The following is a 144,179-nucleotide window of genomic DNA, read 5'->3' as shown; positions in this document are numbered from 1 at the left end:
ATGTCTTTCAAATTTACACACTTTACACCTCTTTAGTGAGTCTCTTTTCTGAATTTGTTAACAAGCAAAACTATAACTGTAACTATCTAATCTTCAACTCCCTCAGAGACCCGAGAAGGAAATAATATTAACTGAGTAAGCAGAAAGTGCAAACAAGCGACTTCCAAAAAATGTGAGAAATGACAGAAATATCTGGCTGCCTGGACAGTTACCCAAATTTTCTCTGCAACATTGGGGCATCCATCTTTGGCCTACAGGCCTAGCATATCTGATAGACTCATCTGGGAAGCAGGATTTTCTGAAGGGCCTTCCTACCTTGTCTTGGCAAGGTTTGACAGTCCTTTCTTTTTTTGTCCTGCTTGTCCACTTTGGACAGCATTCTGTCAGCAGTCAAGGCAAGGGCACTTTCTTGCCCAGTGGCTAACTTGCCACAAAGAAAGTAAACTCCATATGGAGTTTCTTCAATGCCCATCATCTTCCCTGAAGTATATTGGTGCTGCCAGGAGCAGACATGTCTCATAGTCATAAAAAAATGAAACTATGTTATTAAAACATCTTGAATGCCATATTCTGTAGATCTCTGAAGTGTTTGAAGATGACCTGCCTGTCTAAAATACATTTCTGTTTAACCTTGAAAACATACCTAATATGACTACAAGTTTGATTGTAATGACTATTAACTTGCATTTCTTATATCCTAATTAGTTGATAATTATAACTTTCAAGGACTAGCAATTTGTATTACATTATTAAATGAACTGTATAGGTACAATACCTTAAACAAGATTAGAAATACATGTATAGTATTTTCTAACAAAATCAATCTCAAATTTGTATCAGTATACATAATTTGTATGCAATATACAAAAATCTAATCCAATATAAAATATTTAAAACTAGTAGTTGCTTTCTTAAAGTAGATTCAATAATCTACCTTTTATCTTATCATATCCATATTCTCTTTTTTCTTTTCAGAGAAGATTCAATAATCCACCTTTTATTCATCATTTCTGTACCTTTTTTTTTGTTCAGAGTAGATTCAATAATCCTCTTTTTTCTTTATCATTTTTTTCCAAACAAGAAGCCTGAATCTAATCTTCTTGTTTAGTGATTTTTTTGACCATTAACAATAACAACTTGTAACCAACCATCCTAAACAATGACAATTATCCATAACCCATTGAATGACCAAAATTCACCCATCCCACCTCTTGGGAATGTGGGCATATCATTTTTTAAAATTACTTTCTGCTGTATTGGGTGAAGGCATCTTTAGGGAATCCTGAAAAGAAAATTGTGGGGTTAATTGTCAAATCCTGGGAGAGTTAGCTGTATCATTTGTCCAGTCTCTGCATAATGGGAAAGTGCAGGGCTTGTCTCAAGTCCTTGCTGGAATAGTCTGTGAGGCTGGATCATCAGCTAGCCATCTCCATATTGTCCTGAGCAGTTTGTAGTCCAAAACCAATCTTTGGGTGGTGTTTGTCATAGTCCGTGTGGAGTCATCATTGTGCGATCACATCATCTTTTCAGAGACTTTAGAGTCGATGTTAGATGTGGTCATGGTACACTGCAGAAAATCTTTTTCACAGGACATTTTTTCTGGATGATTTGTCCTTTCTCTTCACATGTCTCATTTGTGCAGTGTTCTTCAGATTCCTTAGCCTTCATTCTCCTGAAAGACAAAAGCAAAATCCTTCCCCAACCCTAACTTTAGGGAAATTCCAAATCTAATCTTTATCAATTTTGATTTGTGGTTTCTCTTTAAATTTTTGTTTTATTTTCTAAAGCTGTTTTATCATCAGAGCAGTATGATTTGTTACAATAGGCACTGGGTTCGTTAATTGCTCTGGGAAGGAGTTTCTTCCATGATGACAGAAAGGACTGAATGGAATTTGACATGAGAGCCTTCAAGAGGTCCCTCAGATGGCAAAGGCAAAGGATTACCTTGTCTGTCTCTTGTTGATCTACATTCGTTAGTCCAATGTCTGCCTTTGCTATACCTTCTGCATAATCCAGAAGGGAGGGGTATTCTGTTGTGATTATTCCTTGAAAAAAAAACATTGTTTCTAGAAAAGCCCTGTTTACAGTCCCTTTTTTTTTTTAGGTGACATTGATACCACATTTGAAACATCTGACATTCCTATTTTTCTTCAAACCTTTAGAAATCACCTCTCCTATCCAAGCATCATCATGGTCATGAGATTCAATATTAATTGTATCTCAGATCCATTCCTCCAAGGGTGCTGACCTTGCCTTAAATGGCCTAATTACCCTTTTGCATTGTGCATTAGAATTTTCAGAAGCCAGAGATTCAATTATTATGTGTCTAGCTTTTGGATTTGGTATCATTCTATTTACTGCTGAAGACAGCCTTTGTAAGAAATCAGTGAAGATTTTTTTGGGCTCTGTAAAACTTTTGTAAATGACTCAGTTTTCTTTCCTACTTCTTCAATTCTGTCCCAAGCATTCAAGGCTGCCATTCAGCTTAAAGCCAAGGTATAGTCATCATATAGAGCTTGTCTTTCTACATTAGCATAATCTTCCTCTCCAGGAAGTTGATCTTGGGAAATTTCCATACCTCTAGCCATACTCCATTGTTCAATGGTCTAAGCCTCATCCTTCCACCAGGTCCTCCATTGTAATTGGGGACCAGCTTCTAAAACAGCTGTAACCAAATCTCTCCTCTTGAGGGATAATTCTATTATAAGTTGACCACAAGTTTAACCCCTGCTTCACAAATGGGGATTGCATGCCATATGAGACTATTGCTTCTTTGAATCTCCTCAAATCTAACATTTGCCAGGAGTCCAGTCACCTCTTACACAGCCTTGAGCACTTGGCAGTTCCTGTAAAGTTACTGGATAGATTAAGGTTGGCTGTTTGAAAGCCTTAGGCTGTTTATCTGTAACCATAATGCAATGCTGAGATGGGCTCACCTTTAAATTCTTCTGTCTGAGTATGGCTCAATAAGGAAGGGAATGGCTCAGTTGCCTTTAGCCTACTGGCTGTGGGTGAGATAGGACCTCTGTTGGTTTTTTCTGTATCGAACACACAGATTGCAAGCCCAGTGCCACTTTGAGATCTTTGGCAGCAATTAACCATGCAGCTCACACACAATTGAGCCGGTATGATAATGAGTATTCAGAGATGGGTAATTCCTGGGGGGCACTCACCAACCTAAGACAGAGCATCTGTGTGGCCTGGGCAGGCGTCTCCATGACAGGTAAGGTGACCTGCTGATGTCCCACAAAACCCAAGTCAGAAGCTCATTTTTTAATAAAAGGGGGACCTGCAGGGCCCTGACCCCCGTTTTGGGTAACTGTTGCCTTGCTTGTGGACCTTGACTTTGATATCCTCCCAATGCTAATTCCCTGACAGGTTCCACCCTTCTGAATGTCTAAGGGAAGTTCTTTGTCTGTGTATCCTGAATAATGGGCATTTAACAGCTTAGATGCAAGATTGTAAAACATCAGTAGCAATGATGATGTCCTCCCATTGTGCTGTAAGCCTGTAATTAAGACCTCCTACCCCCTTCAAGAAATGACATTCGACATTTAAGATTAAATATATATTATATATATATAATTGAATGAATACTGCAAATGTAATCTATGAATACCACAAATGTGATTAATAGCATGAGTGTAATTAAAAAATAAATAAAATTCTTCTGTCTGGGTCTCAATATCTGTATGATCTGTTTTAACAAGTTTTTCTAAAACTTTTATCTTGGCATTCATATTAACCAACTTTTTAAATGATAAAACCAAAAAATTATCCTCTCATTTAATTGTTCCATTTTCAGACCATCAGTTGTATTATCAAACAGAGACCAAACATTCTCCATTGTAAAATGTTTCCCATTTTTTAATGTGGGGAAAAATTCTCTTTTAACTAATTTCTCCCTTTAAGGAATCTTAATTGACTCACCAAGTCTGGCGACTGCGTAGAACAATAGAAGTCTGAGAGAGTTTCAAGACAGCTACCTAGTGTGGTAGCACCCCACTAGATTGGGATCAATGGAGAGTCCACAACCCACCAGGAGAAAAGAAGCCTAAGAGACCCGCCCACGTGGGGTGGAGACTTCAGACGTGTGCAGCTCATGCTTGAACTGGGGCCCACAAGGCCACAGACAAGTGGCTTTTTCATGAATTTGTGCCACAAACAAATGTTGGGTGCTAAATATAACATGAATCTTAAAAGGTCTTATTAATAAAAAACCCAGAGCCAAATATTGGGGTGAAAGCTGAAAGATCAGAGAAATAGAACAAGCCAGCCACAAGTTCTTAGGTCTATGAAATCCTCAGTCTAAAGAGAGAGTTCCTGTTTCCTCACGCCTTATATACCTTTCTCTGCCCAGATATCACTTCCTGGGATTAAAGGCATGTGTGCCACCACTGTCTGTCCTCTTTGTCCAATCTAGTGGCTGGCTCTGTCCGCTGATCTCCAGGCAAGTTTATTAGGGTACACAATATATCACTACTCAGGGATCTTATGTGAGAGTGACTTACGTCATCTAAATTTCAACCCTGGAGTTCACACTATGAGCTGTATACATTTCACCAATGAACTTGGGAAGGAGTGGTAAGTTATATGAACGTTGCTAGGGTTAATACCCTCATCTTTTCTGTTGCTGTGGGAAGATACCTGTGACTAGACAGTATATAAGGAATGCAGATTTATTTGGCTCATGGTTCTGGAGGCTGAGAACTCCAGGAGCATGGCACAGGCGTCCTCTTGGCATCTGGTGAAGCCCTGCTTGCCGCATTACAGCATGGCAGAGGGTACCAGAGGATGGAGAGTGAGATAACGGGGGAGTGAACAGATACAGAGGTGGAGATGGAAATGACACTTCTATAACAAAACCACTCCCACTGGACCTAAGCCACCCCCACAGGTCCCACCCTCATCCCTGTCACACGCGGGCACAGGGGGGATTCGAGTTCCAGCACATCAGCTTGTGGGGGAGACGTTATATGTGAGATTTAAGCTTTATCTGTCATGATCTCACTTCAGTAAGCCTCTTTCTGCCTACCTCCCTTCCATCCTGGCGGAGGGGTCCCTAACTGATTTTTTGTCTCTACTGAAAATCATTTAGGACTTTCTCTTGCAAAGTCACCAAAAACCAGACTCACTCAAGCTGATTCAACAAGAAAAGAGAGAAAAGAAGTGGTTAGCCTACATCATCGACAGCTTCGGGAGTACTACATCATTGACAGTTTCAGGAGAACTACCCCTGTGCGTAGCTGGATACAGGCCCAGAGGATGCTGGGTTCTGATTTCTTTGGTGACTTCTAGCTTCAGCTCTGCCCTGTTCTCTTTGTCCCCAAGCTGTCTGGTGACAGATGACCCTCCCGTGTGTCACACAATGGCGGCAAGCAGTTTTGCTTTCTTGTCCTTCCATCTAGCTAGATAGAAGGAGCCTTCCCCACCATACACACAGAAATCCTGGGCTTCAGGGTCACTCTCCAGATGAAGTCCTGATCCACGGCCAGTCATCTCTGGCGTGGAAGGGGAGGTTGAATCCAGCCACATCACAAGTGGTGGGGTCAGGGCATTCTTTAGTGCACACTAGGAGCATGAGAGGAAACAACAGAAGTCTCAATGTTTTTCTGCCCTCCCCCCCACCCATTAATCAGCTTCCCATGTGCCTTGTCAGTGGCTCATGCTGAAGTCGCTGACCTTTAGACAGAGGGAGGGGAGCTTAACACTTGCTTCCCGGCTGGTTGGGTGTCCTTCTTTGAGCACTCTGTATAAGTCAGACTTTAGGGATCAGGGGCCAGACGGAGACCCCACCACTGACCCTGATAACCTAAGCTAAAGGAACGTCCCTTTAGGTTTCAAGTTAAGCTTGCTCCACATTGCACCTTCCTTGGCAAGGGAAGAAACAAGCCTGGTGAGTCAGATGGGAGAAGAGACCGTTGTCTTTGGTTTGTCCATTGTGGGGAATGTGCCAGAAGCCTCCCTACTTTTGGAGAAAGCACTTCAGGGTCCTCCTGACCACCTTTACCACCTGACCAATATTGAGGATACTGATACCCAACTACTAATGCTCCTGGAGAAGAAGCCAGGACTAGGCGTGGCCTTGCAATCTGACCCCCACCCTAACCCCCTACTTCCTAGCTTCGGCATTAAGGATTTCTCTGTGGAAGCTGGATAGTCAGTCAGTCCCACCAAGACTAGACATAGCTGCCTGTCTGAACAGATTAAAATAGAATGTGATCTCAGCCGGGCGGTGGTGATGGTGGTGGCGGCGGCGGCAGCACACGCCTTTAATCCCAGCACTCAGGAAGCAGAGCCAGGTGGATCTCTGTGAGTTCGAGGCCAGCCTGGGCTGCTAAGTAAGTTCCAGGGAAAAGCTACACAGAGAAACTCTGTCTCGAAAAACAAAACAAAACAAAAAAATGTGATCTCAAATAGGTCTCAGCCACCAGCTTGTTCCATTTTACCATCACACGTCTAAGGTTTCTCTGCAGAGGGGACCAGCTCTGCTCACATCAGGGAGCTCTTTATCTCATGCCCCTGCTGTTAAAGTTCCAGTATACGCCGTTCTGATTCCAGGGGATTTAACAAAAGCCACACAAGGAATAATGAGCACCAAGGGCACCCAGGCCCCTCCAGGGCCCACAGCAGAGACTTTGGGAACCTGGGTGAGCTTGGAAAGTTTCCACAGAGTCTGCAGATCCCAGACTTGGGTCCCCAGAAGGGTCGGGGCCAGGGACAGTCCAGCTGGGAAGGCAGTGTTAAAACATGGCAAGGTCTTTGCCAAGGACACAGTAATAGCTCCTGTCTATCACCCAGGGAAGCGATGTCTGGGAAGAGATAATTGACTTCTTTTCTTGTATAGATGAAGTTTTAAAAGGCCATGTTTCCTGAGTGGCAGGCTTTGCCTTGGGACAGCAGCACCATATGGGAGGGAAACGCGCACTCAAGTTTTCACTCCATCATAGGACTGGGGTCTAGCTTAGACCTGCAAGGTGATTTCCATCATTTGGGCCCCAGATTCCATCTGTCTTTATAGTTATCCCAAAAAACCCCTAATGATCCCAAAATTAATAAAAAAGCTGACATGCTGGTAGCTGGGCAGGAAGTCAGGTGGGAAAGCCAAACTGAGAATGGTGAGAAGGAGGGCAGAGTCAGAAGAGATGCCAGCCAGCTGCCGGACAAGCAGGACATGTGGAAAATGAGGTAGCAGGCCATGAGCCACGTGGCAAAGCATAAATAGAAATATGGGTTAATTTGAGTGTAAGAGTTAGCTAGTAACAAGCCTGAGCTATTGTCCGAGCATGTATAAACAATACTAAGTCTCTGTGTGGTGATTTGGAAGTAGCTGCCAGGACAGGGAGCAGGCAGTCAGGACAGAAAAACATCTGTTTACATATAATAGTGATGGATCCCCAGGCAGCCACCTGCCCCTTCTTGGTCTCAGTTTCTTCACCTGTCAAGTGGACATGCTAATACTAGACCCACCTGCCTCAAGGAATTGCTATGCACTTCTTAGAACAGGACTCAGGGGCTCCCTGCTGTCTCTTGCGTTGAATCCGGCCCCAGCACCCTGCGTTTGGTAACAGCGTCTTCTCACTGATGACTCCAAGCAGGAGCTAATGGGGAAAGTGACTCCAGAAGATGACAGAAAGGATGGGTGACATTGTGTCATCGTAACACTGAGTCTGAGTGGCAGCTTTGTTATCTGGACATGGTTGACACTCTGGGCTTCCACAGAGAGGCAGGGCAGCCTGCTCACACTGGGCCCACGCTTGCTGGCGGATGTGTGGACACCAAAATGTGTCTCACGAGAACACATAGGTAATCTTCTCTTATGGTCCCAGTTTAACTTCAAAATGTCTCCCCGGTGGAGGGTGACATGATTGTTGTCATAACAACCATCTCTTGGAAGGCTTTCCTCAGTACCAGAAGTGAATTAAATTCTTACCCAAGTTGCAGCTTTCATTGCTTTAAATATTTATCTCCTTAGGTGTTTGTATAGGTGTGTGTGTGTGTGTGTGTGTGTGTGTGTGTGTGTGTGTGTGGTGCAGGTGCCCTTGCACATGCATCGGAAGTCAGAGGAGAATGTTGGCTGGCTTCCTCTGTCACTTTTGCCTCTGTCTCTGTCACAGCTAGGCTGGCCAGCCTGTGAACTCCCAGGACCTGCCGGTCTCTGTTCCCTAATGCTGTCATTACAGGCACATAGAGCCAAGCCCGGCCTTTTTTGTGAGTGCTGGGATTTGAACTCAGGGCCCCAGGCTTGCATAGGAAGCTCTCTTACCTACTGAGCTATTTCCTCAGCTTCCTTCCACCTTTTCTTCCCCCAGACAGGATCTCATGCCTCCCAGGCTGGCCTCAAAATCACTATGTGCTGAGAATGATGTTGAACGTTGACCCTGCAGTTTCCCTTTCTCAAACCCCGGAATGACAGGCGTGTACCACTGCACCTGGTTTATGAAGCACTGAGAATCAAACCCAGGGCTTTAAGAATGCCAGGCACGCAGTCTACCAACTCTGGTACAACCTGAGCCCCTCCCAGCTCTCCTTGCTGAGGTAAGATACAGGCAAGAAGGATCTAAGGGCGTTGGTGCTCATGCCTCAGATGGGCACAGCTTGACTTGGAAAGTCAACATGGAATTGTGCCATCTGAGTCACCCAGCAGGGATTACCTTCTGATTGTCCTGTGGCTCTGCTCCAGCGGTGGCCTGGGACTGCCTCTGTATCCAGTAAGTATGCAGCTGTTGCCAGGGACCTCGCCCAGAGCTGAGAAGGTGCACCTGCCCGTTCTGTTTACAGTCTACGCTTTGCATCAGGATGATGGGCATTCAGGGACCCTAACTCGGCCCAAATCATTGAGCTTGCCCAAACACGGCTTGGCAGAGTGGAAAGGGGAGACAGCATTGAGTCACACACATTTGATCCAAGCTGTAGAACTGTCCCTCACTAGCAGTATAACTTTCCAAGTCACCCCTCCGAGTCCTGTCCCCCATACCTGTCAAGATGGTGGCTATGCAGGGTTGATGTGACAATCAGAATGTGCCCGTGGCTAGGTGGCAACTCTATGACACCGGAATACCTGATGGTCTGAATGTCAAGATCTAAAGACCTGCTCTGCTTGCTCAGTTCCAGCCAGCCTGTGGGCGGAACGCAGACAGCAAGGAGGCCAGGCTGCTTTCCCAGGGGGAGCATCCTGTCCACTGGTGATCCTTCCCCACGAAGCCACGAACTAATTAATGGCTTTCTATGGGAAGGAGCTCTATATTCTAACTGGAGTCACAGCAAGTCTCTTTTGTATGTCTGTGTGTTCACATTTGTGCCTGTGTAGGTGTGCATATGTGTGAGTGTGCTTATGTGAGTGTGCTTATGTGTGAGTGTGCTTATGTGTGAGTGTGCTTATGAGTGAGTGTGCAGATGTGTGAGTGTGTGTGAGTGTGCAGATGTGAGTGTGCATGTGTGTGAGTGTGTGCAGATGTGTGAGTGTGCAGATGTGTGAGTGCTCACGGACACCAGAGGAATACCTCAGATGTCACATGTCAGTCTTGAGGTGTCATCCAGCCTTCCTCCATCCTTCCCTTCCCTTCTTTCCTCCCTTACATTTCTTCCCCTCTCAGCCCTCCCCCCCTCCCTCTCTCCCTGCCTCCCTCGTTCCTTCCCTTCCTTTCTCTCTTCTGTCAGGGTCTCTTGCTGGCCTATAAGTCACCAAGTAGGGTAGTCACACTGGCCAGCAGGCTCCAAGGATCCGCCTGTCACTACCTTCTCAGTGCGGCGATTACAAGTGGAAGACACACTGCAGCTGCTGCTGCTCCCCTCCTCCCACATCTCCCCACCTCCTCCTCCCTCTCCTCCGCCTCCTCCCCTCCTCCTCTTCCTCTTCTGCCTTCCTTCCTCCCCCCATCTCCTCCTCCCCCTCAACTTCCTCCTCCTGTTCCTTCTCCCCCTCCTCCTGTACCTCTGTACAGTACATGATTAAAGCTTAGCACCCAGACACAGACCTTTTTTTTGTAGGGGCTGGAAAGGTTAGACAAGGCTCACCTCAGAAGAATAACTTATTAATAAGCTTGTGTATAGACAATGTGGAAAATGTGAGGGGAGAAGAAAATCCCTCATAGTTCTCCTCCCCCACATGTCCTCTGCTAACATTTTGGTACATGGTTTGCACTTCTCTTGCAATGGAGCGTCTTAAACTATGGCTTTGGTTTTACATAGTTTTCAATCCTATTTTATGCGTCTATGCATGTATATTTGCAAACAACATTACAAAATGACTGTTGTACAATATTATTTAACTAGGCAAATATATTTACATTTGTTTATGCTGTAGACTATTACTTTTAACTGTATAAAAACCTGTTACCTTTCTTCATGCTGCATTTGCTTAATGATGCAAGGATGTGGGTTTAATTATGTAAAGATGTGCTACATCTGTTTCCCTCTGCTAAATAGCAGAGAATAATAGGAAAAACCTGGGCTGAAGAGAGAAGAGCAGGAAAGACTAACAAGAAGAGCAGGAGTAGAGATAGCTCAGTGGTTAAGAGCATTTAGTGCTCTTCAGGAGGTCCTGGGTTCAGTAGAGGTAGAGGTAGAGGTAGAGGTAGAGGTAGAGGTAGAGGTAGAGGTAGAGGTAGAGGTAGAGGTAGAGGTAGAGGTAGAGGTAGAGGTAGAGGTAGAGGTAGAGGTAGAGGTAGAGGTAGAGGAATTTTTCAATACAACTCTATATAGAGACAGCAACCTTAAGCTACAAAACATCAAGTTCCAGCTGAAGAAAATGTAGACACTGTAATATTGCAGGCATAACTGCAATACTTTGACAATAACTCAATCGTGTACTGGCTAGGTATTTTCATGTATTTACTTTCTCTGTATGAAACTTTTTGTGCTTGGTAGAGTGTGAGGATTAGAATCAGGAACAGATGCTGTAAAGGAGTCACAGAGGGTAATTAGTAGATTGCCAAGTAGAGGGCAATCAGCATGCCTAGAGCTGAAAACTGCCACCCGGGGACCTTTAAATGAAGTGGAGGTGTGGGAGGCTGGACCTGCCTGTGTCCTGAGAGGGTCTTCTGGGGTTGTCTTTGGGTTGGGCAAATGGAAGATTCATTCTCTTTGGGGAAGCCTGCTCCATGCAGTAAGGTTTTATTCAGAGTGCTTATCTGGAGTGTGGCTGTGGTTCAAGCATTTGTGTACTGAGAAAAAGAGACCAGGTTATGACATTTGTCATAGGCCTGACTGTCCTTCACCAAACGGCAGAGAACAGACTGCAGAGAATGTGGACTGGGTGGTTTTGACGTACTACGTGGCTTTGCGCAGTGCAGAATAAACAGGTCGTTCTAATTACAAAATAATGGTCGCAATGTACCCAGCCAGAGAATGGAAGATAGATGTGCTCATCTCTGGAATCAGAGAAACAAGGGGGCTCTGGAATGGAGAGAAGGCTTCTATGTCTGTGGGAAGTGGGGCCCAGATGTATCAGAGGCATTTCTCAATGTTAGGATTTGAATCAGAAATGCCCCTCAAGGGCTCATCCATTGATGGGCTCATAATCTGATGTAGTGTGTGTGTGTGTGTGTGTGTGTGTGTGTGTGTGTGTGTGTGTGTGTGTGTGTGACAGAAACTGAAGAAGAGGGACTTAATTGAATGGAGAGGGTCCTAAAGGACTGTGACTTGTGGCTTCCAACACATCCTCTCCCCCTCCCCCCCTGCCCAGCCACCATGAACTAAGCAGAGAAGCCATACTCCATCATCCTCTGCCAAGATGCTCTGCCTTACTACAGTCGCCCCCAAAATGGACTCAAATGACCCTGGACTGAAATGTGTGAAGCCAGGAGCCCAAATAAGCCTTTCTTTCTTCAAATGAACTTTCTTTGCTGTTCTTTCACAGGGTTGGGGGCCGGGGGACATATTAAGTTAGCACTACGGCCATCATGTGCCCTTGTTACAGGGCTGTTTATAGCACCTTCAGATGGTCCTGTTTGGCAGTTTAGAAGTCATGTGCATATTTAAGACAGTGTGTGGAGAGAGATGGCTCCCAGGGAATTCATGGTAAGATGATACAAGGTTGGGACCTTGATATTCTGGGTCCAGGTTCTCTAAGTGAGATAATGTGTGACAGAAAGAGGATGGTGGAGCAAGTGGGCTTTTCTCGTGGGTGCCTGGGGGGAACTGAGAAGTGAATTCCGGTAAAAGGCTGGGCTTCACGCAGCCACAGAGGACGAGTGGAGGCTCTGGGTTTTGTTTTTCAGTATTAAAGGCCAGAGAATTTGAACACTTGTCTGAGTTACTTTTCTATTGTTGTGAAGAGACACATGACCAAGGCAACATATTAAAAAAAAAAAAAAAAAAAAAAAGCATTTCATTGGCGCTCACTGTTCTAGAGGGCAATAGAGTTCAAGACCGTCATGGCAGGAAGCATGGCAGCAGGCAGGCAGGCATGGTGCTGGAGCAGTAGCTGACATGTTGAGACAGCAACACAATGCTGAGGCCAAGTGGGGGGCTTTTGAAACCTCAACGCCCACCCCCAGAGACACACCTCCTCCAACAAGGCCATACCTCCTAATCCTTCCCAAACAGTTTTACCCAACTGGGTACTAAGCATTCAAATATATGAGCCCCTGGGGGCCATTCTCATTCAAACTATCACTTCTGTGCTTTACACATCTTCACGTGTTAATGGCACAAATCCCCAAACTCACTTCAAGTATCAAAACCAGAAGCTCAGTCCTAGTGTGGCACTAGGGACCTGGCATTTCCAAACCACTGACAATGAGCAGCAGCCCAGGAAGGACGTGTGCTCTCCTCCATGTCTGGGAATAGCGTCAAACACCCTTGTCCATCATTCATGTGGGAGTCGCTCTCTGGAGCGCCTCTGCTCAGCACAGCTTGCTTCATGGCTGCCGAAGCTCACCAGCCTCCACATTCTGCTGTTTCAGTTTCTACGCCTGATTTGTCTTGCTCTCTACTGTCCGCTGCCCTTTGATGATGAGGAACTGCCCAGCCTGTCTTCATTAGGGTTTCAAGGTTCCCCCAAACTTCTGTAGCCTCTGGTTTTCTGTCCTTCCTCTCTCTCTTCCTTTCTTTCCTTTTTCCTTTTTAAGGAACTTATACAGATATGGTTAGTCAAGATTAAATTATGAATAGATGATTAGAAGATGAAAACAGTATGGAGAATAAATGTAAAACTAGATCCTGCAGAATTCTAGCTCTTGGTTACGGCGGACCTCCTTGTTGGGTCCAGTGAGACACAAGGACTCATTAATTACCCAAGTCACAAGGGTCATGCAGTAAAAACAGGCATAACAACTGAGTTTACTGAAACCAGACAGGATTGTGATATCCTTTGGAAAAAATTCCTCTCTGCATCTATTGACCTTCACCCTAGAGCCCTACTATGTTGTAGGATATTCGTACACTGCATGAAGATATGTCCATTGTGTCTAAGGCACCTGATTGGTTTCACAAAGAGCTGAATGGTCAATAACTAGGCAGGAAAGAATAGGCCGGACTTCTGAGGAGATGGAGGAACTCAAGGGATGAAACTGGGCACTCAGATTTCACCAGTGAGATACAGATCAAGTAGGACATATGATATTGAGGAGAGGAGAGGAGAGGAGAGGAGAGGAGAGGAGAGGAGAGGAGAGGAGAGGAGAGGTAAAGAACCATGCGGCAAAATGTAGATAGATAGAAACAGGTTAATTTAAGTTATAAGTGCTCATTGGAAACAAGCCTAAGCTGAGGCCAAACTTCCATAATTAATAATAAGTCTCCATGTCATTATTTGGGTGCTGGCAGTCCAAGAAAGTGTGACGAGAAAGACCTGCTCCATTTGGCACCCAACATGTATATCCACAGAGGGCCTGAGAAAGCTAAAAAAAAAGAAAGAAAAAAGAAAAAAAAAGAAGTTCTGAACATGGAGCTGGACATGGAGCCAGACACAGCTTCCGAGTAACAGCTGTCTCTCAAACAGCCAGATGCTCCTAGGACACAGAGGCAGGGCTCCTTTAAGAGACCCTGCTGTGCAGCCCAACACTTGAGCAACCGGGTGCCACTCAGCACTAGGTACAAACCCCTGCTGCAGTAGACACAACTCCCCAGAGTTGGGACGGTTAGACATGGCAAGGACCGCTAGGCGTGACTTCTGCCATTGCCTGTGGACCTGAAGGGGGTGGAGTCAGCCACCAGCACCATGTGCTAAGCGGAGCCATGCAGAAGGTGGCCTCGCCATTTAAGGTTTGGCTCATGCAGTCAAAGAGGCTGCAGGCACACAGTAAAGCCAGGTCCAGACTGAGAAAAGTCTCCGAACAGGTACAATACACTTTACAAGGTGCTTAGGTGCTGAAGAAAGAAAAGGAAATGGGTATAGGCAGTCATAGAAAGAAGTAAATAGTTTAAAAGCAAATCAAGTCTTTTAAGAAAAGAGTAAAGTAGTATAAAAAGAAAAAGCCACGTAAGGATAGGAAATATCATAACACAGAGAGCTTGGACCCTGTATAGTGCTTTGTTAATTTTAAACTTTTTAAATGCCAATGAACAAAAAAAAACTACAGCTGCTGAGAAATATTGGATTGTAAAAAAGAAAAAAAAACATAAAAACTACTGAATTAAACCAGCCTATATATTTTAAGGCTGTCTTAACTTTAGAATGGAAGTCAGAAAATATGTTATGTTGGGGGAGAGGTTATGCCTTGTTTCACAGGAAATAAAACGCTATGGATTCCTTCAAAATTAATAAAGACCTGATTTGATTGGGGGAGACCTCCTGAAAATCTTGGCTATAGACATGAAGGAAAAAGCCAAGAAAGACAACAGGACAGGTGACGTATATGCTGACCCCTTGACATGGGAACAGCTCTGAGACTGGATGAGACATGATAAATCTTGTTAGCTACAGAGTCCTCATGACTTATTATTACATGCCATCCTTTCATATGGCATGGATGGAGATTTATATTAGTTTGGTTATGTAGTCCAAATGGACTCCTAACATTGACAGATAGATGCCTTTTACCTGCTCAAACATGGAGCAGAGAATCATCTTTAGCAGATTTGTGCACACTGCACGTTCCACACTTGGGTTAATGCAGATATGTATGTTACCTTTAAAAGTTTATGTGTTTTCAAAACAAAAGGACCAAACACCAATAAAGACAAACACCAATAAAGACAAGTAGCCCAGATGATCCAGGCTCTTAGAATGCCTCTGTTGCAGTTTCCTCAAAACCCTACACCCAGAACAACTTCAAAACTGCTAGCTGAGATGGTCCAGCTTCATGGACTACTCCAGCCAGGACTTCAGATAAGTCCTACACTTTCCCATTACACAAAAGCTGGACAAGAGCCAGCTCTGCCAGGACTTGACCATTATCTCAATTTTCTCAGGGTCCCCTAAAGATGCTGTCACCCCCAGACAACAGAAAGTAATTTAAAAAACAAGACACCCACATATCTGAGAGGTGGGATGGGTGGTTTTGGGTCATTTGGTGGGTTATGAATGTTTGTCATCATTTAAGGGGAGTAGTTGCAAGTTGTTATTGGTCACGGTAAAGAAGAAAATTTAGATTGAAGGATCTTTTTCTGAAAAGAGGGGTGGATTTTAGCATGAACTTAATTGGTCTTCATAATAAAAACCTGGAGTCAATAGCAGGGTGGAAGCTGAAAGATCAGAGAAGCAGAGCAGCCAGCCACTAGTTCTTAACCTCTTCCAAATCCTCAGCCCAGAAGGGAGCTGAGCTCCTGTCTCTCCCCGCCTTATATTCCTCTCTCTGCCCAGCCACATCACTTCCTGTCTCCACCCCCCTAGTGCTGGGGTTAAAGGCATGAGATCCCAAGTGCCAGGATCAAAGCTGTGTGCCACAACTGCCTAGCTCTGTTTCTCTTTTAGGCTGGATCAATCTTGTGTAGTCCAGGCTGGCTTTGAACTCACAGAGATTTGTCTGCCTTTGCCTCCTGAGTACTGGGACTAAAGATGTGTGCCACCACTGCCTGGTCTCTATGGTGAACTAGTGGTTTAGCTCCACATTCTGATCTTCAGGCAAGCTTTATTTGTTAGATCACAAACAAAATATTACCACAGTGGAGATGGGAATGATAGGATAAAAGAGCATACTATTGAATCTACTTTTAAACTAAAAAACAACTACTAGTCTCAAATATTCCTACATTTGTATGATTTTTGTATGTTGGTATAAATTTAAGGTTATTTTTGTTAGAACATACAGTATATATGTTTCTATTCTTGTTTAAAAGTATTATTCCTATGCAGCTCATTTAAAAATGTAATTTAAAGTTCTAGTCTTTGAAAGCTACTATTACAAACTGTTTAGTATAATTAAGAATGCAGGTTAGTAGTTAGTGATCTGTAACAATCAAACTTGTAGTCATGTGAGGCATGTTTTCAAGGTCAAACGGAGATATATTTTAGATAGATAGGTGATCTTCAAACACTTCAGAGATCTGCAGAATATGGCATTTAAGATGTTTTAATAGCATAAGGCTTTTCATGACAGTGAGATATGTCTGGTCCTGGCAGCACCGATCTTCAGTACCTACTTCAGAGAAGATAGTGGGCATTGAAGAACCTCCATATGGAGTTTGTTTTCAATGTGCCAACGCTAGACATTTGGGCAAAAACTGCCCTTGCCTCAAATGCTGACAGCATGCCATCCAAATTGGACAGGCAGGAAACAAAGGAAGCAGACTGCCGAACTTTGCCAAGACAAGGTAGGACAGTCATTCAAAATTCCTATTTCACAGAAAAGTCTGTCAGATATTCTAGGCCTATAGGTCAAAGATGGATGCCCCAATGTTGCAGAGGAACCTTGGGTAAGTATCCAGTTAGCCAACTGTCTTTGTCGTTTCTAGAGTTTTGGTAGTTGCTTGCTCTGCACTTCCTGTTTACTCAGGTAATGTTTTATTCTTCTCAGGTCTCTAATGGGGTTGAAGGCTAGATATTTATACCATTTTTCTTTGTTATTAGATTCAGAAAAGAAACTTACAAAAGAGATGCAAAGTTTATAGGATTGAGAGACATAAAAAAGCTTAAGTTATTTATCTAAAAAATGTTTTAAGGTCTAAAAGGATGTTTTTAGGTTGGTAATACAAGTTATGATAAAAAGTGATTTAGGTATAAAACTGTAGATTCATCAAGATAGGATAAATAATAGAGTAATTTTTCCAAATTTGCCAAATACAAAGGAACTAAAATTTGTGAATGTAATTATTACCTGGTAATTGTTCTTATTGTACATAGTTTTACTGTGTTAGTGTTAAAACTATTCCTTTTTATTTAGACAAAACTGGGGAACTGTTGTAGGATATTTGTACACTACATGAAGATGTTTCTTTGTTTTGCATCCCCTGTCTAAGGCACCTGATTGATTTAATAAAGAGCTGAATGGCCAATAGTTAGGCAGGAGAGAATAGGTGGGACTTCTGGGGAGAGAGAGGAACTCAGGAGATGAATCTAGGTGAATGCATCTCACCAGTGAGACCTGGAGCAAGTTGGATGCATGATATTGAGGACAGGTAAAGAGTGACATGGCAAATCGTAGATTAACAGAAATGGGTTAATTTAAGTTATAAGAGGTAGTTGGGAACAAGCCTAAGGTAAGGACAAGCTTTCACAACTAATAATAAGGCTCTATGTCATTATTTGGGGGTTGGCGGTCCAAAGAAAGCCTGACAAGAAAGATCTGCTACACTACTACATCAGTTGTTGAAGGTCAATAGATGGAGTTCCTAGGGGGTACATCACTACGGTGTGCTGCCCTGGAGTTTAGTAGTTTTGGGGAGGGAGGGAATTATTTTGGTTTCCCAGTAAGCATAGGCGTCTGCCCCACAGCGGGCTATTGGGTTGTGGGTACGATCAGTGACTTTGCCTTTGCCTCCTGAGCCCTGCCAGCCAGGTCTCTTGTTGCCCATGGTGGGCAGACTCCTGGGAGTTCAAGCTCAGCCCCTCTTTGGTCAATCCTTCAAATCCTATCCTATTCCTCTATTCTCCTTCCTTACTGTGGTGTGATTTAAGGGAGTTTCTGGACCTTTCCAAGCCTTACTGTCCCCAGTCATAAAAGGGGCTGCACCGGTGTCATGATTTTGACGTGAAGAGTAAAGAAAAGGTCACAGGTAAACCGTTCAAGCAGAGTGACCGGCAAATAGGAGGCAACTGATAACCGTGGTCCGCTCCTCCCTTCCTCTCCTATCCCCTCCCCCTCCCTCCCTCCCTCCCTCCCTCCCTCCCTCCCGTCCTCCCGTCCTCCCGTCCTCTCCTCTCCTCTAGCTTTCAATATTTATAGACATGCTAGATCTGGTGCTGTACTTATTCCATGTATGATTTTTTCATTCTGAAGAAACCATGTCTTTCAATTCTTTAAGTGTCTCCTCTCTCCAAAGTGCAGGCTGTTGTGCTGTGGGCACAATGGAATCTCAGTGTATGCAGCCTGGATGATGCCTGGAATGCTGTGAACAGCAGAGCACAGAGGGGTGGCCGAGGAACCCTGTAGCCCTTCTGAGGTCCACATGGCAGTCAGCTAAAGCCATGGTAGGACTGTGCTTTCAAGGACTCTGTACACCATTCTTTAAAGCTGTTTCCTCTGCCAGCCCATGCCAGAGAGACAGACAGAACAGCAGGTAGACAGTAGGAAGTAAAGAGAACACTCTTTTTTCCTCTATTTACTCAACTTCAGTAAATAAGTACATTAAGAGCCCCCTTTCCTCAGTTCTCTTAAAATTTGATTTGAGAATTTTTTGGTAATATTGCTACTAAAATAAAGAGAATTTTTGTGTATGAATGAAAGTCACACACTAAAGGAACCTATCTATCCATTCATTAAATCCATCTATCACTGATCTATCTATCTATCTATCTATCTATCTATCTATCTATCTATCTATCTATCTATCTATCTATCACGGATCTATCTACCTATCTATCTTCATCATCGTCTATCTATTATCTATCATCTATCTATCTCTACTGTAGAGCAATTATCACAAGAGCCAAACTTTTTTTTGTCCCCACCCAGTGCCACCCCTGACTTAAAAGTAACTCTTGGTGTTGGGGAAATCAGCACACTATTTAACTTTCTCAATATGATCCTTAATAAAATAATTACTCTCCCCTCAGTTTGAGGTATAAAGGAACAAAAGGCAGCCCAAGGTTGAGGAGATAAGTCAGCCTCTAGTTAGGGAACTCAAGCGTGGTAGCTCAAAGCATAGCAGAATCCTTAGGGCAGCAGCCGCTGGTTCCTGTGAGTGAGGACTTAATGAGCCTCAGGGGAACCAGGGCCAGTTAGAGCTAATGACCATCCACTTTAATAATCACCGCTAGTAAGAGGGATACCCTGCAGAATCCCACACTGAAACATTTCTCCTGGAGGAAAGGGAAAGACAAGTGGGCCAGATGAACACAAGGGCATTGGTTGGGTGTAAATAGAGGCAGCATCTTTGAGTCCTGCTGCTGATGGTAGTGAATATGGTACATTCCCTGGGAAGACTTCAGAGAATTCTGTCTTTGCTTGGTCCTAACCACTTTGAACACCTTCACGTTTTCTTCAAAATCTGGGTGCGGTCCACCCAATTCAAATACCTCTCTAAAACAAGGATCTTTTTACCTTGAATATCAGGAAGATGGTAGAATTCATTAAGCCAGAATGAGCCTGTATTCTGGAATTAGAACTTTATAATGTTAACCACACAGCTAACTCAGGCATGAATGACCCAGATTTACAGCTGACGAAGATCCACTGACAGTCGCCAATTGTATATCTCTTTCTTCCAAATTAGCACATTCTCTCCTGGAAACAGGGTTCATAAGACTCGGGAAACTGCCGGGCGGTGGTGGCGCACGCCTTTAATCCCAGCACTCGGGAGGCAGAGGCAGGCGGATCTCTGTGAGTTCGAGGCCAGCCTGGGCTACCAAGTGAGTTCCAGGAAAGGCGCAAAACTACACAGAGAAACCCTGTCTCGAAAAACCAAAAAAAAAAAAAAAAGACTCGGGAAACCAAAGAAACTTCCAAGGTTAAGTGTGGTGATATTTTATTTGTACTGAAATGTTATTTTAATTTTATGTTAATAAATAAAGTTGCCCTGGGGTCAGAGCTATTAGAGCCATAGTAAGAGCGTGGTGGTTAGAAGAGCTAGGTAGATTTCTGTGTGTTCAGGGATACAGCCAGTATTGGAGACATACGCCTTTAAGACCTGGAGGGCGGTACTTACAGGCAGTGATGAGGCAGTCATGTGGTTGGGTTTACAACCAATGAGAAGGCAGAACAGAAAGATTATTTAAACAGGGACACAGGAAGTACCTCCCTCTCTCGGGGAAGTTAGGAGCACTGCAGGAGGTAAGATTTTATCTCTGAGCTCTGACCTCTCGGCTTTCTTTTTTACATTGGCTCTGTGTTTCTTATTTTAAAAAGACGATTGGTTACATCTACATCTGGCACCCAACGTGGGGCGCCATTTGTAGCTAGAGTTTTCCTGCCATGACCAGCAGCATGTGAAGACGCTGGTAAGCCACCAGCCACGTGGCAAGGTATAGATTTATAGAAATGGGTTAATTTAAGATAAAAGAACAGTTAACAAGAAGCCTGCCACGGCCATACAGTTTGTAAGCAATATAAGTCTCTGTGTTTACTTGGTTGGGTCTGAGCGGCTGTGGGACTGGCGGGTGACTAAGATTTGTCCTGACTGTGGGCAAGGCAGGAAAACTCTAGCTACAGTTAAGGAAGTGACAGGAATTTACAAGACGCAAATGTTTCAAAGTAACAGGATTTGCCAGCCTCCTCCACAGGGTTATAAAAACAGTAGCCAATGGCTGGCAGAGAAGGCTCTCCCTGGGGAGCTGCCTGCAGGTAGGGCAGGAAGCCCTGTGTTGGGGTTGGGCTTTTCAGAGTTCTTTGACTGGGTGGCCCTGGATTGGGGTTTCCTGTCAGGTTACAGTCTAGTCAGTCAGCTCTAAATGCTGGAGGATCTGCTCCCAAGGTGGGTGTATTCACGTGACTGTTGGCAAGAGGCCTCCATTCCTCCTTCTACGGGGCTCTCCCAGAATGCTGAGTGCGCTTCACGGCATGGCATAGCCATGTTCCCTCTGAGTGAGCAATCTGAAACAGGCAGAAGATGCAGGTCAAATTGATCACGTAGGCAGCTGTGGTGGTCTGAGTAGGAATGGCCCCCAAGGACTCATGTGCTTGACTACTTGGCCGGGAGGGAGAGGCACTATTAGTGAGGCTGTCTTTCTGCTGCCTGCGGATCAAGAGGTAGACTTCTCGGTTCCTTCTTCCAGCAGTGTGTCTGCCTTCACACTGTCTTGCTTCCTGCCGTGACAATAATAGACTAAACCTCCGGACTGTAAGCCAGCCCCTTATAAGAGTTGCTGTGTCCATGTATCTCTCCACAGCAATAGAAACCCTCACTAAGATGAAGTCTCTGTGGTGTGGCAGGAAAAGAGACCGGATCTTTCTGAGAACACAGTTTACTTGATTTCTTCTTTAGTATTCCACACCATCTAAGCATCCCATTTGACTTCCTCGTTTAAGATGTATACTTTCAGGATCCGGCACTAAACTGCTCGAGGGTAGTGACCTTGATCTGTTTCCCTAAGTGTTCTATCTTTAGTGTCTACCACGGTGTCTGGCATATAGCAAGAACTCAAATATTTAGCTCATGAATAATTGAATAGAAAGCTATGCAAAGCCCTGTCTGCGTGCCCTGATTATTATTCTGAAGCAGCTCTCCTCTTAGATTACTAACCCAATCTTTTTAGTCTGCTTTGCTGGAGCAAGTAACTTCCTGATAGATCTGATCTAAAAACAAGTTCTTCCTCATTGGGAACACACACACACACACACACACACACACACACACACACACACCATACAGACACACATACCATGTAAACACACACACACAGAGACACACATACAGAAACACACACATACACAGACACACACCATACAAACAGACAGACATACACACAGACACACACCCACACACCATGTAAACAGACACACACACAGGCAGAGACACACATGCAGATACACACAGAGAGAGACATACACCATACAAACACACACAGACAGAGACACACAGACCCACACCATACAAACAGAAACACAAATACACACACACTAACACACACCATACAAACAGACACACAGAGACATGCATACACCCAGAGTGAGATGATGATGATTATTTTACTGCTTTATGCCGGTGTATGAAAAAGTAATGAGCTCACTCAGTGTCTGCTGACCCCGTCAGTCCTCCAGGAAGGAGGGAGGAGAGCTTAGATGGAGTCATAGGAAGGCTCCGGCCTGAGGGCAGCTGTATGAGGACCAAGGGATAGAGCTGTTCTGTGATTTAAAGGAGGAATGTGAACAATCTGGTGGCTGTTCTTCTGTCACTAGAGTTCAGGAATGACTGAGCAGAGAGGCAGCAACTGTCCCCTCCCTGCTGGTCTCAGGGACAGCCACTCTGGTGCCTGAGGGGATGGGAGTTCCAGCGGAGGGGTGTGGACAAGGGCTTCAGGAGGGCAGACAGACTGAACCGGGGAGAAGAGGGCCCTGGCTGCGTCTCGGTGCTATCCTGACTTCACCAGCTCAGCACGACTCCTCACTCTTTCCTTTCCACTCGCTTTCCTCCTCAGCCTGCGGCAGGCACTGCTCTACCCTTAAAATCACTTCTCTCTCCCAAGGTGACTTTTTTTTTCAGGTCTCAGCCACCCCCCCCTCCCCAACCACCCACCCACTATGCCTCTGCAATTTTATTTCTAACCAGCAGTTGTAGTTCCGTTTATCTAATATTAAAGGGTCTATCTGGACATGTGTCCTTCTCCTTCATCAATCTGGGTCATTTATTAACTTATTTGCTATTATGGGAGCTGCCCGTAGAGAAGGCTATGATGGTCACGTAATAATCTGGAAGTCATGAGTGTAGGAGATGAGTCAGGACAAGTGGGTCCATAAAGAACAGGAACATTTCCTACATGACCAACAGGAGCAAGTGCTGGATGAGGACGCTCCCAAACACCTCAGATTCTGAACAATAGCAGCTGCGTTTGCAGGAGAATGGCTCCATTTTGTTGAAACGGGAAGACCACATGAGATGAGGCCCTTGTGATATTTGGCTTCTGGCTGTCAACACACCTTCCTTACCCTCTGCAGCTCACACCTCAGACCCTGATTGCCAGAAACCATCATTCGGCATGAGGGCAGGGACCACCACCGAGTTATACAGGATGATTTGGGAAGCCCTTTCTGGCTTTTTCCCACAGCTAGTGCCTGAAACCATTCTTCAAGGGAAAGCCATCATCATTGAGGGCCTCATGCAGCTTCTGATTCTATTATTATTATTATTATTATTATTATTGATTTTTTTAAACTTAGCATCCAAGATAGTGTGTTCCATCATGGCTTATTCATATGTGTGTACATATTGCTTACATTCACCCCATTTCCCTCTCTGATCTCCCCTGTCTCCTCCCACTTCTTTCATCTTCCTCTCTCTCTCTCTCTCTCTCTCTCTCTCTCTCTCTCTCTCTCTCTCTCTCTCTCACACACACACACACACACACACAGGCACATACTCACTACACACACACTTCCATTCACACACACGAGCATATGCACAGACACACAATTTAAACCTAGATCCCCCCACCCAGTGGCTTCTGCTTCTGACTGGCTATAAAATCTGGGGCCAGTCAACTTCCTCTCAGATTTTCCCTTTGAAAATGAGAAGATTAAACTTGAGGGATGTGAGAATCCCGATTTCCCCTAGCCTTCCATGAATCCGACTCCGTAAAGGATTACTAAATGGGGCTGCAGAGGTGGCTCAGCAGTTAAGGGTCCTCACTGCTCTTCAGAGAGCCTGGGTTCCGTTCCCAGCACCCACTCAGTGCTTCACAACCAACCATAACTCCAATTCTGACCTCCTTGGGCACCAGGCCACACGAGGTGCACATACATGCAGGCAAAACACTCATACACATAAGGTAAAATAAGTATGTCTAATCGTTTTTGTTTTGTTTTGTTTTGTTTTGTTTTGTTTTTTCCAAGAATTGCTAACTAAGCCAGATATGGTGGCACTTACTTCAATCCTCAGACTTGTAAGGCACGTGCAGGTCTTTGTGAGTTCGAGGCCAGCCTGGCTCCTATAGTAAGTTCCAGGACAACCAGAGCTACATAGTAAAACAGAAGGAGGAGGAGGAAGAAGAAGAGGAGGAGGAGGAGGAGGAGGAGGAGGAGGAGGAGGAATAATTGCTAAATTGTCTGAATGAGTTTGGATTTTTTTTCCCATTTGGTTAGTAAACCCTACCCAAAGAGGCAATGTTTTGGTAGCTACAAACCTAAGTGTTGATCTGATCTAGATGCTAAGCTTGGGACTTTGTCAACTAGGCGTCTCAGCAGGGTTTCAGGAGTGGAGAAAGGGAGAGGGAAGCCTGTACTATAAAAGGGCACTGCCCATGAGAACAAGCCTGCCTGGCAGGGGGCCGAGAGTGGGACGCGTGGAGTGAAAGCCATGGCAGCCACCGGAGGAGCTGAGCTGGGGGTTTTGAAGGGTCTCCATTCAGTTCCATCATCTTACAAAGGGAAGAGCTGCGTTGCAGACAGGAACGCTGCTGGTCTCGGGCAGAAGCGGAAATCGGAGGAACTGATTTGGTTCAATTTAGCAAGCATGGGGTAGGTATATAAGCAGAGTGGACAGCCCGGAGAGGAAAACCTAGTTTGTGACCTTTAAGAATGCACAGGGATGTCAGGTGGGGGGTGGGTGGGTATGCCTTAAATCTCAGCACTTGGGAGTCAGAGGCAGGTGGACTCTGAGTTTCAGGACAGCCTGGTCTGTAGAACGAGTTCCAGGACAGCCAGGGCTACACAGAGAAACCTTGTCTTGGAAAATAAAATAGTTGGAGACGGACAGGAAAAGGGCGCACTTCAGCAGAGGATGTCCATTGGCTACCATGGTATTTGAGAGCACCTAACAGCACAGGCCAGACTGTTCGGACCTGAGTCCACTCACCTTGTTTTGGAATACCAGTTTAAGATGTGCTACATTTGTTCACGCTGTGGAATATTTATTTGATGGTGCAAAGATGTGTTGCATTCTTTTTTTTTTTTTTTTGGTTTTTCTAGACAGGGTTTCTCTGTGTAGCTTTGCGTCTTTCCTGGAACTCACTTTGGAGACCAGGCTGGCCTCCAACTCACAGAGATCCGCCTGCCTCTGCCTCTTGGGATTAAAGGCGTGTGCCACCACCGCCCGGCGCATTCTTTTAAATGTTGCATTTGTTTAACTCTGTAAAGCTGTGTTACTTTGCCTGCCTACAACACCTGATTGTTCTAATAAAGAGCTAAATGTTCAGTAGCAAGGCAGGAGAAAGGATAGGCAGGGCTGACAGGCAGAGAGAATAAATAGAGAAATCTAGAGAAGAGTGAGGAATGAGAAAATGAGAAGGAGAAGAGGATACCAGGGGCCAGCCACCCAGCCACACAGCCACACAGCCACACAGCCAGCCACAGAGTAAGAAGGAAACTAAGGTATATAGAATAAAGAAAGGTAAAAAGCCTAGAGGCAAAACATAGATGAGAAACAGGATAATAAATTAAGTTATAAAAGCTGGCTAGAAACAAGCCAAGCTAAGGCCAGGCATTCATAAGTAAAAATAAGTCTCAGTGTATTTATTTGGGAGCTGGGTGTCAGGCCCCAAAGAGTAAAGAAAAAAAAAAAACAAAACAAAACCACTCTATTACCTCTTTCCTTTCCATTTCTCCAACTATAAAATAGAAAAATAATAGCACATGCTTAGAGAGTTGAGGAGTGAGGGAGAGAGTGTGTACACATGAGTGTGTAAATCCATATTGAAACAGAGTGAACATTAGGATCCCTCAGTTCCCACTGAATTTTCCCTGTAGAGCATCATGACCGCCCTGTGACCCAGTTGTGTGTTTTTGTCCTGCAGTTTGAACATTCCCAGGCACTGATAAAGCATTTAGGTCATTGCCCAGAACACTGAAAGAAACCGGCCCTGTCCTGCACCCGATCCTAAAGCTATTATCTGCTCTGGGGCCGATCCCCTGGCTGTGGCTGCTCTGGGGCCGATCCCCTGGCTGTGGCTGCTCTGGGCCGATCCCCTGGCTGTAGACGCCTCTCACTGCTCCTCCTTGTGTGTGCTGCAGCCCCTCTGAACCTTAGTGCTTTAGTGAACGCTTTGAACTCCTCCCTCACCCTGACATTCAATGTTTCTTTGAGATCCTAGCTGGCTCAGTCTCAAGAAAGTTTGGGTCAGTCCCTCTTGGTAATTCCCCTGGGGTAGCTCTACTCACAGGTTCAGCTGGGGCAGGAAAACTGTATGTGTTTATTCTAACTGTGCAGTCGTGGAGACGGGCATCAACATTATAGGAAAGGAGATCAGGATAATCTCAAGAGCAAGTGCGGCCCTAGATACGTGAGTCATCTTTCTTAGTCTCCCTTTGTCTTGTCTGAGTTTCTATCAATCCACGTGCTTCCTCGAGCTCTCACGGAGTGCAGGTGTGTGGTGGTAATCTAATTGTACTGAAATATTATTTTGATTGTATGTTAATAAAGTTGTCCGGGGGTCAGAGCTATTAGAGCCATAGCAAGAGTGTGGCGGTGGTGGCACATGCCTTTAATCCCATAGATATCTGTGTGTTCAGGGATATAGCCAGCATTGGAGACATATGCCTTTAAGACCTAGGGGGCTGTACATTCAGACAGTGACGAGGCAGTCACGTGTTTGGGTTTACAACCAATGAGAAGGCAGAACAAAATACTTTAAATAGACGAACAGACAGGAAATAGAACCCTCATTCGGGAAGCTGGGACACCGCAGGCGGAAGGGTGAGATTTTAGCTCTGAGCTCTGACCTCTCGGCTTTCTCTTTTGCATTGTTTCTGTGTTTCTTATTTAATAAGACGGTTGGTTACATCTATATCTGGCGCCCAACGTGACAAGAATCCATTAAAAACTGCTTGGCTTGGCGGCAGGTCCGCTGTCCCGCAAGGGCGGCAGACCGGGCGGCCGGCGTCCTAGTCCGAGCCGCCGGCTTCCTAGTCCAAGCTGCCGGCTTCCTAGTCCGAGCGGCAGCTTCTAGCCCGGGCCTAGGTCTGTGAGCAGCTTGCTTAAAGCCGGTGCTACGAACAACTCAGACCTGCCCTGCCGAAAAGGGCCCTGCCTGTAAAGCCAACGCACGTGGTCGGAGTTTAAGGAAGCCAAACCCAAGCCTTGACTAGGCACAAAAGGGAACACGTGGCTGCATTTAAACTTTAGCCAGCTACGCTTTCTTGTTCTCTCTTTCTCTCTCTCTCTCTCTCTCTCTCTCTCTCTCTCTCTCTCTCTCTCTCTCTCTCTTTGGATTTACACCTGGGACACTAGGTGGCTGTTTTGAAAATCCCCTCGGATTTCTACTGTTCTACGCAGATTTAATTTGCTGGGATTTCTACTGTTCTACGCAGATTTGGTAAGTCATAAAGGAAACTATTTAAAAGACAATTTTTTTCCACATTTAAAAAAATGGGTTTCCTGTGTACATTGGAAGAAAATTGGGTTTTGTTTGAAATTTTAGGCAGTCTGACAATGGAACAACTATATGAGAAGATTAATGTTGATCAAATTATGCAGTTTATCACCATGCTTATTCTCATTTTACTATTTAAAAAGATAGTCGATTTAAGTGCCAGGATGACAGCTTTAGAAAAACCTGTTAAACCTGTAAAAATTCAGACGGAAGAAATTAACAGTGAAGTTGGTTCAAGTTTGGATCATAAGGTTGTAGAAAGAAAGCCTGTTTTCACACAGTCACCCTTAATTTATCCTGTAACTGTACAGCAGATGCCTGATCAAATGATGGCTACACAAAATAATTGGGCTCCAATTGAAATGTTGGATTTAAAAAGGTTTAAGGAGGCAATAGTATCTTATGGCATGCATTCCCCATATGTAAAGCAAATGTTAAACACTTGGTCAACATATAATAGGATAGTACCACAGGACTGGCGGGACCTTGCACAAGGTGTTCTGGAACCCAGCCAGAGACTTCAATTTCTGACTTGGTTTAAGGAGGAGGCTAAAAACATAGAAAAACAATGGAGGGATAAAGGAATACAAGTTTGCCAGGATCAGCTTATTGGCGAAGGCCAATATGTTTCAGCACAAACACAATGTTTATATGATGTCCAAACCCTAATTTTATGTCGAACGGCAGCCTTGAATGCATGGGACAGAGTTGAGGAACCAGGAAAAAAATCTGAGTCATTTACAAAGGTGAGGCAAGGCCCAAAAGAGTCTTTTACAGATTTTTTTTACAAAGACTGGCTTCAGCAGTAAAGAGAATGGTCTCGGATTCAGAAGCTGGTAAGGCAATAATTGAATCTTTGGCCTTTGAGAATGCGAATGCAGCATGCAAAAGAATAATCAGGCCATTAAGGGCAAGATCTGCACATATGGAAGATTGGATTAGAGAAACAATTAATGTTGAGGTTGATGAGCATGATGATACATGGGTAGGAGAAGTAATTTCAAAAGGTTTGAGAAGTGTTAGATGTTTTGGGTGTGGAAAGCAAGGACATTTTAAAAGAGACTGTAAACAGGTCATTCCTAGAAGCAATGTTTATTCAAGGAACAATGGCAGCAGAATTCCTTCTAGAGTATGCAGAAGGTGTGGTAAGGGAAAACACTGGACCAACGAATGTAGATCAACAAAGGACAGACAGGGTAATCCTTTGCCTCAGTCTTCGGGAAACTCCCAGAGGAGCCTCGCGCAGGCCCCCAGTGCAAATCCAGTTCAAACCTTTCCTGCAGCCATAGAGGAAATCCCTGCTCTGGAGAGCGATTAAATAACCAAATGCCTATTGGAATAAATCATGCTGGTCAGGTTGATGAAACAGAGAGAATAGAAAATTCAGGAGAAAACATAAAGAAAATTTTTTGGCAAACTTCTATTAATGAACAAAGACCAAAATTAACGATAAAAATAAATGGTGTTTTGTTGTCTGGTCTGGTAGACACAGGTGCGGACATTACCATAATTGCACCAGAATTTTGGCATGCAACTTGGCCTCTTCAGGAGGTAAACATTCAACTGTTAGGAATTGGGACATTATCTCAGGTGAAACAGAGTGCAAGATGGCTCGAATGTATAGGTCCAGAAGGACAGAGAGGAAAATTAAAACCATATGTAGCTAACATAACTATGAACCTGTGGGGTCGAGACTTGTTGCAACAATGGGATACTCAGATTAACATCCCTCCAATCTCAGAAACAAATCATAACCTAACACATGTTACTGAGAGAAATATTAGAAGATATTATTCTAATGAGTGGTCACCAGCCATCCATATTATACAAGAACAGGGCACAATAACTGATGATCTTCCAAAGACACCAATAGCTCTACCTTTAAAATGGTTAACAGACAAGCCTGTATGGGTCCAACAATGGCCTTTAACAACAGAGAAACTCCAGGCTTTAGAAGAGCTGGTAGAAGAACAGTTAAATGCTCAGCATATTGAAGAATCAAGTAGCCCCTGGAATTCTCCTGTCTTTGTTGTTAAAAAGAAATCTGGTAAATGGAGAATTGTGACAGACCTTAGAGCAATTAACAAAGTAATTCAGCCAATGGGCTCTCTACAATCTGGGATGCCTTTGCCTACTGTTACCAAAAGGATGGCCTCTCATAGTTATTGATTTAAAAGACTGTTTCTTTTCAATACCCTTACAAGAAAAAGACAAAGAAAGATTTGCTTTTACAGTGCCTACTTATAATAATTCTCAACCGGTTAAAAGATTTCAATGGAGGGTCCTCCCTCAGGGAATGTTGAATAGCCCAACTCTATGCCAATATTTTGTACAACAGCCATTGGAAGTGATACGTAAAAAATTTCCTAAATCTATAATTTATCATTATATGGACGATATTTTACTAGCTGACTCAAATGCAGATACTTTAGAAATAATATTTGAAGAAGTAAAGAAAATTTTGCCTTGCTGGGGATTACAAATTGCTCCTGAAAAGATACAAAGAGGAGATTCTATTAATTATTTAGGATATAAAATAGAGCTACAAAAAATTAGACCCCAAAAGGTGCAAATTCGGAGAGATAGACTACAGACTCTTAATGACTTTCAAAGATTATTTGGAGACATTTCTCATCTACGAACTATTGTTGGGGTAAAAAATGATGAACTGACTAATTTGTTCAAAACCTTAGAAGGTGACAAGGACTTAAATAGTCCAAGAGAATTATCACCTGAAGCTGAGAAAGAATTAGCCTTGGTAGAAAGGAAAGTGCATGAAGGACACGTGGATCGTATTGATCCAAAGCTGGATTGCATTTTGGTTATTTTACCTTCTAGGCGTTCTCCTACTGGAATATTAATGCAGAGGGAAGATATTATATTGGAATGGATATTTTTACCAAATAAACCAAATAAAAAATTAAAAACTTATGTGGAAAAAATCTCTGACTTGATTTACAAAGGAAAATTGATACTTCGTCAATTAGTAGGCATAGACCCAGCAGAAATTGTCGTACCATTAACTAAGGAGGACATTGAAAAATTATGGACAGAAAGTGAACCTTGGCAAAGAGCTTGCAGTAATTTTTTGGGAGAAATTAACAGCAAATATCCCAAAAGCAATAGAATTGATTTTATAAAGAGAGCTGATTGGATCTTGCCTCGAATTGTACGGCAAAAACCCATATCTGGAGTTCGTACATTTTATACAGATGCCAACAAAGAAGGAAAGGCAGGTTACAAATCAGAAAATTTAAGTAAAGTGGTTCAAAGTCCGTATAATTCAGTTCAAAAATCAGAATTGTATGCTATTCTGTTGGTATTAATGGATTTTTCAGAGCCTCTCAACATAGTAACTGACTCTCAGTATGCTGAAAGAGTGGTGTTACATATTGAGACTGCAGAATTTATCCCTGATGCTTCAGAATTAACTTCACTATTTATTCAATTACAAGATACAATCAGGAAAAGGAATCATCCTTTATATATAACTCACATTCAATCCCATACTGGTCTGCCAGGCCCTCTAGCACAAGGCAATGATGAGATTGATAAATTATTGATAGGAAATGTGCTGGAGGCCTCAGAATTTCATAAAAAACATCACGTTAATAGTAAAGGTTTAAAAAAGGATTTTTCCATAACCTGGCAACAAGCCAAAGAAATATTAAAGAAATGTCCTACTTGTTCCTTCTACAATCAGACGCCATTACCAGCAGGATGTAACCCAAAGGGTACTCAGAGAAATGAAATCTGGCAGATGGACGTGTTTCACTTTGCAGAATTTGGAAAATTGAAATATGTACACCACACTATCGATACTTATTCAGGATTTCAATGGGCAACTGCTTTGAGTTCTGAAAAAGCTGATTCTGTAATTACTCATCTGCTAGAAGTTATGGCCATCATGGGTATACCTGCACAAATCAAAACTGACAATGCTCCATCATATGTCTCTGTTAAAATGAAACAGTTTTTTGCTTATTACAATATAAAACATATTACAGGCATACCACATAATCCTACAGGTCAAGCAGTTATAGAAAGATCAAACAGAACTCTAAAGGATATGCTAAATAAACAGAAATGGGTAACAAAAACCCCCAGAAATAGACTGCATAATGCTCTTCTAACTTTGAATTTTCTGAATGCCAATGAGGAAGGAACAACAGCTGCAGAGAGACATTGGATAATAGAAAAAACTACAGAATTAAATCAGCCTATATACTTTAAGGATGTGCTGACCTCAGAATGGAAACCAGGGTATGTATTACATTGGGGACGTGGTTTTGCTTTTGTTTCTACAAGAGAAGATAAGCTGTGGGTACCATCAAAATTGATAAAGGTTCGATTTGAACAAGAGAGACCTCTTAATTAGAGGAGGTGATAGTTCATCAACCAGCATGAACATCCAATTTAAACTAACTGGTATCAATAACACATGCATTTTCATTTAATCAGATAATAACTTGTCAAAAGGAAACATCCCCAAAATTAGTCTTGGGGAAAGGTTTTTGTTTTTGTCTTTTAGGAGAATGAAGGTTAAGGAATCTGAAGAACACTGGACAAATGAGACAACTGAAGAAAAGGGACAAATCATCTATCCCAAGAAACAGAATGAAACGGTGTATGGGTATATATTATCTAAAAAAATTTTATGTCTTCCTAAATGTTTGTTTCTGCTTTTCTCTAAAGATTTAACACTATTGGTTTTCTAATAGTCCCAGTTCAATTAAAATTTAAAGCTGACTTTGGAGTTGGAGAATGGCTCTCTCCTTCTTTAAAATCAAGCATGTTGTTAAAAGGAAAATGCAAACTCCCTGTATCATGCCAGAATAAGAGCCATCTTCTGCTATGGTACAGGACAAAAGCAAAATTAATTAAGGGACTATTCTATTACTAATCTCAACTCTTTGATTCTATTCTGATTCTTTAAACTTTTCTTAAAGTATGAATTTTATATCAAAATTTACAAGATTAACATATAAAGATATATAGATATATATACATTTTAAACTTTGTTAAGATATGAATGGTCATATAGAGTACTAACTAATTCTAGAAAAAAGGCTAGCTGCATATATATGTTTTTGTGTTCGAGTCTCTTATCAGTTTTCTGCAGGAAATCATGGCCAGGCCTAACATCAACTGAAGTCTCCAGAAAGAAGATGGGGCCCCACAACAACAACAATTCCACGTGGACAATAATGATATCATTAAGCTGACAAACATCATCCACAAATCAGCTTTGAACTACAAGGTGCTCAGAGCATTCTTTCAGGATAAAGAAAACTTCGCCCATACCCAGCAGGAAGCAATTTTAAGACTACGTCGCCCACATTCCCAAAGAGGTGGTGTGGGGCGGGTGGTTTTTTGGTCTTTTTAATGGGTTTTGGGTCTGGGATAATTTTCAGTATTTAGGGGGGTTGGTTACAAGTTATTGTCAAGGGTTAAGAAAAAGGCTAAGCAAAGGAGATTAGATTTAAGGTTCTTGTTTAAAAAAAAAGAGAGAGAAAGAAAGAAAGAAAAGAAAAAGACAATTACTAATACTTTACATTGGATTGAATTGTTTTATATTGTATACAAATTTGAAACTGATATTGTTAGAAAATGTTATATGTATATTTCTAATTGTATTTATACCATTCATTTAACAATGTAATACAAATTTCTGATCCTTGAATGTTATTATTACCAACTACTAGGATATAAAGAAATGAAAGTTAGTAGTTAGACATTACAATAGAACTTGTAGTCATATTAGATATGTTTTAAAAATTGAGCAGAGATGTTTTAGACAGGTCATCTTCAAACCCTTCAGAGATCTACAGAATATGGCATTTAAAATGTTTTAATAACTTAGAAAATTTTTCTTTTTTGAGACATGTCGGCTCCTGGCAGTACCAATCTACTTTAGAGAAAATATGGGCATTGAAGAAACTGCATATGGAGTCAACTTTCATTTTGGCAAAAGTTAGCCACTGGACAACAAAGTATCCTCGAATCAACAGGACAAAATGGACAGACAGATCACGAAACAAGGGACTACTGATTCTTGCCAAAACAAGTGTGGTTATGGCTTTATCAAAAGGCATCTTCTGAGGCCAGGACAATATGGCCCCATCCCTGAAGTGGCCTTCGCATCCGGAAAAGGTACAGTGCCCTTTTCTTCGAAGGCAGCTTAACAGGCAGAGGGCCGATGGCTTCTGTTGTGCAATGGAACAGCAGCTGAAAGTTCATGCCTCTCGAAAGTAGACTGGCATTTAATAGAGGGATGTGGAGAAGAAGGGGATGCTGAGATGAAGCCATATATACACAGCCAAGAAGAATGGACAGCTGAATTAAAAAACTGTCAACAATTTCCAGAATTTAAAATCCTGAATCATGACAGGACACTAGTGGAATTCAGGTGTTTCTGGTACATGGACTGCTCTCACCCAATGTGAGATTGAACTGTTGACCTTGTGTACATCCTACTTCACAAATGAGTCTGTCAGATACACTAAGCCTATAGGCTGAAGATGATGCCCCAACACTGCGGAGAAACCTCAGGTGACTGCCCAGGCAGCTGGCTGTTTCTGTCAACTCACAAATTTTTTGGAAGTTGCTTGCATGCACTTCCTGTTTTTATTTTTGTTAGCTAATATTATTCCCTTCTTGGGTCTCTGAGGGAGTTGAAGATTAGTTAGTTATGGTTGAAGATTAGTTAGTTATAGTTGAAAATTAATTAGGATAGAAAGTACATTAGATACATCTTGGAATTACCAAAATAGGATAGATAATGGAATTATTTTCTCTGATTTGTCAAATACCTGTTTAGGTATTTATTACTTGTATATATTGTATATAGTTATTGTACTTTTGTATATAGTTTTTCTTTTGTTAGTTATAACCTTTTGCTTTTTTTTTCTTTTTATTAAAATAGGAAAGGGGAAATGTGGTGGTAATCTAATTGTACTGAAATATTATTTTGATTGTATGTTAATAAATAAAGTTGTCCGGGGGTCAGAGCTATTAGAGCCATAGCAAGAGTGTGGCGGTGGTGGCACACGCCTTTAATCCCATAGATATCTGTGTGTTCAGGGATATAGCCAGCATTGGAGACATATGCCTTTAAGAACTAGGGGGCTGTACATTCAGACAGTGACGAGGCAGTCACGTGTTTGGGTTTACAACCAATGAGAAGGCAGAACAAAATACTTTAAATAGACGAACAGACAGGAAATAGAACTCTCATTCGGGAAGCTGGGACACCGCAGGCGGAAGGGTGAGATTTTAGCTCTGAGCTCTGACCTCTCGGCTTTCTCTTTTGCATTGTTTCTGTGTTTCTTATTTAATACGACGGTTGGTTACATCTATACAGGTGATCTGCTGGCAGAAGCCTGAGGTGTCGCTGACCTTGATGCCCCTCTGTGGAGGAAGAAGGACTGGCTGGAGGCGCTTTGCCTGGAATGCTCTGTCGTCGTCGCTGTTTGAGCAGTGGGTGTCACAAGTCTCCAGCTGTTGTTACTGGGCATCTTCGGAGTCCTCTTCCTGTGTTGTGTTGCTCTGTGCCATCTAATAATGGTAGGAGGATGAGAAGCACAAACAGGTTTGGGGGAAAACACTGAGGATGCCCCAGTGTGGAAGCCCCGGGAGCACTGGCCTAGGAAGCAGAGAGTCTGTGGTCCACCCCTCCCATTTGTCCCTAATCCTGACTGCTACTAGCCTGCCCTGTGACTCGGGCAAGTCCCACTACCAAGATTTCCAGTCAGCTGTAAAGTGGGACCATTGGATGACTCCTGTAGTCTGCAAACTTTTTCAGCACCGTGGGCACTTTGGCTGTTTCTCTTTGTAAAGCTCAGGCTGACCTAGAACTCACATTTCTACTTCAGCCTCCTGAGTGCTGGGGTTGAGGGCATATACCACCATTCCTGGGTTTTCTATTTTCTTTTTATGAAGCAACACAAAAGCCCATGTGTCTCACTCCGTAGCTACCCTCCCCCCTCCTTTAGTGTGACTAAGAGCACCCAACGGCACAGCCTGCAATCCCAGCTGCTCAGGAGGCTAAGGCAGGAAGACCAAGTTCAAGGTCAACCTGGGATACAAGAGTCAAAGCCAGCCCGAACGACTTAGGGAGACACTGTCTCAAACAAGAGTACAAAGAAACCTGGAATTATAGTTCAGTGGCAGGCCACGTGCTTAGCGTGGATGAGGCCCTTGATTTAATCTCCAGCACAGCAACAACAAACAAACAAAAACAAGCACCTGCACTCTACCCCCCCCAGCAAATTTTACGAATTCAGTCTAATATTTATACCTATAGCCCTCTGTTGGGCATTAACTCTCTAGACCTACTAATTTTACCCAACTGTAAACTTGTGCCCTTTGACCCACGTCTTTCCTTTTTTCCCTCTCCCCTGCCCTCGCCAGCCACTGCCCTTCTGCACGCAGGTAACGTTATAAAGTGTTTTTCCTCTTGTGTGCATTTAGCTCTGTGCCCTCCGGTTTCACATGGGTTGCTGCACAGCAGGGTCTCCTTGCCTGGTGTTAAGTAATCCTGCGTGCTGTGTACGTACCTGTGGGGTGTGTTTTGGTTTTTTCCACTTACGCTGCTTAGGTTTTTGTTTGTTTGTTTGATGGGTGGGTATGCACCCTAAAGATTTAAAGTAGAGATGGGCTGATTCTTTTTCATAGGTAAACATTTAGATTTGTGATTCTTTATAAGATCACCTTTCAAGATAAGTAATAAAGTGATTGGTCTCTTCTTTGTAACCGCAAAACGCAGTCTGCCAGTAAAAGAATATCTTGCTTGCTTACACACTGTTAATCTACAACAAGTTGCTTGGGTATGAATGTACATGGGTTCTTGGGATAATTTGTTTTTCATCTGTAATATGTAAAATGTTTAGTCTTGTAAGGTATATGGAAAGCATGCTGGTTTTTACTTGTATTCATTGTAATCATTCACTTGAAAAACAGAATGTAACCATATTGTAATTTTTATATTGCCTGAAAGATTTTGCTGGGGTATATAAGCTGTGAGGGAAAGAATAAAGATAGAGTTAAAATGGGTTCGAAGGAACACATCAGGAATGAGAGAAGGAAATCACCAGGAAAATAAAGAATAGAGGAAAGGAGAAGAGAGGAGAGGAAAGGGGAGGGAAGGGGAGAGGGGAGGGGAGGGGAGGGGAAGGGGAAAGGAGAGGGGAGGGGGGAGGGGAGACGAGGGGAGGGGAAACAGAAACATCAAATAGACGCTCTTGCAGAGAAACCAACCTGCAAGTAAAGAGGACTTTTGGCTGCTTCTTCTTTTTCTTCTTCTTCTTCTTCTTCTTCTTCTTCTTCTTCTTCTTCTTCTTCTTCTTCTTCTTCTTCTTCTTCTTCTTCTTCTTCTTCTTCTCCTTCTCCTTCTCCTTCTCCTTCTCCTTCTCCTTCTCCTTCTCCTTCTCCTTCTCCTTCTCCTTCTCCTTCTCCTTCTCCTTCTCCTTCTCCTTCTCCTCCTCCTCCTCCTCCTCCTCCTCCTCCTCCTCCTCCTCTTTCTTCCTCTTCTCTTCTTTTTCTTTTATAAGCCTAGACTCTGCTTCATCTACACCTGCTGGATATCGTTATCTGATAGAGGTTTAAAAAGATGCTGAACACAGATCAAAAGATGATTCAGGGCCTGGAGAGATGGTTTGGTGGTTGAGAACAACTGTTCCTCTTGCAGAAGACTTAGACTTGATTCTCAGCACCCACGTGGTGGTGCACAGCCATTGGTAACTCCAGTTCCAGGAGATCTGACACCCTCTCCGACCCTTCTGCGTCAGGCACGTATATGATGCACATACACACATAGAGGCATACACTCATACACATGAAAGAAACACACAACAATGTAAGTCAATTTGGCATTATGTTTTATCTCCTATCGTACAACAGACACCGTCTAGGAATTCAGTAGCAGATAATCATGGCCCTTGTTTCCAAGTTCTGAAGCCAAGGAGGTCACACAGAGAAATACACCCCACTGTATGACAAGTGCCATAGAAACATCAGGTGATGCCGAGCCGAGGGTGTCTCATTGCATGGAGCTATCGGGGTTGCCTCAAAGAGGTTGTGACATTGACGTCGGATCTTGAAGTAAGTTTCGACCTAACTGCTAAAGATATTTCAGGTGTAGAGAGCCCCAGGGGCAGAGATATAAACACTCATAGTCAGGCTTGAGAAAAGTGGGAATTTGGAGATGGGACTGCCATGAGCCAGACTGAAAAGAACCTAACATTGTTTGGTACAAGGCATTAGTTTACTCAGAATGCATTTCCCTCAGGACTCACTGAGATGTGGCTCTCAGGTGACTAGGGAACCAGTAAACAGATTCACATACCCAGTAATCCTCAACACTAGGTTTGTTTTTTAGAGATTTGTTTTATTTTTAATTATGCGTATGCATGTGTGAGTCTGCACAGGACCTGCAGCAGAGACGGGGGCAGCAGAGATGGAGGGCAGCAGAGACAGGGGCATCGAATGCCTTGAATCCCCTGGAGCTGGAGTCGTGAGCTGCCTGCCATGGGTGCTGGGAATCCAACCCCAGTCCTCAGGAAGAGCAGCAAGCGCTCTTAACTGCTGAGCCAGCACCCCAGGCTTGGACATTTAGATTTTGATAGATAACACATAAGCTGTATTTACACATATTTTTCACTTTGTCATTTTAAAGATAATCTTACAATTACTATAAATCACCAATTTTTACTTATGCTGTTTTAAAAATTGAACATGCATAAATTTGTTAGGGGAATAGATGTAACTTGACAAACTGATTTGTCAAATAGACAAATACTTTCATTACACAGAAACAATTTATATCTTTGAAATGTTTATTAATGTATTAATAACTACACATTCCCCCTACTTTTTAATCATTGAGCTTATTAAATAGATAGGAGAGTATGATTGAATTTATTTTAAAAGTGTGTCTATGAATAAAGCATGCTAATGTTTTATTGATAATATAAATTTTGATTTATATGTTTACAATGAAATGTCGACATGAAGTTCGTGAGGCCTGGAGTCTGCTGTTGGAGAGCGAGAGCACACACTTGCACACACCTGTGTGAAGAGTAAGAGAGGCAGGGGACAGCCGCGGTGAGGAGAAAGGGTGGAAAAGAAGGCTTCTGGGCTAGTGTTCTCTAAAACATTAGGAGGGAAAGCGCTAAAGCAGGAAAGGTAAATCACTGATGGGACAAACCTGGATGGGGACATTTCACAGCCCTCCCCCCACCTCTAGATGAAGAGCTACAGGCCATTAAGGACTGCTGAGGGTGGGTGCTGTGGATATTGCTCTATATAAATAAAACACTGATGTCCAGTAACCAGGCAGGAAGTATAGACGGGACAAGGAGAGAGGAGAATTGGGGAAACAGAAAGGAGGGGGAGACACTGCAGCCACCGCCAGGACGAGCAGCATGTAAAGACGGCGGTAAGCCACCAGCCACGTGGCAAGGTATAGATTTATGGAAATGGATTAATTTAAGATATAAGAACAGTTAGCAAGAAGCCTGCCATGGCCATACAGTTTATAAGTAATATAAGCATCTGAGTGATTATTTTATACGTGTATTGTGGGACAGCGGGGCTTGGGGAACCTGGAGAGAAGCTCTCCAGCAACAAATGGCGCCCCATGTTGGGTGCCAGATATTGGAGAAATTATTTTGGCCACTCCACGTAGTTAAAAGGATATTTATTTAATGGCGTAACTCACAAATTAAGTGAAAGGTAGGTCGCAGGGTCTGGGGAAGGTGTATTGCAATCCAGCAGTGTTCTCCAGAGCTCTGCACAGTCCATCTTCACCATTCAGCGTCCCGGCACAGAGAGAGTGCACAGAGAGAGCGCTGGCCCATCCAGCTCTCAGGTCTCCAGGCGCCTCCCCTGGCCCCGCCTCGTAGGTGTGACAGTTGCCAGAGTCTCAATGGGGGTTGGAACTTCCAGATTCAAGCTGGAATGGCTACCCACTACAGGTGGGGGAATTAGACTTCCCCAGCCATGAGCCCTAAACGATCCAGTCCCAAGTGGTCAGCCTAAAAACATGCACACACAAACAACTCTAAATGGACTCAGCAGGTTGCATTGATGCCTTTATACACACACATGTGTGTGCGCCCGCGCACGCATGCATCCACAACAAGAATAATTAAAGAAGCCATTAATTTGGCAGGGAGGGGGGGCATCAGAAAGGTTGGGGGTAGGAAGAGGGGAGAAATGATGTAAATATATGTTAATTACATAAAATAAACTTAGAGCAAAAATGTTACTCCAGAAAGATTTCCTGAGTTAAAGCTTAGCAGTTTAAGAAAACTGCAGTAAATATTTATAAATAAAGCATACAGGAGAGTGTGTGTGCAGAGTGCACTAGTGTACAGAATATGCACAGCAGGAACAGTGTGTAATTAATCTTTGTTTGGCGTTTCCTGCGTGCCGGGCACTCGGGGAGTTATCTCTTCCCTTCTTGGCTTCTTGACTGCATCCCCACTCATTTAGCAGAAGAAAAATTATGGCGTCTTTCTACCACGTCTCCAGCCTTCTCCCGGTGCATTGTACATAACGGCAGGGGAGTATGTTTTTAAATATATCGAGGCCCAGCCAGGGTGCAAAAACCATTTTGGGAATGAGTGGTACCAACTTTTTGTCCCAGCCCAGAGCGCTTTCTCGGAATTTAATTCTGAAAAGACACCGCTTTATTCATTTTGAAATGTTCAGGTGGCCCTCAGGTGAGGAGAATCGAGCGGATCCCATTCCCACGTCGGCATCTCCCAGAATTAGTAGTTCCTTCAGCCTGTGTTCTGAGCCATGTCCTTTCAAAGCGCTTTCCGTGAATTTATTGGAGAGGTCACATAGGAAGCTTTAAACTGTGGACTCACTGGCTTTTGTTCCCTTGCGATCTAGAAGATCAAAGGCCAGAGATTAAGTGGTTTAAGAGAGCAGAAGGTTGGAGATGAGGCTGTAGGGACACTCAGCCCTATCTGTAGATGGCACCACTACCTAACGCAGCTGCCGTGGGAAGGCGGGGCAGGGCAACAGTGCAGGTTCCCTCGGAAGTGACAGCCTCCCAGCTGGTAGCTGGCAATAGTAGTCTTTCCAGACTTCTATCATCATAGATTTTTGTCTTGATGTCCCGAGTCAGAGAAAATGAGCTTTTGTGGTTTAATATTTTTAAGACTCAAAGCTTGCCAGAGACGCTGGGATCCACGTGACCCGAACCTGTGACTTCCTGGCCTTATCTGTCTGTCTGCAACACACAGGGCCTCTGAGGAACCACCACCATGTTCTCTTTCTGAGTTGTTTCATTCTTCCCTGAATGCAGCATACCACTAGAACCCTTACAGGGTAACCCATGGTCACGGAAGTAGAATGGGACAGGGCTGGGAGAGGTATGGTCTTGAGGTTCTGACTCAGACAATTTTCTATGGAGACATTTTCAGTCTGTCTCAGCCCTGTCAACACACCAGGGGCACTGGGGACAGGCACTTGACTCCTGGAAACCGGGCCGAAGGTGTGGTTGCTGTGGCAGCTGCCGCCGGAGTGTGACTAGATGGGGCCCAGTCTCAAGTGTGACTGTGGTGGTGACAGGCGAATGCTGTGGCCTCACCCACGTTCCTATTCATTGAGCATGCTGGCAAAAGACCTCACATTCCGTGGCCTTGCAGAGAAGGCGAGGGAGAAGGTGTGGAAGGGAGGGGAGGGGGCTTGTGTAGTGTCCCGTGGCCAGGGCTGGCTCGGCTTGATGTGCACAAGGAGCACACACTGGGAGGCATCCCTGAGGGAGATGCAGGGGTGAGTGGGGTAGAACGGTGCTGGCTGCAGCCTTCCTGTAACTTCTTCGCATTCCTTCTGTTCAGAATATTATGCTCCTGAGCAGGGGTCCAGTGTAGCCTTGGGGCAGTACCTCATACAGCCTACAGAGATGATTACAGTTGTCAGAACCCAGTGACCGTCTGTGGGTTGTTACATGCAAAGACATCTCTGGATCAAAGGACTCCTGTCTGATCACAGTAAATCCCCCCCAGGCCTGAAACAAGAATTCAGAGGAGTTTGCCATTTTATTCACCCCAGAGCGCTTTTCATAGACGATGCAATGAAGTGTGCATTTACTTTGAAATCATTTTGGAGAAGTTCACATGCAGGTCCGTTGTCCCAGATGAGTATTTCCATCCCCCACGCCCTTTACTTGCTGACGAGGGGACCTTGGGTCGATCACTTATCTAAATGGCAGTATCCATATCTGTGAAGGCAAATAATCAACCCACCTCAGAAGGTTGTTGGCAGAACTGAGAGATCATTCCAGTGGCATGCTCAGCCTGGGGCATGTTGCCTTCTGTTACAATTTTTGCTTAAGAGAATTTGTAGCAAGTAATATACTTGCATGGCTTTACTGTCAGAGAATTAACATTGTCTACACTCTTTTAAAAATGATTATCTTTAATTATGTGTGTCTGTGTCTGTGTGTGGATATGTGAGTGTAAGTACCTGTAGGATTCAGAAAATGGTATCTGAGTTCCTGCAGCTGGAGTCACAGGTAGTTGTGAGCTGCCCAGCGTGGGTGCTGGGAACTGAACCTGGGTCCTCTGCAAGAACAGTGCACTCTTAGCCGCTGAGCCGTCTTTTCAGCCTTCGCTGCCTACGTTCTTATAAATACGATTGACGGTAATGTTAGCCAAAGGGACCACAAAGAAAACCATCCAGTTAGAAGCCCACAAGGTCTTCCCCCTGAGCTATTTGCACCCAGATGTGGTTCACAGCAGACATCAGAACCCAGCCGCTCAGTAAAGGTCCTGACTAGACACGGGTGAAAACGGCGCCAAGAGACTCAGAAACAGGTAACTCACCAATGACCAGCACATTGTCCGGCCCCATGTGAGAGTATCTTCCAGTGGGAATGCAGTGTGGGCCGATAGCCTAGCTGGGAAAGGACGAAGGCAGCCACTGGAGGTGAGCAGCTTGCTTCAGGGACGCTTCCAAGACCACCCTTTGCTCTCTGCAGCCCCCTATGGGTGAAGACGAAGAACTTGCAGTTCCACTCTGACGGGCACCTGGGGGTGTGTCTGGTGCTGTCCCATGCAAGCGATTCTCTTCTCTGAAGCTCAGAACTCCCCCCTAGGAGTTTGGTCCCCTCTTGCTTGAATACAGAGAGAGCATGCTCTCTGCTGTCTGTCCTAAGAGACATGCCGTAAAAGGCAGGGAAGACAGAGGATCGAGTGTTAACAGTCTCTGCGCTGGATCGTGGGCCATCAGGATTGGCAGCCATCTTGGGGTACCCCGCTACCAAACATCCTGGCTCCAATATCACATAATCATACTAGTAAATTTGCAGAGAGGAATGAGAGGCAGCTGGGAGTGGAGGAAATAAAGAGTTCCCATTTGTGCCGCAAATTTGTTTCTTGTGCGGTTTATAAAGATTTTCTAAGTATGTCCTCACTTGAACCTCCCGGAAGCCCTGGAAGTAGCGGAGCCATGGTCATTCCAACTCACGAAGAAGCTGGAGTTGTGGAGGTAACTCGGTGTGAGAGCACTCATCCATCACGTGTGAGTCCTGGGCTCATCTCCAGAACAGCCAAAAAACGAAGGGAAAATAACCCCCAACTCAGGTAAAGTAACCAGCTCCGTGGAAGCTCTGCTGGGTTCCCAGCCTGGATGTGCTGTGAGCTTTGTGTAACAGGCAAATCCCGTAACTCCTGGGGTCAGTGGTGCCTGTGTGGGTTGGATCCACTGACTGTAAATGAATCTTAGTGCTTCTGATGATCTTAGGGGATCTTTGACCTCAAATATTGTCTACCTCATCTAATTAGACTCACCGATCATCCCTTCCATCAGTGGCCGATCCGGCCAAAGACCTACATTCCTGAAGGAAGATCTGAACCCTCCTCCGTTCTGCTGATACACTTCAGAACGCACTTCAAGCGCTAGAAACTTCAGAAACTCCACCCCCTCCTGTCATTGACACTGGTGGAGAGAACAATGGCTTTTGGTGTGCTTCTGCTGTGGCGGTGTCCTGTGGGGCAGAGGAGCCTCGTGCCTGGGGCTGAACTTGAAGGAGATGGGATTCCATGCTGGGATGCAGAACGCCTTTCCCTCCTGGAGTCGGGTTAAAGGCTGCTTGAGGTTGAGGTTCTGCAGTTAGTGGCATTCTGTGTTGAGGGGCGTCTGTGGGACAGCCTTTCTCTCCTGACCCTGGTTCCTCGGAGGGAGGAGTTTTAAGTTTCATCAGATGTAGGTTATAGAGCACACGCTCACTCAGGCTGCAGACTGTCCCATCTTGGACTGGGTCATCATTCTTAACCTTTCCTCACAGTCTTTAGCTCAGAGCCTGGCTATAGGCATGCTCAGTCAGTGATTGCAGGTGGCTGCTTTTTGGACTTGGCTTTCTGGACTTGTTTCCATCGCTAAATGCATGTTTCTCTATGGTCTTCCCAGGCTAAGCGGCATCAGCCTCCAATCACAGACCCAGAGCGGCACTAATGGGTTGAAAGCGTTGGTTGTGGTGGATGAAGTCCTGGTGTTTTGATCTTGACGCCAGGCCTTTCCCCGGACTGCCAGCCTGGCTCCAGCATTAGACACAACACTGGCCGGGGAGGGGTGTGGGCGAAGCCGGCTACCCAGGGCAGCATTTATTATCTAGTGCTGACCTCACTCCTAGAACAAGGGGGAGTTGTGTGGGACTAGAAAGATCAGCGCATCCTGGGCTCGGGGTGGCTGTTCATGGAACTATTTAAGAAGCAAGTTCCACAAACTCTGCTAGCAAGTGTGGGAAACTCAAGAAGTTCTTATTTTGTTAATTCTGTGTTTGCTTTCTATGAGCACCCAGCATGCTGGGAGAAACAGGCATTTATAAATAGCTTGGATAGTAGGCTGACAGATAAGTGCTGGAAGAGATATGCCATACAAATGTGGTACCTCGAGAGGCAGTTTCATTGGGAGGGTCCTAAGCATTTTGGAAGGGCATGAGATGAAGGCTGGGTTTGTAAAGTAAGCCTTCCACATAGGCTCGGAGAGGGACAAGGAGTCTGAAGAGGGGAAGAAGCCCAGGTATGGATGCAGCCTGGGTCAGACGGAGGTGGACACAGCCGAAGTGTCGGTGTAGTGTATTAGCTACCCTCTTCATTGTTGTGATCAAACTGGCTGACAACTTGAGGGAGGGATCCCCTCGGCCTCCAGTCTGAGAAGATGCTGTTCGTCGTGGCGGGGAGGGCGAGGCAGCTGGTCACTGTGCATCCTGTGTGAGGAAGCAGAACATGGATGCTGGTGTTCAGCTTGATTTCTCCTACGCATTCTTCTGGGACCCCAGCCCATAGGATGGCGCCATCGACATTCAGGGTGGGTCTTCCCTCATCATAGATATTCACAAAGGCTTATCTCCTAAGTGATTTTAGATCTTGTCAAGTTAGTGATATCAACTATGGAGTGTAATGAAGGACGAAGGTAGGGTGAAATCCATAGTGTAATGTGAGGAAAGCGAGCGAGCTTGGCTCTGTCTTTCTTTCATCCCTTCTGCCTTTGTCTTTTAGACTGGATCTCATGTACCCCAGGGTGGCCTTGAACTCCTCATGTAGCCAAGAATGATGTTGAGTTTCTGTTCTTCCTGCTTCCCCCTCCAGAGTGCTGGGATTACAGGAGTGGGCTACAGTGCTAGGGATCCACCTCAGGGTTTCCTGCAAGCTAGGTACAACCTCTACTGACTGAGCGTCGACTGTAGGAGTTTTGACTTTATTCCATGAAGATCCAGTACAGGAGTTGAAGGAGAAGGTGCCACTGTACCCTAGGTCTGTTTTTCAGGAAGCTCACAGAGGCATCAGACTTATTTTAGGTGGCGAGGGGTGGGATGCAAAAGCATATCGATGCATTTTAGGCAGGATGTTTGGGCACCGAGTCTGAGATGGGAGGAGGGGAAACGTTCAAGAGCCAGCATGAAGTGCTCGCTGAAGGTTTTTATAGTTCAGACATGCGCCCCTCTGGAGCAGAGTCTATATTAGCACAGACATTAGGCCTTTGGCTGCTCGTGAAGGACAAAGCGTCGCGGTGGTTCCTTGTGGCCTATTGGATAATGCCCAAGCTTCCCAGGCTGTCTTTCAAGGATCCATTAGCTGGCTCCTTTATGATTCTCTCGACTGTGGTCTACAGATGCTCACGCTGGAAACATTTAGGTCTTTTTTGGCGGAGCCAAACTACTCATGGTCGCTGGCCTTGCCTTGGTTCCTGGCCCTGAAAATCACTCCGCTGAGGCAATCTGACATAACCTCAGCCACTCAGCCACTCACGTGCATATAAACACAGGCTTGAGTGTTCACCTCGGCCTCACCCCTTTAAGTTCAATATATTCCGTCCTGCTAGGGCTCTGTGGGCCTCACCCTGCTCTGAGCTATGATAGAGAGATGGTTATAGCTCAGACAGGTTCCCAGATGAGAGACAGAGATGGAACAAAGTGGGTGAGGCCCAGCCACACCCTCCTCTCTGCCTCTAATTCAACCACTTCTGCTCAGCTTGGGGGCTCTAAATATGAGTTTATGGGGAAATACATTTGAACAATTTCACTGCTGCAGAAAGAGCTTTGAATGCAATCACCTACACCAACTTCTTTTTGAGGCAAACATGAACATAAGAGGTAGAAGTTTTTGTTGTATTTGCTTCCTAGGCAGGCCTCTGCAGAGGCACAGGGACCCAGGGACAGGGCCTCAAGCAAAACACGAGGGAACAGGAACCTTGAGCTGGGGTCTCGGAATTCCACTGTCTGGTCGTGGGTGGAGCAGTTGTTAGGTGTTACTTATGTTGAGAAACTCTGTAATCCTTGAGTCAAAAGGTGGTGGCCCTGTGAATCTGCCTTGGGCAGGAGGTGGTGAGGTGCCGAGTGTGAGGGTGAAGACGGTACAGGTTTGGCTGGGATGACTTCAAGGGTCCAGGATGGGAGACCAGCCTTCATAGCTGCCACCCATCCCCAGTCTCCTCTGGAAAAGCTCCGATGGAGTATTCTTTGCTTTCAGAAGTCGAACAGTACCAAGACACCTGTTCCTGACAAACCATGTCAGCCTTGGGATTTATTTTCAGCTCCAGATGCAGCCGGCACTGCTCCAGCCTTGGCAAAGATGGAGAGAAGCTGTAGGTCAAAGCCAGAGGAGGGGTCTGACACCTAGCACTGCTGTGCTGCCCTCTTCCCCTCGTTTCTAAGACAGTCGTCCTCGTGCCGGTTTGACAGCAGGCATGCCCATGAGTGCCGAGGGGTGCTGTCAGCTCCGAGAGTTCCCTCTTCTCACTGACCAGCATTGGTGCGGCTGCCCAAATCAGGAGCGTTCAGCCAGCCAGCTCCATCTCATCGCCTATGTCACATTGTGTAAGCTCTGCTTCTCCTGATCCTGGTTCACATCAGGACCACCCAGTTTTTCAATGTGTCAACCTGTAAGAGTAATGGCACAAAGGCCATCTGTGTCGGAATGTCTGCAAGATGGGACTAGAGCTTTGTTTTGCTCATCCATAAGCAAATGTTTATTTGTGTCCATTCCCTTCATTCATTTAGTGGGTATTTATTTAGCACCTTAAATTATTATGTGCTGAACACTGATCTCAGTGGTGGGACATAGTAATAAGAATGCCAAAGCCTTTGACACAGTAGGGTTTATATACTAGTAGGAAGACATACAGTATATAAAAATCATAGACATTCTTTGAAGTATTGCTGAGATGATATGGGTATAGTGCTCTATTAATAAAGTGGAAGATGATGGGGCGATATGAATGGTGATAAAGAAATATGTGATTTGCGGAGTTGGAAGAATGATGGAAGTTAAGATGTAAATTATATTTATGCAATCATGACCTATTAAAATTTTAGTTATGGGGCTGGAGAGATAGCTCAGCAGTAAAGAACCATTGTTGCTCTTCCAAGAGGTCCTGAGTTCTACTCCCAGAACCTACATTGGGTGACTCACAATTGTCTGTATCTCCAGCTCCAGGGTATCTGACACCCTCTTCTGGCCCCTGCTGGCCCTGCATGCATGTGTGCATGTTTAAACTCTCTCTCTCTCTCTCTCTCTCTCTCTCTCTCTCTCTCTCTCTCTCTCTCTCTCTCTCTCACACACACACACACACACACACACACACACACACACACACTGAAAAAAGATCTAAGAAACTAGATTTCAGTTACATGCAAGGACACAGACTATGAAAAAGATCGACTTTAATTACGGATTTCTCATTTGAGCCTGTGGCATCTGGTGGCCTTTGAGCCAGTATATTGAGAGAAGTTTATGAATAAGGAGGAAAAGAAAGAAAGAAAATATCAAGGCTGATATCTAAGAAAAACTTGTGGGCTACTGACCATAAAGTCAGGCATTTATTAAACCTACTTGTAATGTGCTTCACGGAAGCATAGTGGGCAGAGAAGGTAAATCTGTATCAGATGGACATCTACTCCAATAACCAAATTGTCTCCTCCATGATAAAGGCTCCAACACAGTCAGCCTCCTGGGCACATGTTCCAAGTGGAACCTTTGGTCTGTAGTGCCACATTGAAGATTCAAGGTGAGTTACTGCTCTAAAAATATTGTGTTCTCAGCAGCGATGTGGCCAGGTCAACCTGAATTTAGGAAGGTCTGTGTTGTTGAACCTTCACTCAATCCCAGCGATTTTCTCATACTCTCACTGAGAAAATATTAGGGCGAGTAGGAAAAGACCACAATTCTAAGACACCTTGCTCACTGCTTGAGAGCCTCCCGCACTGTGGACACTTTTAAGAGAGCATTCTCATGGGACAAACAGATTTTTACATCCTGGGCCCATTACAAGTATTCATATACTGTTTCCTCAAAACTCTTTGTCACAGGCTTTCCAGTTATTCTTTCAAGTTCCCAATTGTCCAAACCTCTAGCTATTGTCAATGAGTTGGCTTAGATCCAGGTCTCAAGTCATTCTCTTCCTAGATAAAGTGCGTTTGACAAGTCCACTCCAGGCTCTGCACAATGGAAGGATTTCCCTTCTCTACAGTTCCTTGGGGCTGCCCCTGACTCAGTTCAACGACAGCAGTCCACTTACTGCTGCTGTCTGTGCACGGTGCTGATCGATCTGTGGCCAGCATGTCTAGGCCGAGGCTGGGGGCAGAGCTGCTGCAATTGAAATGGACTCCCTGGTTTCATGGGTGGGTCTAGACACTATAGCAATGCTTGGCTGCCAGAGGCAGAGTGGGCAGAGTTCCCATGAAGAGCTTAGGGTCAGAGACATAACCAAGTTTGACCCTTAAGAGCCAGTGAATTTGGGGCTGGAGAGATCGCTTTCAGAGGACTTGGGTTTGATTCCCAGAACCACGTGGCAGCCAACATCCGTCTATAATTCCAGTTCCAGAGGTTCCAGTGCCCTCTTCTGGCTCTGTGGGCACCAGGCTCGAATGTGATGCAGAGACATACATGCCGACAGACACGGGTACATAATGTAATTGTTTAAAGTCAACCAATGGTTAGACTCTATGAACCCCTCAGAGCATCACATACAGGCAGCTTGATACATTCCTTCTTGACATCCCTCCTATCATATTCCCTTCTCCCAGCCCTCCTCCCTCACTGGCTCCCCTCTCCCAGCCCTCCTCCCTCACTGGCTCCCCTCTCCCAGCCCTCCTCCCTCACTGGCTCCCCTCTCCCAGCCCTCCTCCCTCACTGGCTCCCCTCTCCCAGCCCTCCTCCCTCATTGGTTCCCCTCTCATAGCCCTCCTCCCTCACTGGTTCCCCTCTCCCAGCCCTCCTCCCTCACTGGTTCCCCTCTCCCAGCACTCCTCCCTCACTGGCTCCCTTCTCCCCTCCCAAGTAGTCACCTCGCTACTCCCATGTCTCATATGTAAATAGAAAACATACAATGATTGCCTTCCTGAGTCTGGCTTATTTCACTTAATACGATGATATCCAGCTCCATCCATTTTCCTACAAATGGCAGAATTATACTCTTTTTAAAGGTTGAATTAAATCTCATTGTGTTTATACCACATTTTCTTTTTTTTTTTCCAGATTTAAATTTTGTTTTTATTGTGGATGGTTAATATCCGTAGTGTTTATCAGTAAATATGAAGTCACTCATACACCAGAGAATACTTGACTGTTCATCCACAACCCCATTTTATCTTTTATCCCATTTTACAAGACAGGAACTCTGCCCCTTGGGCACATTTCCAGTCTTCATTTTCCATGGGAAGATACTTTCTCAAGTCCAATAAGATCTCACTGTATACCACATTTTCTTTATCCATTCACCTGCTGATGGATACCTAGGCTGATTCCACAGCTTGGCTGTTGTGAATACTGTCACAATAAACATGGATGTGTAGATATCTTCTATGGTGAGCTGACCTAGACTCCTTTAGGGATCTACTCTGTTAGGTAGCTGAGTCATGTGGTAATCCTATTTCTAGCTTTTTGAGGAACTATTTCTACAGTGAGTGTACTAGTTTACATTCCCACCAATAGTGTGTAAGGACTTTCTCCACATCCTCACTACCTTCTGATCATTTGTTTTCTTTTCTTTTCTTTCTTTTTTTTTTTTTTTGACAGTTTGATGACTGGTAGTTTTATTCCCTCTGTATTTAATCTCTGTAATTCTTTTTTTTTTTTTTTTTTTTTTTTGTAAAAAATGCCATGAGTTTATTTATTTAATTTTTTAATTGAATCTGCTATTTTATTTTATTTTATTTTATTTTACAATACCATTTAGTTCTAAATATCAGCCACGGGTTCCCCTATTCTCCCCCCTCCCACCCCCTCCCCTTACCCCCAGCCTACCCCCCATTCCCACCTCCTCCAGGGCAAGTCCTCCCCCCCCCCAGGACTGCGATCAACCTGGTAGACTCAGTCCAGGCAGGTCCAGTCCCTTCCTCCCAGACTGAGCCAAGTGTCCCTGCATAAGCTCCAGGTTTCAAACAGCCAACTCATGCAATGAGCACAGGACTTGGTCCCACTGCCTAGTTGCCTCCCAAACAGATCAAGCCAGTCAACTGTCTCACCTATTCAGAGGGCCTGATCCAGCTGGGGGCCCCTCAGCCTTTGGTTCATAGTTCATGTGTTTCCATTCATTTGGCTATTTTTTTCAATAATTGAGTAAAACCGAAATTTATTATAAGCCACAGTCGTCCTAGGGACCTCCATGCTATATATATAGCCTCTATGGTTCTATGGGTTGTGGTCTGATTGTTCTTTATTTTATATCTAGAATCCACTTATGAGTGAGTACATACCATGACTGTCTTTCTGGGTTTGGGTTACCTCACTCAGGATGATTTTTTCTAGTTCCATCCATTTGCCTGCAAATTTCATGCTTTCATTGTTTTTCTCTGCTGAGTAGTACTCCATTGTGTATATGTACCACATTTTCTCCATCCATTCTTCCGTTGATGGACATCTAGGTTGTTTCCAGGTTCTGGCTATCATTTGTTTTCTTAATGATAGCTGTATTAGTCAGGGTTCTCTAAAGAATAGAACGTGTGTGTGTGTGTGTGTGTGTGTGTGTGTGTGTGTGTGTGTGTGTGTCTCAGACAAGATGTGGTCCAGGTAGTCTAACATGGCTGTCTATGTCATATAGGCTAAGACTATAGCAGCTGATCAGTCCATGGGCTGGCTTCTGTGGCCCCAGGCTGGTTCCAGAGTCTAGAAGGTTCCTGGAGGACCGCCGGTCTTCAATCTATATTGGAATCCTGAAGAAGTTGGATTTAATCCTGGCTGCAGCAACAGGATAGACAGATTTGCTAGTGAGAGTGAGAGCCATAGGCAAAGCCAGGCTTCCTCCTTCTGTGTGGACTGCCACTGGAATGCGGCCCGGATTTAGGGTGGGTTTCTGTGCTTCAAATAATTTCATTAAGAAAATCCTTTGCATAAGTGCCTAATAGCTTGGGTTTTAGTTGATTTCAAATGCAGTCAAGCTGACAGCCAAGATTAGCCATTTATTGATTGGATTTAATGGGTATTTAATTTTTTGAGCTCTTAATATAGTCTACATACTAATTCCTTGGCTGTGTAGACGGCAAGCATATCTTCCCCTCTGTAAGCTGTCTTTGCACTCTGAAGATACTTTCTTTGTTGTGCAGAAGTTTTTTAATTTGATGCAATCTCATTGGTCAGGTCTTGCCATCACTTCCTAATGCCACTGAAACCTTTTCAGGAAGTCCTTGGCTGTGTTCGTATCTTAGGGTATTTTATCTGTTTTCCTCTAAGAGTTTCAAACTTTTCAGTTTCACAGGTAGGCCTTTAATCCATTTTGAATTCATTGTAATGTAGGGTGAGAGAAAGGATCTATTGTTTCCTTGTTTCTACAAGCAGCTCTTTGGTTTTCCCAGCACATTCGTTGAAGAGGCTGGCTGTTTTCCCAATGGATGTGTGGTAGTTTGAATGAAGACATCCTCTATGGGTGCGTGTGTTTGAATAACTGGCCCCCAGCTGGTGGAACAGTTTGGGAAGAGCTAGAGGATGTGGTCTTTGGAGAAAGGGTGTCATGGGGGAGGAGTCTGAGGCTTCAAAAACCTCCTGTTGCCTTTGGATCAAGAAACTGAGCTTTCGGCTGTTCCAGCCACCATACCTTTGTGCCGCCTTTAGGGACTTTAACCCTCTGAACTGTAAGCCACTTAAATGCTTTCTTTTATAAGTTGACTTAGCCATGGTGTTTTATCATAGCAATAGAAAAGAAAATAATACAGTATGTTTTTGAAACATTGTGTGGATGTAGCTACATTTGGTTTTATTCTGGGTTCCCTGTTCTAGTCCATTCATCTACACATTTTTTTTTAAAACCAGTACCATACTGGTTTTATTATTATAGCTCTGTAGTATAATTTAAAATCACTGCTATTTTAAATTATGATTACTTTGGCAATTTTGGGTCTTTTGTACTTCCATATAAATTTTAGGATGTGTGTGTGTGTGTGTGTGTGTGTGTGTGTGTGTGTGTGTGTGTGTGAAAAAGAAACAGATTTAAAGTCTCTTTTCAGATGACTTTGCTACTCTGATTTTCCTTGAGTACAATTCTTTCTGGTTGTTTGACATTGGTGACTCATGACCTCAAGACACTGGCTTTTCTCAAGTGTTTCATGAACAACTATGGGCCTGTCTTCCGAGATACTTTTCACACCTTTGATGGTCAGTAGTTCACGCACCCAACAGATTTCTTTCAGTGCTAGAAATGGAACCACCGGAGCCATATCTCTAACCTCACTCTGTGGCTTTTAAAAGGTTCACACACTGGGCTGGGACATAGCACAGTGGTAGAGTACTTGCCTGGCATGCACAAGGACCTTGGTTCTAGTCCTGAGCTACCAGGGGAAAAAAAAGAAAGAAATTTACATTATTATGACTTTCCCATCACAAGCGCTCATTAGCCCTTCTATCATGTTCTACCCAGTATACTCCCCTGGACTATTGTGACTTTGTTGCAAGACATTTTGCTGTTTCAGAGCACAGCACCCAAACGTGTGTTCTGTCTGAGATTTGCTCAAGCTTTAGGGTCTAGGAATTTAGACAGATACGGAGCTCTGAACTCGCCACAAAAACTTTTACCTAAGTATTATTCCAGTGGCTTTTCTTCCTTGGTGACTCACGGGTGCCTTGCTTCTGCATTCAACTCCAGGTGCAGTTTCCCCAGGAGGCTCCCACTTGGACACCCTGTGCTTTGGGCTCTCGTCCATCCCTACCGGACAGGCTCTCAGGAGGCAGATTATGTTTGTGGTTTTGAGCAGAACTTTATACAGAGCCGAAGGACCACACTTGTGTCCCCAGTACACTTGTAGGTCAGAGCACTTCCCGCGCCTTCTTCTTTAGTATATTAAGATGTCTGGAGGGAGATGTCAGAGAGCCTGGCCTGGGCAGCAGTGGGGTCTGGTTGTAGCTCTGCTAGTCCCTTAAACAGACTAGGTCACTTTGGACAACTCATGCTGGACGCAACTCCAGGAACAAGATTTCAACTGGGGAGAAAAAAGCCTGGTAACTAGAAATTAAAATAAAATCAAAACTGGAAGCATCTTTTCAAAAGCTGTCTGCAGATGAGTAGGGGAATGATATGAGTAACTAGAGCCACCAGGGCGTTATGTGGCTGGATGTTACATAAACGCTTTCCATAAAGGAGTTAGATGCTGCTCCTCTGTCTCACGGATGAGGAAACAGAACTCAAAGAAGTTAAATAAGGACCAAAGTTGGACTCTGCTGCCAGGTCTGTGAAGCCAGGACAACCAAGCCTAAGCACCCTGCTGCTGTGAAGCCAGGACAACTAAGCCTAAGCACCCTGCTGCTGTGAAGCCAGGACAACTAAGCCTAAGCACCCTGTTGCTGTGAAGCCAGGACAACTAAGCATAAGCACCCTGCTGTGCTGGTGGTAGAGGTGCTCAGAGGAACCTAGACAACTACAAGGTGGAGCTCCCAGAAGAAAGTGGGGACTAAAGCCAGATGACTGCTCAGCCCCGGGGCTCTAGAAGTCTTGCTATTTTCTGGAAAACAAGAGTTCCATTTTTATGGCTAGTACTCCCCTCCCCCATACAGAATCCCATGGCCCCTGGGTGAGGGACAGAGGGTGACAGTTAAAAATGTCACACATAACTTTCTAGCATTTACTTGGGAACCATGGCCATTTAACCCAGTTGCCCATGACCCAGTGCTCCGTTGGGTAGGAAAGGAAAGCCGGGAGCGTGGATGGAGTGTTGGAAGCAGGAGGGACTTAGAATGGCAGGGTCTAAGTAGGTGCCAGGGAGAGGAAGCAGAAAGAGCCGTGTTTGAAAAGCCAGAGGTGTTTCCCTTTGAAAGCTTGGCTGCTACACAGAGCCCTTCTATCTCCACCCTGACAGGTCCTAGACCAGCTGTCAGAGGGCACCTCGCACTCTCTCTCACCAGCTGAAGAGTCCTGGCCATCCTGAACTCAACACCTCCACGCTCTCAGCCCTCCTGCCAGAGCCACGGGGAGAGAAAAGCCACCATCACCTTGGTCACTTTGCACCTCCAGAAAACCCTCCAGGTAAAAGGCTGATGCATGGCTCAGCAGGTAAATGTCCTTATCACCAAGCTGACACCTGAGTTCCATCCCTGAGACTCACATGGTAGACAGAAAGAACTAGAGAGAACCTACTCCCATAAGATGTCATCAGACCTCCATACACACACTGTGGTACAACTTTCCTTCACCATCCTATCAGTACACACACACACACACACACACACACACACACACGTAAATATATTTTTTAAATACTTAAAGGTTGATATAAATATTAAGATAGAGCTGCAATAGGCTGGGCAGTGGTGGCGCATGTCTTTAATCCCAGCACTTGGGAGGCAGAGCCAGGAGGATCTCTGTGAGTTCGAGGCCAGCCTGGTGTACAGAATGAGTTCCAGGACAGGCTCCAAAGCTACACAGAGAAGTTCTGTTTCGAAAAACAAAAACAACAACAACAACAAAAAAACCCAAAACAACCAAAAAAAGCAATAAATAAATAAATAAATAAATAAATAAATAAATAAATAAATAAAACCAAAACTAAAAACAAACAAAAGATAGAACCCCAATAAGTGTGGTGTGGTATGGGTGTGTGGTTTTTAACTTAACTAAAATTTTGAGAATATTTTAAGAGTGAAGACTTTTATTAACTGGAGAAGGGGGAATCACTCTTTTTATACCTTTTCCCCCTTTCTAACTGAAAATTAGAAAGAAAGAGAAAAGCAACAACTGAGGGCTACCAGCATGGAAGTGGATGTGAGGGTGTAGGATATCCCACTAAGGCGTGAAAGCAGCAACATGCGCAGATACTTCCCAGGAAGGAATCCAGATCCACTGTTGGGAACGGGAAGCAATTTGGATGAAACATTGTGTAACACAGTATGTGCTGTACAGTGAGCATGCTTCTGTGTTCCATGGATGTTTCCACTCATGCTACTTCAGTAGACACAAGCAGCAGAAGGCAGGAAGGAAAGATCATTTTTAAAACCAGTCTGTTGGGGCTGGGGAGATGGCTCTTCCAGAGGACCTGAGCTCACTTCCCAGCACCCACTTCAGTGGCTCACAACTGCCTGTAACTCCAGCTCCCAAGGGATCCAATGCCTGAGGCTTCCACAGATACCTGCACTCACGGGTACATAGGCCCACGTTCAGACATACATCATGCAAGCAATTAAAAATGATGGAGGCAACATCTTTTAAAAAAACTAACTTGTGTACAAAATGAGGCAGCAGAAGACTGTAGAACCCAAGGAAATGAGGACAACTTTAAGTTGTTGGATGTTCCCTGGCATCTCTTGCCAGCCCTCCATTGTCCTAAGCACTGTGAGACACACATTCCTGTAAAGCGGCATTCATGCAAACTGACACAGGATGTCAAAAGAATCCCCACAGATCCATGTGAAGGCAGGACAGATACTCCAAAGGCCATAATTATTTTTATCTGCACATATATACTTGTGAATCTGCACATATATACCTATAGAAGTGAGGTATTAATGGTCCAGCCTTGAACCCTAGACTACGGAATATTAGAAGATCTAGATTCCCAATGGTTCTAGCATTTGGAATAGAGACCGAGGCAGAGGCTGGTGTGTTGGTTTATCATTAGAGTGTGCATCTCTAGGGATAAAAGTAGGATCAAGGGGAGAGAGGCAGGAAAGAGGGAGAGCCAATAGGAAGATGCAATTAGACCAAGTATGTCCAAGTGGGGTTAGCTGCTCAGTCCAAAGGCTTTGCACCCCTAAAAAACTCTATGGGCCAGGGTGAGCATTGCCGGGCCAGTGGGCCAGGGTGAGCATTGCCGGGTCGTGGGCCAGGGTGAGCATTGCGGGGTCATGGGCCAGGGGTGAGCATTGCCGGGGTATCGGGCCAGGGGTGATAAAAGGCTTCTGCCTCCCACTAGTCAAGAGGTTCGGCCCATCTTGCTTTGATTCCCACACTTTTAGGTTGATCATGTGTTGGTACAAGCCCTCCTCAGGCCCCATCACTGTCCTGGAAAAATTTCCAAGTGAGTATGGGAGTCTGTCCCATTGCTCCTGTGTGAGGCTGGGTCTCACCATATCCAGGTAGCTGGAGTGTGAGGTTGGGTCTCACCATATCCAGGTAGCTGGAGTGTGAGGTTGGGTCTCACCATATCCAGGTAGCTGGAGTGTGAGGTTGGGTCTCACCATATCCAGGTAGCTGGAGTGTGAGGTTGGGTCTCACCATATCCAGGTTAGAGTGTGAGGTTGGGTCTCACCATATCTGGGTAGCTGGAACAGGAGGCAGGTAAGGTGGAAGGACCGGAAGTGAGCTTGAAAAGGGGTCTAACGTATTTATTACCCTCTTGCTGTATAATGATCACCATGGCTTTTGTCCCTGGATCCCCCGTCCTGGTGCTCTGTGAGGCACGGAACAAGCTCACATCTCATTTTTGTTGAATAAGTTAATGGGTTCAGTTTTATTGACTAAATAATCCCAGAGACCTAAAACCTCTTCCTTGTCTCTGGCTTTCTTCTGCTGCCATCCCTCCCCCAATACCTAACCAATGCCTAGGCCTCCATGATTGGAGCCCTGCCGTTGTCCCTAGCTCATGTCTGGCCGCTGTCCCAGGCTCTGGATCCGAAATGATGTCACTTTTAGTCACTCGGAAACGTAGCTCCCGACAGCCCCCAGAGATAGTGAGTTTTTAGCCTTTCAAAGGTATGCCATCCTCCTGGCTTCACCATCTCCTTCAGGTCCTCTCAAAATTTCTCCCAGATTCTGAAGTAAACCACGCCACTCTGTCAATTGTTCTGCTGGGGCATGGGGCATGATGTGAGATGTGATGTGTGTGGGGTTAAACCTGTGCTTTTTCCTCCCACTCAAGAGTCTCCCTTGTCTACAGGCGGTGGTGGCGCACGCCTTTAATCCCAGCACTTGGGAGGCAGAGGCAGGCGTATCTCTGTGAGTTCGAGGCCAGCCTGGTCTACAGAGTGAGTTCCAGGACAGCGTGGGCTACACAGAGAAACCCTGTCTCGAACACCCCCCGCCCCCAAAAAAAGTCTCTGTCATAATAAAATCTTATTCCTCTTTCAAAGCCACCCCAAGCACAACTTCCTCTTTGGCGCTCTTCCTGAATGTGTCCTTCCCCAAGTCCTCTCCTTGCCCTGAGATCCTGCAGGAGTCCTTTTCCCCTTACTACACGGAGCCTTTCTCCCTTGAGATGCGACCCACCCTGAGCCGGCTTAGGCCAGGCTTCTCTCCAACTCCTGTCTCCCAGGCGACGACGGCTGCCCCAAAGCCCTGACCTCTTGTAAAGCGGGACGAGGTCCACACTCACCACACAGAAGGTGTGCAGGACCAAGAGGTGGAAGTCGGCCTCCCACGCATGTCCGGGGCCCAGCCCTCTCCTTGGTCCCCAGCCGGCAGGACCTCTGCTGTCACAGTCGCAGCCCGGATCCAGGATGGCATCTCTTGCTAACCTTATTCCATTTAAGGGCGGCAGTCAGAGCCCAAGCAGAGGAAAGCGTTCCCAAGTGTAAGTTCTGTGGAAATGGGGGAAAGGCAGCTCCTGGCGGCCACCCAGGGCAGCACCAAATTTAGTCCAAAGGTTGTATATAAATATATTAAAACTTTTACTTTAAAAATATCGTGGTAACACTAAAATAGCTCACAGGAGAGAGTGACAGTACCCCAAAGACTTGTCCCAGGGCACAGCCGCTTTCGTCCATGCTGCCGCTGGACCGTTGTCCCCATAAATGTCTACTTTTACACATGGAAGCGTGCTGCACATATAATTTTCTGGCTTGCTTTTCACCTAAGAATATGCAGCAAATACTTGAGAGAAATCTAACATAGACAGAGATGTGGGCTATGATGCGTACTAGCGGTGTAGGTTCGGGTCTTCCTTGAGTCCGTTTCCTCATCTGTGAAGGTCTAATGAGCTCACAGGATTATTGTTAGGATGAAATTATGACTCAGAAAAACCTCAGCCCAGAGCCTCGCAAACCATAAGTGCTTACCTGCAACTTGGTTTCATGACCGTCATCAAAATCGAGGAGTTTTTCAAGTTGACCTTCACCCAGCCAATCACACCCTATCCAGGTTTTTCATGCTGGTTTTCAAATGTATACCTTTCAATCAAATACTGATAATACTGATAAAATGTAAGCCTCTCCAGACTATGTCCCATCCCATCTAAATGACAATCCCAGGAAGGTATAGCGTAACTTCCTACCCAGTCCTGAGTCCCCATGTTGCTTGGGAGCGCCTGAGGGACTTCAGCCTTGGCTAGGCTACAGAACTCAAGAAAACAAACATTCCTGAAAGGCTTCAGACATGGGTCTTTCTCCTGGGGGAAACCGTTGTTACCAAGTGTTATGTCCACAAGGGCCATGAATCAGGTAATGGAAAATTCCGCCAGGTTAAAGGTTTAGATAGGAGAACTTGAGCCTTGTTATCAAGCTATGACTTCCTCAGGGCTATAGGTAAAGGAGAGATTTCAGAGTCGCATTGGGCTGACCCCAGGATAAAAATGGTCTCCCCATTTGCTACCATGGCTTTATTCAGGTGCCTGGAACTCTCACTATTGGTCCCTATTAGTTGGAGGCATCAGCACCATATTATAGACAATGGCCCTATTCATCAGCATCTTACTGTTGTAGCTGGAGAGTTTTCTCTCCGAGTCCCACCAAGCCCTGGCAGTCCGACAGCCCACTTATAAAATAAACACACAGATGCTTATATTTTTTAAACTGTTTGGCCTAATGGCTCAGGCTTCTAGCGATCTAGTTCTTACATCTTAAATTAATCTATTTCTATAAATCTATACCTTGCCACGTGGCTGTGGCTTACCGGCATCTTCACATGCTGCTTGTCATGGCGGCGGCTGGCAGTGACTCCCTCTGCCTTCCCGTTCTCTCAATTCTCCTCTCTGTTAGTCCCGCCTATACTTCCTGCCTGGCTACTGGCCAATCAGTGTTTTATTTATTGACCAATCAGAGCAACATATTTGACATACAGACCATCCCACAGCACACTGTAATTCTGCTAACAGCTTCACCTTGTACCACACTGAGGCTCTGTCCTGGTACCCTGGTGAATGACCCAGCTCTCAGGAGAAAGCTCAGCTTTGCCCACATCAGTCTTCTCCATTGAGTCTAGAGACTGCCCTCCAAACCCATATCAGGGGCTATGGTCCCGGCTGTTGAGATATTTCTGATATGCCTGCCTGAGTGGTGTCCTGCATAGCTTCTACAGCCTGGCTTCCCTGATGCGCCCACATCTCCACTACCCACCTTTCTGTGCACTTGAGATCTTATGCTTTGACTTCTCTGATGCCAAGCCTACCCTGGAACACGCAGTAGGCTCTTTCCTACCCGCTTCCTGCCAGCTGGCCCTGGTGAAGCAGCCCCCTCTCCTCTCCCATGCCCACACCAGGGAACAAGCCTAGTCTCAAAGACCTAAGGATGCCATAAGAGCAGACACCGTAGAAATAATCATCACAGCCTTGCATTTTTGTCCAGCATGATGCTGGTATTTAGTTGCTTTCATTCAAGTCTTTTCTGAATGTTTCTTCGTTTGCTTCAGTGAAAAGGTTTCTGTCCCTTGAGGTTTCTCCAGGAAAAGATATGGTGTGTTTTACAACAACCGGGGCCAAACAGCTCTGTGGTAGGTGCCGCTTTCGAAACTGTGAGGCCTGAATGAAACAGGGGACAACTGTTCTGGATTTTCCTAGAAGGAATTTGGATCCCCCACCTGGCTCATCGGCAGCTAGCTGGCTTTCCAGTTGTCACATGTGAGTCCCCACGTCCTCGGAAAGGACGAGGCACTCACTCTGTCTGCAGGAGCCCCACCCCTCAGCCTCCCTCTGCTCCCTGTTCCATTCCTTCACGGTATTTAGCATGACTGGAAATTCTGGAATCTTCTTGTTCCCTTGCACTGCGGAGTCTTCCCTTGTTAGAAGCTGGAAAGGGCAGGGGCCACGTCTGCTTTGCCACGCTGTATTTCTAGAGCCTGGGACAAGGCCTGGTCAAAGTGACCGTGAGCCCAGCACTCCGGAGGCAGACACAGGAGGATCAGGAACTTAAGATCTCCAGATACATAGAGTTTGAGGCTAGCCTGAGCTACATGAGACTCTGCTTCCAGCGAATAAACAAAGATAAATTGTTAAATGGAAGTTTTTCTCCTTCCCAGTGAAAATAATGATGAAATTTTGTTTCTACCAATGTCTGATGACCATCAAGTGACCCAAGAGAGACCACAAACCTGTTCTTTCTGCTCCTTGTTCTCCTGCAAGGCTTCTAGAATTTCCTGGAAGGGGCTTACTTTGGCAGTTCCCCTCAGACTCACTATTTTTCTCACTTGTATATGTCATGGAAACAGTTTTTCAAAGAACCTCCAAAGTGCCTATCCCCACGTTCATTTGTCTCTCTGCTGTCACACTTGCCATCTATAAAAACCCGGGGACATACTAACACTGTGACTCACGGGAATGATGCTAACATCTAACCAGTGAATACTCTCTGGCCAGGGCGATGAGACACCAGTGCTAGGAATGATCGTTTTTTAAGATTTATTTTATTAGTTACTTCTGTGTGTATGTGTGTGTGGATACGTGCACATCTGTGTGTGGATGCCTAAGATGACCAGAAGAGGGCGTCAGATCCCCTGGATCTGGAGTTACAGCTGGTTGGGAGGCGCTCAGTGCAGGTGCTGGGAACCAAACTTCTCCAAGAGCAGCGATCTTAACTGCTCAGCCATTGCTCCAGCCAGGTAGAAATTCTTAACTGACATTCTCAGAAGAAATTAAGGGAAGGGACCTGAAGAGCTTGAACTCAGAGTGTGTTTACTGCATTATTAGTCAGCTTGTGCTCTTATTGATGAGCCATTGGAAGCTGCAGAAAAACTTAAGAGTACAACCACAAGGTTGTGATTTTACATAAATCATCCAGGCTTTTGTGCTCTGAGCACCATCTGAACCATCCTATGCATAGCCATGTTTATACAGCTATGAGATGTATGTAGTCTAGGTCCTTCTCCATTAGAACTGCTCAGGCCCCCCGGGGCTTGGAACCTCACCTTATCTGTGGATGGGTACCAGTGAATACTGTCCCAACACATCTGTGATAGTCTGCAAGCTCTCTTCCCAGAGCTTGTCTGCTGTGACAAACAGGATCGGCAGCCAACGAAGATGGCGGCGTTTCTGATTATTTTCCCTGGCCTTTGTTTCTTTCTTGCAGAAATGGTAGCCTATTTGGCGGCGAAGGGCTAGGACGGCCTCTGGTCTTTGTTTGGAGTGCGAATTATTTCACCGTTTTTCAAAGACATGTGATCTCATTCAGAGGCCAGTGAGAAGCCACCTCACTGTTGGAGAACCTTCCTGTACCTCAGTCTCCATGTACATAAAAGGGGGGTGCTAAAACTATTTCACAAAGTTATCTTTTTCTCCTTTTCTTTTCTCCTCCTCTGTGGGGGTGTGCGTGCAGGTACCCCTGCACCTGTGTGGAGAGAGGACAACCTCAGATGTTTTCTGAGATATGGTTGCTAATTGGCCTGGAGCTTGTCACATAGGCTTGGTCGGCGGGCTGGTAGGCCCCAGGGTCTGTCTATTTCCACCTCCACAGTGCTTGGATCACAAGCACATGCCACCACACCCCATTTTTAGCCTTTAAAATATAGGATCTGTGGCTAGAACTCAGGTTCTCATGCTTGTAAGGGCAAGCACTTTCCAAAGCTGAACTATCTCACCAGCCAAAGCCCGAGTCCAGGTCTGGTCTCTCCCATGTACATTTGTTTGTATCACATTCTGGAGACTTACGGTTCTTAGAATCAATGCAAATTAATATTCTAATTGTATCAGTGTGTGAGTGTGTGGTGTGAGTGGGTATGTATATGTATATATTTGGTACATGTGTATGTGTGGATATGTGTGAGTACATGTATGTGGATTATGTACATGAATGTTTGGTGTGTGAGTGTGTGTGTGTGTGTGTGTGTGTGTGTGTGGAATATATGCGTGTGGAGTATGTGTTGTATGTGTGTGAGTATGTAGTGTATATGTGTGTATGGGGGTAGGTGTGTGTCTTAGTTAGGGTTTCTATTGCTGTGAGGAGACACCATGACCACGGCAACTCTTACAAAGGGAAGCATTTAACTGAGGGGGCTCACTTAGAGTTCAGAGGTTCAGTCCATTGTTGTCATGGCAGGACATGGTGGCAGATAGGCAGACATGGTGCTAGAGAAGTAGCTGAGACACAACATCTTGTAGGCAACAGGAAGTGGTCTGTGACACTGGATGGTATCTTGAGCATATATGAGACCTCAAAGCCCATCCCCACAGTGACATACTTCCTCCAACAAGGCCACACCTCCTAATAGTGCCACTCCCTTTGGGGGCCATTTTTTTTTCAAACCACCATAGTTTGCGACTGTGTGGTATATGAGTGAGTGTGTGGAGCACACACATACACACAGGCCAGAGGGGAACATCGGCCATCCTGCCCTCTCACCCCCTGTTCCCTGAACCCGGAGATAGGCTGGCAGCTAGCGTCCTTCTGTTTCCACCCCCACAGCGCTAGATTTACAAGCCAATGGCTATGCCTTGTGGTGATATTCTGTTGTACTCTAATAAAACTTGCCTGAAGACCAGAGGACAGAGCCAGCCACAGAGTTAGCTACAGAGGCCAGGCAGTGGTGGCACACACCTTTAATCCTACCACTCAGGAGGCAGAGATCCATTTGGATCTCTGTGAGTTCAAAGCCACCCTGGACTGCATGAGATCAATCCAATCTAAAAGAGAAACAGCCAGGCAGTGGTGGCGCACACCTTTAATCCCAGCACTAGGAAGGTTGAGACAGGAGGTGATATGGCTGGGCGGAGAGAGGAATGTAAGGTAGAAAGAGACAGAAGCTTGCTTTCGCCTTTTTGGCTGAGGACTCCGGGGCATTCACTTAGAGGACTCATGGAGTTGGCGAGGTGAGAAGTGGCTGTGGCTGGTTCCTTTGTCTCTCTGATCTTTCAGCATTCACCGCAATACCTGGCTTGGGGTTTTTATTATAAGACCATTTAGGATTCGTGCAACAACAATGCTTGGCTTTTTATGCAGTGCTGGGGATTTGAACTCAAGTCCTCATGCTTGAGATCAAGTGCTTTTATCCATTGAGCTAGCTCCTGGGCCCCAATTGTTTCCTTTGTATGAGTTCATTTGTTCACCTTTGGTAGACCATGATATGAGCTCCAAAGGGGGACATTCCAGACCCATGCCTTAACACTCTGGGTTCTCAGCCACTCTGTATTGAAAATGATAACATCAGTTAGCACTTCATTGCAAACTGTCCTGTCTGAAATAATCTGCTCTTCTCTCCCAAACAGTCTCTCACTTCACAGCCTAATGGAGTAGATATCACTAGAGCCAATTTATAGGTGAGAAACAAAGCCTCAGATGTGTAGTAGCTCACAGCAGGCCAGATGTAAATCAGCAGCTGGACTCCACACTCCCCCTTTCCCAGCAAGTCTGCCACCCTCTTAAAGGCACAGCCCAAAGGACACACAAACCAGAGTTAACATGTAGAGGCAGGTTTTATTTAAACAAGTTACACATATTAGTTCCTGTCTCCCTTCTGAAGACCTCACCATCAAAGGCTGGCCCTAGAATTTCTAATTCAAAAACACTCATTTCAGAAAATAAACACATCCGGTAACTAGAAGAACAGAGAATCGTAATGCCAGTGTCAGGTAACTGATGAAACCTGTTGGGGGCTGGAACAGCCAGTGTGCTTTCCCAAGTACCCTGTCACTTCCTGCCCAAGCCTTTCTTTCTACCCATCAGTAACATCCAAATGCCAGCAGAGGGGCCCAGAGATGGGCCAGGGGGCGAGAATGACCTCTGAACCTTCACCCTCCTGTTCTGACTTCTCATGCCTGTCCTTTAGGCTGCTTAAGATATAAGCTCAGCCCTCCTGCCAGCTGAAAGGGAGGCGGGAAGAGCCAAGCTTCTCTGTACCTTTCCTTATGTTCTTTAGGACTTTTCTTCCCCATGCTGTCAGCATACACACACACACACACACACACACACACACACACACACACACACACACACGAATGTGCCCACACATACACATGCATATGCACACACATACACATGCATATCCACACACACACACACACACACACACATGAATGTGCCCACACATACACATGCATATCCACACACACACACACACACACACACACACACACACGAATGTACCCACACATACACATTCATATGCACACACATACACGTGCATACACACACACACACACACACAAATGTGCCCACACATACACATGCATATGCACACACATACACGTGCATACACACACACACACATGAATGTGCCCACACATACACATGCATATGCACACACATACACATGCGCATACACACACACACACACACACACACACACACACACACACACACACACGGGTGAGCATGCACACACACAAATCTATTTTAATGTAGCAATGTGTCTATGAGTCTCGGTGCCTGATTCTGAGCATCTTTCACCTGCATAAAAAAAAAAAAAAAAAAGGAAGACATCTATTATGGATCTAATCAGTAGAGACCCCAGGCTGGACCCTGAGGAAGGCAGGGCTTCTCTGCAGTCTTTCTCTGGTAGTCTTCGGAGGGGTACCAAGGAAACATGGGAATTTAAATAAGGGCCTTGCCAAAGACAACTGGAGATCCCCTCCTCCTTCCCGGTGCCCTTGATGCCTCTAAGAGAGAGGTCTGGAGCCTCTTGGCACTCGAACAGTGGAAGATGTGTATAGGAGGGGGAAAACGTCTCTTCAGTGTCTTCTCTCATTTTTTTAAAATTTTCATCTTCACAGCAGAATTGTTTTTTCCCAGGAGAACCCAAGAAGCACAATGCTTCTTTGTTTCACTAAATCCTGGGAAAATTCCGCTGAACTTGGTGGCTGGTAACCTGGCTAGGATTCAAGAGAGGATGGTGGCTTCTTGGACATTCTTGTTCAGCAAGGTTTTGGAGGAACACAGGTTGAACAGCCGCAGAGGTAGGCAAGGATGGTCTCTATCATCAGGTTGACCTGTAAAGGACTGCAGGATGACAGGTGGTGGCGATTCCAGGGACACGTGTGTGTACAGTGACCCCCAGAGGTCCTGGCACCCTTACGCTGGGGCGTCTCTCCTGGCAGAAAGGCTATGACATCACTGGGATGAGCTGTGTGCCGAAGGCACAGTCCGAGGCACTTGTGAAGCCGATGCTGGCCAAGGTCCAAGGGTAACTAACCCCTGAAGACTGGGAGGAGGGAGATGTAGCCTAGGGCAGCCCACAGCTACCTCACCTCCACTCTGGGGTATGGTCCATGGAAACAACAAATTCAAGGGAATGATACAATGTAAATCGCCTGATGAATACTCTCTATTGGCTGAGGAGCTTGGGCTCTTCCAAAAAAAGAAAAAAAAAAAAAAAAGGTGTACATAGTACCAAAGAAGCCAAGACTTGGAGGTCCTATCTGGTATGTTGCTGGTGTTGGTCTGTCCTTCCCAGGCCAGATTTTGCCATGGTTCCCGTCCCTGCCTCCACCCTATCCAGTAAAGCACGTGAAAGCCTTCACTGTGTATACTGGTAGAGGATGAAGAGGGACAGGACCTGAGGACTAGCCCTGTCTTTGAGAACATTCTCGAACTGTAATTTTGATAATTGATGATCAACGCCATCCAGACCTGGGGTCAGAAGGAACCCTGCAGTGCTGAGAAGAAGAATATGGTGTTGTGAGAGACTGCTTCTCCCTGCCAGCAGCCTCCTGAGATCCCTGCCGGGACTGGCCCTCCCTCAGAGGGTCACACTGACAGGTCATCTGACCTTGCTTTGCTGCTGGCTTTGCTAAGGCGGCGCTTGTCACCATAGTAGCTCAGGGGAAGGCGGTGGCCTGGAGAAGTTCCATTGGGCTCCTCTGGCTTCTGGCCATACCGCATGTGGATGAAACCCTCCCCAGAGCTATGCTCCTGGTCCGGCACTTCCTCCGTAGTTAGAGTGTCTGCGTTCTTCCGGGAACCCATGTTATTACTGAAGTCACCTAAGAATTTCTCTTCAGAGCTGTTGTTCTTCAGGCACTGAGGGAAGTCGGGGGGTGGAGTGAGGCTCTGGACTAGGCTGGGGGAGGGCCCAAGAAGATGGTGCTTATCGGTTCCCTGCCGGGGCTTGACAAAGCGCTGTCGGATCTTCTTCCAGCCCAGGTGGTAGAGCTCCGCCAGGCTGAGAAAGAGAGACAGTCCAGCCACAGCCAGCATAAAGACAATGAAGACGTTCTTCTCTGTGGGCCGCGAGACATAGCAATTGACCGGGTGAGGACAGGGACTCCGGCGGCAGACGTGCAGGGTGTCCAGGAAGACCCCGTAGAGGAGGTACTGCCCCACGATGAAGGCCACCTCCATGGTGGTGCGGATCAGGATGGTGCAGACATAGGTGTTGAGTAGGGTGCCCTGGAGGACAATCTTCCCCTCCACTTCCTTCCAGCAGGACAGCTCTGCCTTCTCGGCCACGGGGTACTCATAGGCACCCGTGCCACGGGCCTCTTTGGCTTTCTCGGCATCCCGCAGCTTCTGCTTTTCCTGCATGCGCACTGTGTGCATGGCGTGGCCCATGTAGACCAGAGACGGCGTGGACACGAAGATGATCTGCAGTACCCAGTAGCGGATGTGAGAGATAGGGAAGGCTTGGTCGTAGCAGACATTCTGGCAACCAGGCTGAATGGTATCGCACCGGAAGTCAGCCTGCTCATCTCCCCAGGAGGACTCAGCAGCAGTGCCCAGGACCAGCATTCGGAAAATGAACAGGACGGTGAGCCAGACCTTGCCGATGACCGTGGAGTGCTTGTGGACCTCCTCCAGGAACTCCCCCAGGAAGCTCCAGTCACCCATCTTGCTAAGCCTAGGAGACTGATTCCGAACTTTCTGCAAACAGAGCAGAGAGAAAAAGATGTCGGTGAGGGAAATTTCAAGAGGTTTAGAAGGCCCCATCATGCTCTGGGCCATTGATTCATACCACTGTGTTCTTTAAGAAAGTGCTACCTTTGCTGGGTATAACAGTGCACACCTGTAACACTAGCACTTGGGAAGCAGATGCAGGAGGATCATGAGTTCAAGCTTCTTGTGGTCTCATAGAAAGTTAGAGACTAGCTGGGCTACACATGAACCTGTCTCAAAAGAAAAAAAATGATTTGTGGATAGTTTAAAATAAATTTTATATGTCTAAAGAATACCCTCTACTAATTAAAGACTGTTTGGGTTTTTGTGATGTGACCTGGGCATCTGGAGTTAGGTCCTTAAACAGAGGCGATCTGACCCACTTTTGCACACATGGACTCACAGAAGCTGTGGTTTCATGCACAAGACAGACAAAGTCCAGGCTTGGGTGGGGATGGGAGTCAGGAAGTCCTGCCCCAGCTGAGGAGGTATTGGCAACTGATGGATGCTGGGCAACAGAGAGACGGTTCTCTTCAGAGCTTTGCCCCGAGAGCGTTCAGTGCTGCAGCAGACGGCCCTGCCCCGTGCACACGCTGGCCCTGCCCCCTGCACACGCTGGCCCTGCCCCCTGTACACGCTGGCGGTACTAAAGGGATTAACATAGTCAAGGAAAGAGCAGGGAGTCCTGGTGGGGATAAAAGGTAGGAACTGAAGAGAAGGGAACAGGGCTGGGTAGATTTAGCAATTTACTTTTTAAAAACATCAGTTGGATGAGGGCGGGGCAAGAGAGACAGCTCATCAGTTAAGAGCACTGGCTGCTGCTGCTGCAGAGGACCCGGGTTTCTACACCCACATGACAGCTCACTACTTCCCAAAACTCCAAGTTTGGGGAATCCTGGTCTCATGGGCTGCTGCATGCATGCTGTGCATGTGAATTCATGCAAACACACACACACACACACACACACACACACACACACACACACACATGCATGTGTACACATACAAAATAAACAAATAACCTTAAAAATGAGGACAGTGTAATTTCCTTAAAGCCAAATGTAGCGAAAAGTACCCTCCCATTCAAAAGTTAGGGAGGAAGTCCTAAACCAAGGCAGTCATGGCATCCACAGGAAGGGTCTAAAAATCTTGTAAGGTGTGTGTTGCAGTGTAGAGTCGGTGTCTTGTCCCCAGACATTCTACTTCAGAAGGTGAAGTGTCACAGCCTGCCCCTTGAAGACATCAGTCTCTAAGAGGCCCAGATCCCATCCCATCCCATCCCTAGGATGGAGAGTTAAAAAGACTCGTTTTGTGCCCTAACATCAGGCCCCTAATGAATGGTCTTAACCTGTACCTGGCTCCTCCATATTCTTAGTCACATACATTATGCTGAACTAGACCGTGTAATAGGGAAGCGCTCACCACCCCCATTAGGATATAAAAACCAGACACCTCCTTTGTTAAGGGATTTCTCTTCTCTGAGGGCTTTTGCTTCTGGGCCTCCTTCACTCTCAGTCTATCATAATGGCTACCTTACATTCCTTGCTTTTAAAACATGATTTATTTTTACTTTATGTCTACGAGTGTTTTTGTCTGCATGTATAAATATGTGCATCATATGCGCTCCTGGTACCTGAGGAGGCAAGAACAGGGCACTGGATCACCTGGAACTAGAGTTATGGATGGCTATAAGTTTCCATGCAGGTGCTGGGAACTGAACCTGGGTCCTCTGCAAGAACAGCAAGTGCTCTTAACCACTAAGCCATCTCTCCAGCTCCTCTATTAATGAGGCTTGTATTTGGGTTGTACCCTTTAAACCCTTGTTTTGTTGTTTGTATAATTGTCCTGTTCTTTTCCTTCCTTCCTTCTGTCTGTCTGTATGTATGTAGGGTGTTTTGCCTATATGCTTAAGCATCATGTGTATGCAATGCCTGCAGAAGCCAGAAGAGGGCATCATCTCCCCTGGGACTGGGGTTACAGACAGTTGTGAGCCACCATAGGGGTGCTGGGCATTGAACCTGGGTCCTCTGGAAGGGAAGCCAATGCTCTGCCTCTTGGGCTGTTTCTCTAGCCCAGTCCTTTGTAATGCTCCCTCACCTCAAGGCCCAATCATGGTGTCGAGAACCTTTCTCCTAGTAAAGTTACTTCCTGAAAAGTAAGTGTATGTCAGCTCCTTTTCCAACCCAACCATCTCTATTCCATCCTTATATCTAAAGGGGTGGCCTCCTAGGAATCTGGATTTGCAACAAGCACTTCAGATGATTCTGGCGCCAGCAGGCCAGGCCCTACGCCTGGAGTTGGGAAACTAGGCTTGGAGTCTGCCATGTGTCTCTGAGCACTTCCTTAACCGAATCTGTTTCCTTTCATTCAAGTGGGAGGTTGCGCCACCAGAGGACCTGGAGGATCCAGCAGGGTGAAGAATGTGATGAATGAACGTTCACACCGTAAACGTTCCATGTGTTTTGAATGGCAGAAAACTTTTATGACTCCAAAAAGCAAGCTGAGGTGGAGGAAGCGATAAAGAGAAATGGTAGGGGTGGCAAGCTCCCCTTCTCCAGAGGCGTGTCTACTGATCAGCGTCAGCTGCGGAGCAGCCGTGGGGGAAGACAGCGACATGTCACTTTAAAGGCAGCGCGGATTCTCAGAACCCCCTCCCGCTCCCCCCCACACACACACACCGCTTCCAACTCCCATAAGCTTCAGGCAATATGACAATGCCGATCTCCTTCACGGCAGCGATACGGTACAGCCATTGCAATTGCGGCTCCATTCGCTAAGAGATCCGCTTATAAAAGGTTGTACAAATGTCCTTTGTCCATCCATTCCAAGTCCCACTGGATTCCCAGATGCTTGTTGTGGTAATTTGAATGAGAATGACCCCCCCCCTAGTCTCATACATTTGAATGCTTGGTCCCCAGTTAGTGGAACAGGTTGGGAACGATTAGGAGGTGTGGCCTTGTTGTTGGAGGTGTGGCCTTGTTGTTGGAGGTGTGGCCTTGTTGGAGGTGTGGCCTTGTTGGAGGAGGTGTGGCCTTGGCTGGAGGAGGTAGGTCACTGGGAATAGGTTTCGTGGGTTTCAAAAGCCCACACCAGGCCCAGTCTCTCCCTCTGCTGCCCTGTGGATCAGAATGTCAAGCTCTCCGCGGCTGCTCTAGTGCTCTGCCTGTCTTCTTCCCACCATGGTGATCATGGACTAATCCTCTGACTCTGTAAGCAGAGCCTCCAATTAAATGCTTTCTTTTATAAGAGTTGCCTTGGTTACAGTGTCTCTTCACAGCAATGAAAACTCTAAGACACCCTGCTCCTTCCAGCTACTTCTTACATACCCTTGCACCCAAAGCTGAATGCCATTCCCCCCACCATTGCTTTCTATAGGTCTCCCTGCTCCCTCCTCAGCTACCTCGGTGATGCTCAGGATACTCATTCTCCACCCGGCACTTGTTATCTTCTCCCCAGTGGGGAGAGTTTGAGAACAGATAACATCTTTCCTTCTGTCATCCAGAGACTGGCCCAAAGTAGGTGCTCAGTAGATCTTAACTGAGCTAAAGAGGAAAAGAGGCACTGGTGGTCTCTGCCCAAGGGCAAGCCAATTGCTTGTTCCTTGCCTGTGTCCTGTTAGCAAGCTGAACAACCCAGGCAGATGGAGCCAGAGAAGTGGCTCAGTGGTTAAGAGCACTAGTTGCCCCCACAGAGGACCCGGGTTCAGTTTCTAGGACCCACATGGGGGCTCACAACCCAAGCGTTCTGGGACTCTCTTCTGACTTCTTGTGGACATCTGCATCCACATGCACACATAATTAAAAATAGAATAAATCTTAAAAAAATGAAAATCAGAAGGGGAAGTTGGAAATGGAGAAAAAAGAAACAATATAACTACTCGTTAAGAGAACACAGGTATAGGACTTATTTAGACTTCAAATTCCTGTTGTTACCTGCTGAGCTTAAACAAATAATTTGGTCACACACACAAGTGGATGGAGAGAGACTGGGACTCGGCTAACAGAGTGCCACTAGGTGACATATAACCATCACTGTGCACAGAGCCCAGCGTGTGACAAACAAAAGCCACAGCCACTACTGACTAGAATCTAGTTAGGAAGAAGGGAAACTACAGGGGAGAAATGTGTGTTCCAACAGAGGAGAAATGGAAGGAAGGACAGAAAGGGGGGAGACATGGGAAGAACCAGATACACAAAGGAAGTAAAAATAAACGACATCTTCTTCAGGAGCTGGGACAAGTATCCCACACTTAATCCTTGAGGAATTTTCTCTTGATCTTTTCATTCTATCACTCATTCCCTACAAGTCCCCAGGGAAGTATAAAAATAAATCCAGACAACGACCGTGACGCTTTGAAAGTCTGGTCTGTTAAGAGGTCTGACCGCTGGGTCCCTTGCTCGTGGTCAGTGGGTGACGCCTGGAAGAAGGGATGCCTAGGTTTTAAAAATTATGTGGAAAACCAGAAACCTAGTATTAGGACGGGTGTCTCATTAGGAGGGAATAACAGAAGTTATCTAGGGAAGTGTAGGGGTGAGGCAGACCCTCGGGTCCCTGGCAGAGGAAATAAGATGAAAAACCTTTCACTTATGACTTCCTTCTGACCTTCAGACTATGACCTTCAGACGATGACCTTCAGACAATGACCTTCAGACTATGACCTTCAGACTCTGCCAGCACAGCTTTAAGTGTTGCTACTGAGTACCAGCTGTTCAGGTTTTAATGTGAAATGTCCATGGCTGGAGTCAGTTTTGTAGTTACATTGGTCCCTTTGGGACCCAGACAACCTCGGCCAAAGAAATTTGTAGATTAGCTACTAAGTGAGCTGACTGGGTGTACAGCACACGAAATGCTTTCTAGATTTTATCAGTTTCATGGCAGGAAGTGTGTTGGGGGAGGTCAAAGGAAGTTGCCCATGCCATGAATAAATGCAGTGAATACAATGGTAACTTCCCTCAGTCCTTCAGTTGTGGACCTCTCTGGCATCCCACTGCTTTAAAGTTCAAAGTCAAATCTCCCCAGTGAGACCCTTCAAGCACTGTACAATTCTATCTTTTCCCTGCTGTTTTCCTCATCTGCTCACTATTTAAGACATCCAGTTCTCCAGGCATATACACATACTATGCCTTTCCACATCTTGGTCTGAGTTCCTCTTGTTTCTGCCACCTAGAATAGCCTTCACTTCATCCATTCATTTAATGTTTCTTTTTAAGGGTGTGTGTGTGTGTGTGTGTGTGTGTGTGTGTGTGTGTGTGTGTATGTGTGTGATAGCCAGGTCATGAGAATTCAGCATGAAGGAAAGTCAAGCAAAGATTCTTTGCTTTTGCTTAGCTTAATTCCCTTTATTTCCCTTACAGAGAGAAGTTAAATGCATACTTTCAGCAAAACATGCTGTGTTACAACATGCTAATACAGCGACGTTAATGTTAATACCCTAAGGAAGGGTAAAAAGCTATTGGGTTATTCGATGGGAGCCTAAATCTGGTTTACCGGGTTTGTAGAGTCTTGTTGGGCCAGGGCTATTCAAAGAGCTGTGGATAACTAATTGTGTTCCATATCTCTCTGCAACTGATCAGATCTGTAAAATCTCTAAGCTAAAAGAGGTGATCCCTAGAACCAAAATTCTGTTCTCAGGACCCACAGCAGGCAGCTCACAATGCCAGTAACTCCAAGTCTGGGAGACACAACCTTCTGGATCCCAAGGGAACACACATACACACAAAATTTTAATATAGTAATAAAAATACATCTTAAAAAAAGGCCAGGTATAGCAGTGTGTATCTATAATCCCAGCACCAGTAAGTGGAGACAAGAACCTCTGTATGGCTTGCTCAACAGCCAGGCTGGATGAATCAGTGATCAGACAGAGATGATAGATAGATACATAGATACATAATAGATAGATAGATAGATAGATAGATAGATAGATAGATAGATAGATAGACAGATAGACAGATAGAATAAAATATTTTTAATCAAGGAAGGAAAATGTGTCTTGAATATGCATTGCACTATCCTGTGGTCTGAGCTCCTAGAATGAATGAAAAGAGAAGAGAATGGAAAGTGAGCGGACCACCAGCATTCATTTCTCTCTGTTTCTTGACTGTAGCAATGTGACCAGACAACCTCCCTGTACTGGTTGGTAGGTTTTTGTCAACCTGACACAAACTAGAGTCACTTTGGGAAAGGGAACACCAATTCAGGAATTACTTTCATCACACTGGCCTTTGATCATGTCTGTGGGGCATTTTCTTAATTAATAATTGATGGGGAATGACCCAGCCCACTGTGGGTGGCACCACCTCTGGACAGGTCTAGGATTGTATAATAAAGCAGCTGTGGGAGCCGTGGGGAGCAAGCCAGTAAGCAGTGTTTCTCCACGGCCTCTGCTTCAGTTCCTGCTTTTAAGTTCCTGCCTTGGCTTCCCTCAGTAATGGACTGTCACTTGGAAGTGTGAGCCAAATAAACACGTTCCTTCCCAAGTTGCTTCTGATCAGTGTTTTATCACACCAGCAGAGTAGCTGACTAGAACACTCCCACCGCCTCACCATCACACCATCCATCCCACCATCCATCCCACCATCCCACCATCCATCCCACCATCCATCCCACCATCACACCATCTCACCATCCCACCATCCCACCATCACACTATCCATCCCACCATCCCACCATCCCACCATCCATCCCACCATCCCACCATCACACCATCCATCCCACCATCACACCATCTCACCATCCCACCATCCATCCCACCATCCCACCATCTCACCATCCATCCCACCATCCCACCATCCCACCATCCATCCCACCATCCATCCCACCATCCATCCCACCATCCCACCATCTCACCATCCATCCCACCATCCATCCCACCATCCCACCATCTCACCATCCATCCCACCATCCCACCATCCCACCATCCATCCCACCATCCATCCCACCATCCATCCCACCATCCCACCATCTCACCATCCATCCCACCATCCATCCCACCATCACACCATCCCACCATCCATCCCACCATCCCACCATCTCACCATCCATCCCACCATCCCACCATCCCACCATCCATCCCACCATCCATCCCACCATCACACCATCTCACCATCCATCCCACCATCCCACCATCCCACCATCACACTATCCATCCCACCATCCCACCATCCCACCATCCATCCCACCATCCATCCCACCATCTCACCATCCATCCCACCATCCCACCATCCCACCATCCATCCCACCATCCCACCATCCCACCATCCATCCCACCATCCATCCCACCATCACACCATCCATCCCATCATCCCACCATCCCACCATCCATCCCACCATCACACCATCTCACCATCACACCATCTCACCATCCCACCATCCATCCCACCATCTCACCATCCCACCATCCCACCATCCCACCATCCCACCATCCCACCATCCCACCATCCATCCCACCATCCCACCATCCCACCATCCATCTCACCATCCATCTCACCATCCATCCCACCATCCATCCCACCATCACACTATCCATCCCACCATCCCACCATCCCACCATCCCACCATCCCACCATCCATCCCACCATCCCACCATCCATCCCATCATCCCACCATCCCACCATCCATCACACCATCCCACCATCCCACCATCCCACCATCCATCTCACCATCCATCTCACCATCCATCCCACCATCCATCCCACCATCACACTATCCATCCCACCATCCCACCATCCCACCATCCCACCATCCCACCATCCATCCCACCATCCCACCATCCATCCCATCATCCCACCATCCCACCATCCATCACACCATCCCACCATCCCACCATCCCACCATCCCACCATCCATCCCACCATCCATCTCACCATCCATCCCACCATCCATCCCACCATCACACTATCCATCCCACCATCCCACCATCACACCATCCATCCCACCATCTCACCATCCCACCATTCCACCATCCATCCCACCATTCCACCATCTCACCATCTCACCATCCCACCATCCCACCATCCATCCCACCATCCCACCATCCCACCATCTCACCATCCCATCCTCCATAATAAACAGTATCTCTTCTTAAGCTGTGAGCCAAAACAAGCTCTTCCTTCTATAAACTGCTTTTGTGAGGTAATACTGTCACAGCAGCGAGAAAAGTTAACACAAATAACAACATCACACAGTGGTTCTAAGGAGATTCGAATCTCCTTCCTGAAATCCAGTGAAACAACTAATACTTTCACCTCTCAAAATGTGCTTCTCTGCAGCCTCCTGCCAGCTCGGTGAGCAAGGACCATGTTTCTCTACTCAAGACGGAATTTCACCTTCAGGATTACAGGTATTCAGGCTTTGCTATAAATGAACGGCTCCTCCTGCACTCTGTCCAGTGATTCCTACCGCCTGTTCTGCAGAGGAGAAACCCTGAGACAGCTGATTAAGGAAGCAAAGACTAAAGAAGCAGAGCCCGGGCTTCAGTGTCTGGCCAATCTAGTGTAATGCCCGGAAGTCCCTTCCATCTTCCCTCCACGCATGCAGCTCATCAATTCTCAGGTCTCTGCCCTTGGCGCTTCGCAAACTCCCACGAATGTTGGGCCACTGAGTGATTTCAGACATGAATCTGCTGTTTGGTGATGATGCCCAGGGTCAGCTTTTATGCAATCAAGCAAATATTTGTTATGCTCCCTTGACGTAACCTATGCTATATATAGTGCTGGGGAAAGTATGTAGGAAAGCATAACTCACTTCATCTTGAACATTTACCGAGCGTCTTCTTACACCAGCCCAGTGCTAGAACAAAGGTCGATGCGACTCTATGGTAAAGAAACACTGTGCTGTGAAGGAACACTGATAAAGCCAGAAACAGACTAGAAATGAAGTATGATGTGCCATACAAACAAGTCAAACAGCATTGCCCTAGGAGCAGGTGGGTGGGTAAGAGGACTTCCTGGAGGAGGCAACCTTAGTAGATGTGATGTTTATCAGGACACAGAGTGGGAGAAGGGGATGCAGGAGAGATGAGGACATTTCAGACACAGAGACCTGCAGGAAGGAACGCAGTGGGATGAGAACTGGCGTGTCTTTGGGGTGCAAAGAAAACCAGAGAGGGGAGTCTGCCTAGGAGGCAGATTGTGGGGGACTGGAGGCCACGTCTCAGAGCCCAGTACATGCCTTGCTTCTGAGGGCAGACCCTGAGAAGGTAGCCCTCCCAGGGGGCTTGGGATATTAAGGACTACACAATTTGTAATCTCCATGACTCCTTTAGTAATGGCTGCCACATAAACCATGCAGGCCACAGGGGGCAGGTGCCCTCGAACACGCTTCCTAGAATTGCACGCTCACCTCTCTTGTTCAAGAGGACATATTATGAAAGGGGCAGCTGGGAATCATCTATATTCTTTGGTAAGAATTGTATTCTTTGGGGTTGCATGTAGCAAACTTTCTCCTATAATGTCTGACAACAATTTCTGTGTGTCTAAGTCGGCAGCTGAGACTCACGGTGCACTGGAAAGTCTTTGGGGTCTCACAAACGTACTAAGCCTGTTTGTTCCACTGGCCATGCATCGTCTCTTTGGAGTCTCCTCAAGGAATTCCCCTTCCATTTTGCACCGTGTACCTGGTGGTATGTATACCATAAAAACAACAAGGGATGAAAGGTAGCATTCACATGACTCAAAACACCAAGGACCCAATGAATCGAGGTTGATCTTCCTCAACTGCTAAAGAAAAGGACTAAAATGAATGAGCAGAGCTAGCTCCACTTAGGAGTCATTTTGCATGCCGTAGGCCAGCCTCCCGAGAAGCCGGCTTAGGGACTCCTGTCCTGAGTCATAACACGAAAAAGATGGGAACCCCCGAACCTTCCTTCTGCCTGTGGCTGATCAGGACTGAGTGTCTACAGTAGCCACCGTCACTGCCCACGATTCCTTCATGCCTCCTCCCCTCAGATCACTGGGAAACTTCTCCAAGTTTGTCAAAATTAGATTATAAGACCACTCCACAGAGGCTAATTCTGGACAATGACACATGCTCTGGGCAGTATCTTATAGATCTCTAGTCCTCAATAAAGGCTGTTATTCATAGTAATAATAACAGTCCCCCGGGGCTCCGCTGCGATCCCGCTCGCCATACAGTGGAATGCAGCAGAGAGAAGGTTGGCACGCTTCCCAATTAAGAGAATTCTGTTGTAAAGGGCCCCGGAGGGCCTCCTCAAAGAATGCCTCAGGCACAGCATTGTGCCAGTTCAGTTTAGTGCATAGTGTTTACTGAGCGACTGCACTATGCCAGACAGTCAAGGTAGCCGTAGAGTGCCAGGAGGGAGGTCGTCTCGGAGCTCTTGTGGACTTACTCTCACGTGTAGTTTTCTGATCCCCCCTTTCCTAGCAGTTTCCCCCTGAAAACACGTGGGAAGAATTCCATGCAAAACTAGTTCAAGGACTCAGCTATCTCAATCATCTTTACTATCCTTGAAATTCTCAACTACATCTCTGGCTTATCTAGTGTTACACACACACACACATACACACACACACACACACCACACACACTGATGATGGTGATACAATATTTACTGAGTTATTTCGGTGAGCTGGACACCCCATAAACATTACAGACTGTTTTGTTTGAGCCTCACAACAAGCTCAGGAAACGGAGGCCATTCTCATCCCCTTATGGAGCTCAGAGTGAAATCACACTACCAGTAGAAGGTGGAGTTCGAGTCAAACCCAGATCATGGAACACCTGCCTGCCATGTCCCATCCTAACAACTGGGCTAATTTCCATCTAAATTACCTGCCCTGCCTTCCCTTGGCAAAGCCTCACCAGGAGAAGCTGGCCACTTGGGTGTGAGGTGACTGGATGCTCATGGGACAATGGTTACGCTGGGAGTTGATTTAAGTAGTTGGCGTAATTCTTACGGTTCCGGTTTAAATTCTGAAGGGAATGAGCAGGCACCTGGCACTAGCTGCTGCTACTGAGCATGCGCTTCAGCTACTTCCTCAGCATTAGAAGGTGACTAGGGCCAGCATCCCTGAACCTTGATCACTATATAAGGGAGAGGAAGACAGAGGTGAGCGAGAGGAGGAAAGGAACAGATGGATGAGATACAGTTTTCCTCCTCCTCAAGCCGGTGGCAGATAATTGACTCTTTTTTAAAATCTAATTATTTTAGTCTGGCAAGGACAGATTGGTGGATTCAGAGACACCTGCCAGCGCACTGTTGTTTAGAAGCCAAGAGAGTGGAGGGCGGAGGCAAAGGCAAGAAAGAATTGTGCTGGAAAAAGCAGTCATTTCCTTCCTGAAATGTTAAAAAGGAGTAGTTAGAAGTGGGTAGTGTGTAGAAATACTAATTTACAACAAAATATTAGGAGGTCTTTATTAATTACCCCACGGGAGCTGCTTAGTTCCTATGTAATTAGTAATGAAAACTATTTATGATGACACCCAACTGTCTTTATTGTTCCTATGGTCTTGTAATAGATTCATAGAGCCTTACAGCTGCAGACACAGACACCTCTCAGACTCCACCCTATTTTTATATGAGACAACTGTAGACCAGAGACCATAAGAACATTAGCACCATTGAGAGCAAGATGGATTTCCATGTGCACAGCTCTCTACAAACCATGATTTAAAACCCATCCATTAACTCTCATAGGGAAGTCATATTATTCCATTTTACAGAAGAGACAATGGAGGTCCAAGGGTAGGGTAACTGGTCCAAAGTCCCACGATTAGCAAATGCAGTAAAGGGACCTGACTTGCCACTCTGATCCCAAATCCCACTTTGTCTTGACAAAAACTCCTAGGACCAACAAAGTGTGACAGACCTGTATCCAGAACGCCAGTCTCAACTGGTGAGGAGGGCATTGCTCACTTCATCCAGTCCCACCAGAAGCCTGGGATTTCTTCTGTTACCTTCGGTTTCACTGTCTCTTGCTTATGCTGTTCCTGGCATGAGTCACTGTGTCAGGGGCCTCAGCCCACAGTGGTCAGAATCCCCAGACTCTCCAGCGCCTGCCACCATTTGGTCAGAATTCACATATAGAAAGTTATTTCCTTTTTTAGCCAGTAAGTGCCCTTGGCTGTGGCAGTCTCTACTACTGGACTTCTAGCTAGCCAAACAGCACTCTGAGGTCTTGTAGTTGTCACATCATAACAAGGACAACAGAAACAGTCATAGCTAGATGATGGACTCATGGTTTCTAAGAAATACTTGGGCCAGGACTCCGATTTCATTGCTCCCTAGTTGAGTGGTCTCAATTCCCAGCTCAAAAACAAATGGGAATGTTTAGTCAAGGGCACTAAGAATATATGAAGATGTGGAGGCATCTAGAACACTATTTGGCACCTTGGAGGCATTCGTTAGTACCTCGTCTCCTTTTCTGATGTTTCCAGTAAAGACCATCAACCTTGACCCAATCACCCGATTTGACAGTGAACTTGAATTCTCAAGAAACGGGTTAGTGCCACTGCAAGGCTCTCGTGGCACTAGGTACTGGACGGCAACTGTCAGGGACAAGGAAAACATGGCGATTGGAAGGACACTCACGCACCCGTTAGATGTTGCTTAACTGGGCATCAAGACCCTCTGGGCAAGACTGAGGAAGAGAGAGGTGTACGCAGGCCTGCTCAGATCAGGTCCCTCTCGTGCCTGAGGCAGGCTTGCCTCATTCACATCTTTAGCGCCTGAGCATGCTTCATGGGACTGAAGCACTAAAGCCCTTTGGATGTGTTCATAGCTGAAGGCAAAGGAGAAGCCAAGCAGACTAGGTCTACAGGGACGAGAAAGAGGAACTTCTCTACTGTAAACCAGGGGTTAGAGACATCTCAGCCGGCTACTTCTGCCTCCTCCTGAAGCTCTGAACTAAGAACTTTCCAGGCTGGCATAGTTGGGATTCTGGAAGTCCTTTGTAGATGCCCAGTGATAGCATCTCATGAAGGAGGCTCTTTCTGGCTCCAACTATTTTGCTGCGGCTTTAGACAGATGCATTCCCTTCCCTGAACCACAGTGCATTGATCTAAGGAAAAACAGTTAGGTAGAATGGTTGCCAAGGCCTGACAACCCTAAGTGGGTGCGTCTGGGGAGCCTGGGACTTGCCCAGTTATGAGAAGTTGGCAGTTGAGTTTTTGGCAAAGTCCAGAGAAAAAAAACAGACTTTCTAACTCTTAGCGTAGGGGTCAGCAAGAATGGTCCAGAGGGGTTGGGGTGGGAGTTGGGGGGTAGAGGCAGCATCTATAGTCATAAAAAGCAAGCAGTACCTTCTCAGAATTAGGTGTCCTGGCTGGCCTTCACTGAAGAAAAGGCTTTTGTATCAAGTGAGTTGTAATTCAAAGAGCTGGGGGCTGAGGACCGGGTCTGCTGGAGTAGGTCTTATTGCTCTATTGTTGGTTGAACAGCTAGCATGTGGCTGGGTGCTTGTACTCATGGATCCAGACCCTAGTGTTCAACCTGTAACAGTAAATAGTTTTTGTGCAATGCATTCTAAGCCTCACAGAAGAGTTCCTTCTCCTGAAGCTGAGGATCAGAGACATTAAGTAGTTTGCCTAAAGTCACACAGCTAATTTCCAAACACCTGAATTAGACACTGTCATGTCCTCTGTGCTATTTCAATCCCTCTGATTCTGAAACCCCAAAGCTCCCTTTATTTATCAAAGTGAATGGATTGATGGATTTTTTTCTTGCCCATTATTTGCTAGTATGTCAGAAACAATTGATTCAGAAAGCAGCACTAAGCTGTCGGTCATTCACAAGTCAGTCTCTTCCAACAATAGGCAGGAAGCAGGCTATTCTCACAGGAAAATGGGCATCTCTCCTTTCTGGCTAGCTCAACCCTTGAGCCCGGAGCCAGGCCTGCAGGCACCCAGAGAGCTCACACAGACAGCGGCTAAAATCAACTGTGGAATGCTAGTCCTTCGCTGGGAGGAGGAGAGCTTGACCTCAGACCTCCTGGTTCAGGTATTGCAGGTCTCCACGTCCGGTCCTGAGTGACAGACATAGCTCGCCTTGTCCCACTTTAATTGGCAATCCCCAGAGATGTGGTCAGCCAGCACCCTGGAGGCCAGGTGACACTGTGATAGCCTTGGTGACTGCTGGAGTCCATGACTCCCTGCTGCCTGTACCCCCTAGCAGCCAACAGAGGTGAGGAAGAGTCGGCAGGAAGGCAGTGGGCATCTTAAGTGGAGATGCTTAAGTGGAAGCGTCAGGGAAGGATGGGAAGGACGAAAGAAAAACAACCAAGAACAGGGGCAGAGCAGGTGTTATCTCCAACAAGTCTCGGTCCTTTTCTAGGTCTCGGTCTCCTGGTCAAAGGAGTTGGACTGGCCGGTGTGAGACCTCTTCCCGTTTTAATGCCCCGAGACTTTGGGCCAGGGCTGGGAACAGCGATACGAGTGAGGCAGCTAAGAGATGAGAACAGTGACCGGTGTCAGGAACCCAGCCAGACACCGCTGGAGCTCCAAGACAGTGGCAAGGCAGAGCCCCAGGACTCAATGAGTGACGTGGCTCCGTGAACATCACCTGCACAGGAGAAACAGGAGCCAGAGGGTATCCCTCTTGGGGTTTTCCACTCTGTACTACAGACTCCTCACTGGAGCTGCTGAGTGAGGAAAGGACCTGGAGGGGTGGCCGCGGGTTACAGACTCCAAATGTCTCTGCTGGCCCAGGGGTGAGGGTGGAGACCTGACAGGAAGGCAGAAAGTCCAGAGCTGTCCCTAGAGAGCAACAGATCAGGCTGTCTGGGTCAAGACTCCAGGGACAATGGGTAGAGAAGATGGAGGCCACTTAACCCGCTACTGTGAAAGTCAGGCTGGTGTGCCTGCTAGCCCCAGGGCCGGCGAGGTCAGCCTGCACACAGGGGTCCTGGTCTCTCCTCTGCCGAGCATCCCTGGGTTTCAGGTCTCCTGACCCTTAGTGTCTTCCGCTGCCCTTTCTTCTCCCAGGCCAGTCTGGCCATGCTATCCCTAAACCTTGGCCAGGAAGCACCCGTGTTAGTGATGAGGAGTAACCAGGAGTCCCTGTGATGGACATGATGATGGGGCACTGGGAAGAGGAGACGGGAACCAGCTGGATGAAGACTGTGAATCTTTGAGTCAAGTGATGCTTTTTAGGTGGTACTGAGTTGCCTTGGAGCCCATGGAATCACAGTTCTGCATGGTGTTGCTACAAACTGGACCAGAGAGGGTCCTTCTACTTCCTAACTTTTCACAGGAGAACAATGAGAACCAGAAGGAGGAAGTGTCACGCCCAAGGTCACATAGCTGCTCAGGGCACCAGCCCCAGGTTTCCCACCCCCAGGTCTGGGTTCTATTGTCACGTGATCAGAAGCGAGGGAAGGAGCTGATGGAAGCCGCTGCTGCCTCCTCACGCTGCCTTCAGGTAGGATGGAGCCTTCCAGGCCTCCTCCCTCAGATTAACTCTCTGGATCTCATCAGTCTCTTTGACCTGACCTCAGGGGCAGCTGGGATTCTTGTACATGGCCACTGCACAGTGGGGCCATGATACGCAGCAGGAAGCTAAGCAGAGAATATTTTTAAACTGTCCAACATGCCTTATGAAGAAAAAAAAAAACCCCACAACCAACACATTCTCCTAGATGCTGTGGAAAGCATTTCCAAGAGATCCCATGCCTAAAGAAAACATTGTAAAACACTGCTGGGTTTTTGTTTTTAAAGGGCCAATTCCCACTTAGCAAAAGTTCTTGGAAATGGACTAGTGACCCACTTCTTAAGATGCCCCCAGAGCACCGCGATTCCACAGGGACAGACTGCCCCTGGCCCCGCTCGCCTTTCAAGACAGGAATCGGCAGCTTTACCAACCTCCCTATTTAATTTAGCCAAGCTTCACAGTGGCAGGAACAGAGATGGGCAGGGAATCACAGGTACGGAGGGAGACTTGCTCCTTATCCAGCCTCTGGAGAGGCAAGTCTCCGATCTACTTCCCGCTGAGGTGTCGTTTTTTTTTTAGCTTTTAAAGTTCAAGTCCACCCTTACCTGCTTCTCCGCCTCTCCCTGGAGTTGGCGTCTTGGCGCTCTGGCTGCCGTTCAACTGCCCACGGTCATTTGCTCCTGAGCCTGTCAGTTTCCCCTCCCACCCTCTTTTAATCGGTATCCCGAACCCTTCCTCCTCCCACTTCTTCCTCCCCTTGCTCTCCCCACCCCTTTCCCCCTCTGGGTCCCTCCCTCCCCTCCCTCTCTTTTGCGCTCTTAGAATTTTGCGCTCATTTAAAAGTCGCCCCCCCTTCCTCTCCTCCCCCGCCCCGCCGCCTCCCCCCCCCACGCAGCCCGGAGGAAGATACCCCCTCTGCTCCCCCACCCCGCTGCCCTCTGCTGTCCTGGTGACTGTCCTTGTCCTGCCGGGCAGTGCCCTGCGCTCGCTCTTTCCCAGCTGGCTCCGGCACAGCCTCCCTGGGTCTTTTCCTGCCCACCTCTCTGCTGAGGCTTCAGAATTCTGCTTTCCTGAAGCGCCCCCACGGAAAAAATCCCTCTCCCCCATCCCTTTTCTGTCGCCAAAAAAAGAAGGTGTCCGTCCACACAGCCAGCCCTCAGAGAATCCAGGGAAATGTAATTCTTTCACGTCACAGTTGCTTGGCACCCAGAGTGGACACAAGGCTTCACCTGAATGGTGGAAGACCTTGACCTGGCGCTCCAAATGGTGGAGCTGCCTTCCCCACCACCCGGAGTCGTCTCTCTCCCTCGGCTCCTCTAACCGGAAGACGGCACCGTCTGCATGCCTGGTCCCGGGGCTAGGGGCTTCACATATGTGGCCTGTTTTATTCCACTTAATCATTCCAGTTTCTGATTCACCCAGGCAGGCGTTTTTCTGCAATGCCCCCGAGGAAACGGAGGGTCAGAGAAATCGAGTAACAGAATCAGCTGAGTGTCAGGTTAGGCTTAAAAGTTTTAGCCAATGCTAAAATTCACCTCCTTGGGCAATCTAAAGAAGTGGGTAGATGACCCTGGTGTAGCTGAACCAGTGAGGGATCTTAGTATCTGATTCGTCACGGGAGAGCAAATTCAGAAACCGTGGTGCCTCCGTCACCTCAGACCACCTCCTCTTCCGACTTGTACCAATTCCTCTGTTTGAGCTTTAAACCCTGGGTCCAGTGGGGCTGTGACAGATGTCAGAAGTGGGGGTTACTTTAGTCAGAAAAACCAATGACTAAGAGCCCACAGATATGACAGCTGGGGCAAAGAATCTCAGCCAGGGAACCTGAGGGACAGTCTAGACTCCTGGACAGTGTCACATACCACAGCGGTGGCAGGTGCCAGGCCAGCACACAGATCTGCCTCCTGCTCCACATAGCCATCTACTTGGTGCCTTCCCCATCCAGAGCCAGTCACAAATGGACTCTATTTCCCACAGGTGAATAAGCTGAGGGCCAGCAGGAGAGGACAGAACACGGGGCTTCCTGTACTGGACCCCGGGGAAGGGAAATGGCTCTGTGAGAAACAAGTGCAGAGTCTCGATCCCTTAGCAAGAATGTCCTGCGCCAGCCTGCCCAGGTTTGAGTCCTGGCTCTGCCACTTGATGCCCTAACACAGGGCAAGGCACCCTCCAGGAAGCTCGGGTTCTTCATCTGTGTTCTGGGGGTAATGATTTCCACTTCTCAGGGGCGTCCCAAGAACTGATGAAGGTCTGTAAGGTCTGAGGTGAGTGGCTACTACAGGGAGGGGCAATGGGTCTGACTACAGCACACAGCCCAGTGTGGTACAGCATGGAGCCTGCTCCCCGCCTCCCCATGCTGACTGTGGCTGGGATAGAGTTCAGCCCACCACGCCAGCACAGAGAGCCCCGGGTCCCAGTTTCCCTTCCAGGTTGCCCCCATCCTGCGACTTTGTCCCTATTTCCCAGCCCTTCCACACAAGGCACTTGGTTGGGTGCTGGTTAGCCAGAGACAGCCTTAATTACTGGCATTTAGTTTCTGCTTTGGCCACCCCATGATCTATGAGTTAATATTCCATTAAACCCTCTCCCCACTTCCGATCACCCCCAGGTGAGACTTTCTGGGATCTTAACTGGCTGTCTCTGGCCATTTTCCTTTGAATACCTGGAAGGGAAGACATGCCTAGATACAGGCACACTCATGAGGCTAGACAGTCCAGAGCACAGCAGGCACATGCCACCACCTTACCTGGAGAAGAGAGAATAAACCAGCAGAGAAACTGGGTGAGCCGTTAGAGACTCCAGGAAGCCATGCTCAGGGCTCAGCATGGCGTCACGACAGAGCATACTGTGATGCACCCACAATACGTGGTTTTGAAGGACTTTGGCACCATGGTCTATTTCTTGCCAGACTCTCTCTGGCACTAAGGCCAGGATTCTGACAAAAGTAAGGAAAATGTCATTCAACCTGTAGGTCCGGAGTAATTTTCTAAAGGGACCCAGTACAGCTTGTCACCACAGACCAGAGAACATCACAAGCAGATTCCTGATGCCCTAGAAAGAAATCCACACAAGGGCTGGGGGCAGAACAATAGTTCTGCGGTGCCCTCTCCTTTCCTCCTCATGTTCAGTGGAGGAAAGAGCCCTAGAAAGAGGCATTGAGGGTGGGCTCCACATGTTAAAGATGGTACTGCAAAGCCAGCTCTGCTCAGCACCATGCCAACATACTTCGCAATTTTTTCACTTTGAGATGAAAAAATAGAAAAATGATCTTTTTTAAAAGATTTACTTTCTTTTTAATTATTTGTATGTGTGTGTATTTGTGCGGAGATGTGTGCACATGAGTGCAGTGCCTATCCAGGCCAGGAGAGGGTGCCAGATCTCCCTGGATCTGGAGTTACAGTTACAGTTACAGCTGACAGTCATGATAGCTAGGAACTAGGGTCCTCTGTAAGACCAGCAAGTGCTCTGAACTACATTGAGCCATCGTTCCAGCCCATAGAAAAACAATCTCATGAAAACCATATGAAATATATATATACATACACATATACACACACACACATATACACACACACACACATATCACAGCCTTGACGAAGACTCATTGGCCACCTCTTTGGACTCAGTCAACACTGAGAAACAAAAGCCACGAGGAACTGCTGTTCTAATTGCAAAATAGAGTTCTTAATTATAAAAACAATTGATATAAACACAGTATTGTATATATAATAAATTGCTAAATCATGTGAGGGAAAAATCCTTTGTAAGAGTGTGATTGATGTGTTATAGCAAAGGAGTGAACGTTTTTACTTCACAGTGCTGGCGGATAAACAGGATGATATTATTCCCATTTTAGTGTAAAGAAGTTCAGACTCAAAGAAGTTGAGTAACTTGCCCAAGGTTATTTAAGACATGGAGAAAAGTTCTACCTGAGGCGAAGGGTCATCACTTTGTCCCACAGCTGTAAAGAAAGTAGAGACCCCACTGGCCTAGTAAGAAAGGGGCACGGGATACCCCAAGTAAGAGCATGAAAGGAATGGGTGCCACTCCTGACAGGAGGACTGTTCCCTGTAACTGCAGGGGTGACTCAGCACCGCCTGAGATTCCCACATTCTCCACTGAGGTTCTTAAAGGTGGCATCTCAAAACTCGCTTCTTTCCCCCTCTTTAGAAGCAAGGGGGTGGGAGGAGACATATTTTCCATGTCCCCTTCACCCGGTGAATCTCTGGCTCTTCAGGTTTCCCTCTCAAGATACTGCGGTCCAGATGTTTGAACAGCCACCTCCTTTACATACATGAGAACACGTGCAAGTAATTTCTGCCAGCGCTAATTGCAAGAGCAAAAGGAGTCCCCAGCGCCTAATTGGAGGGTGTAAATGGGTAATTGGAGCTGTGGTTAGTGGGCTGAGGTCACACTTCTCTGCTGGTTGGGATGCAAACAGGGCAGCCTTAAGCCATTCCTTTAGGACTTTTACTTTCCCCAACGGTGGTCAGGAAAAGGGACAAGAACACCTTGTTCGGAGAAGCAGAAAGAAAAAGAAACATGGACTCCCTCGATCCTGTTCCTTCATTCTCTATTCTCATCACATTTCAAGTGCTAATCCCAAAAGACAAGGTTAAAATCGTGTCCTGACCTAATCGGGCTTAGGGGTCCTCTGAACTCTTTTGAGGTGGCCTGAGCCAAAGAAGAGGAGGAAGAGCAGGACTCACCATCCTCACCCTCATAGTCATCATCACCACCCCTAACACCAAGCCATCTGGATTCTTTCCCACTGAAGTCAGACTATGGGGCAAATACTAGGTCCGTGAGAGTCCAGGACTGGACATTTCATTCTATAACAAAAATGTGGGATCTTTGCCTGGGGCATCTTGGGCCAGTCAGCGTTTGCTCTCCAAGTCCAGGAAACCCCTGAAACTAAACTATTGAAAATCTTAAACATTGTGCCTCTTACAGACAAGGTCTAGAGATTACAACCTACCTACCTTCCCTCCTTCTTTCCTTCTCTCCTTTCTTCCTCCCTTCCTTTCTTCCCAGGGACGGCATATGAAAAGCCTGACGTGTTGCCAGTGGAATCTATGCTGGAGGTACCCGAGACCGAGGACTTCAATCCCTCCAGGCCTGCCCCGCCTGCCGGATATTCCACTAAGCCAAGGAAAAAAACAACCCTTGTGTCCTGAGGGCAGACTTTATGGCGTACGCATGTCATGTTCTCACCCATCCAACTGTCACCGGTTCTTGTGATCCTCCTACTCTATTGTTCTTTATGATTTTCTTTCTCTCTCCTGCAGTGGCTTCCATGACATTAGAAATGATTCTGAGATTGTGACAACGGCAGGAGTTAGAGCTGCTATGCAGGTCATGGGGAAAACCCAGAAGGCTGGTGGCAGAAAACTAGATGGAGTGACATATAGATGGGACAGAAGACAAGAGTGGTCCAGAACTAGTCAGAAGACAGCTTGACGAGTTACAGAGAGATGAAGAAGGACTTAAGCTGGGAGGAAGCTGAAGTCTGGAACCTTAAACCATTGCTTGTATTTCTGGGCTTTCTGAGAAACCGCAAGTAGATGGCCTCTGGGGTGATAACCTCAGATGCTCTGATAATTATTAACCTGTGAAATAAGCTGGTATACTTTGGCTTTCTTCCTGGGAGCTATGTGCAATCAAGGGGCACGGGGTACACTTTGCTGATTTCCAAAAAGAACTTTCGAAACTACTGTGAAAAACCCAATCACCTGCTGAATGTTCTCATCCCCCATTTCCTTGTATTATTACAATAAAAGACTGGAGTTGAGTCGGATCGGGAGAAGGCGGAGAAGACACACATCTCCAGATCTGACAAGACTCGTCAGCTTGCACCAACCCGTGTGTCCGAGTCTTTTCTTGTGACTGCCAGGCGTCCCTGCCCTTCGAGACCCTCGAGACTGCTGAGGCTGGTCCCCAGCACTTCCTCCCTCCCTTCCTTCCTTCCCCTTCCTTCTTCCTTCCTTCCTTCCTTCTCCCTTCCTTCCTTCCTTCCATCCTCTTCCTTCCTTCCATCCTCTTCCTTCCATCCTCTTCCTTCCATCCTTCCTTCCTTCCTCCCTCCCTCCCTCCTTCCCTCCCCTCTTCCTTCCTTCCTTCCTTCCTCCCTCCCTTCTTCCTTCCTTCCTTCATTCCTCCCTCCCTTCTTCCTTCCTTCCTTCTTCCTTCCTTCCTTCATTCCTCCCTCCCTCCCTTCTTCCTTCCTTCCTTCTTCCTTCCTTCCTTCCTTCCTTCCTCCCTCCCTCCCTTCTTCCTTCCTTCCTTCTTCCTTCCTTCCTCCCTCCCTCCCTTCTTCCTTCCTTCCTTCTTCCTTCCTTCCTTCCTTCCATCCATCCTCTTCCTTCCTTCCTTCCTTCCTTGCTTCCTTGCTTCCTTCCTTCCTTCCTTCCTTCCTTCCTTCCTTCCTTCCTTTCTTCCTTTACTCTACCAAGGGATGCATCCTTGACTCCTCCTGCCCCTCTACCTCACACGGATCAAAGAGGACTTGCTTCTCCTCCAAGTGCAAGGTCAGGTGCTAGGTGGTTATACTGGTTAGTTTTTGTAAACTCGACATAAGCCAGGATTATCTGGGAAGAGGGAAGCTCAATTGACAAAATGCCTTTTTAGATTGGCCTGTAGGTCAGTCGTGGGCTCATTTTCTTGATTAATGATTGACCTGCAAGGGCCCAGCCCACTGTGGGGGATACCACCCCTAGGCTAGTGGTCCTGACATCTATAGGAAAGCAGGCTGAGCAAGCCATGGAGAAATAAGCTAGGAAGCAGCCCTCCTCCATGGTCTCTGTGTCAGCTCCTGCCTCCAAGTTCCTGCTTTGAGTTCTCTCGATGATGGACCGACCATAAGCAACCCGACAGGCGAGATAAACCCTTTCCTCCCGGGGTTGTTTTTGGGCAGGTTTTTAATCAGAGCAACAGAAGCCAGCTAGGACAGTGGTCTCGTGACAAAATCTTAAGGTACAAGGTTGAAGAACTTCCTGCTGTGCGCTCCGACTCTTAGATGTAAGTGGAGGTACAACACTCTGTGCCCTTCCTGAAAATTTAGCCATAGATGCTCAAAACCCTAACCTAAGGACAGAAGTTTTACATCTCCACGTCAGTCTCTAGGTTCAGTTTCGGCTCCCGGGGTCAAGTTATCACAGGGAATGAGAGCATTTAGAAAGTTTAGGTTTTCCAAAGGTTAGGCTCATATCCAGTCAGCTAAACATTCGAGATAAAATGGGAAGGACGTCCACTGGGGTGACAGATACCAGTAGGATATACTGAAAAGTGCTGGATTTCAGGGGATTTGGGGAGATGGCTCAGTCAGCAAACTGCTTCCCGAACAAACATGAGAACTCAAGTTCAGACCCCCAACACCCAAGTAACATCTGGGTATGGCGAGAGGCATAGGCAAAGGAGCATTGGAGACTGTGGGCTGCTGGTCTTATTAAATCAGCAAGGCACAGGAACAAAGGGAGATCCTGCCCCCACCCCACCCCACCCCCAAATGAGGTAGGAGCAATAGGGAAAGACAGCTGACGTTGATCTCTGGCCTCAACACTCAGGTGCACGTATATGTGCACACAAATCTCCACCCACACACAAACACAGAGACTACTGGCCTCAGGCCAGAAGTTCATTCAGTGGTAGAGCAATTGCCTAGCATGTCCAGGGCTCTGTGTTCAAAGCTCAGTATCACAAAAATAATAACAGTACTGGCTTGGGCTCAGATTTTGGCTATACCACTTAACATTGATGTGACCCTCTTTTTCACCTTTAAAATGAAGGCAATGTTAATAAACACCAAACCTTATGGGCTTGCTATTGAATGAGATAATCTTATTTGGACTGTAGTGAGTACTATATGAATACTCTCTTTTGTGTATGTTCATATAATATGTAATATAATATACATCCATATATACACACTACATATAAATGAATCAAAAAGAAAAATATTAAAGTCTGCTTATACTCCACTTTCTAAAATAATCAAGAAAAAGTCAATGATGTTCTGTCTACTTCCAGAGAAAGCCTAGGGGAATGTTTTCTAACAGAAAGGACGGGGCCATTCAGCTAAGAAGACCACCTGTGAACCTGTGGAGGAAGGAAGATTCAAAGATGACTTCCCCATGGGCCAGATGTGTTGGCTCATGTAATCCCAGCCCTTAGGAAATAGACAAAGGAGGTTTAGGAGTTCAAGGTCATCCTTGGTCAGGCCTGCGCTATGGACGACAATTCCCCAACCCGAGACCCAACCTTACCCTAGCTCTGGAGGACCGGAGGGAGATGGGGGTCTTGCCTTTCAAGTTCACAGCCAACAAAGTTGAAATGTACATTCTTACCCGGCAGAAAGACTTGATTCTCAGGGGACAGACCAACGCTCTCCTGGATCAAGTCTCTCTGTTCCCGCAGAGGTTGTTTGAGAGGACCTAGCTTGATGTCAGATGTGAGATAGAATCCCAATCCTGTCCCTTGCTAATTGTGTGGTTTCAGGCAAGTCATCAGGCCTCAATGTTTACATCTCTTAAATGGTCATAGCATTACAATCTTTCACAAATTTGTTCTTTGGAAATTATACACCTTAATTATTGTTATAGGCTCTTGGGGAGGGGGTGAGATCTCAAGAGACAGGCAGTCCCAAAAATCCTTCCCATTCAGTCTTGCCTGCTCAACAGTCTTCCAGGAGCCTTTAAAGTTCTTAAGAAAGGCACCTTAGACCAAGGGTGTTGTGCTCCAGAGCTGGCCAGCTCAGCCCTGCCCTGGGTCCAGCACCTCAATTTGTAAAGAAGGAATTCCGAGGCTATCTAAAAGGAAGTCAAATTGTTTTCGGAAAACAATAGCCAAGTAACTACAAGTCATTAGCTTCCTCTCAGGGGCCTGAAATCAAGCTTGTCTGGATAGCTGAAAGGGCTGTTAGCACTGTTTACTTAAAGACCTCTGGACAGGACCCATAAATTAATTCCTGTGCCTGGCTTTCTGGAAGAGGGGGAGGTGAGTCATGGAAGTGGGAGAATGCCTGAGACTGGAGTGATTCCTGTTTCTTTAGACGCAGCTGAGTCCCTGAGGCTGGACCTGCCTCTGCTGGTCCTCTACGTGGAAGTTTCATTGAGATGGATGTGAGCGTGTACCCTTCAGGCAGCTGCATTCTCAGAGGCTCTGGACGAGTTAAAAAAAAAAAAAAGGCAAAAATGCTGGTTTCCTGCCTCCTCCTGAAGGCTCCTGGGAAACCAAGTATTTCTCAGACAAATGCACAAACGCCCTGGAAATCCCTCTCTTGGTGAGAAGAGTATGGCTTACAAACCACATCTTCTCAGAGTGATCTCTCAGAACTACAATTGCTTGGACACTGGATACAAAGAAAATGCACAGACAAGCTGGGCAGCCCAGGGCCCTGAAGCCCTGACAGGCTGAACAATTTGTCTAGGAACAGACGTCAGCTCTCTCAAGGAGTCTAGGAAAATCTGGGGACTTCCCTGAGGGCTGAACCGGGCTGGTAATTGGTAGTAGATCCACCTACATCTGTTAGAGGACTTAGTGAAAGTCCCTGAGCTTAACCTACCAACACTAGAGAAGAGAGGTTATTTCTTGATCTCTCTCAGTCTTGAACATCTTGACTCTATGCTCGAGAGAGCTGTAGTTTCTAAAAGAAACAGGAAAGAGCGGCTGTAACACTTGTCTGCTGTCTGCTCTCTCTGGAAAAACCGGGAGAACCTGAGCTGTGGTAAAGTGTTGGCTGCAGCAGTGTGAGAACCTGAGCTCAGATCCCTACAATCCAGGCATGGTGGCCCGTCCCTGGGATTCCTGTGCTGGGGAGACAGACAAGCTTACCTCTGGGGCATTCTGGCTAGCCAGCATAGCCTAGTCACAGAGCTCCAAGGGTCAGGGAGAGAGAGAGAGACCCAGTCTTAAAACACAAGATGGGCACACCTAAGAAATAACATCTGGTCTCCATGTGAACAGGCACAGGAAATCACAAGAAACTTAAGATTTGGTGTGGAGGCCAGAGGAACTTCATGTTACATATGTGGACCCCTAAAATATCTTAGGTAGGCATCATGGCGTATAGAATCCTATCTAAATCACAAACGCTCCTGACCCAGAAAAGGTCAAAGCTCACTGCTCCAAGTCTAACTAATCAAGGTTATTTCCCACAAACCTCCAGTTAGTGAAATGGCAGAACCAATCTAGCAGAGGCCAGCATGTTCTTCCTCTTCCTTGACCTAGAAACCTCATAGCAAACAGGTTGAAGTCTGTCCCCTAATATGAGGTGAATGTTTCTCTTGAGTTTCAGACGCAAGAACCTTCAGCCCACACCTGCAGGGGGGACACCCTCTCCTTGACTCCTTCCCTCTCTTTCTAGAAAAGGGAAACACATTTATTATCCATCTGAATTTCTTAATGCCAGGACTGAACCGCTCAGCAGTGTCTCTCTCATAACGCAGTCTCCGAGCACAGTCACAGCAGAGCTGTGGTCATTGACTTCAGCTCATAGAGCATTTTCCCAGTTCTCAAAATCACAGTGGGAGGCTGTGGGAACAGCCCAGTGGGCAAAGCGTTTGATGTGCAAGCACAGGACCTGATTCTGGATCCCCAGCAGCCACGTTAGGAAAGGAGGGAGGGAGGGGGGGAGGGAGGGAGGGAGGGAGAGCTAAGCAAGTTGTAACTCCAGTGTTGGGGAGGTGTACAGAGGAGAATCCTGGGGGCTCCCTGGGCAGCCAGTCTAGCCCAGATGGTGAGCTCCAGGTTCAGCGAGAGACCCTGTCTCAAAATATAAGGTGGATAATGATAGAGGAAGGCATCCATCATGGACCACTGGCATTCACAGTTGTACCTGCACATATATACTTGCATGTGCAAGCACACACGTGCACACACACACACACACACACACACACACACACACACTCACACATGTGCGTGCTAGTAATGTACTATTGTTTAAAAAATTAGGTAATACAGAAAAACCCAAATAACCACCCATCATCACTGTTAAAAAAGTTGCTAGATAACTTTCCACTACGTTTATGCTTATAATCTTGTTGTTACATATTTTAAAATATATTATGAATACTTTTTGTACTCTGACATTGTTTTTGCTTAGCAAGTCTCAAGGACATTTTTTATGTCAATAGTGACATCCCTTTTGCCTAACGATTATCATGGGTGTACCCAGAGGAGATAGCATCAAAAGATAGCTTTTCCTATCTACAAGGATGTTACCACTGCAGTAGACTCTTGAAAGTCAGCATCCAAAGATGAACAAAGGAGAAACATTACATCCACCATTTGCCAAACCCTTAGATGACATAGTTTTATGTCTGCAGATTTATCAAAATTCATTCAGTGGCCTTTTTTAATATCTCAGTTTTTAGTTAGCAAATTAAACATTTTTGGAGAAAGTAGCGACCTCTGATTTTCTACTATGGAACGATTTCTCTCTCTCTGGCCCAAGTAAGTTACTCCGTAGGCTCTGAGCCCTCCTTTCAAAGCCTTACCAACAGCTTGTGGGAAAAAGCAGAGATTCTGAACAAAACCATTCAAAACAAAACAAAAACATTAGCTTCCCCCATTCAACAAACCCCTTCCCCATCACACGTACAAGACGCAAAAGGAAGTAGGCTGGGTGAGAGGTGAACTTCTGGGAGAGATAAGAGCGGCCCTGGCAGACCCTGGGAAAGCACTTCATGAGTCTGGGGGGAGGTGGGGGTGCCTGGGGGTGAGCAGAGGTGGAAGTTTAAATCCCGAAGAGCTAACGGTTTGCAGAGTCCACCACTGCCACTGAGCCCGCTGCCCAGAACGGCTGTCACCGTGCCACAAGCCTCCAGTCCTGCCTGCCCAGGTTTCTGTGAACTCCCACAATACCCTGGGGCTCAAGCACCAGCTCTTCACATGATGGCAAGGCCATGCGTGAGAGACCATGGCTGGGGGCGCAGTGGGAGGCCAGAAGAAAATGCATGAATGAGGAACTCTGGAGACCAAGACTCGGGGTCTAAGCGACCTTGACAGTCACTCCTTGGCCTCTGGTTTCCATCTTGGTAAAAGGGGGAGTTTGGGTTCCATTTCACTGACTGCTCATCGCAGTCCCAACAGCCATGTGTCTGCGACTGTCAGTTATTAGGCATCTGGATGTCAAGCCAAATCGTGGGGGAAAAGTGCAGGTTCCTCTTAGATGCCCAACTGCATTTGCTCTTGTTCTGGGGGAGCACAGAGGACATTTTCAGGCTACTTTTAGTCCGGATCGTGGCACAGAATTAAGTCCCCGAGGATACACAGAGGGGGACGGACACAAATGAGCCAAGATGTCCGCCATGTTTCAATCAGATGTCAGCCAAGAAAACGCGGGTGGAGTCTGCAACCAGCCACGCTGACCATCTCCCTGGGGTGTGTACAACCAGCCACGCTGACCATCTCCCTGGGGTGTGTACAACCAGCCACGCTGACCATCTCCCTGGGGTGTGTACAAGGTGTACTCAAGCCCAGTAGCTTTCATTAAGTTGCCCAATCTGGTCTTGAACTTATTTTGTAGGCCAGGCAGGAAACCTTGTCTGAGGGCACAGAGCTGATCGTTGTCTGCTTGTTTGGGTACCGAGGGTTGAACCCGGGGACTTACATGTGCTAGGCAAGTGCTCCACCTCAAAGCACTGAACCCTTTAAAAAAAAAAAACAACCAAAAACCTCTTTACTTTGAGACGGGATTTCATTAAGTCGCCCAATCTTGCCTTAAACTTATTTTGTAGCCCAGGTAGGCCTCCAACTTGTGATCCTCTTGACTCCAAGTAGCCAGAATTACAGGCTTGGGCCACCAGGCCCAACCTATTATGTTAGTCTGTTGCCTTCTCTATGGATTGTTTAGCCAGCCCTTCATTTGAAATGCCCACTGAATTTGGTACCGTTCTGTGGAGCAGATATACTACCAGCTCAGACATGGCAGCTGAACTAGAAGCCCCACACCTAAAGGTGTCTTCAGCGTTCTGCTTAGATTTCTCGCAAGACAAGAAGTGATATCACCAGTGACCATCCCCATAAAACCAGCTGGATGACTAGTAAGAAACCTGTCTTAGTTTAAATCACCAAGAACACTGTCGTGTCCTTTGTCTGGATGGTGGGGACTGAACAGTTCATGCTGCTGGGGACGGTAAAGACATCAGTGCGGAGCTGGGAGCTCAGGGGAACGTAGACCGAAAATCAAGAGCTGTGTGCCTGCATCTGTTCACCCAGTCTATACACAAGGGGCTGTGGGGACTCTCACACACCGCTTATTGACTGTGGATTACAATGGGCCGAACCATGGTGGTTGATTCGTAGATGAACCCAATCAGGTGAAGACCACGGATGTTAATGGCAAACAGATAATGATCGTAATAATAATGGCTATGTGCTGGACAGTAGCCAAAGTTCTTGACACACACTAGTCCATTTAACCCTTTCAAAACCTTGTTAGATATTCACAGCCCTATTTTACATAGCAGAAAACTGGAGATAGAAACCTTGTCCAAGGGTACACAGCTGGTCAATGGTATAGCTGGGTTTTGAATCAAGGCAATCTGGTTTCAATGTGTGTGCACTTAACCTCAAAACAAATAGCATGGCAGTTTGATAGTTACTGTAGTGAGGCAAGATCAGAATCTGTAGGAACTGAGAAGAAACAAGCCAAGAAGTGCCAGGACAGACTTCGCAGAGAAGATGATATTTGTGGTGTGCCTTGAAGAATGAGCAGAAGCTGCTTGGGCAGAAGCTCAGATAACAGTTAAGCTCTGTGGGACAGTGTGAGCAAAATCCTGAAGACTGGAGCGTGTTTCCACACAGATGGACCGACAGGTATGTGGAAGTGTGACTCATAAAGAAACAGGAAGGGAATTGGGGGCAGACTGTTAAGAGCTCTGGGAGCCACAACCTCCTTGTAGGCATCAGGGAGCTGAAGGAGAGGTTGAGACAGGCCATCCCTGCGATCTCTAGGGATCTCAGGACCAGTTCTCAGTTGGCCTATCCTGGATCACACCCAGTGCACCATCACCTCAGCATCTGCAATCTCTAGGGATCCCAGGACCAGTTCTCAGTTGGCCTATCCTGGATCACACCCAGTGCACCATCACCTCAGCACCTGCAATCTCTAGGGATCCCAGGACGAGTGCTCAGTTGGCCTATCCTGGATCACACCCAGTGTACCATCACCTCAGCACCTGCACTCTCTAGGGATCCCAGGACGAGTGCTCAGTTGGCCTATCCTGGATCACACCCAGTGCACCACCACCTCAGCACCACTGCTAGAGCTCGGGACTGCGAAGCTCCATTTCTCCCTACTTGGACAGCCTGGTTCTTGTGTTCCATGTGGAAGGCAGATAAAGTTTGACAAGCTGTCTCTAAAGTGTCAAGATAGTTGTTTGGTCTTTCAAGAAGGTCGGACTGGTGTCCTCTTCCCTGCATTTCTCCCCTGGTGGGACCGCTTGTCAGGACTGGAGAGGGAATGTTGGTGGACTCTGTGTCCCAGACTTCTCAGTGATCCCTGCTACTCTTGCCAGCTGTGTGAATGAGACTGGGCCGAGAGGTCTGAGGTGGACGATATCCATGCCATCTGCAGCCTCCTGAAAGACTTCCTTCGAAACCTCAAAGAACCCCTTCTGACCTCTTGGCTAAGCAAAGTCTTCATGGCGGCAGCAGAAATAAGAGATGAAGAAGGCAGGAGCACAGGGTCATGTCCCAGGCTGTCAGTGAACTGCCCTGGCCCCACAGGGACGAACTAGCCTTCCTCACGATTCGCTTGCAGACAGTGACTCAGAGTCCAAACGCTAAGATGAATGTTGCCAGTCCAGCTCAAGTCTTTGGCCCTGCAACAGCGGCCCATGCTGTGCCTAATCCAGACCCAGTGACAATGTTCTGGGACATCAAGTGTCAGCTCAAGGTGGGGGAGAACCTGTTTTTCCTGCCCCTGGAATCCTGGAATCAGTTCGCCATGGTGGTTCACGAGAATATCTACACCCAGCGTGGCCACGGAAACTCAGCGTGGTGGATACCAGACTAAAGTGAGCTCTCTGGGGCCTGGGGCTCCTCCTGAATCCCAACTTGTCAAGCTCCTTGTCACAAAGATTGTACAATCTCTCCAAGTGTCCTCCCATATTTGGGAACAAAAGAAAGTCTGCCACCAACGTAGATCAACAAGACAAATTCTCCCCCTGCTTTATACCTCAAGTAAAGCCGTTTCTGCCTAGTGTGCCCAGCATTTACTGACTGCAGGAAACACACCTGTTTGCTCTGGGACACAAAGTCCACCAGCATTTCCTCTCCAGTCTTGACAAGTGTTCCCACCAGGGAAGAGGACATCAGTCTGACCTTCTTGAAAGACCGAACGACAATCTTGACATTTTAGAGACGGCTTGCCAAACTTTATCTGCCTTCCACATAGGACACAAGATCCGGGCTTAATAGCTGTCTTTGGACAGGCATGTGCCTCTGTTGTTCTGAGGTGTGCCTGAATCGTCTGTCTCAGTTTTGGGCTCCTGTGGCCTGCTATTCAGAGTGCAGTCACTGTTTACAGGTCGTAATGGACCTGATTTCCTTCAACTCCTGGTCCAGGATACCGGTGTCTCAATGGTGGACAGGGCTTCAATGGGCCTGCCATCGCTGGGAACAGTCACTGTAGTTTTTGTGACTATGGATTCATTGACCTGCCCTACCATAAAGTCAATCAAACAGGGTTGTTTTTTTTGTTTTGTTTTGTTTTGGTTTGTTTTTTTTTTGCAGGCCCAGAAGGGCCCTCGTGAACTGTCAGCTGCTGGAGTGCCTCTTCTCTCATGTCTTCATTTTGAAATTCTTCACCAAAGAAGCATCCTAGTCCAGTGATTCATCAGTCTTGTCAAAGCTGGTGTCTGATAAAAATGAAAGCAGATTCATCAGTGGTTGACAGTCTATTGTTCCCAGAATTGCCAATGGATGCTTGGCCCCGGTTGAGAAAATCCAGAGCTAAGTTCCCGGCTTCTCTGAAAGCTGCCAGATGTGTGCACACGCGTGTGTCTCGAGTCAGCTGAATCTGTTGTTCCAGCCCTGCCCGCTCAGCCTCGGCTTGCTGTCTCCCTCGGAGCTCGGCATCCACTTGATTGCACGCATGCTTCAGCTTAACACCCGGAGCGCTCCACCCAGTCTCTGCTTTCATCGACTGGTTTTTTAATTTCTTCAGCTCCTGGTTGGTTCTTTAACGCTTCCTCTGGATATCCTCAAAGTCCTTCACCACCGAGAAGAATTCAGTGCTTCTGTTTCCTCAGCTGATAATCGCCAACCAGCTCACAAGCTGCTCCGGAGTCCACAAATTCACCATCGTGACATACATTTTTTTCAAGGCTCCTGCTCCCGAGCACACACAGCCCAACTCAGCCCACAGTGCTCCCCCTCCCACAGCTGCACACCATGATGGCTGCTCTCCACCAGTTGCATGCCTCACTAATGGCAAAGTCAAAAGTTTGTTTTTCTTACATTCTCTGGAAAGATGTTCTGGTTGGTTTTTGTTAATTGGTTGGTTGGTTGGTTGGTTGGTTTTATCAACTTGACACAACCTATCAGTTAAGGCATTGTCTCCATAAGATTGGCCTGTGGACAAGTCTTTGGGAGCCTTCTCTTGATTAATGATTGATAATGGGAGGGCCCAGCCCATTGTGGATGGTGCTGCCCCTGGGCAGGTGGTCCTGGCTTGTGTAAGAAAGCAGGATGAGCTAGCCATGAAAGCAAGCCAGGGAGCAGCATCCCCCACAGCCTGTGCTTCAGTTCCTGCCTCGAGTTCTTCCCTGACTTCCCTTATGACAGACTGTGACTAGGACTTGTAAGTCAAATCAACCCTTTCCTCCCCAACATTCCGGTGATATAACATTCCTGGCCATGATGTTATTTCACAGCAATAGAAACGTAGTCAAGACAAAAGATCCTAAGAAGGATGCCTTTGGTTAGATGCTCCCCTGAAGACAGATAAATGATGCAACCTGACCAGCCCTGAAACAAGGCTCATCTGTTTCTCCCATCCATTCTCTTCCTTGCCGGGGACAAACCTGAGGCCTTACCAAGTATTAAGCTGTGACTCTACATCCAAAGTTCCCCAGCTTATGACTAGAAAATCTATATGCCCCTGGGGTTGTCAGCGACTGCTGTAAAAAGGGGGGCCACTTCCAAAACAGTGTTGAAGGCCCTGAGCCTCAGAACAAAGCGTATAACTAAGAACCGGGGACGAAAAGGCAAGCTGTGTCATTAGGTGCCTGTGTGACTTTGGGCAAGTTCCTTAGGTCCAAGTTTCAGTGTCTTCATTTGTAAGAACAGTGCCCTTTTGGTGTGGGGCAGGGGGACTCTTCTGAGTGTGACAGGTCTGTGACGATGCTGGAATTAACTAATGTGTTCTAACCACTAGGTGCCAAGTAAGTGTGGTTGTCGTCCATGAGGCTGGTGCTCTCCACACCTTGGGGACCAACTTCAGGCTTGTTGGTGGCATACCAACAACCAGAGACAGCCCAGCATAGAGCCATGCCACGTCTGGGGAGGAACAAGCGAAGAACAGAAAGTAGCTTGTCAGCTGTGGCACTGGTCAGGGGCGGGCTGGGGACAGGGTGTTGTCTCGGGTGCCTCCTGACTTCAGGTGCCTCCTGACTCTGGTCGCCACTCTCCGATAGGCAGCGTGCAGGGTTAGATCCTCCCAGGGACTGGAAGGAAGTGGGTATACTTTAAGACAGGCCTTAAAAAATGCTGGAGTTTTAGTGTGGGTAAAATAGATCTCTCCAGTTTGGTCACTGGAGACTGCAAAGAGACTGTCCTGACAGGGAAGAGGTCTGCAGGTGGGTGGAGGAGAAGCGGAGCACAGGGCGGGACATCCTGCAGGAACGACATGAACTTGGCATCTTGGCTTTTAAAAGGCTAATTTGATTTCTTCTGAGCGGCTCCAAAGGATGGTCCCAGGATCCGAATGAACAGGAGGGAGAGAGCTGGCACCCTGCCCAACACCATTCAAAGAGCCCCGAGAGGATTCTGGCATTCAGTTTCCCACAGCTCCCTCGGAGTAGTTACTATTACTATCGTAACCGACAGGTGGGGAAACCGAGGCACTGTGGCTAAACAGCTTGTCTCAGGCACAAGGCAAGTAAATGAAGGAGCCAGGTGCCAGGCCCAAACACTCTGGTTCCAGGGCCCTGTGTAGATATCTGGGCCTGATATGAGGAAGGACTTTCTGGGAACCAGAGTCTATGAATTCACAAAAGGAGGCTGAGGGGCCACTTTCAGGGAGTGTCCTTTGGCAGCAAGAATCAGAAACCAGCGCTGACTACTTTACTCTGAAAAAGAAAAAGGAAGATGGGGGGGGGTAAGGGGAAGGAGCAGGAAGAAGGTGGTGAAGTTTGTAGAAAGTGGGGTACAGATTTTAAAAAATAGCTAAGACTCCAGATTCAGGAAGGACCAGGAAGAAGGACTGCCCTGGATCAGTGAGCAGAAACCAATGGACCATTTCTGCAGGGCCAAATAAATCTGCTCAGATGAACTCCTGTCTTCTAGTCACTCTGCTCAAGATCCAAGTTCCCAGGGGAGAGCATTCCCTTGGCCCAGCCCTGGGAAAGAGCAACAATAAAAATCACTGATATTTATGGCATGTGTATTCTCCACTAGACACTGTTTGAGGGCTGTGAGCATGTATTTTCTCCTCAACGCAACCCTACAAGGCTGATACTGAGAGAATTAACCAACAGAAGCAGAGAGTTTGGAGCACCTGCCCAAACTCACCACACTGTCTAGCCAGAGATGGAATTCAAGACAAAGCTAGGTGGTATCGTATATTGCTGGTGACACTCAACCTAATATCAAAAGGGAAGGGACCCAGGATGAGGATGGCATGTTGGTGTGGATGAAGGAATGTTAAAGAGATAGAGTCTGTGGATGGTTCCTCGAGACTTGGTATCCTGAGGGGGCCTTCTCAGCCAAGAATTATACATTCAAGTTTCCAGCATTACCCTTTGGCCACTGAGAGAGGAGAGAGAGGGAGGTAGGGAGGGAGGGAGGGAGGGAGGGAGGGAGAGAGAGAGAGAGAGAGAGAGAGAGAGAGAGAGAGAGAGAGAGAGAGAGAGAGAGAGAGAACAGAAGACTGGATAAAGCTAGATGAAAGAGAAAAAAAAAAGCCTGCAAAAGAATGACTTGAAGCCAAGCATGGCGGCACACACCTGTCACCCCTGCTCTTGAGAGACAAGGGCAGAAGGGTCCTAAGTCTGAGAGCTGTGTAGGCTGAGTTCTAGACCATATTTGAGACGTTCTTTTCTTTTCCTGAGAAAAAGACATTACTTGCATAACAACAGAGAACGCAAATACTAAAAATACGTTGAGAGACTGCAAGTATGAGCAAAAGCAGAAAGCTCATTTCTCCAAGTGGCACCTGATGGCAAAGAAGCACGAGGCTCTACCAGAACCCGTCCATGGCTCAGGGCCAGTTTGTAGTCAGATTGGGAACTGAATCCTGCCTCAGACCACCAACCAGACCTGTGTCATTTTCTGAAAATTACTTGACCTTTCTGAGTCACCGCGTCCTTGTCTGCAGTTTTAACAATGCCTATGTTCAAGGAATGTTGAGCAGATAAAATAGTGGACCTGAGATGCTAAGCCCTGTACAAGTGCTTATTACACGTTGGGCACTTGTCTGTCAGCTCCTACAAGGCCAGCATGGTCTCAGGGCAAACAAGCAGAGTCCTCTCAGTGCTGGGAGCCTAGAACAGCCCCTGTTGGGGAGGGATAAGTAAAGTCCCCAGCACAGCGGAAATCTTGATGCTGCTGAGAGGTCAGGAAAGGGCTTTGCCAACAGACGAAGGCCCTCAACAGACAATGAGCAGGTGAAGAACAGAAAAGCATCCCGGAGCCGGAGAGTCTGGGGAATGGAATGCCAGAAATGAATCTCTGGAAAAACATTCTTCCTAAAATATAATTGTAAGAATTCCTTTTTGTATAGCTTTCAGAACAACCTTTGAAGTCTCCGAGGAAGGCGTGAACAGGGCTCTGGGAAGGCAGTTGGGAGCCTGGGTTTCTGGCTGCTGGCCTCTGCTGATACACATGAGGTTCTGTAGCAAATCATTGAGACTTTCAAGGTCTCAAGTTCTTCGTCTAGAAGAAGTAAAGTTAACAATATCCACTTCTAATTATTGGAGGAGAGAGTAAATGATGTGTCTATAAAGTACCCAGTGAATAGTGTGCACTGAACAGTGAAGACTTTCCTCCCTTCCACCACTGATATGAAATGCCAATAGAGCAATTAGGGAGTCAACTGTGGCCAGTTGGGACAGGTAGATGGTTTTGAATTCCTCCACTCCCAGAATGTCTTGTGTGTTTCCAGGAGTCTGGAATGACCCTTCCATTCTGCCCTGTTCTACCTTGATCAGATCCTTATCTGGCAAAAATCTTTTATCCTGCAAGACAGAGTTGAAATATAAGGACCTCAAGGAATTGCTTCTGGGCGTTCATTCAGCTTGGGGCTTGCTCTTCAATTTTGAGTTGATTTCCCTCTTGCTTTGGGTTGTAATTAGCTCACCTTGGCGTTTCATTCCATCTAGGCAATTATCACACAATACTTTCCAGAACTTTACTTTTGTGGAGAATGGGGAGCATCCTGTCCCCTGAACTCATATCTCCATCTGGGGCAACACCTACTTCCATCTGTGGGGTCACTCGGTGCTTCCCAGGACAGGGGGAGAAGATTATCTAGTTGGCAATGCTGGGAACAAGACTGAACATAAGGGACAATTTATCCATTAGGCACAGTAGCTAGAGTCCCAGATGCTTTATAAAGTGCACAGAAAATGTTTTAGCTTATTTAAAAATCTGTAGAAAAGATCCTTTTAAATCAAAGAAAATGTTTTAAATATAGTATTAATGACATTCATCTAATTCATATAACTTTATGGAAAAGGGGGACCACAAAAAACTGACCTACGAAAATACAAGGCATGTGAGGTTCAGTCTGGTTTCTGCTCTTTCCCCCAGCAGCTGCCTGTCTGTAGGAAGCAAGGTCTGCCTTACTAGGCATTAGGCAAGAGCACAGCCCTAGACAGCATTGTACGGTGGCTGAGAAGAAAAAGCCAATGTTGCTGCACGTCCCAAGCCAGGCCTTTGAACTCAGTCCCATCAGTAAGCGAGGTAATATAATACACTGGCCTCCTTCTGCCTGGCTCCTCTGCCTGCCCTTCTCGCTTCTTCCTAACTTGGGCAGGGAATGGGAACGCCATTTATTGAGCCCGTGAAATCACTGTGTTGATCGTTAATGACCCTTGTTGGTAAGGTGTGATCTTTATTTGACAGAAAAAGACATTGACGAACAGGTAGTCGAAAGAACTCCAGGTTGAGCAGCATCTAACGAGTGGGCTTTGGAGCCACTTTTGGACTGTGGGCATAGTTCCTTTTCCATATCACACTGGACAGGAAAGGCTCAGTAAATGTGTGTTTAAATAAATCAAAGCGGCAAGAAAGCGTTGCCAGCTAGGACAACACTTGGGAAATTTTCCCCAAATTTTTGACCCGGCAATTATAAATTTCAGATGAGTGATCTGACATTTGTTATTCTGGAAGCAGGCTCTTTATAAAGCTTTAAATCCATTTTCCTTCCTTGAAGAATTGCCGTCAGTTGGAGTATATTTTTACATGATCTTTTGCTATCTTTGTAGGAACAGATTAGGGTGGCGGGGAGTCCTTTATCTACCAAAGTACTTAGAATAAAAATAAAATGTTTGACTTTCATGGAGACAGACTGAAATATGAATAATCATGTACTTTTTGAAGTTCATTTCTATCCCAGAAGGCCAAGACTCCAGATTGACCCTTTCTGCTGTCTCCAGGCTGCAAACCTCCCCCACTAAGACTTGGAAAGCAAAGGTGCTTTGGGAATGAACCTGATGGATGGAGGTATTTGTACCATTATTCAGGAAGGACTCTGTTTCCTCTCAAACAAAGGCCCAGGAGATCACTGGTCATGTTTAGAATCCTCAACCATTTGCCAGAAGAAACATCTTGGAAAGAAAAGACTCTCTCACTCTCCTCACCAGATGGAGTTCCAAGATTGTTGGGCAAGATGAAGGAAATGATCTGATGGGCAAGAAGAGCCGTTCTCCATATTGAATTTACATGCCTTTCTACACCACCCCAATTACTGTTAAGCCTTGAGTTTACCATAGACCCACAGCACCTTCGCAGCAATGATTCACAGATTAGATAAGCAGGCTCACATTGCTGGGCTAGACCGAGATTCCTGAAATACTCTAGAGTGCAGTTTCCAAGACACAGATGTGCCAGTTGGACAGCTGAGGTTGCCTGTGTTGGCTTTGACTGACATCGCCTTGCATTCTTGTTGGTCAGCCATGTTCCACACATGGAATTCACTCTTCTTTCCTTCCTATTACAATAGAAGGTCCCTACAGGCAGGGACCATGTCTGTCAAGGTCATAGACATAAGCACTCATCTGTGGTTCTGGAGAACACAGGCTCAAAGGTATGATAGACCTAGAGTTTTTAATTCTATGGAGCCATTTGAAAATCATGTGAATTTTACTCAAGTCTCTCATCTATAAAATGGAGGTGATAATATTTCTTTTCCCTCATAAAACTACCATGAAAATTAAATGAGCTCACATTTAAGGCATTTAGCTTGAGCCCTGGCACCCTGTAAGTACCAAGTGTGGTTGGTGATCTGGATGAGAAATGTCCCCCGTGGACTCAGATATCTGAAAACTTGTTCCCTTGTTGACGGTGCTGTTTTGGGAAATAGGAAGTGAGGAACTCACTGTGGGTAGGCTTTGAGAATTCCAGAGCTGTGGAATAATCCTTCTGTACACTGTGATGATGTGTTGCTCTCATTGTTAAGAAAAAGTGGATTGGCCAATGGCGAGGCAGGATTTTCGGGGCAGAGAGAATGCTGGGGAGAAGAAGGGCGGAGTTGGAGGAGACGCCATGAGATGCAGAGTGAGCAGGATGGGAAGTAGGCACATGAGGTAAACAAGCCTCGGGGCAGCATGTAGATTAATAGAAACAGGTTAATTTGGGTTATGAGAGCTAGCTAAAAGCGAGCCTAAGCTATCAGCTGAGCATTTATAATTAATATTAAGTCTCTGTGTGGTGATTTGGGGAGCGGCTGGCAGGACAGAGCTGATTGGCAGTCTACATAGAGAAACTCTGCCTACATTCCAGTTGGCTCTCGGCTTCCCTTGTGAGGTTGGGGTGTGATCTGTCAGCTTTCTTCCCTTGATGCCATGCCGCTTGCCGCCATAACAGACTCTGTCATCTATAAGTTGCTTTTGCTCCTGGGATTTTATCATAGTGACAGAAAGCAAAGTGGAACACTTGGTAAATATTCATCTGCCACTACAATTGCATTAGGTGCTAAGTGAGTATTTTCGTAATTTTCTTTTTCTAAAGTGAGTGGACGCAAGTAAAAATAATGCCTGGACCTGACCTTACTAAGAATTCTGAGATATGTGAAAATGTCACTTCCTCTCTTCTATTTCCTGTTTCCTCAGTGGGATTTGATTTCCAGCCTGAGCAAATGAGGACTTCTCTGGAGGTGAGGGGACTCCTCTTTCTTTTCTTTACCGGGACTTGTGCTGACAACTGGTCAACCCCTTGAGTGCAGTCAGTGTACTAACCACTGGTTCTTTCTAAGGATTGAGATCATGTTATTTCCCAACATATAAACGGGTCCTGATGAAGTATTTTTAGTAATTGGCTACCCTGTAAACAGCATAGCCACATAGTGTCTGCAACTGTACCTACCGCAATTACTCCTGCGTCATCATCAGTACAGTTATTGGTCACATTATTCTGCTTGAAACTAAAATCACGTATATCTCAAAACACTTGACTGTGCAGTCTGAGATGTTCTGTCCCATGTTCTGCACTGTCGATGGCCTCTTTTCTGTCATGAAGCTGAAATCAGAGGAGATTTCCCTGGCAATCCCGAGTGGGAACAGACAGGAGAAAACTGCTCCCGCAGTGAACACCTAAACCTTCCAGCGTCTACTGGAAGCCACTGGCTGTCCAGGGAGCTCCAGGCCTCCAGAGGCATTGTGGGCCCGCTGAGTATCTAACTTTGTGCATCGGCAGTTATCAGTTCTCCCTTTCTCCAGAATGTAGATGGTTGGATGATTTCTACTTTCATCCATTATTTTAAAGAGTCTAATTTGCAATTTTAAATAAAATGGCACTCTATCTTCATATATTCTCATTTTGGAAAAGTCCCTGGTTAGCTGCATAGAATCTGATTAATGAATACAATTTTTCTCTATTAAAAAAAGAATTCTGAGAAAAATTCTGCAAGCAATGGATATGAGTTATGAAAGAGGATATAAGTTGTTTTGGTGGTAGATGAATGCATAAAATGTATTCAACATTAAAAGTATAAAATTTAATGTGAAACTTCACAGCTTCTATATTGAATACCAATTCTAGCTATATGTGGTATTTTGAATGTAATTGGCTCCCATAATGTCATAGGGCACTATCAAAAGGTATGTGGTTTTGTTGGAGTGGGTGTGGCCTTGTTGGAGAAGTGTGTCACTGTGGGGGTGAGCTTTGAGGTTTCTTATGCTCAGGATACTGCCCAGTGACTCAGTTGACTTCCTGGTGCCTGCAAGATGTGGACTCTCAGCTACTCCTCCAGCACCACGTCTGCCTGCACTCGCCATGCTCCCCACCATGATGACAATGGACTGAACCTCTGAAACTGTAAGCGAGCCACCCCAATTAAATGATTTCCTTTATAAGAGTTGCCATGGTCCTGGCGTCTCTTCACAGCGATAGAAACCCAAACTAAGACACTATGTATACATTTATAAAGTTGCATAGATTTGGGATCTGGTTAATTTGGTATGTGGTGTTTTCATTTATTTGCAAGGTTTTTTTTTTTAATAATAAACTTTGTAATTTTTTTTTTAATTCTCAGACCCAGACATAGTAGGTGGCACACAGTCGTGGTCCCAGCACTTGGGACTCTGAGGCAAGCTCGTGATGAAGGAGAGAGGAAGGAAGAAGAAAAGGAAGAGAAGGAAGAGGAGAAGGAAGAGGAGAAATCCCAGGTAGGATGTTGCTTGGCTGGCTTCAGGGCTGTGGTAGAAGGGAACAGGACTCTTCCCTGGCGGGTATAAGGGGTCAAAGTTCCCCAAAGCCCTTGTCTCCCACAGAACAGTGGGAACTGAGCTATGCTGAGTTGTGACCCTTTGTTCTCAAGAAGAAAATGACTCAGAGCGAAGGAGACCAGCGCCAGCCTGGAGGAAGTGTGCCCAGGTCCCTCACCTGCTCCAGACGCGCTGTCTGGGGCCTGTCAGCAGAAAGCCTGCTCCAGCTTCCGCTGCTATTGTTCAACACTCCCGCTCTCCCGATAACCCAGCTCTGGGAACCGCTGCCCAGACGGCCTACGCTGCCGCAGGCAGGGTCCTGGTCTGTGAGGGTCACGCTTCCAAATGAGGCCTGGGAAGAGCAGACTGAAAAGAATCAGCCTGAGGTTGGAGGTTACTGCAGTCTACAGCAAGTCCAAACACTGGAGACAAATGCAATCTGTTGAATAACTGTTAAAACTAAAGAAAATTAGCCTCTGAAAGTAGGGGGTTAGGCTACTGAATTGTCCAGAAAACCAGCTGTCCCAGCTCTTTTGAGACTCTCCTAGTTGTGGTCAGTTTAGGAAGATGATCAAGAAACCATTGGACAAAATACCTAAAACACTGTATTTGAAAGCATGGGTTAGAGGTTCATTGTCCTAAGGGACTGTTGGTGTTCTCAGACATTTTGCAATTTTTTCGTTTAAGAATTATATCCTTCCAGAGCTTTTACACAGAAAAACCCTCTCTCAAGAATCCAAAACCATGAAAAACCAAAAAAAAAAATTATATGCTTATATCAATATCTAAGTCTGTTTACTTCATATATTCTCTCTGTCTCTCTCTGTCTCTGTGTGTGGGGGGTCACAGCTTCTACATCGAATACCAGTTCTAGTTATATGTGGTAGTTTGAATGTAATTGACCCCCGTAATCTCATAGGGAATGGCACTATTAGCATCTGCCAGGATCAAACCCAGAACTTCGTGTATTCAAGGCTTTACCAATTAGCCACATTCTCTGACCTTTTTTTTTTTTTTTTTTTTTTTGGTTTTTCAAGACAGGGTTTCTCTTGTGTAGCTTTGCGCCTTTCCTGGAACTCACTTGGTAGCCCAGGCTGGCCTCGAACTCACAGAGATCCGCCTGCCTCTGCCTCCCGAGTGCTGGGATTAAAGGCGTGCGCCACCACTGCCCGGCTATGACCTCTTAATATACTCTTTTTGTTGTTTGTTTGTTTGTTTGCTTGCTTGCTTGCTTGCTTGCTTGCTTGTTTGGACAATTCACTCTATACCCCAGGCTGGCTTTGAACTCATACTCCCTCATCTCAGTCTCTCAAGTGCTGGCATGCAAGTATGTACCACTATGTCCAGCCTCAATATTCTCTTCTTTATGCCATGAAGAGGTTTTTTTTTCCTTAATAGATATTCAATGCAAAATGAAAAAAATATAACCATATATATGGATATATATATACATATACATGCATATAAATTCAACCATACATGGCCCTCAGAGTTGGCTGTAGAGCTCAGTAGCAGATCACTTGTCTAATGTGTAGAAGGTTCTGAGTTCTCAATTTTCAGCACCACAAAACAAAAATAAAAGCCACAAGAAAGAAAGAAGAAAGTAAAAGATCACCTGAAAGGATACTACCCTGAAATAATGACCATTTAAAGTCCATGATTATTGTCTATGTAATCTATATATCGTGCCCATGCCTACATAGACACAGATGTGTGTTTTCATAAAAGCTGTGCATTTTTTAAAAAACTATGATCACAGCTTCTAGATGATCCCAACACAAGGATCTAGGAAGTAGGTTGACACCCACTATGTATCTCGGGTTTATCTGCCTAGTTATGACTAGATGTGGAGTATAATAAAGCATGTGTACGTAGACTGGCATTTATACGGCCAGCTATATACCACTGTCTTAATGGAGATGGGCTTATATGATGTGCATATTTTGGGTTGGCATTCTATTATGAATTTCTGTCTTACCAACCAATCACTGTGTATGTGTGGTAGACAAAGTGACATAGTTATTCTTTTAAAACGTCTGATTTGTCATTTGAAGGCTAATACAAAGCACGTGGTGACATAGCACTGTTAGGACCCAATACCAAGAGATCCTGTGATATTAGGCTCCAAACCGGTGGCGGTGTTTGAAATTCAGACGCCCAAGGACCTAAGACAGCCAAAAAAGGCAACTCTGCAAGGCACCTTAGGGCCACCTGCTCTGAATCACTACATTAGAAATGACAGGTGGGTCTGGGGGCCACGTGATATGTGAGGGGTCACGGAGCAACTCCTGGCTGACCTCGTACTAAAATGTTTTCTTAATTATCTCACTTTCCCCACCTCGTTCTGTTTCCTGCTCCACGTAACATGAGCCAGAACTATTTCCCCTCCTTCTGAATCACACTCGCCCAGAGGAGGCTGGCATCTATTCAATGCAGCCATTTTCGGAAATCGAGTCACAGGTAGAAACGGGGGGGTGCAGGGAGGGAGAGGAGGAACGGTTCTCACAACTGCAAGCTTCGAGTACTGTTCCGCCAGTACACGTGAGTGAATGTGTTCACGCGGCCTGTGCATGCCATGTGATTCTCAAAGCGGCTGGTGAAGAAGCGCGAGGAGGAACTGAGACACCCAGAAGGTAAGTACCTTCCTTCCCAGGATACAATCTGCGAGAGGCAGAACCAGGGCACAGAGCAGGTGTAGCTCTGAACTCCGCGGTCTGGACCACACGCCACCACCACTTACAGGAGGAGGTTAGACCAGCTATGGTGCTGTTGTGGAAATCTCAGAAACGGAGTTAACCAAGCCCTTGTTTTTGTCTCACATGCTCAGGCGAAGGTACCCCAGGGAAGTAGGCATATCCTAAACAGCCTCCTGTTTACACGGTCTGATTCCAAGACGACCAAACAAAGCTTCCACAACTTTTGGGGCCCTGTCTTGATTAATACTTTTTTTTTCCCCCTGAGACAGGTGTGTAGCTCTGGCTGGCCTGGAACTTGCTATGTCGACCAGGCTGGCCTTCAACTCACAGAAATCCCCCTGCCTCTGCCTCCAGAGCGCTAGGATTAAAGGTGTGTGCTACTGCCCCTGGCTGTTTAATAATTTCTTGTTGGCAAACCTCAAACACATGCATAATAAAATAATCCTGTTACCCAGCTCTCAATTATCAATTAGTGTTAGCTCCTGTGGTTTTAAAAAAAATCATATATTCAATTTTTCACCTTTCTAAAATACGTTTTTTACACTCTATAATATACCACATGTTTTAAATATCACCACACATTTTCTACTCTATGAATGAGTGAACATATATACTGCCAGGTGTGCTCAGACACGAGCCACTAAAGAAGGCACAGGCGTGGGTTGTTTCAGGTCTAACCAACACGGAATGACAGAAACACACGATACCCGGGTTCAGGTCGGCTCCGTTGCTCACTGGTCCAGTGGCCTCACCCAAGTCCCACCCCATCACCAGGTCTCATTTTCTCATCTGTGTCACAGGAGTGGTAAGTCTCACTTCTCCCTTCCTCTCTGTTATCCCGTCAATCAAGTAAGATGGGGGATGGAAAAGACAAGCAAACGTAGGTGGCATGGACTCCGAAAACCAAAACCCAAGGCCAGAGTGTGGTGGTAATCTAATTATACTGAAATATGATTTTGATTGTATGTTAATAAATAAAGTTGTCCGGGGGTCAGAGCTATTAGAGCCATAGCAAGAGTGTGGCGGTGGTGGCACACGCCTTTAATCCCAGAAAGCCAGCCTTTAATCCCAGGGAGTGGTGGTAGAAAGCAAAAAGATATATAAGGCGTGAGGACCAGAAACTAGAAGCATTTGGCTGGTTAAGCTTTCAGGCTTTGGAGCAACACAGTTCAGCTGAGAGCTATTGGGATGAGGACACAGAAGCTTCCAGTCTGAGGAAACAAGACCAGCTGAGGAACTGGTGAGGTGAGATAGCTGTGGCTTGTTCTGTCTCTTTAAATAGACTAACAGACAGGAAAAGGAGCCCTCATTCGGGAAGCTGGGACACCGCAGGCGGAAGGGTGAGATTTTGGCTCTGAGCTCTGACCTCTCGGCTTTCTCTTTTGCATTATTTCTGTGTTTCTTATTTAATAAAACAGTTGGTTACATCTATATCTGGCGCCCAACGTGACAAGAATCCATTGAAAACCACTTGGCTTGGCGGCGGGTCCGCTTTCCCGCAAGGGCGGCAGACCGGGCGGCCGGCTTCCTAGTTCGAGCTGCCAGTTACCTAGTCCGAGCTGCCGGCTTCCTCGTTCGAGCGGCAGCTTCTGGCCCGGGCCTAGGTCTGTGAGCAACTTGCTTAAAGCCGGTGCTATAAACAACTCAGACCTGCCCTGCCGAACAGGTCCCTGCCTGTAAAGCCAACGCAAGTGGTCAAAGTTTAAGGAAGCCAGACCCAAGCCTTGACTCGGCACAAGAGGGAAAACGTGGCTGCATTTAAACTTTAGCCAGCTACGCTTTCTTGTTCTCTCTCTCTCTCTCTCTCTCTTCTCTCTCTCTCTCTCTCTCTTTCTCTTTGGATTTACACCTGGGACACTAGGTGGCTGTTTTGAATATCCCCTCGGATTTCTACTGTTCTACGCAGATTTAATTCACTGGGATTTCTACTGTTCTACGCAGATTTGGTAAGTCATAAAGGAAACTATTTAAAAGACAATTTTTTTCCACATTTAAAAAAAAAAATGGGCTTTATGTGTACATTGGAAGAAAATTGGTTTTTGTTCGAAATATTAGGCAGTCTGACAATGGAACAACTATATAATATTAGTATTGGTGGAATTATGCACCTTATCACTATGCTAATCCACATTTTAATATTTAAAAAGATAGTCAATTTAAGTGCCAGGATAACAGCTTTAGAAGATGTTGTTTCAAGTCGCGATCATAAGATTGTAGAAAGAAAGCCTGTTTTCACACAGACACCCTTAATTTATCCAATTAACAGTGAAGTTGTTTCAAATCGGGATCATAAGGTTGTAGAAAGAAAGCCTGTTTTCACACAGACACCCTTAATTTATCCAATTAACAGTGAAGTTGTTTCAAATTGGGATCATAAGGTTGTAGAAAGAAAGCCTGTTTTCACACAGTCACCCTTAATTTATCCTGTAACTGTACAGCAGGTGCCTGATCAAATGATGGCTACACAAAATAATTGGGCTCCAATTGAAATGTTGGATTTAAAAAGGTTTAAGGAGGCAATAGTATCTTATGGCATGCATTCCCCATATGTAAAGCAAATGTTAAACACTTGGTCAACATATAATAGGATAATACCACAGGACTGGCGGGACCTTGCACAAGGTGTTCTGGAACCCAGCCAGAGACTTCAATTTCTGACTTGGTTTAAGGAGGAGGCTAAAAATATAGAAAAACAATGGAGGGATAAAGGAATACAAGTTTGCCAGGATCAGCTTATGGGAGAAGGTCAATATGCTTCAGCACAAACACAATGTTTATATGATGTCCAAACCCTAATTTTATGTCGAACGGCAGCTTTGAATGCATGGGACAGAGTTGAGGAACCAGGAAAAAAATCTGAGTCATTTACAAAGGTGAGGCAAGGCCCAAAAGAGTCTTTTACAGATTTTTTACAAAGACTGGCTTCAGCGGTAAAGAGAACGGTCTCGGATTCAGAAGCTGGTAAGGCAATAATTGAATCTTTGGCCTTTGAGAATGCGAATGCAGCATGCAAAAGAATAATCAGGCCATTAAGGGCAAGATCTGCACCTATGGAAGATTGGATTAGAGAAACAATTAATGTTGAGGTTGATGAGCATGATGATACGTGGGTAGGAGAAGTAATTTCAAAAGGTTTGAGGAATGTTAGATGTTTTGGGTGTGGAAAGCAAGGATATTTTAAAAGGGACTGTAAACAGGTCATTCCTAGAAGCAATGTTTATTCAAGGAACAAGGGCAACAGAATGCCCCTTCCTTCTGGAGTATGCAGAAGATGTGGTAAGGGAAAACACTGGACCAACGAATGTAGATCAACAAAGGACAGACAGGGTAATCCTTTGCCTCAGTCTTCGGGAAACTCCCAGAGGGGCCTCGCGCAGGCCCCCAGTGCAAATCCAGTTCAAACCTTTCCTGCAGCTATAGAGGAAATGCCTGCTCTGGAGAGCGATTAAATAACCAAATGCCTATTGGAATAAATCATGCTGGTCAGGTTGATGAAACAGAGAGAATAGAAAATTCAGGAGAAAACATAAAGAAAATTTTTTGGCAAACTTCTATTAATGAACAAAGACCAAAATTAATGATAAAAATAAATGGTGTTTTGTTGTCTGGTCTGGTAGACACAGGTGCGGACGTTACCATAATTGCACCAGAATTTTGGCATCCAACTTGGCCTCTTCAGGAGGTAAACGTTCAACTGTTAGGAATTGGGACATTATCTCAGGTGAAACAGAGTGCAAGATGGCTCGAATGTATAGGTCCAGAAGGACAGAGAGGAAAATTAAAACCATATGTGGCTAACATAACTATGAACCTGTGGGGTCGAGACTTGTTACAACAATGGGATACTCAGATTAACATCCCTCCAATCTCAGAAACAAATCATAACCTAACACATGTTACTGAGAGAAATATTAGAAGATATTGTTCTAATGAGTGGTCACCAGCTATCCATATTATACAAGAACAGGGCACAGTAACTGATGATCTTCCAAAGACACCAATAGCTCTACCTTTAAAATGGTTAACAGACAAGCCTGTATGGGTCCAACAATGGCCTTTAACAACAGAGAAACTCCAGGCTTTAGAAGAGCTAGTAGAAGAACAGTTAAATGCTCAGCATATTGAAAAATCAAGTAGCCCCTGGAATTCTCCTGTCTTTGTTGTTAAAAAGAAATCTGGCAAATGGAGAATGGTAACAGACCTTAGAGCGGTTAACAAAGTAATTCAGCCAATGGGCTCTCTACAATCAGGGATGCCGTTGCCTACTCTGTTACCAAAAGGATGGCCTCTCATAGTTATTGATTTAAAAGACTGTTTCTTTTCAATACCCTTACAAGAAAAAGACAGAGAAAGATTTGCTTTTACAGTGCCTACTTATAATAATTCTCAACCGGTTAAAAGATTTCAATGGAGGGTCCTCCCACAGGGAATGTTGAATAGCCCAACTCTGTGCCAATACTTTGTACAACAGCCATTGGAAGTGATACGTAAAAAATTTCCTAAATCTATAATTTATCATTATATGGACGATATTTTACTAGCTAACTCAAATACAGATACTTTAGAAATAATATTTGAAGAAGTAAAGAAAATTTTGCCTTGCTGGGGATTACAAATTGCTCCTGAAAAGATACAAAGAGGAGATTCTATTAATTATTTAGGATATAAAATAGAGCTACAAAAAATTAGACCCCAAAAGGTGCAAATTCGGAGAGATAGACTACAGACTCTTAATGACTTTCAAAGATTATTTGGAGATATTTCTCATTTACGAACTATTGTTGGGGTAAAAAATGATGAACTGACTAATTTGTTTAAAACTTTAGAAGGTGACAAGGACTTAAATAGTCCAAGAAAATTATCACCTGAAGCTGAGAAAGAATTAGCCTTGGTAGAAAAGAAAGTGCATGAAGGACACGTGGATCGTATTGATCCAAAGCTGGATTGCATTTTGGTTATTTTACCTTCTAGGCGTTCTCCTACTGGAATATTAATGCAGAGGGAAGATATTATATTGGAATGGATATTTTTACCAAATAAACCAAATAAAAAATTAAAAACTTATGTGGAAAAAATCTCTGACTTGATTTACAAAGGAAAATTGAGACTTCGTCAATTAGCAGGCATAGACCCAGCAGAAATTGTCGTACCATTAACTAAGGAGGACATTGAAAAATTATGGATAGAAAGTGAACCATGGCAAAGAGCTTGCAGTAATTTTTTGGGAGAAATTAACAGCAAATATCCCAAAAGCAATAGAATTGATCTTATAAAGAGAGCTGATTGGATTTTGCCTCGAATTGTACGGCAAAAACCCATATCTGGAGTTCGTACATTTTATACAGATGCCAACAAAGAAGGAAAGGCAGGATACAAATCAGAAAATTTAAGTAAAGTGGTTGAAAGTCCATATAATTCAGTTCAAAAATCAGAATTGTATGCTATTCTGTTGGTATTAATAGATTTTTCAGAACCCCTCAACATAGTAACTGACTCTCAGTATGCTGAAAGAGTGGTGTTACATATTGAGACTGCAGAATTTATCCCTGATACTTCAGAATTAACTTCATTATTTATTCAATTACAAGATACAATCAGGAAAAGGAATCATCCTTTATATATAACTCACATTCGATCCCATACTGGTCTGCCAGGCCCTCTAGCACAAGGCAATGATGAGATTGATAAATTATTGATAGGAAATGTGCTGGAGGCCTCAGAATTTCATAAAAAACATCACGTTAATAGTAAAGGTTTAAAAAAGGATTTTTCCATAACCTGGCAACAAGCCAAAGAAATAGTAAAGAAATGTCCTACTTGTTCCTTCTATAATCAGACGCCATTACCAGCAGGATGTAACCCAAAGGGTACTCAGAGAAATGAAATCTGGCAGATGGACGTGTTTCACTTTGCAGAATTTGGAAAACTGAAATATGTACACCACACTATCGATACTTATTCAGGATTTCAATGGGCAACTGCTTTGAGTTCTGAAAAAGCTGATTCTGTAATCACTCATTTGCTAGAAGTTATGGCCATCATGGGTATACCTGCACAAATCAAAACTGATAATGCTCCATCATATGTCTCTGTTAAAATGAAACAGTTTTTTGCTTATTACAATATAAAACATATTACAGGCATACCACATAATCCTACAGGTCAAGCAGTTATAGAAAGATCAAACAGAACTCTAAAGGATATGCTAAATAAACAGAAATGGGTAACAAAAACCCCCAGAAATAGACTGCATAATGCTCTTCTAACTTTGAATTTTCTGAATGCCAATGAGAAAGGAACAACAGCTGCAGAGAGACATTGGATAATAGAAAAAACTACAGAATTAAATCAGCCTATATACTTTAAGGATGTGCTGACCTCAGAATGGAAACCAGGGTATGTATTACATTGGGGACGAGGTTTTGCTTTTGTTTCTACAGGAGAAGATAAGCTGTGGGTACCATCAAAATTGATAAAGGTTCGATTTGAACAAGAGAGACCTCTTAATTAGAGGAGGTGATAGTTCATCAACCAGCATGAACATCCAATTTAAACTAACTGGTATCAATAACACATGCCTTTTCATTTAATCAAATAATAACTTGTCAAAAGGAAACATCCCCAAAATTAGTCTTGGGGAAAGGTTTTTTGTTTTTGTCTTTTAGGAGAATGAAGGTTAAGGAATCTGAAGATTTGGGTCTGGGATAATTTTCAGCATTTAGGGGGGCTGGTTACAAGTTATTGTCAAGGGTTAAGAAAAAGGCTAAGCAAAGGAGATTAGATTTAAGGTTCTTGTTAAAAAAAAAGAGAGAGAGAAAGAAAGAAAGAAAAGAAAAAGACAATCACTAATACTTTACATTGGATTGAATTGTTTTATATTGTATACAAATTTGAAACTGATATTGTTAGAAAATGCTATATGTATATTTCTAATTGTATTTATACCATTCATTTAACAATGTAATACAAATTTCTGATCCTTGAATGTTATTATTACCAACTACTAGGATATAAAGAAATGAAAGTTAGTAGTTAGATATTTCAATAGAACTTGTAGTCATATTAGATATGTTTTAAAAATTGAGCAGAGATGTTTTAGACAGGTCATCTTCAAACCCTTCAGAGATCTACAGAATATGGCATTTAAAATGTTTTAATAACTTAGAAAATTTTTCTTTTTGAGACATGTCAGCTCCTGGCAGTACTAATCTATTTCAGAGAAAATATGGGCATTGAAGAAACTGCATATGGAGTCAACTTTCCTTGTGGCAAAAGTTAGCCACTGGACAACAAAGTATCCTCGAATCAACAGGACAAAATGGACAGACAGAACACGAACAATGGACTACTGATTCTTACCAAAACAAGTGTGGTTATGGCTTTATCAAAAGGCATCTTCTGAGGCCAGGACAATATGGCCCCATCCCTGAAGTGGCCTTCGCATCCGGAAAAGGTACGGTGCCCTTTTCTTCGAAGGCAGCTTAACAGGCAGAGGGCCGATGGATTCTGTTGTACAATGGAACAGCAGCTGAAAGCTCATGCCTCTCAAAAGTAGACTGGCATTTAATAGAGGGATGTGGAGAAGAAGAGGATGCTGAGATGAAGCCATATATACACAGCCAAGAAGAATGGACAGCTGAATTAAAAAACTGTCAACAATTTCCAGAAATTAAAATCCTGAATCATGACAGGACACTAGTGGAATTCAGGTGTTTCTGGTACATGGACTGCTCTCACCCAATGTGAGATTGAACTGTTGACCTTGTGTACAACCTACTTCACAAATGAGTCTGTCAGATACACTAAGCCTATAGGCTGAAGATGATGCCCCAACACTGTGGAGAAACCTCAGGTGACTGCCCAGGCAGCTGGCTGTTTCTGTCAACTTACAAATTTTTTGGAAGTTGCTTGTATGCACTTCCTGTTTTTTATTTTTGTTAGCTAATATTATTTCCTTCTTGGGTCTCTGAGGGAGTTGAAGATTAGTTAGTTATGGTTGAAGATTAGTTACTTATAGTTGAAAAATTAATTAGGATAGAAAGTGCATTAGATACATCTTGGAATTACCAAAATAGGATAGATAATGGAATTATTTTCTCTGACTTGTCAAATACCTGTTTAGGTATTTATTATTTGTATATATTGTATATAGTTATTGTACTTTTGTGTATAGTTTTTCTTTTGTTAGTCATAACCTTTTGCTTTTTTTTTATTAAAATAGAAAAGGGGAAATGTGGTGGTAATCTAATTATACTGAAATATGATTTTGATTGTATGTTAATAAATAAAGTTGTCCGGGGGTCAGAGCTATTAGAGCCATAGCAAGAGTGTGGCGGTGGTGGCACACGCCTTTAATCCCAGAAAGCCAGCCTTTAATCCCAGGGAGTGGTGGTAGAAAGCAAAAAGATATATAAGGCGTGAGGACCAGAAACTAGAAGGATTTGGCTGGTTAAGCTTTCAGGCTTTGGAGCAACACAGTTCAGCTGAGAGCTATTGGGATGAGGACACAGAAGCTTCCAGTCTGAGGAAACAAGACCAGCTGAGGAACTGGTGAGGTGAGATAGCTGTGGCTTGTTCTGTCTCTTTAAATAGACTAACAGACAGGAAAAGGAGCCCTCATTCGGGAAGCTGGGACACCGCAGGCGGAAGGGTGAGATTTTGGCTCTGAGCTCTGACCTCTCGGCTTTCTCTTTTGCATTATTTCTGTGTTTCTTATTTAATAAAACAGTTGGTTACATCTATACCAGAGGGTCAAAGGGTCACAGCCACAGGGAGTGGAGAATCCATGGACAACAGGAACAACCCAGGCAGGCTTTGCTGTCACTATGTCTCCTCGGGCACGTGACACGGCCATACCCCTTTATGGGAGTTGGGGCCCTATGCATTTCTAAAGTTGTGGGATGACTGAAGTCTGGAGCCTGGGCTCCCTTTCTCCTCTTAACGCCCCTTCTCTTTGCAGCTTATTCGAGTTCCTTCTTGGGTTGGAATTTCCTCAAAACTTGGGCTGGAGAATTCTTTCTGTCAGCCTTGGCCCTCTAGCTGGCTTTTCCTGGGTCCCCTGGCTAAGTTAGGGGAGTCTGAGACAGTACTTCTGTGTGTCCTCCTGGGTGTGCCAAGTGTCTCCCCATAATTGTGCTTTGTCCCGCTCCAAGGACACAGCATGGACAAGACCTACCACCAACAGTGAGTGGATCCAAGATGGTGCCAGGGGCTGGTAAGAACACCAGCACACATCTGTGGCAGTGGCACCCAGCCCTGGCCACTCTCCTTGCCCCAGCCTTCCAGGAAGGTCAGGACTGCCTTGATCTTGATCACAGAACACAAGAGTCTCCGAACACTGACTTGGTGTTGCTGGGTTCTAAGGATCCTTGTCATCACGGAGGAGACAGGATGTGACAAATGCAGCCCTTCTGAGTAATCCCAAGTCAGGAATAAATAAACACAGACAGCCCACCTGCCACGCCATGCCACGTGCACAGAGGCGGGAGGGACTGAACTTGTACACAATTTATAAACCACCCAGGGAATATTTTTAAATTGGGATATTTCTGCCCTTGAGTCACTCTGGGGACTTTGCTCATCAGCATGCCTGATGCCTGAGAATATGGCAACTTTCCAAAAAAGACTCATGTACCGGGTTATAAAGGCCACATACTCTGTGCATTTCCCCAGAAACTGAACTGGTGCCACCAAACCCCAGGAGGCTGCTCAGTTGTATGGGTTCAGGGCTCTGGGAAGCCCATTCTTTGCCATATTGGGGCATGGGATTTCTCTCCAGCTCCAAAGGGGGATTGCATACACCCTGAAATATGAAGACTGTAGCCTGGGTACTTGATCCATACTCCAAAATTACAGGTGTTATTCTTATCTGTATGGACTTACTTGGTGCGTATTTATATCTCAGTCCCTAGGAAACTATCAGGCTCAGTGCAGACATGACATTTGAGGGGTGGAGGGGTAGCCTTTTAGGATATATGGGATTAGCTGTTTGTAGCATGCGCCATGATTGTACAATGTATTTTTTTTTAAGTACCAAAGATGCTGCTTGGCAGCATCTTTATGGGACAGCTGTAGTGTTAAAGTTTGACCAAAGTTAGTGAAACACAATCCATACTTCAAAAAGACTATGAAGAAGGCTGGGGAGATGGCTCAGCGGTTAAGGGCGTGTACTGCTTTTCCAGAGGACCCGAGTTCTGTTCCCAGCATCCCCATTAGATAGCTAACAACCACCTGTAACTCCAGCTTCGAGAGTTCTGATACCTCCACGAGTACCCACTCACATGTGGCGTTCACTCACACAGACACATTCACACATAAATAGAAATAAATCTTTAAAGAAAACTATAGTATAAACAGACAGGCGGGCATGTTATGTTAGGGCACAGAGAAAATTGCTTCAAAGGAACTGGTATGAAGTTTTGTTAACACCAGAATAGAGTAGCCATGTGTACAGGGAGTGTCATTGGGGCATCTGGCTTCCCAGGAGAGCTAATGAGTCAGAGCGGATGCCGTGGGGAGCAGGAAGGAAATTAGACACAAAGGGATTCCTAGAAATAGGGTGATTTTGTTCAAATGTTCTCGAGTGATCTGCCTCCTCAAACTGTTGTCTATTTTCCGTTACTATAATAACATATCTGAGGCTGAATAATTTACAAAGAAAAGAGGTTTATTTAGTCATGGTCTTGAAAGCTGAAATTCCAAACAGTGTGGTACAGCCTCTGGCCTAGGCCCTTTTGGCAACATCACATTACAATGGATGATTCATAGAAGGACCACGTAGCAGATCAGTTCACAAGACAGGAAACCGGAAAGCAGTTCAGGGGTAGGACTTGGGGGCAGTGAAATGACCCAGTGAGTAAAAACACTTGCTAACAAGCCTGGCAACCTGAGTTTGGCCCCAGGACCCACATGGTTTGGGGAGAGAACTGACTCCCCCATGATGTCCTCTGACCCCCACACATGCACCGTGGCACACCTGCACCCTTCTCAAAACACACACACACACACACACACACACACACACACGTACGCACGCACGCACGTGTGCACACACACACACTCTCGAAGTAAACAAACAAATAAATATAATTTAAGAAAAAAGATTGGGATTGCTTCCATATGGCAGCTCATTCTCTTGAAAGCTAACTCAGGACCCCCACAGAGCTCCCTTGAATCCCTTCTGAGATCTTCTTTAAAAAGATGTATTTATTTTTAGTTTATGTGTATGGGTAATTTGCCTGCGTGTATGTCTGTGAACTACATGCTCACAGAAGCCAGAAGATGATGTCGGATCCCCTAAGACAGATGGTTGTGAGCTACCATGTGGGTGCTAGAAACTGAACCCAGGTCCTAGGGAAGAGCAGCCAGTGCTCTTAACCACAGAGCTATCTCTCCAGCCACCCACCCCCCCCTTTTGAGATCCTGACCCCAAGTGATCTAAGGACCTCCCACAGTGAGGACTAAGTCCCCGACATGCAAACCATAGTGAGGGGAAATGAAAGATAAGGCAAGGGAGGCTAGAAAAGGCTGGGTTAAGGAACCCACATGCAGTCAAGGAGCAGTATGTGGTATTTCGTTAGCCATCTCTAACAGCTGTCCCCCAGGTCAAGTAAGCATCGTGTGCTTGTCCTGAAGATGTCGTCTGGCTCCTTCCTTCCCCTTTCAAACTCTTTTACATAGCATTCTCATGTCTCGTGTGTGTGTGTGTGTGTGTGTGTGTGTGTGTGTGTGTGTAAGCCACGGTAGAACTGTTAATGGGGCATATGAATAACTAAAGCAGTCCTCAGCCAACAGACTAGCAGTTCGAGCTTTCAGAAACCAAAACCTCCTACTGCTGCCTCCTTGGGTGGCCTCATGACAGTTAGGAAAAGTGTCCCTTCTCTCAGGTTCTCTATTCCCATGTGTCAAAAGACTATCGCAACACACGGCTTCTGTTAGAAAGACACTCTGCTCCTACGTGCTGGAAACTCTTCACAACAATACAGACACAGAATGCCTGAAACACATCTACAACCCCCTTATCTGGGGCAAGCTGTGCATCGTGCAGCCCACGCAACTGCACACAACGATGCAAGGCTCTTGGGCTCTCTTTAAAACGAGGCTGCTGTCCTGTGAGGCAACCCAGGCCTCAGGAAGCCGAAGCAGGAGGATCACAAGGTCAAAGCAGCCACGGCCACATAGAGGAACCCCCGTCTCAAAACCTGCTTGAGCAGAACTGCTAGGCTGAGGTCTAGGGTGTGAGAGCCCGGCCAGCTGGTCCTGAAAAAAGAAAACAAAACAAAAAAGCATGGGCGGCGAGATCGCTCCGCGGGTTGGGTCACTTGATCCCAAGCCTGAAGACCTGAACTCAGTCCCCAGGAACCCACATGATGGAACCCAACGAGAGAACCAACTCCTGCAAGTGGTCCCCTGACCTCACGTGAAGTAGAATAAAAGTGCACTCATATACACACATCATACACACACACACACACACACACACACACACACACACACACACACACAAACTAATTAATTTATTAAATATAATATAATAATAAATATAAATATAAATTAAATATAAAAATAAAACCAAAGACAAACGGCAACCAGACTAGAAGCTGCCCTTTCTCCCCTGACCTCAGCAGGTGCTGAGGCTGGCGTCTCAAGACTTCCACTTCCCGCCACTTTCACCTCATATCACCCCTACCCAGGATGTCTATTGCTAGGAGGCAACCTGGTCACCTTTGGTCTCTGCTGTGATGTCACCTTCTTTTTGAGGACCCCTTAGCCACCTTGCTTAAAACTGCAAAGCCCAACATTGCCCTTCCGACTTCCCCGTTTACACACCTTTGGACACACTTCATAGCTTATTGTGTTTATCGTCCGTGTCTCCCCACCAGATCGTAGGCTCAGGTGGGTAAGAGTTGAATAGTCTCTGTTTACAGCTGGATCTCCAGCCCTGAGAACAGTGGCTAGCACATGCTAGGCCCTCAAATATTGGCCCAATGAATTAATCATCTTCCTCTTGACCGCCACCACCCCTGTTCTCTCAGCTCTGTTGCTTTTGGAAGCTCTTTGTCTTCTGAATCATACTTCGATTTGCCCAAGACCTTGAACCACCCTGTTCCTCCATCAGCACCATTCCCCTGGCGTAAGACCTGGGAACTGATTGTAACGGCTCTGGAGGCAGACGGTGCATTAACTTCAAGCCCATTATCAGTACCTTTGGGTGAGCTGGTTGATAAGATTTCCATAGGATTTGGTGCGTCCCTATCACAATTCTTCACTTTACGGGGGGAGGGGAGTGAAGTCCAAAAAAACGCTAAGGAACACACCAAGGTCTCACAAGCAGAAGCGCTGGCCTCAGGATTCAAACGCCGAGTCATCTAAGCTCAAAGCCTGCTGCCAACTAGTGTGGCTGTTCTCAACAGGTGTTGCCAACTGAATAGTGGCTGTGATCGCTTCGCAGCAGAAATCACAGCCAACCTTCACCGGGCGGGTTTCTCTGTGTGTGTTACATACAGTTCCGGTGAGAAATCATTTTCACTGGCGCAGATGGCTTCCCACCTGGGGAGTTACGTGCAAGGAAACCAAAACAGGAGCTGTCACCGCTCAACTTGAACTTGAGGAAGAGATTGTGCAGGAAAAAAAACACAAAACTGCAGCTCTTCAGGTGCTCCTTGGGGCTGTTTTCCTCTGGTCAATGATGTGACCATGCAGAGACGCCCTGTGAGTTGTGCTTTCCCAATGCTTAGCCATGGGTTCATTAAAACAAGGCAGGTGGGGTCTGAGCAGAGGGCTCTGGCTCTAGAGAAATGGTCCCGAGTAGGGCACCATGACCAGGCTATGGCCAGGGACAGTACCAAGTGCATGAGCCCAACCCACTGATCCATTTAACCACAGTAGAGCACTCAGCACGCCCTGGCTTTAATGAGAACATCTACACGCTGGAAGATGTCTTGGTAAGAACCAAGTTCTACTAAAGGAAACTCTAGCATCAGCACCGGCATAGGTATAGGCCGTTGACACCCAGCTCCAACACTGACGAGGTAAGAAAATGGTAAAAGGGTTTATTTCCTCCTCCTGGAAGAGAACTGTGATTGGTCCAGTGGTACAGCAAATAGTGAAGGTCACTACACACAGGTGTGAGCAGCTCACAGGGAGCGCCCAACCCCTCTGTCTTAGTCAGGGGTTTCCATTGCTGTGAGCAAACACCTTGACCTTACCCTCAATCTGTTGATCTTTTCTGGGTTTCACACAATCTCTGTCTAGGCATTACCCAGACCAAAGGTCACTTTGCTGTGTCACAGCGTCCTGGCTAGTTTAATGAAAATCTCAACACCTTCACTTACAGTTTGTCCCAACAGCTCCTGGAGAATAGAGATGTGTCGCGATTAATACAGGTTTGGTCCCTTCTGATATACACAGCAAGGCATCATCAGTAGCCCCAGTCATCTTGATGTCTTTCCCTCGGCTGCCTGCTCTCTGCCCCCATGCCTTACATGAATCTACCTGAAACATGGCAAGTAGAGGCTGTAAGAATGGTCTTTGAGGGGGGAAGCGAGGGTAAGGGGAACAGGTTGGTAGAGTTGAAAAATGAGACCCCTTATTGGAACATAACCATTTCCCTTTGACTGTAGTCACATGGAGCTTTGCCTCTTTAACCATTTCATGCCCAATCTTGTGCAGTCCGTGTGGACCATGCCCTGAGCTCCAGAGATCCCAAGATGAGTAAAGCTCACACTTCAGCTGCAAAGTACAGAGAAAACAATGGGTGAAGGCCCTGAGGACCAAAGGAGACAATCCATCATCCATGGGATGACTGATGGATAAATAAAATGCTGATTGGCCAGTAGCCAGGCAGGGAAGTATAGGAGGAACAAAGAGGGAAGAGAATTCTGGGAAGTGGAAGGCTGAGGCAGAGAGATGCTGCCAGCCGCTTCGATGAGGAGCAGGATGCAAAGTACCGGTAAGCCACGAGCCACGTGGCAAGATATAGATGACTAGAAATGGGTTAATTTGAGATATAGGAACTAGATAGCAAGAAGCCTGAGCCATTAGGCCAAACAGTTTAAATAACATAAGCGTCTGTGTGTTTATTTTCTAAGCAGGCTGCGGAACTGCCGGGGCTTGGAGGGAGGAGAGAAACTCTCCAGCTACACAGGGCAGTTAAGCTAGAGGCAGAAAAGGAGAAAGTGAGACGGAAGGGTTTTGAAACAGCTAGAGATCTGCCTAAGCTAGCAAGTCTGTGCTGAGTTTTATGGCCATGGTGGCTGTTGGATTGGTCCTGACTTCGTGATCCTCCCGCCTCACCTTTAGGTTCTGTTTTAATCTGTGTTATCTAACTTCTTTAAGCTCATCTAATTCCCAGCACTCAGAAACACCGCTCTTCCTGGGTCCATCCTCCCAATGCCTCTCACATCTGCCTTCAGTGGGTCTTAGCTGCCCAGGAATGCAGCTAAGTCAGGAATGCAGATGTGGAGAAAGTAGCGGAGTTTCTCACTGTGGGAATGTTCCCATGACATGGAAAGCCAGCCGGGCAAGCATCAGGACAATGCGGTTACCAGCACACACTTGGAAATTTGACAAAAATGACTGGGAAGCGCTGAGTAGCAGTGGTGTCCATGCATGACCAGCCTCCACCCTGAGCCCATGTCATAACACGAAGCAGGCATGACTTCTGGGAAATAGCAGAGTCGCTTCTCAGTCACGTTTTTTTCTCTTGGAGAAAGCGAGCGGATGCAGGAGATTGGTTTCCATGTTGAAGGCTGATGCTCTCCCTTCTCTCAGAGTGTCAGTGAGACTCTCTAGACAGCGGCTGGGACAAGAGGTTTACGCGAAGCGTCTATGAGAGGGGGTGAGAGTGGACATTTGCCATCACTTTGTCCTCAGTTCTGTCTGTGACATGTCCTGGAAATGGAAGCAGTGCTTTCGGGTTCTGGTCTGTCTCTACCGACCTGTGTGATAAGTTTCTTAACATCCCCCACCCACCCACCCAGTTTCCTCACCTACAAGGTAGCAACAGTAGTATCTGTTATTTCCCTAGCAATTATTGTCTGGGTAGTTGGTTCACATACTTTTATTGAGTGCTTACTGGGAGCTATGCAGCTAGAGACAGTGTACTTGGTGGGGCAAAAGAATGAACTGAGTCAGAATACCTGAGTCCAGGATTGCCCGCTATCAGATAAGTGGTTTAGGCAGTTATTCAGTGCCCCCCATGCCCTGGTGTTCTCACCCATGATGTAAGATAGTGCTAACATTCTCCATTCTGGCACTGAGATTAGAATTCTCTTTCATGGTACATACTTCTGATACCACCTAGAATACAGCACTACATAAATACTGGCTATTTTTCTAGGTACTGAACTGACTGCAACTTGTACTTTGGGGGATAAGTCGTAAATCAGTAAATTATTTAACAATGTGTTATGAGGTGTAAGTGCTGCCGAGGGGAATGGAGTGCCGGGGTAGAGCATAATTGTTGACAGAGCGGTCAGTGCAGACGTCGTTGAGGAAGTAATGTCAAAGCAAAGAGGAAGGAGGCAAGGGGGGAATCAGGTTCTATCTGGAGGAAGTATTGGAGCAGAGAGGCCGGGCAGTACAAGAGCCCTGACCTGGGCTTGGGTCTGGCGCACTCAGGGAGTGGCAGTGAAGAGTGTGTGTGGAGCCTAGTAATGGAAGACGGGAAAGGAAGATGAGTCAGGACCGGCCATTGTAAGGACTGCAGACTTCGTGCTCTGGGAAGTAGAGAGCCACTGCAGGTCTCCAGGTAGTGGAAAGTCACATGACTTAAACATCTTAAAGGATCAGTTTCTCTATGGCAACAGACTGAGGAAGGCAAGGGTAGAAGCAGAGGAATAGCTAGGAACCTATTACAACAATCCAGACAAGCGCGGGCGGTAAGGAGGCAGCCGTGAGAAAGACACGGAATGCTGAGGCGTGGTCAGCCGTTAGCAGTGTCTCCTAACGGCGGGGCCAAGAGACTTCACCCAGGGTGGGATGTAGGATGTAAGGGAAAGGGGAGGTACAGTGGCCGTTAGTTAAAAATGGGAAATGAGAGTCTAGGACTGTTACTGGATGTGGATATGTCAAGTAAGTAGATGGATATGCAGTTCAGGAGAGAGGTTAGGATTCCATGAGAGTGAAGAAGAAATAAGGATAAATAGAAAAGAGGATCAGTGATGGACCCTAGTTCAACACTGGTACTGGGACCCGGAGGCAGAGGAGGGCCTCCCGATGAGTCTGAAAAGGGGAAACCCAAGTGTGGCATCCTGGGAGATGGGCACAGTCATGTGCGACCCTCGTGGTCATCTTCAGTATGATGCCAGCAGAGAACTAACCAGGGCCGTGGCAGTGTGGCAACCCTGTGGATTAGCTGAGCACTTAGCCATGGAGCGCCTGTTCCTGTCTCATCAGTAGGCTTCCCTGGTCACGGACCCACGTTTACATCCACAGTTCTGTCCGTGACCCAAGCTGATAAGACGCCTGGACTTAAACCCTTGCTGCTGGATCCAGCAGGCACTGCACAGAGGAGACATCGAGTTGGTATCCCTGAGAAAGATAGGAGACCAAACCCAAAGAACCAGAAGAGGAATCTGAGTGAGTCTGGCTTATAAACCAGAGACGCAATGTCAGATCGAGAGCAAAATGGACATACACTAGAGTGGTCCTGAGTGATCTCTGCTGCTTTGGGTCTATGAGCCCAAGAAGACAGAGTTCTCATAAGCAGGGCAGTCATAAAGAGCCAGGGTGGAGAGGATAGAGAGTCAAGGAGGACTTGACTCAGTCCTCCCTCTTTAAAGACAGAAACAAAACTAAATTAGAGTCTCCCTGTATGCCTCACTAGGCACAGTCTCTATGTCACTGGCTAAAATATCTGCCCGAAAACACCAGCTAACTCCAAGATATACCAGACCACAGATCTCCTCTTTCCCAACACGGAGTACTAAAGTCGTAAGACTGCTAGCCCGGGGACATGTCATTAGTCCCTGACATGTTGGAGCTGGACGTTTTTCCCTGCCCCGGAACCTGCCTCTCCCCGCTCATCTCCCATTGTGTTACCCACCCTGGCAGCTGTTTTTCTGGCTTCTCCCTAAGGCTCGCTCTCCTTTGGTTAAAGCTGCCCCTTCCTTGTAGGGTGGTCCCTGGCATCAGTGACACAGCATGCATGTGTGAGGTGCCCAGCACAAGGCCTGGACGGCAAGAGAGTCAGGACAAGTTTGGAGGGGCTGCCAGTGACTGTCCCGTTGGGATGCAGACTGACTGCTGGAGATGTGCTCCTGGGTAAAGGAAGGCCACAGAAAATGGTAAATGAGCTGTGAGGTCAAGGCGGGAGCACACAGGAAGTCCTGAGGTGACAGGGGCTGGGGGTGGGGGGGTAGACAGATTTCCAAAACAAACCACCCAAGTGGCATGGCCCAGGGCTGCCCCAAGTGGAGTGGTGCCGTGGGTAGGCACCAAGCCATGGATGGCTTCCTCTCTCCCTGACTGTGGTGGTGAATCCACAGTCAACTTAACTGGGTTTGGGATTACCCAGGACACACACCCATGGGCTTGCCAGTGAAGGTGTTTCCAGAGAGATTGAAGTGAGGGGGAAATATCTACTCCGGAAGTGGAACAAAGGAGAGCCCGGAGAACCCTTCCTGGGGTGGTGTGGTGTGGAAAGGGATGAAGGACGCTTGGGTGGGGGAGGGACGGGCAGGAACAGAGTAAAGTAATGCGCCTGCCTTGGGAGACTCAGCAGGGAGCTGAGTGCTACAGGGCCCGTGTTGGGGCTGTCAGGGACTGGATCGTCTTGGTTTACTGCTCTCCTAACTAGACACCCAGCAAAGAAAGTGTCCTTGGCATAGTGGGTGAGGGGTCAGACGGGCGACATTCCAGCTTTATCATTCTGTGAAAGGGGCTTGATTTCTCCTGTGGCCCCTGCTTCACCGTGTACAAAACTGGATGGAGAATTCCCATAGCCCCGAGACGTGATAAACATTTGAAAGTACTAAAATAGAATCTGACCCCACTGGTCAGATTTTTTTTTTTTTTTTTTTTTTTTTTTTGCAACAACCAATAACTCCCAAATCTGCGTGGCTTAAAAGCACAAATATTTAGGGCTGGTGATGAAGCCAAGTTGGTCAAGTGTTTGCCTCGCATGTACAAAGTCCTGGGTCCAGGCCTCAATTCACCACTGAACCAGGCATGATACAGTATACTTACAGTCCCAGCACTGGGGAGGTAACGGCAGGAGAGTCAGAAGTTCAAGATCATCCTCATTAAGTATGATCTTTTTATTAAGAATTTTTATTCATTTTACATACCAACCACAGATCCCCCTCTCTTCCCTCCTCCCACGCCCCCATTCCCTCTTCCGACAAGGTAAGGCCTCCCATGGGGAGTCAGCAGAGCCTGGTACATTCAGTGAGGCAGGTCCAAGGCCCTCCCCCTGCATCAAGGCTGTGCAAAGTGTCCCACCATAGGTAATGGGTTCAAAAATGCCAGCTCATGCACTAGGAATGAATCCTGATCTTACTGCCAAGGGCACCCTTAAACAGATCAAGCTACACAACTATCTCACTAATGCAGAGGACCTAGTCCAGTCCTGTGGAGGCTCCACAGCTGTTGGTCTAAAGTTCATGAGTTTCCACTAGCTTGCTTTGGTTGTCTCTGTAGATTTCCCCATCATGATCTTGATGCCCTTTGCTCATAGAATCCCTCTTCTCTCTCTTTGACTGGACTCCTGGAGCTCAGCCTGGCACTTGGCTGTGAATTTGCTTCCATCAGTTACCAGATGAAGGCTCTATGAGAGACTTAAGGCCAGCCTAGGCTACATGAGAACTTGCCTCAAAAAAAAAAAAATTATCTCTGGGATCTATACATTGGATTTGGGTCTGTAGGTGTTTCTGGGGTCTGTGCATTGGATTTGGGTCTGTAGGTATCTCTGGGGTCTGTGCATTGGATTTGGGTCTGTAGGTATCTCTGGGGTCTGTGTGTTGGATTTAGGTCTGTAGGACTCCCTTGGTCACGTCACTGTGTGTCTTATTCAGTGTCCCTTGATGAAGCAAGCTGCCCTAACTGAGGAAAATAAGCTCCAAAGGAGACAGAACTAATCCATGCCATGCCATCAGCTGTGACCTGCCTGCCAAGGCTCCACTTGCCGCAGAAAGTCCCAAAGTCCATCCCCACTAGGGCTGTCCACGGACCTCCAGAGAAACAGTACATAGGAAAGCATGCATAATCATCAGCTAGTCAGTCAGCTGCCACGTGTGACCTCCTCCTGGCCAAATGGGCTCACAGGTACCCACCCCAGAGACGCGTGTCATACCCAAGGACACAAAGCAAATGCATCACTCTGTCAAAACCCCACCCCAAAACCTGTTCCATCACTCCAAACTCCCGGGGAATGAGTGAGAAAATGATTGAATTTTTTTAGGGGTTCATCTCTTACTTTCCTGCCTCTCATTTCTCACCAGCCAATCTGCCTTCCTTAAGCAGCTCTGGACCATGAAGCAGGCTACCATCTGTGGGCTTTTATACTACTGTTCTGTCTGCTTGAATGTGTCCTCACACACCTTCAGGACCTAATACATCGGTCTTCTGATATCTGCGCAAATGTTACCTTGTCAGGGAGGCCTTCCCTGACCAGCCTATACAGAAATCAAGCTGCTGCCTGAAACACAATCCATTGCCCGAGTCACTGTCCTTCATAGCATATTTTATTTTTCTGCTTGCCTTTTGTTAATGTGTGTGTGTGGGTGTGTGTTACAATATATTTTAGCATAGCATGTATTTTATATTTGTTTATATTTTTTCTTATTTATTATCTATCTTCCCATCTAAAATAGAATCTCCTGAGAGCAGGGACTTGTTCACCCTAAATCCAAGCCCCCACAATGTGAGTGTGGAGGCGCTCATTAAAGATTTGTTGAATGGACTTCATCTATCATGTGGTTTTCACACACCAATTAATGAATGGGACAATTTAAAGTGAGAAGATTAAAGTAACTCACCCAAGGGCAGGCAGCTCAGGGTTGCGCATGGGCGGGACAGCAGGGCCGGCCCTCTCTCTGGGCTGTAGATGGGACACAGAAGCTGACAGTGCAGCTTCTCTGGATCGACGAAATGGGGTGGAGAAGATGCCCCATGGCCAGAGCGGCCCAAAGCCTCATGGACAGGCTACTCTGCTTCTGAGGATGCTGGGCACAGAAGATCCTCCCCCTACCTCTGGGAGTAAGGAGGCTGGGGTGGGGTGGAGAGGAGAGCTGGTCTGCTCCCTTGGGTGGGAAGGAGCAAGCCAATGCAGGCACATCAGCAGCTCCTGTTGACTTTAACTCTTCCTCCTCACCTCTTCTGCCTCCCTGATAGGACGGCTCTACCAGTGCACCTCCTCAGGCTTCCCCAATCCTCGGCCCCTTACGGCCTTTCCTCCACTCAGCCCAAGAGGGCTGTCTACAGGCCAAGGCCTTGCAGAGGCTTCCTTCACCCTTGCTGACAGGGCTGGCTTGTCGACCAAGGGAGCTCCAGGAAATGCCCCAGTAGGCCTGACTGTCGGAGGCCGACACCTGTACCTTAACAGTCCCCATCAACAGCAGCTTCTCCCTGCAGTTGTACACATCATCCGTAGCCCCCCTTGGCTGGGACCCTTCTCTGGGGAGTAGTAACCAAGAGAGAATTACAGATGCAGGGATCACCACTCCGGATGCACACAGCAGCTGTCTCGTGATGCTGCCCTGGGCATTTGCAATGCTCGCTGTCGTGGTCACGTGGTGTCCAGCCTCACTGGACAGGCTCAGGCCCCTCCTCAGAAACCTCTAGAGGACTGCCCACCTGAGCGAGGCACCCAGGGTCAACACAAGACCATTTTGCTGCTCACACCATTTTTCGTTTTTGGTTGTTTTGGTTTGGTTTATAGACAAGGTCTCAGTAAATAGCCCAGGCTAGATTCAAACCCATCATCCTCCCACCTCAGCCTCCCCAGTTTGAATGGTGAACATTCAAGATCCAGGGTCATCCAGCGGTGGTGGCCAAGGCTTCTGGTCTCAGGACTCTGGAGGCCACTGCAGGGGGGTAATGAGTTTAAGCCAAGCACAGGCTGCACAGCAAGACCACGTCTCCTTCCTCCCACCACCCGCAGAAGGGGAAACCAAGTGGGGGCTGGGAAACTCAGGAGCAGACGGTGTTCTTGAGGCTATGCTGGTGTTAGCTTAACTGGAGCTGAGGGCCCCAGCTTCACAGGAAGGTCAAGGAAAGGGGGTTGACACTATAAATAAATAAGATCTTGACATGACCCGAAGGTCAGCGGCCGAGCCCCTGCCACTCAAGATCCAGATAAGATTGGCCTGAATCTCCATCCCACATCCTGTGGGAAGTTCGGTGCCCTCCCAGGCTGCCTGCCTTTTCTCAGGGCAGTTGCATTGTGGGGTCTCTCTGGCTCACCTTTCCACACACGGGGCTCCTCTTCTACCAAGCTTTTGAGGGACAGTCCCTTTCCTTGGTGCCCCAGTTTCTTGCACACACACACACACACACCCCAAATCTCGTACGGCCTTTGCTGCATTTCGAGGGAAGGAAAGGAGAACAGGCCCTGTTCCAGTGGAAACGGGTTGATTTAACATTAAAGCCTGTGTTTAAGGAACCCCTCTTCCGGTCCAGACACCGCCCATTTTCTTTTCTGTTTTACCTCAGCCTCTCTGCTGCTTCTCTCTTCTTCTCTTGTCCTTTCCACGTGCCCAATCCCCATGCTCCTTTTGGTTTTTGTTTTCTTTGTTTTGTTCCGTGTGAGACAGGGTCCCATGCCCTAGCCCAGGCAGGCCCAGAACTCACTGTGTAGCTCAAGCTGGCCTCGAACTTATAGGCTCCCTCCAGACGCGGGTTCCTGAGTGCTGTTAATTCCTTATGAAAAACCCTTGATCATCACTGTTGTCTCACTTCCTGCCTGCGTAGGATTGCCCTTCTTACCCCATCAGTGGACTGTTCTTAGATAAAGACAGCTTTCCTCAGCAGGAATTTTCCACCTATGAATGTATTTTTTTCTCTGTGCTTTGCCGAGAACTGTTTAGAATAGTGGCAGGTGTAAATGACAACTAGAAGTGTGGAGCACTGAATGCAGATGAAGAGCAGGAGAAAGGAGACCAGAAAAGAGGGCATGCAGATGACTTTCAGACCTAAGATGTTCAAGGAAGAGAGCTCGAGGTTAAGAAAATCCAACCAAGCCCCACTCTGCTGATGGATTTTTACGGAGGTGTGGGTGCTTAGAGAAGGGGACACATGCCAAATGACCTATGGATGGACTTGTAGCTTGTGTTATCTAGTTTTTATATCAACTAGACACAGATAGAGTCATTATGAAAGAGGCAGTTGAGAAACCGCCCCTCCCAAATGGGCCTGTGGTGCATTTTCTTGATCGATGATTGACGTGGGAGGGCCCAGTTCACTATGGGCAGTGCCACACCTGGGTTGGTGGTCCCGAGTGTTGTAAAAAGAAAACAGGCTGAGCAAGCTATGAGGAGCAAACCAGTAAGCAGCACTCCTCCGTGGCTTGTTCACTATACTCATACAGTCTAATAGCCCCTGCCTAGGGAATGGTGGTGCCCTTAGTGGACGGGTCACATCAATTAGCATTCAAGAAAAATCACATGAAGGCTTGCGTACCAATCCAGATAATTCCTAAATTGAGATTCTCTTCCCAGGTGATTCCAGGAGTGCCAAGCCGGCAAACCAAACACCATAGCTGGGAAATAAGTGGTGTGTAAGCCTGAGTCACAGTCACCACCTCTTTGAGATTTACTCATCTCTCTGGATGTCTCCCACATATACACAAGGCATACAAGTTTAAATTTCTTTTCTTTCCCTCTTGTTCACGTGTCCTCTGTTACAGGGATGCCTCTCAATGGAGGAACTCCAAAGGGGAGAGAGAGATCTTTTTCTTCCCCTATACCTTATACTCTCTTTGAGTCTTGCCAAGCCCTTACACATTCTGTGGGCACTGATGAGGCACGGCTAAGCTATAGGTGAACAAGCTGGCAGGGAAAGACACATACATCACCTCAGATCACATGCCTGAGCCATCATCCAATCAGGCTTCACATGTAGAACACAAGTTCAAAGATAACGTTACCGAGAATGTCAGTATGGTAATGACTGGCATTAAATAGCAACCAGCAGCGTGCTGCACAGGATTTTGGAAGCCCTCGAAGCCGGGCCTGGCAGGGAGTCTCTAAGAAAAGACTTATAAAGATTCTTTCTGTGGGCACCACTGTGACTGCATTTCAGAAGCTATGGCAGCCATCTACTAGCCATGTGGGGAGCCAGCCTGAGGACAAAGTGACATAAGAAAACAAAAGGGTGGGTCTTACATTTACTTTGTTTTTAGCAACAGTTTTCCATCCCTGCCCTCTGCTCCATAAAAACCCAACTTTAAGCTTACATCTGAGAGTATGTACTTACTGAAGAAGAGCCCATGTTATTAATAAAGACGAGTGTTTAAAACTGGGGTGGGGGTGGGGTGGGTCTTAGAGGTTATTGAATCTCTGAACTGATAGTTTCTGTTCGCACGTGGAGTTTGCATTGTCTGTGGTTGAAAGCAACCACGCTTGCCCCCTCCACCTACGAGTCTGTATTTTCGCCTAGTTCCCTGATGATTCTGACGCAGGTGCTGGGAACTGTATTTTGAGAAACTCAGCTCTAAAATACGGACAAACATCACAGCTCTATCGGGAAAGCCATGTTTATGGGAGATGGATGGCCTCGGCCGATTTCCAGTGCAGAGTTCCACAGATTCATCGGATTAGACACTTTCCTTAGACTGTACTCGGGTTTAGGATCTCTTTTACCCTTGAATGCTAATTTCAGCTCTCCACTTACTCCACAGTGCTAGCCCAGCCATACAGGTCAGACAGAACCTAGGAACCCCAATTCCTCACTTCACAAGAACAGTGGGAATAGCCACTACCTTTTGAGATCATTTACATCAATGGGTTTGAGTGATTGGGTGAACCCCAAAGGTCCTGAGAACTTTATACTATGTAGTTTTTCCATGAGGTACCCAGGAAGTAATGAAATCCTCCCAGATCACCCAGAGGGAAAAAGAGAGATTTCCAGCTGTTTACTTCCCACGATGTTAAGCAACCACAACAACTTAAAAAAAAAAAAAATCTAGCTGTGGGCACAGTGTTGGGCTTCCTTCCAGGGCGCCCAAAGCTGCCTTCTGGCCTTGGCACCAGAACATACACAGTGCACAGACATGCGTGAAGGCAGAAGACCCATACACATACAGAAGACAAAAGGAAGAATCCCTTGACATTCTAACGTAAGCTGGCGCTTCCACCGCTGGAGACTTGTTTCTTTGAATTAAGGTACTGGCCTCTCTGGACCAAAGTTTTAACACGTAAAACACCGGAAGAAGCAGCATATTACAGCTCTATTGGTTTTGTGTACAAATGCATTTAACCTAGGCTTTCCTCTTTGTGGAAAGGGGCTAGGCTCCTCTAAGGGGTGAAATTATGAAAAGAAAAGAAAAAAAAAAGCAGTGAGCAGAGAAGAACCGAATGGGAGGGGCGGACAAGACCGGAGTTCAGATAGAAGTCGGCCTCTCTCTGGATCTCACTGAGTCTGGCTGCACAGAAGCAATGATAGTAATTGCGGAGTTTTTATTGCTCATTATGTGAGACTCATTTCTTCTTGGTAAAACTCCTTTACTTGAGGCTATTATCCTTTGTAATTAAAACAATATATTGCATCCTCCACTTGGGATTGCTTTGAAGCAGTGTGGGTAATATACAATGGTACTCAGGAAGCTTTTATACGGTTTCTCTTAAGTCAAAGCAGGGGCTTCTGGGAAAGATGGATCACTCCGAGTCCAGGGAGTTATCTCAAATAACTCACGTGCAAGATAACAGGGAAATCCAAAGCTCACTTCTGCCCCATGAAGAACCGCAAATCAAATCTCTAAAGCTGTCATCAAGCCCAATGATACATCTCCCAGGGGTGACTGGGGGAGGGGAGCTGTGACTCAGCAGAGAAGGGGGTCTCGGCATTTCTAAGCCAACGAAACTCTCACTGTTTTCTTAAGAGGTGTGCCTTAGATAGCTACTCTAAGGAATTCACTAGCTGATCTTTCCAAAGACCACAAACAGTGGGCCTCAGTGTCTGCATCTATAATTGGTTAATGCCCACCTCAGAGTAGGTGTGAGAATCAAAGGGAGACACGCAGGGCACTCGGCCAGAGCCAGGCACAAGGGAGAAGCTCCGCGGAGTCAGTTCCCTTTCTAACCTCTCTCAAGCAGCCTAACTCCACACAGCTCATTTGGGGTGTATCAGGACTGTGCTGGTTAATGATTTTGTCAATCTGATAGAACCTCTTAGCTTTGAAGTAGAAATTTCCATTGAGAAAACGCTGTCATCAGATTGGCCTGGAGGCAAGTCTGTGGGGGAGGGTTTTTGTGTTTGATTAATGATTGATGTGGGAGGGCCCAGCCCACTGTGGGCAATGCCACCCCTGATACTCAGTCTTGTGTTGTAGTTGGAAAAAAAACAAAAAAACAAAAAAAAAAACCAAAGCTTGGAGTTTCTCCCCATTTCCGTTGCAATTCCACTAAAATCAAGAACAAGGCAGGTTGTCCACTCTCTCCATACCTATTCAATATTGTACTTGAAGTCTTGGCAAGAGCAATAACACAACTGGAGGAGATCAACAGGATTAAATATTAGAAAGGAAGAAGTCAAACTATCTTTATTTGCAGATGATATGATAGTATATATATAAATGATCCTAAAAATCGCACCAGGGGACTCCTACAGCCAATAAACACTTTCAGCAAAGTAGTTGGATACAAAATTTACTCACAAAAATCAGTAGCCCTCCTATATACAATTGGCAAATGGACTGAGAAAAACATCAGGGAAACAAGGCCTTTCAAAGTCGCCTCAAATAATACAAACTATCGCAGGGAAACTCTAGCCAAGCAAGTAGAAGATTTGTATGATAAAAACTTCAAGGCTTTGAAGAAAGAAATTGAAGAAGATATCAGAAGATGGAAAGGTCTAATATGCCGATGGATCAGTAGGATTAACATAGTAAAAATGGTCATCTTATCAAAGCAATCTACAGATTCAACATCCTCATTAAAATTCCAACACAGTTCTTCACAAATCTTGAAAGGACAATTCTCAGCTTCATGTGGAAACACAAAAACCCCAGGATAGCTAAAACAGTCTTGAACAATAAAAGAAAGAGCTGCTGGAGGTATCACTGTTCCATTCTGGATTTCAAGTTGTACTAGAGAACTATAGTGATAATAAAAACAGCATGGTTGGCAGTGGCATAAAAACAGACATGTTAACCAAAAGAATTGAATCAAAGACCCAGACATAAATCCTCACACTTATGGGCACCTGTTATTTTGGTTTGTTTGTTTGTTTGTTTTGCGTTTTTTTGTTTTGTTTCTGCTTGTTTGTGTTCGAGACAGGGTTTCTCTGTGTAGTTTTGGTGCCTATCCTGGATCTTGCTCTGTAGACCAGGCTGGCCTCGAACTCACAGAGATCCTCCTGGCTCTACTTCCTGCCTCTGCCTACAGAGTACTGGGATTAAAGGTGTGTGCCACCACTGCCCAGCAGGCACCTGTTTTTTTTGTTTGTTTGTTTGTTTGTTTAATAAGCCAAAAATACACACTGGAAAACAAGAAAGAATCTTCAACAAATAGTGCTGGTCAAGCTGGATATCTGCATGTAGAAGAATGCAAATAGATCCATACCTATCCCCTGCACAGAAGTCAATTCCAAATGGATCAAAAACCTCAACATAAAACCAGACACAATGAACCTGATAGAAGAGAAAATGGGGAACAGCCTTGAACTCATTGGCACAGGAAAAGACTTTCTTAACAGAATACTGTTAGCACAGGCACTAAGATCAACAATTAATACATGGGACTTCATGAAACTGAAGCTCTGTAGACAAAGCACACCACCAATAGGACAAAGCAGAAGCCAACAGAATGGGAAAAGATTTTCACCAACCCCACATCTGATAGAGGGCCAATATTCAAAATATGTAAAGAACTCAAGAAACTAGATGTCAAAAAAAAAAAACAAATAATCCAATTTAGAAATGGGGTACAGATCTAAACAGAATTCTCAATAGAGAAAACTCAAAGAGCTGAAAAACACTTGCAGCAATGTTCAACATCCTTAGCCATGAAAGAAATACAAGTAAAAACCACTTTGAGACTCTATCTTACACCTATCAGAGTGGCTAAGATCAGTAACAAGAATGACAGTTCATGCTGCTGAGGCTATGGAACAAGGGGAACACTCCTCCATTGCTGGCGGGAGTGCAAACTTGTACAGCCACTATGAAAATCAGTGTGGTGGTTCCTCAGAAAGATGGGAATTGATCTCCCTCAAGATACAGCTATACTACTTGTGGTGATTTGAAAGAAAATGGCCCCCAAGGGGAGTGGCACTATTAGGAGCTGTGGCCTTGTTGGAGTAAATGGGATCTTGTTGGAGGAAGTGTGTCTCTGTGGAAGTAGGCTTTGAGGTCTTATATATACTCAAGCCAGGCCCAGTTAGTCAGACTATTTCCTGTTGCGTGCAAGTCAAGATGTAGGACTTGGAGCTCTGTCTCCAGCACTGTGCCTGCCTGCATGCCACCACATTTCCTGCCATGCCGATAATGGACTAAACCTCTGAAAATGTAAGCCAGCCCAATTAAATGTTTTTACTTTATAAGAGTTGCCATGGTCATGGTGTCTCTTTGCAGCAAGACAAACCCTAACTAAGACACTACTCTTGGACATATATCCAAAGAATGCTTCATCCTACCACAAAGACACTTGCTCAAACATGTTCATTGCTGCTCTATTCACAATAGCCAGAAATTGGAAACAACCTAGATGTCCCTCAACAAAAGAATTGATAAAATATATATATATATATATATATATATATATATATAGTACATTTACACAATGGAATAGTACTCAACTGTTAATTTAAAAAAAAAATGACATCATGAAATTTTCACACAAATGGATGGAACTAGAAAAAAATTATCCAAAGTAAGGTAACTCAGACCCAGAAAGATAAATACAGTATGTATTTGCTTATATGTGAATATTAGCCATTAAATAAATGATAACCAAGTTACAAACTATAGCCTCAGAGAGGTAGGCATAGAAGAAGGAACTAGGGGAAACACATAGATCCCTGGGAGCATAAACTAGATTTTATGGGTGGGCTAGGGGGGTATGAGGATGGGATGGGAGCATATGGCAGGGACAGGGGAGATGAGGTTGAGGGAGGGAATGTGGGGAGACAGCTAAAACTGAGGGGTATTGAAGGGGTGGTGGGGAAACCTAGAACAATGGAAACTTCCTAAAACATGTGAAGATGATCCTAATGAAGTCTCCAATGGAGGAGACAGAGCTCCAACCAACCATCTCCTGTCACCAAATGAAGCTTCCAGTGCTGGGTCTAGGTTACACCCTACTGAGTTGTTGGCCAAAGGGGTCCCAAGGAAATCCCCAGACAACCCAGGCTGTTGGCAAGACAATAGGTTGCTCTCCACAAACTGACAGCAAGGCCCCATGGCTGAAGACAACACCCATACAACTCACTGAACACAGAGAGGTAAAGCCAGTGCCGATAGAGAAACTTCACCCCTAAGTTCTAGCGTCTTTGGTTTCTGAGGTCTTAGGAAGGTACTCTGCAGGCTACCAGAAAAGAAACCTAAACTCTCACCCGGCCACAACACCTCTGACCTACAATCTGTCTTGCTTGCAAAATATGCTAGGACAATGGTAGCTCAAAGCTTGTGGAAGTAACCAACCAATGTCTGCTTTGACTTAAGGCCCATTCCATGAGAAGGAATCCATACCCATGCTGCTTGGGTGACCAAGAACCAGAGACTAGGTAGTCCATAGAGCTGGGGTGAAACCAAATACTACTGGTTTAAAAAAAAAAAAAAAGTATCAATAAAATGGCCCCTAATGATTTTCTGCTATACTAATAGATCAGTGCCTTCTCCAGCCATCATCAGAGAGGCTTCCTCCCACAGCAGATGAGAACAATGCAGAGGCCCACAGCCAGACATGAAGAAGGAAAGAGAGAGAGACAGAGACAGAGAGACAGAGGACATTGGAACACACATCTCTAAATGAGATGTCTCCATGCAATCCCTCCCCTCAGGGCTCGGGGAATCCCCCAGAGGAGGAGGCAGTAGGCGTGTGGGACCCAGAGGGGATGGAGGACACCGAGAACAAGGTCCTCTAAATCAACTGACCAAAGCTCACATGACCCCAGAGAGACTGAAGCAGCGTGCACAGGGCCGACAAGGGTCTGCTCCAGGTCCTCTGTGTCTCTCTTACAGCTCTCAGTGTGGCACTTTCATGGGACTCCTGAGTGTGTGAACAAACAAGTCTCTGATTCTTGTGCCTCCTTTTGAGGCTCTTTTTCTTCTGTTGGTTTGCTTGGTCCAACTTCAATGTGATTATTTTGTTTTAGCTTATTATATTTTATTTTGTTATGTTTTGTTGTTTAAAAAAAGAAAGGAAGGAAAAAAACAATAAAAAATGTTTTCACAGAAAAAAAAAGTATCCAATTTTTTTTTTTAAAGCAGGCTGAGCAAGCCATGGTGGGCCTTGGGCAAGCCAGTAAGCAGCACTCCTCCACGGTCTCTCTCCAGTTCCTGCCTCCAGGTTCCTGCCTTGGCTTTCCCTGATGATGGACTGTGTGTGACCTGTAAACCATATCAACCCTTTTCTCCCCAAGTTGCTTTTGGTCAGAGTCTTTTATCATAGCAACATCAACCAACCAAAGACAAACAAACCCCCAGATCACCTTTCTGAATTCTAGCCTGATGAAGTGAATTACCAACAAGTTTTTGCTTCTTATAGATGCACCAGACTCATTTCCTAAATGTCCTCTGACTGTATGTTTCAGAACCAGACACTGGAATCCATGGCTTCACTGGTCATTGCCATGGGATGACGGGATTGTTTTTTAGACATGTTAATGTATGTGACACACTTTTCAGAGACAAGATAATTAAGCTATATTTAGTTACACACATAGAGAACTTTCTGAAGAATGAAATGATAGAAATGGAAAGCAAATTCATCGTACAACCTCCTTAATCACTAGACGTCAGGATTTCTGGAAACAGCATGGTCACTCCAGACACACTTTCTTTGTCAATGACCCCTAAGGGTTGACCAAACCAGTTGCCAACAATGCTCTGTCCCCGTCAGTCATGGGCTGACATTTCTTTGCCAAGATGCCTGGAACACTTTGGCCCTTGGTCGTGTGTGCTGCTGTTGCCTCAGAACCACAGATCTTGTGACACACACTTGAGTGTCGCTGAGCTGAGACGCCTGGAAAATGGTCAGTGCCATCCAGGGATGGGAATGAAGAGAAAAAAATCCTCCCAAAATAGAAACAAACAGATGGTAAAGCTGAGAAGCAAGTCAAGCTGCTAGATTATTACGCTGCTCTCTCTAGTCTAATGCTGGGACGCCTTTCGTCTCAGTCCTTATGTCCTCAGCCAAGGCACAGAGACTGGTTAATTCCCATCCCTTCTCCCCACCTTCCCACCAGCTTAGACGAGAGCTTCTGAAAGAGAGGACCATGTCTCCTAATGAACATCTCAACCAGAAGACACTCAAGAGTGAGCCATGCCTAATGACTTATATGACATTGAAATTCAGCCTGGGGGACCCATACATTTGCAACCCTCAACGTCATTCCCCACAGCATCAAAGCTCAAGGCAAGAGAATCCTCAGCGGTTTCTCTTCCTCGGACGGAATGGTGCTGACTTGGTTAGACTAAGAAGCACAATGACACCCATCTCAACTGGCCGCACTACCTAATTCTCCCCAGTTGCTGCATGAGTCTGATCTGTAGTCAAGTTCAACCCTTGACAAAAATCATTTTGACAAAAAAAAAAAAAAAAGCCCCCTCCTTATCCACTTCCTCTCTGTGATGGCTCTGCCCCATTTCTCAGGCCCACTCTGGGAAACTTGGGAATATGGTTGAAAGCTTTGCAGCTTAGCCGTTCAACCTCAGACAAGTCACACCAATGTTCAGTAAAATGCCAGTGCCCACCTCTTGGGTTATTATAAAGAGTAAGATAATATATACAAAGGGTTTGGTAGTAGACCTGAAACACAGATAGTGTTCAGTAAATACGGTGGCTATTGTTGTTACTCTTTTCTTTTTAGTGGGGTGGATACTGGGGATTGAACCTATGGCCTTGCATGTGGTAGGCAAACCACTGGGCAAAGTCCAGACAAACTCTTAATTAAAGTAATCTTATCCTCTTTCCCTGACACATCCCAATTTGGCACTTAGTTTGGATCATTTTCTCCAATGAACTGCAGCTCTCCAAGCTGAGGAACTTAATCCACAGACACGTTCTGTGCCTAGCGATAAAGACAGAAAGTAGTGCCAGGCGCTCGATAATTGCTGAATGAGGTGATGGAACCAGTGCTGACTTAACAAGATGCTGTGGAGCTGTCTCCTGGTCTCCTAACCTCTCCAGTTCGGTTCCCTTGGAAATGGGCTCTGATGGCACCCTTTTGCAGTCACCCAGGTCTCGTGAGGACTTAACATTTTCTTCAGCAAGAACCCCAGCTCCCTGTGCCTGAATGGCATGTCAGGCTGAGGCTGTAAGGTCCAGAAAGAACCCTTACCATCAGTTCACCTGCCCAAGTTATACATGGTCCAGCCAATTATAAGTGACTTACAGATGGTTCCTTTTCATCTCTATCAGTACCCTTCCCACTCACATAGACAACTGCCGTTCTCTAAAGCCTACATAAAATGTATTTTTGTTTAAAGGATTGTTTTATTTGTTGATCTGTGCTATGCAATCTAATCAAAAAGGATACTTAATAGATAAAAGCAGCTTTAACAAGCACCCCAGCATCCTCTCTGTCTTCAACCATGTCTGCTGCTATAACAAAATGCCTTAATCAGGACAGCTTAGAAACAGAAAATGTATTTCTCCTAGTCTTGGAGTTTTAAAAATCTAAGATCAAGTCACAGTACAGCCAGTCTGCTGAAGACTGCTTCAGGGTTCATAGATGGAGCCTATGTCTTCACAGGTGGAATATCTCAGGTACCAGATGGGTATTAATGCCATTCGTGAGAGCTCCTTCTTACAGTGTTCTAATATCATCATATTGGTTATTCGGTTTCAACAGATGAATGGGGGACACAAGCATTCAGATCACAGCACCTTTACCTAGCTCTTGTCTCTAAATGCCATCAATATATAAATTCCTGAACCATCACTAACCTTCCCTTTTGGCCACTGTCTTATTTGGTTCCTATTGCTATGATAAGACACAATGAACAAAAGAAACTTGGGGAGGAAAGGGTTCATGTCACCTCACAGTTCATGAGTTCATCACTCCATGGCTGGGACTCAGGGCAGGAATCTGGAGGCAGGAACAGAAGCAGAGGCCATGAGGTTTGTTGTTACTTGCTTGCTCAGCCTGTGTTTCTATAGCACCCGGGACCACCAGCCATGGAGGGCACAGGCTGCAATGATCTGGCCCCTCCCACATTAATCATTAATCAAGAAAATGCACCACAGGTCTGCACACAGGCCAACCCGGTGGGGCATTTTCTCAGTTGAGTTTCCTCTTCTCAGATGGCTC

The 144,179-nt window shown here is 45.9% G+C and overlaps 1 protein-coding gene, 2 long non-coding RNA genes and 2 pseudogenes across 9 annotated transcripts; 3 read left to right on the top strand and 2 right to left on the bottom strand.

The window, feature by feature from the left end:
• Nucleotides 1–63,964: 63,964 nt before the first annotated feature.
• Nucleotides 63,965–132,103, bottom strand: Gja5 (gap junction protein alpha 5). Of its 5 annotated transcripts, none has more exons than XM_076574623.1 (2): nucleotides 131,528–132,103; nucleotides 63,965–67,365 (listed from the first exon to the last, which is right to left on the bottom strand). In XM_076574623.1, exon 2 carries the CDS (start codon nucleotides 67,330–67,332, stop codon nucleotides 66,253–66,255), a length of 1,080 nt encoding a protein of 359 aa, XP_076430738.1. In that variant the 5' UTR covers nucleotides 67,333–67,365; nucleotides 131,528–132,103; the 3' UTR covers nucleotides 63,965–66,252. The 5 variants fall into 5 exon arrangements, with proteins under 5 accessions (XP_076430738.1, XP_015856642.1, XP_015856643.1 ...); XM_016001156.3 differs by lacking the exon at nucleotides 131,528–132,103 and adding an exon at nucleotides 87,745–87,878; XM_016001157.3 differs by lacking the exon at nucleotides 131,528–132,103 and adding an exon at nucleotides 87,741–87,853.
• LOC121830245 (uncharacterized) lies at nucleotides 83,896–88,621 on the top strand. Its single transcript, XR_013052232.1, has 3 exons — nucleotides 83,896–85,026; nucleotides 87,000–87,141; nucleotides 87,797–88,621. It is a non-coding gene; the product is annotated as an uncharacterized LOC121830245 (long non-coding RNA).
• LOC121830562 (rac GTPase-activating protein 1 pseudogene) lies at nucleotides 96,569–97,930 on the top strand (annotated as a pseudogene).
• LOC102924137 (rac GTPase-activating protein 1 pseudogene) lies at nucleotides 97,955–99,156 on the bottom strand (annotated as a pseudogene).
• On the top strand, nucleotides 105,677–110,852 carry LOC121830243 (uncharacterized). Of its 3 annotated transcripts, none has more exons than XR_013052230.1 (4): nucleotides 105,677–105,735; nucleotides 106,160–107,464; nucleotides 107,682–107,814; nucleotides 109,908–110,852. It is a non-coding gene; the product is annotated as an uncharacterized LOC121830243 (long non-coding RNA). The 3 variants fall into 3 exon arrangements; XR_013052231.1 differs by lacking the exon at nucleotides 109,908–110,852 and adding an exon at nucleotides 107,970–109,886; XR_006073352.2 differs by lacking the exon at nucleotides 109,908–110,852 and adding an exon at nucleotides 107,967–109,886.
• Nucleotides 132,104–144,179: the final 12,076 nt, after the last annotated feature.

This window comes from Peromyscus maniculatus, chromosome 6 (genome assembly GCF_049852395.1).
Source record: "Peromyscus maniculatus bairdii isolate BWxNUB_F1_BW_parent chromosome 6, HU_Pman_BW_mat_3.1, whole genome shotgun sequence".
In the NCBI taxonomy this organism is placed as follows: Eukaryota; Metazoa; Chordata; class Mammalia; order Rodentia; family Cricetidae; genus Peromyscus; species Peromyscus maniculatus.
The sequence above is the reverse complement of the archived record's forward strand: the minus strand, read 5'-3'. Positions and strand labels throughout refer to the sequence as shown.

Coding starts and splice junctions, on each gene's coding strand:
- Gja5 (XM_076574623.1), bottom strand. CDS start 67,332: ATGGGTGACTGGAGCTTCCTGGGGGAGTTCCTGGAGGAGGTCCACAAG.